Raw genomic sequence first — 144,179 nt, 5'->3', positions numbered from 1 at the left:
ATAATGTGGAAGAATAACACTTCTTTAAACTTTTGTCTAATTCAAGATGTTTTTGTGAGGCAAATCAATTACAAGATAATTAGACAAGAACCTCATCGTATATCTAGACACATAAGTTTTTCTACGGGGAAAAGTATGCATGAATAAAGAGAAAGTAATATGCTAATTCAAATATATGTGTTTCAAGGTAGGACATTGTTATTGCTTAAATTGTTACAAACAAGTATTTTGTTGTGGAAGTCTATAGGAAATACCTTGACTAACTAGATATATTTGAAAGAAAAAAGACAAAAAAAAATCATTCCCTTTCCATTTACTATTGGAGAAATCACAATAAAAACTATTTCCCATGTTACAGAGCTTGCACACACTTTGAACACTTTTAACTTAAGTATATTTGAAGCAATTAAAGCTTTTGATGAAGAGGGCCTATTTCATGCACACTTGGAAAGAATTAGATACAGAAACTTGTTTGCAGAAATTAGAGAACAGATCAGACAATGTCAACATGCATAAAAAAAAAACGATGTCTAATCATAAATGTTGAAGATATCATGGAAGTATCAAGTATGAGTATTTTTTAAGATCAATTTATATGTTGCATAAACGATAGCCATGGAAATCAAAGGGCTAATTATAGATATTGAACAAATCATTCATGAATTAGGAATCAATACTTCTATAGAGAAATTTGTATACTGGATAAATCATACTGATGTGAGTTCATCGTCAAGTGAAAGCAGGACAAAATATACTGAAAATATGAAACTGATTTATAGCAAGCTATCAGATAACATGAAGCACAAAAATCTCGATCAAAGTTTTATTTCTAAAAAAGTGTATGTTGCTGAATCAACCAATTTCAGAAGTCACATGAGAAAAGTGAATATTGATGAAACTATAAACGAAGAAGTTGACAACGTTAAGCTACCTAATTGGATTAGTGCTATTTTTTTTGAAATTAAGAAAAAAATAACACAAATTTCCAATGAATCTATTATTTTTAATGATGGCTCTGTCACATTGTGAAATGCAAAGTATGAAAGTAGCAGTAAGAAAATAAAGATTGATAAGGTAAAGCTCCATAATAATAAAGTTTTATACCAAACATAAATGCAGGTTGATTTGTCTGGAGCTACAGTGACATCGCTGATGGAGCTGCATCAAGTTACCAATAACATGTTTGCAAAGTCTTTTTGTCAACAAGAAGCAGAAAACTTAAACTTAAAAATAAGAATAAAGAACCTAGAATATTTTATAGATATAGGTCCTTTGTTAATGGCTTCATTATAAATATGAACACAAGTTCCCACAATTACTGTTTGCAACACATCGTATAGATTTTCTAAATATATCAGTTTTCTTAATGCAGTGAACAAATATATTATTAGCAATATATGGAAACTATTACAAATCATTGATCATGCATGGAAAGTAGCTTCTGATATAAAGAACTTGGGACAAAGAGCTAAGTCATTTGTCGAGTGAATTAAACGTGTTCTCGAAGGAGATAGGTATTTTGTGAACAGTGACTTATTTTCTTTCAGATAGAGACTTGATTTACCTTCTGATGTAGAGAAAAGAGAGAAGGAACTACCAAATGCTAATTGAATGAAACAACTCAATGTTGCATCGTCTCAAAGAATCAGAAGAATGGAAAACATTATTTATGAATATCAAAACATAGAGAATCAAAGGGCAAATGTATATGTTAAATCTCTAGAGATTGTAAAGAATCCTAATGGCCCACATATTACATGTGACATTGGTTTAATTTCAATAAAAAGCGTTAATAGCTGAATTGGATAAACTAAAACAATCGAAGGCATTAGATTTTAAGGATATAGAGATTATGGGAATTTTGAGGTCTAAAATGGGCCTCCTAAGAAAAATGTATGACCAAAATAAACTTTATAAGAACCAATAGGATTCAAGATGACGATGTCAACCATGGGGTATGATTCACCATTTTTCGAGTGAAGAACTAAAAAGATTAAAAAATAATAAAATAATAAAACTACTTTTTCAACTCGTATTTTCAACTTATCTCCCTAAGTTTTTACTCAAATTTCGAGTGGGACTACTCATTGGATGCAAAATTTAATTCCTCATCCAAGGAGTACCCATGATGAATACTTTCAATGGACCCTGCTACACGAAAAATGAGAAATACATGAAAAATGTGATTTTGAATACTTTCAATGGACCCTGCTACACGAAAAATGAGAAATACACGAAAAATGTGATTGCAATCACATCTTTCATGTATTTCTCATTTTTTGTGTATCAGGGTCCATCGAAAGTATGAAACATGAGTACTCCTTGAATGAGGAATCAAATTCTACATCCAACGAGTGTTTCCCTCAAAATTGGAGAAAACCCATAGGGAGATAACTTGAAAATACGAGTTGAAAAAATAGTTTTTTCTTTTTCCCTCTAAAATTCGATGATGTAATCTAATCTTTGTTTATTATTTCCACTATTATTTTATAATTTCCTTAGGAGGGCCATTTTAGACCTCAAAACACCGCTAATGTGATTTTAATACACATGAAGGCATATAATTGCTAATTGGATTTGTTAATGTTAATGAACAAAACTATGGTTTGGATGTGGAATTGCGAAATTGAGAAAGATATATTTAGTCAAAGTGTTAAATTGAAAATTACAATTTCTCCTATGAAACATTGCATATAAACTATGTTAAAGAAATTGATTCAAGAAACCAACAAATCTGAAAATAGTTAACAATTAGGCAATAAGGACATATGCTTTTACATAGTGTAAGTTCTCCTAAATCTTGGAATGCTTGTTTTTCTATTTACTAGTGATCAAATGTACAGATTTTTGTATATGTTATTATGAATTGAGTCAATCTTTGGATGTAGCTTTTCGATTTTCATTGCAAATGGTTTTTTCATATAACCGTTTATGCGATTTTATAAGGGTTTTGATAAAATCTTTACAAATCGAATGTTATTTTTTGTATGCAAAATTACCGAGGTAGTTTACATCTGCACATGGTTTTCCTCCTCCATTTTTTTTCCATATCTCTGTTTCAGAGTCACAATATCATTTATTATATGTATTTAATTAATTGTAGACCAATCGTTGCTATTTTTCCAAAATGCAAGAGCACAAAGTTAAAGAGACAAAAGAACTAGAATGACAACCGTGAATATGCTAATGAATTACGATATCTTAAAAAGTGTTTCTATAGATAGAATAGCTAATATGAGTAGCCATATAGTGTTATTATTATTCAAATTTTATACCTAATTATTTTTTTGGTAGGTAAGCACCCACAGGGGATTTGAACCAGTGACCTATCACAAGGAGTGCCTTAACAGTGCACCCATTCACCGTCAATCCAAAGCTCTGTGGGTAATTTTATACCTAATTATTAAAAATTCATTACTTTGTGAAAATTTTGACATTGTTTATTAGTTTTCTTAACAATTCAAACATAATTGTTCTTTTGTTGATAGAAATGAAAATGACTATTTAGTAACTTATTTTTTATTGTCGGAAATTTGTTTCGCCTTTGTAATTACAATTTAAACCTAAATGCAGTTGTTGCTATACAAACTATCATAATTACAATTTGAACTTGACTACAGTTTTACCTACACGAATGGCATATTTTAGTTTGTTATAATACCAACAAAAAAAGACCATTTCTTTTACTTTGAATGTTGTCATCTAGCTTTGACCAATCTTTGCAATTTGTTCTATTCTCTTGTTTGTGGAGTATGGAAAATGAAAAATAATATTTTTTTTTTCAAAAATAACAAGAATTGATATCTAATGTATGAAATCACTCCATATTTCGCATAATTAAATATTTTCTTCCAACTCCCCCCTTCCCCCTCGCGCGGTTTCGCCTTCATTTTTGCAAAGAAATTGCAACCACTTTAATTATGTCATAATTGAATAGATCATATATGAAATGACATTTAACTACTATCTTTGTTAATGATATAAAATTACATTTCTTTACTATCGATTTTAATGATATTCATTAAGAGTGATCATCATCAATCTTGCACTTTTTCTAGTACATATGGTACATGCATTTGATACGTTTTAGAAATCCATATCAGGATAATTCGGGACATTCACTCTATAAAATTGTTTTTATATTTTCCAATTCTAGATTATATAATTTCACATTTGACGATAGTACTCATATTATTCAATATTAAAGGAATTGAGTTCATCAGATAAATAATGTCAAAAAAGATATTTTGTAATATCGATAGATATAACCTTATCAATATCTTGTCAACAAGCTGCGATAATGTCATTGCGTGTGGATTTACTGAATGGATATTAATGGTAGTACTTGCTTTCAATTAATTTTGAATGCTAGGTGTGAATACCAAGTTCTTTCATCGGGAACAAAGATAGTGCTTTCAATAATTTATACATTATTTGCTATTGTTATGATGGTTACGAGATACAATATGTCATAAACACGAATATTAATTTGGCTAAAACCCATTACAATACGCAACACTAAAATACACAAATATTAATTTGGCTAAAACCCGCTACAATGCGCAACACTAAAATTAATAAATGAGATTTGAAATTGTATATGGTTTGGATCAACTCTACCAAATAATGATGGATAATGCAAATAACCAAATATAATAAAACCTAAAACAAGTAAGAATTATACGCTTCAAATTTTTTATAGTCTCTTGTATTGTATGGAAGGAACGAAAGAGAGAAAAAGCAAAGAAAAAATAATTAAATATAAATATGTTTTTACAATTAAAAAAATTACTTTAAAAAATAATTTAGAAATATAAAGAGTACAATCTTTTCCATAGTTTTAAATTAACCATCCTTTGAAGTGTGAAATGGAGCATCATAATAGAACATGATAGATATAGATATATTGTATAAAATAAAAATTACATGTTTTTAATACTTTGTTTTAGATTTGGTATAAAAAAATATAATTTTTTAAAATAAATAAATAAATAAAATCTTCAAAACACTATTTTAATTCTCTATTAATCCATCGTTTATATGTTAAAACACTTACCGTTACAAAAACGTAAATATTTTGGATGTTATCTTTTAGTATTTATATATACAAAATATTTTGTCAAGATGTTCTATTTTTTTGTAAATATTGGAAAAAATGGATCTTTTCAATATTATATAAAAAATTGAACATATTTTTATGTAAGTTTGTCTTAAAAGTTAATATATATATATATATATATATAGGGTTATTAATTATTACTATTATTAAAAGAGTGATTTGGTAAATTTTGTAATTTTAAGAATAGATATATGCAACATCTTTTTTAAGTTTTGTATAACCTGGGATGATAATAATGATAGTATTCACGTTGTTGCTATAAATGTAGTAAATAATATTATCATGAAGATTTATTTATGATATTATATATTATTGATATTAATAGTTATGTTTGTTAATGTAATTTTTTTTTAAATAATTTATAATTAATGTTTAAATTATTTTAAAGTGAAAAAAATTAATTTATGATATTTTTTAAGTTTATTTTGGTATTATTGAAGAATTATGTAATTTAGTGATTGGATTTTTTTACAGTTAATTATATTATGTCAAGATTTCTAGAAATTCCCCCCTTAACGATAAATGGAGTTGGATAGATCAAAATCATTACACAGTGTGTCACCAGAAATATCCACCACAAAACTTATGTAATTATTAAATAAAATAACAATTCACTAAAAAATGTCCCTTACCAATAAAAAGGTTATTAGCTCTAAAATTTTATGTCATACCTAAATTGTTTTCTAAAGAGTGGTTTCCTTCAAAAACCTTCATCATGTTTTAAAATTTTTTTGAAACATATGAGGCTCTCATTTATCACTATTTTGACATCTAAAAGTATTATGAAATGCAAAAATTAATGGTTTGGATCTATCCTAGGAGGTCTAACATTGAATATATATTAAAGTGCCTCCAGGGGCTCTACAACCCAGTGTGGATGTGATGTCCCCAAAAAACTGTAAATATTTTATTTTACCGTAGTAAAAAAAAAAATTGGATATTATGGTTATTGTTTGAATTAAGTATTTAAATTTGATAATTATAAAGAAAACTATTTTGGAGTGTTAACAAATCTTGTAACTTTTCATATCAAGAAAGTTAGGATAGGCAGTTGCCTAACCCTAACTACCTCCCTGATTATGAATTCTCCAAGGAAAGGACTCAAGAGGGTAGACAGGAAACCTAAGAGTAAAGGAGGAGAAAGGGAGAGAATCCGTGCTAAGAGGTCAGACGGGAAAAGAGGCTAAGTCTGGTGGTGACTAGATAGATGAGGCACTATATGTGAAGCCTTGCAAGAAGAAAGTGGTCTTGTGAGCAATCTCGGGGGGAGACTTGGACCTGGCAGCAAGTCTCAAGGTTGGGAGGAATGAAATCTGTAAACTACAAAGGCTAAGTCTGGTGGTGACTAGATACCTGAGACACTGTATGTGAAGCCTTGCAAGAATACTGTGGTCTTGTGAGCAAGCTCGGGGGGAGACTTGGACCTGATGGCAAGTCTCATGGTTGGGAGGAATGAAATCTGTAAATTACAGAGGTGACTTCAACAGTTGATTTTTCCTTTGTTACTTTTTTCAGGTAAGTAAAACAACTTAGAGAAACTTTATTCAAAAAAATGAGTTGGTAGAGTAAAATGTTCAATTCTGGAAAATGTTGTTAATGATACTTGGAATTCAAATATTGTACAGCAATATCTTGAAAGTAGGAGAGAAAATATTTTAGTAAACTATCGAATGAGAAATTCCTAGTTAACATATAGATTTAAGAACGCAAATACAGACTTAGAAACATATCTCGAAAGAAAAGAATAAACTGAACAAGAACCAGTAATACCAAAAAGGAACTAAGTTTAATTTTGTCACAAGAAAGAAGTACGTATTATTTCCTTGCCAAAGCTAAAATTATATAATAAATATAGATGAAAACTCGGGTCATGGCCTGTTCTATTGTTATCCTTGAAGTCAAACTAAAACATTTTATATTACTGGCAAAGAAATTCGAAAATATATGGTAGTGTTGGACTATAAAACATCAAAGAAATTCAAGAAGCAACTATAATATAGAGACTGCCAACAATAACCCGGGAAACCAAAACTGGATCCTTAGGACCCGATACGCCCATGGACTAGGGCAAGAATCCAAGTACTAAGCCCACATTTCCGCAAATGACAAGCATATATATATATATATATATATATATATATATATATATATATATATATATATATATATATATATATATATATATATATATATATATATATCTATATATATATATATATAGATGTATATATATATATATATATATATATATATATATATATATATATATATATATATATATTATATATATGTATATGTATATATATATATGTATATATATATATATATGTATATATAGATATATATATATATATATATATATATATATATATATATATATAGAGAGAGAGAGAGAGAGAGAGAGAGAGAGAGAGAGAGGATTGTAATTAACAAACCCAGACATACATTATAGAGAAAACTAGAGAATAACATGACCTAGAAACTGGATGAGGCACCAATAGTCCATATATGTAAAAACAGAGTCTGATTCAATGCATAAAATGATAAAAAAGGTTAATAGCACACATAATACTCTGGTAACTAGAGAGATGCTGGAGCTTGAGGGTTATTGAATAAAGCATTATATTAACCAATTACTAAACTAATAATCTGATAGAAATATACAACATATAGGTCCAACCATGAGAAAATCATAGAATGCATACATTATAAATGGGATGAAGCTCCAAATAAAATAGTACAATCTAGAGCGTTGAATAGGATGTGAGACCTTCTAGTCTAAACCTAAGGGTTGCTGGATAAACCTAGAATCCGTATCAGCCACCTGAATGATGGATATAGACATTTTCCTTAACCAAAAGTTATATATAATTTAAATACAACTGCAACAGCGAGTTTTCAAGGGCAAAGACATTTCGTCCAGATAAAAACATAAACACAAATACATCCTGTGTATCAATAAATATCATAGCTAAAACACTAAATCTTCTGAGAGATTCATCTAAGGACAACCTGTCCCTCTACTCGGTCATTAGAAGACCGCAACCAAACTACAAACATACGCATAAACCCTTGGAAGACTAGAGAAAACCCATAGAAGACTTGAGCATGAAGATATCAAAAAAACCGGTGGAAACCACTTCGGGGATTCCTTGGGGTGTCGAGACCTAACTAGAAGAACCTTCATTTCAATTATAGAGAACCGTCAAAAGATATTTATAAACTGTAATCATGGAAAACTCAAGGAAAATGCTAGTTTGCTTAAGGGATTACCTGATAAGGGCCGTGCATGAGTAGTGGAACCACTTGTTTCAGGAGCCTTTACGGATTCCATACCATTCTCATCACTGCACAAACCACCCAAGAACGAAACCATGGTATCATAGCCCAAAATCCAAAGAGCCGAGAATTGAAACAATGAATGAAAAAAAGGCCTCCGAATTTCCCAAAAGAAGTTATCAAAAGACCCATCGTCCATTGGATTAGCACTGTGGTTTGTACATTGTTGATGCAGGGATGAGAATGAGGCAGGAGGGACTACTGGAGGGTAGCCAGCGAGGGAGTCGAGGCCTGCTCCCGCCACAACTTGGAGGCAGAGAAGTGACATTAATAACACCATACATTGTGTATAATGAACTATGTACAATGTTAATCAAAAGTACCAGATGTACAATGTTAATCAAAAGTACCAGATTTAATTGCAAACATATTGAAATATATGTAAAATAGTATAGTGTATTAATTTCGAGTTTATAATTATATACGCAGGCTTAATATGATTAATGGGTGAGTGCAATGGTAGTTGTTATATAGAACTATGGTAGAATGTTGAATTTTTTTATTATTATGAATTACATGGAGATGTGACAAGTGGTATCAAAACCAAGGTTACGAAACTGAGGCCTTTGGAAAAACTAATGTCTGATAGTGTTGTGAATACTCAGCAAAAGAAGCAGGAGTGGCTAACATGAGAAGGATAGATAACGCACCCCACAGGAACATGACGGGCTTAGGACCTACAAATTTTCCTGAAACCAATCCTGAGGTATGGGTACAATTGGTAGAAGAATCCCATGGTACCAATCCTACAATATTGGAGATTGTGCAAGTATTAAAGAGCGAGATGGCCCGATTGCGGGCTGACAATGAAAGGTTAACGCTGGAACAAGAGACGATTATGAAAAGTCTATCAGGTAAGCAAAATCAACGTCAGTTGATTCCCAGCCCAGAACACAAGCACATGTCAGGAGAGAAAGAATATCAGACATAGTATGTGGAAACAAAAGGAGGGGAAGAAAATCAAGAGGAAAAGTCACTTAATGCCTCAGAGCATAAAACACAAAAGAGGCAGAGGACAGAACTGCAAGGTGAATTCCGGAAAATCAAACTGCCACTCTTTGATGGTGAACAAGAAGAGGCAGCTGAAGCCTGGCTTATTAAAATGAATAAATACTTTTAGTTGTATGAATATGATCATAATTTAAAAGCTCTCTTGGCCATTTTCCATCTGCAAGGAAAAGCCACCCTATGGTGGGAAGAGGTAAAGACCATATGAGGGGTGAATGAATAGAACATAACATGGGAAAAGTTTCAAAGATATTTTAAAGAAAGGTATTTAACTGAATGGTTCTACGACGAAAAAGCAAAAGAGTTTCATGACCTACGACTTGGACAACTAACAATGGATGAGTTCATTACCAAATTTACCTCCTTACTTCGGTATGTTCCTTACATACGAGAAGAGAAGGCAAAAGTGCAGCGATTTATTAATAGTTTACCATTGTTCATGAAAGAGTGTATTGAGTTCGACAATCCAAAAACAATGGATGAGGTCATACGAAAGGTTAGGATATCTTATCAACAAAGTAAATAGAAAGGAGAAGTGATGGGAAAGAAATGGATTGACAAGAAAGGCAATAAGTTTTATGTTGGAAACAAAGGGAACAAGGGAAACATCAATAAAGGACCTCCCAGAGGACAGATAAACATAAATATGCATAGAAATCAGTCCAAATTTAGACTTCCCAATAAACCCAAATCCAGTGAGCAATCAGGAAGAACTGAAGTTGAAGCAACAACAAGACCCTCAGTACAATGTTGGGGATGTGGAGGGCCACATTACATTAAGAATTATCCCAACTACAAGGGTGTTGAACATATTTCCCATATTTAGGAGGCATCCATAATAGGAGAAGTAGCTAGGAGTATTTCGAAAATCAATGCCACCCTTGAAGATCATCAGGCAGATTACCAGCCAACTATGGTGGAATTCCAAGGTAAAATCCTTGATCACACTATATCTATTTTAATTGACCCAGGAGCTACATTAAGTTATGTTAGTCCTAAAATAGTTTACCAATGTAATTTACAAGTTGTCAAGTTCAAAAATCCCTGGTTAGTACAGCTAGAAATAAGGGAAAAGAGTCGTGTGTTGGCCAAAGTCAACAATTGTCCATTAGAAATAGTAGGTCAGCCTTAGGTGGCAGATCTAAACATATTACCCCTAGGGTCATATGATGTTCTAATAGGCATGGGCTGGCTAGAAAAGCACGGGTCCCTTATAAATTGTAAAACAAAAGCTATTTGGTACATAAATGAGAAGGGAAACAAATAGGTGATTCAAGGCATTTTGAGACCACTAAAATTACGACCAATAACTGCCTCTCAACTAGAAAAGTGCATCAGAAAAGGATGCCAGATTTACGCAATTCAGGTGGCTTATGCCAACTCAAAAGACAAGTTTGTTTCCTTGCAGAGTATCCATGTGATACATAATTTTCCAAGTGTATTTCCTGAAGAAATTCCAGGGCTACCTCCAAAAAGAGACATAGACTTCACCATTGAATTGGTACTAGGAGTAGCCCCGGTGTCCCGAGCTCCTTATCATATGAGTATACCAGAGCTGACAGAATTAAAAATGCAGTTACAGGAGCTATTGGATAAAAATTATATCCGCCCAAGTATATTGCCTTGGGGAGCCCCCGTACTGTTTCTCAAAAAGAAGGATGGGACCCTACATATTTGTATGGATTATCGTCAGCTAAATAAGCTGATCATTAAGAACAAGTACCCTTTACCTCACATAGACGAACTATTTGATCAAGTTAAGGGTGTGATGGTAGTTTCAAAGATTGGTCTACGGTCGGAATACCATCAAATCAGAATCAAGGAGGAGGACATCGCTAAAACAACCTTTAGGACCCACTATGGACATTACGAGTTCATGGTGTTATCCTTCGGGATGACCAATACCCCCATAACCTTTATGTGTCTAATGAACAATATATTTCATCAGTATTTAGATAATTTTTTATTAATTTTTATTGATGATATACTGATTTATTCCTGAAGTATAGTAGGACATAAAGAGAATCTTAGGATAGTGTTGCAGACTCTTAGGGAACATCAATTGTATGCAAAGTTTAGCAAGCATGATTTCCTTAAAGAGAAGATTCAGTATTTAGGCCACATCATTACCAAAGATGGAATTGATGTGGACTGAGAAAAGATAAATACCATAATGGAATGGCCAGTACCAAAGGACATGGCGGATATAAGATCTTTTATGGGACTGACAAGGTATTACAGACCATTTGTTGAGGGATTCTCCAAAGTGGCCTATCCCATTACCTCCCTATAGAAGAAAGGAAAAACCTTTAAGTGGACAGTCAAATGCCAACAGAGCTTTGAACGACTCAAACATTTACTTACCACTGCACCAATCTTAAACATAGTAGATCCAAATAAGGGGTAGGTGGTGTTTAATGCAAGAAGGAAGAGTAATTGTCTATGAATCTAGAAAGCTGAAGGAGCGCGAGCATAAATACTTAACCTATGACCTAGAATTAGCAGTCGTTATTCATGCACCGAAAATGTGGCGGCACTATTTGATGGGCAATAAATTCCTTTTAATGACTAACCATCACAACTTGACTAATTATTTTAAATAGCCCACTTTGAATGCCAAGCAAGCCAGGTGGGTAGAATTTTTAAGTGGATTTGTTTTTGAAATCAAACACTTGAAAAGAAAGGAGAACTGAATCACAAATGCCTTAAGTCGAAAGGTACATTGTCTTTATGAAATTTCGTAGAGTGAGATGTGGACCACCTTCAATGAGCTAATTAAAGAAGCAGCTGAATGGGATCTAGAATACCAGTTTTTAGGACAGCAAGCTCAAATTGCAAATAACCATGAACATCAACTAGGATACGAAATAAATCCTACAGGTATGTTGATTTATGAGAAAATATTGTATGTGCCTAACCAAAACATCATTAAGGATTTGATTTTGAATGAATATTTTCCCTATGTAGGACACCCAGGATACCAAAACTTAATTACTGCACTCTGAAAAGAGTACTACTAGTCGGGTATGAAAAGGAATGTAGTAGAATATTTGACTCGCTGCCTGGAATGTCAGCAAGTAAAAACAGAACACCAACATCCTACTGGATTACTGCATCCATTACCAATCCCGGAATGGAAATGGGAAACCATCTCTCTCGACTTCATCATGGAACCACCCAGATCAAAAAAGAAAAATGACTTAATAATGGTGGTAGTGGACAAATTAAGCAAATCATCTCATTTCATACTAGTAAAATCCACTTACAAGGCAGTCCAAATTGCCAACACATTTATGTAGAATATTTTCAGATTACATGGACTACTAAAAAGTATAATTTTTTATCGTGATGTAAAGTTTACATCGGCCTTCTGGAAAGCTCTGTTTGAAGGGTTAGGTACGCAGTTAAATCTTAGTACCGCTTATCACCCTCAGAAGGATAGACAATCAAAGTGGGTGAATCAGGTGGTGGAAGACATGCTCTGAACTTATGTGATGCAACAACCCTCCAAATGGGAAGATTACTTACATCTGGTTGAATTTCCTTACAACAACGGCTACCATACCTCCTTACAAATGATCCCATTTGAAGTTTTGTATGGATGTAAATGCCGCACACCTTCCAGTTGGGGAGGACCCAAGGATAAGTTGATGTTGGGACCCGAAATGTTAAGGGAAATGGAAGAAATGGTTAAGAAGGTTCGTTCCAATTTAAGGGCACCTCAAGATCGACAAAAGATCTTCGACGATCAAAAAAGTAATTTCAGAGAATTCCAACTAGGGGATCATGTATATGTAAGGGTACATGCCAAAAAAGTACTTTAAAATGGAGTGGGTGTGCTAAGTTAGCACCCAATTTTGTGTCCCATTTCAAATTTTGCCACGAGTCCGGCTAGTGGCATACCAGCTCGCCTTGCCCAGCCACATTTGAGTACACAATGTTTTCCATGTATCCGAATTAAAAAGATATGTTTATGATCCTAAACATATAATTAGTTGGCAAGATATACAGGTAAAATTATTTTCTCTAAGCAAGTCAAATAAGGCATTAATGGTAGTAAAAACTAATTAAAATTTTCTGCTTTTGTAGGTCGAGCCGGAAGGAGAATTCTTGGTCAAACATCTGGTTATACTCGATCAGAGAGAAGTAATGCTACAGAAACGATTTATCACCCAGGTTAAAGTGCAATGACAACACTTTGGACCAGATGAGCCCACCTGGGAGGATGAGCAACTCATGAAGGAAGCTTTTCTAGGACTGTTTACGATAGAAAAACATCGAGACGATTTTTGATTTCAGGGGGGGAAGATGTGATGTCCCTAGAAAACTGTAAATATTTTATTTTACCACAGTAAAAACAAAACTAGATATTATGGTTATTGTTTGAATTAATTATTTAAATTTGATAATTATAAAGAAAACTATTTTGGAGTGTTAACAAATCTTGTAACTTTTCATATCAAGAAAGTTAGGATAGGAAATTGCCTAACCCTAACTACCTCCCAAGTTACGAATACTCCAAGGAAAGGACTCAAGAGGGTAGACAGGAAACCTAAGAGGAAAGGAGGACAAAGGGAGAGAATCTGTGTTGAGAGGTTAGACAGGAAAAGAGGCTAAGTCTGGTTGTGACCAGATAGTTGAGACACTGTATGTGAAGCCTTGCAAGAAGACAGTGGTCTTGTGAGCAAGTTCGGGGAGGGGGGGGGACTTGGACCTGATGACAAGTGTCATGGTTGGGAGGATTGAAATCTATAAATTACAGAGGTGACTTCAACAATTGATTTTTCCTTTGTTACTATTTTCAAGTAAGTAAAACAACTTAGAGAAACTTTATTCAAAAAAATGAGTTGGTAAAGTAAAATGTTCAGTTCTGGAAAATGTTCTTAATGATACTTGGAATTTAAATATTGTGCAGTAATATCCTGAAAGTAGGAGAGTAAATATTTCACTAAACTATCAAAGGAGAAATTCCTAGTTAAGATATAGATTTAAGAACGTAAGTACACACTCAGAAACATGTCTCGAAAGAAAAGAATACACTGAGAAAGAACCAATAATACCAAAAAGGAACTAAGTTTAATTTGTCACAAGAAAGAAGTACGTATTATTTCCTTGCCAGAGCTAAAATCATATAATAAATATAGACGAAAACTCAGGTTAAGGCCTGTTTTATTGTTATCCTTGAAATCAAAGTAAAACATTTTATATTACTGGCAAAGAAACCCAAAATATATGGTAGTGCTTGATTGTAAAATATCAAAGAAATTCAAGAAGAAACAATAATATAGAGAGTTCTAACAATAACCAGGGAAACCAAAACGAGACCCTTAGGACCCGATACGCCCATGGACCAGGGCAAGAATCCAAGTCCTAAGCCCACATTTCCGTAAATGGAAAGCATATATATATATATATATATATATATATATATATCTATATATATATATATATATATATATATATATATATATATATATATATATATATATATATATATATATATATATATATATATATATATGTTAACAGAGAAATAGCGGGTTGTAATAAACAAACCCATACATACATTATAGACAAAACTAGAAAATAACATAACCCAGAAATGGAATGAGGCACCAATAGTCCATATATGTAAAAACAGAGTCTGATTCATTGCATAGAATGATAAAAAAGGCTAACAACACGCATCATACTCTGGTAACTAGAGAGATGTTGGATCTTGAGGGTTATCGAATAAAGCATTATATTAACAAATTACTAAACTGATAATCTGATAGAAATATACAAAAAATCAGTCCAGCCATGAGAAACTCATAGAATGCATACATTATAAATGGGATGAAGCTCCAAAGCAAATAGTACAATCTAGAGAGATGTCGAATAGGATTCGGGACCTTCTAGTGTAACCCTAAGGGTTGCTAGATAAACCCAAAATCTGTATCAGCCACCTGAACGATGGATATAGGCATTTTCCTTAACCAAAAGTTATATATAATTTAAAGAAAACCACAGCAATGAGTTTTCAACGGCAAAGCCCTTTCATCCAGATAAAAACATAAACACAAATACATCCTGTGTATCAACAAATATCATAGTTGAAACTCTAAATCTTCTGTGAGATTCCTCTAAGGACAACCTGTCTCTCTACCCGGTCATTAGCAGACTGTGACCAAAATACAAACATACTCGTAAACCCTTGGAAGACTTGAGCATAAAGATATCAGAAAAACTAGCAGAAACCACTTTGAGGATTCCTTGGGACGTCGAGACCTCACCAGAAGAACCTGCATTTCAATTACAGAGAACCATCAGAAGATATCTATAAGCTGTAATCATGGAAAAATCAAGGAAAATGCTAATTTTCTTAAGGGATTACCTGATAAGGGTCATGCATTTGTTGTGGAACCACCTATTTTAGGAGCCTTTACGAATGCCATACCATTCTCATCATTGCACAAACCACCCAGGAATGAAACCCTAGTATCATAGCCCAAAATCCAGAGAGTCGAGAACTGAAACAATGAATGGAAAACAAGACCTTCAAATTTCCCAAAAGAAGTTATGAGAAGACCCATCGTCCATTGGATTAGCATCGTGGTTTGTACATCATCGATGCATCGAGGAGAACGAGGCAGGAGGCACAACTAGAGGGTAGCCGGCGAGAGAGTCGAGGCCTACTTCGGCCACAACTCAGAGGCAGAGAAGTGGCATTAATAACACCGTACATTGCGTATAATGACTATGTACAATGCTAGTCAAAAGTACCAGATTTGATTGTAAACATATTGAAATATATGTAAAATAATATTGTGTATTAATTTCGAGTTTATAATTGTATACCGTAGGCTTAATATGATTAATGGGTAAGTGCAATGGTAGTTGTTATATAGAACTATGGTAAAATGTTGATGTTTTTTATTATTATGAATTACATGGAGATGTGACAATAGATCTCACGTAAACATGTAATGTTTAACATTTAACATTTTTAGTCTAATATCGGCCTATTTAATAATCAGTGTATGTATTATTATGTATAAATACAATATAAATTTAAAATATAAGGGGGTTTACAAACACTCAACAAAAAAGAGGTATGGTAAATAAATAAAAATATAAATGAACCAGAGGTATGGTAAATAAATAAAACCTCTTTTTATACTTACTCGAGAGGTATGATAAATAAATATAACTTGTTTTTATATTTACTCCATAAACCTCTTTATTTTTAAATAAAAGTCAAAAAATATGTTTTATTTGGGTGAACCCTGTGGGCCGAATATTATGGGACAAATTATTATTAATACCAAGAGGTTTTATTTAGGTGAAGCCAATGGGTCAAATACTATGGAACAAATTATTATTAATACAATGGGCTAAATACCATGAGCCAAATATCATATTTATAAAAGAGTGACAAATAAATAAATATAAAAGAGGTATGGTAAATAAATAAAACCTCTTTTTATATTTACTCCATAAACCTTTTTATATTTACTACACTCAAAAAAAGATTTTATTTAAATAAAAGTTATGGGTCAAATTATTATTAATACCATGCAAAAAAATATTATTAACCTTATTATTAAGCCTGTTATTATGATTATTAGTTAAGATCTACGGTAATGCAATCCAATAATCCTTCCTTTCCCATCCCTTTTCAAGATGGCTCCTCGGTATTTATATGCGTACTAATTAAGATGTACGGTATTGCCATCCAATAATCCTACGGGTCCCATCGCTTTTCGAGGTGGTTCTGTTCAAATATCTCTGTATTTATACGCGTACTAGTCAAGATGTACGGTAATGCAATCCAATTATCCTACGGGTCCATCGCTTTTCGAGGTGGGTTTGTTCAAATATCTCTGTATTTATACGCGTACTAGTTAAAATGTAGGGTAATGCAATCCAATAATCCTGCGGGTCCCATCGCTTTTCGAAGTGTTTCCTTTTTTTTTTTTTTTTTTTTTTTTTTTTTTTTTTTTTTCAAAAGGTGGAAAAACCTATCAAACTCAGTTTGTCAAACCAACATTGAGGACAGCCATCTCTGGCTGCTATCCGCGAATGTCAGTTGACACATCACTGTTATCAAGGAAAACCACGCCACCTGAAATAACCCGCTGGTGGTCCGTAAGGGAGCAGACTTTCACTCCTGCCAGATGCCTCTGGGTCTTGGGCCGTTAACCTGTTTCCTTACGTCCGAGGAAGACGAGCTCTTAGCCAAGCAGAAGCAGTTTTAGGGCATATTCCAGGCCCATTCGAAGTGTTTCCTATAGCAGTAATCTAAATTATTATAAACAAATATTTTAAAAACTAAATATTTTTATTTGTCCACCATATTTTATATTTTTCATTTTGAAAAACATAAAGTGTGAGTTGGTTTTCTGTCGAACAATTATAAATAAATATTTAATATATCAAAGAAAAAACAATAAGATATAAAAAAATTAAAACCTGAGTCAATATAATAGAAAGTTTGAATGTTAAGTTATTACATCGGAAAATGTGTAATTTTATAAATTTAGAATCTTAAAAAATAAAAATATTATAGGAAAGGTAATCCATTTTAATTTAAAAAGTTATAAGTTTTTTTTTGTTTTGACTAGTGTAAAGAAGAAAATTATTATTATTGAAATAAGAATAAATTGCTATTAGCCTCAAAGTAAAGCATGGTCCTGAAATTCCTAATATATAAATTGGTAAATTTTGTGATACAAAGATGGCTTATAAATGGAAAAAAATGTCCCCAATAAATCCACGTCAGTGAATTTCAAAATATTTGTTATAATACCAACTCTTATACATTTTTAAGTCATAAAGTTATATTTGCTCTTGAATTCTTATCTTAAAACTTTTAAAAATATGTGTTAGAATACCAACCTTTATACGCTTTTAAGTCATAAAGTAATAGTCACTCTTTCCATTCTTATCTTAAAACCTTTAACTAAGATAACGAAATTTTAAAGGAAATGCACTAATTTCTTACCTTTAATATCATATATATAAGTTATAGTCATTTAGTTTATGGTATATTAATCATCATTTTCATCTTCATTAAGATAATGGACGATGTTTGAAAAATTGCCTCCTTAAGATATTAAAAGGCCTTAGTTGCTTATGGAGTCAAATAAAATGCTTCTTTCTTCAATAATGTTGTTAGAGGCACTATTATTCTCCCATAATTCTTAGCAAACTTGTGATAATACCTCAGATAGAGAGGTCGAATTCCTATTTGGTCCTATCTTAGAGACATTATCTCTTATCCCTTAAGCTCATCCTCCCATCATATGTGGAACTCAAACTCATAATCGTAAATCCTAAATTATCACACTCATCCTATAAATTTACTTCCTCCTTTAAAGTTTGGGTTGGCTTTTGGAGATTTCTAGTGCCCTCATGCTACTTCTTTGAACCTAAAGGAGTCATCATATTCATGCATTAGGGTTGATGTTGAGGTGTGCTTTGTGACAAGGAAGGAAAATTCAACTTTATGATACATCTACAAAGTCAACTTCTATTTATGGTTGTAAACTCTCTCCTATATTTGTTAATACAAAAAGCATATTTTTTTCTTATATTTGTTGTGTTATGTTTGCACTCATGTATTTTAATGGCATGTTGATTCATTGAATAAATATTTTAGATTATGCTACGTGGATTTTGTGGACCCTTTGCTTATTTTAGTCCTTTGTGAAAGTTCTAATTATAGCACTTGAAGCTAAAATTGGAGCTTACAAGTGAGGAGGAAAGGAAGGATGGCTACAGTTTCATGGTAGGCTTCTTTGCCATACTCTAATTTCCCTAAGGAAAACTTCATGTTTTTTGTTTTCTGTTGTTCTAGATCATGCCACTAGATCTAGGGAATTCATCTTTGTCTGCAAGTATGAAAATTCCGCATAAAAAAATGGTGACCAATCCGGGGATTAATTCTTCCCTTAGTCGTTTCCTTGACCTTAGCATCTCTTTCACCTCTCAAAGCAACCTTAATTGACTCACTCAGATATTGACTAACCTTAGGAAAACACCTCTTTGATATTGGTTTCACCTTTTGTGTCGTATTTTTTCCGAAACTACCCTAACGCATCCCCTTGTTCTATGAGAGAGTGCTTTAGTGCACCTGTCCCTTCTATGTGCTTATTTCAGAGAGCATTGTTGTCAGCTCTGCACCTACACGGATATTTTAGTATGCAAAAATTTGCATTCCTTTGCCTTTCTCTTTGATCTGCTTTGGTCAGCAAGTTTTCCTTGTGTCTCCGAGTTTGCCTCTGTCTCTAAAAATTAAATACAACACTTGATTTTGTGTGAAATTGAGTGGATTTTCCTTTAGTCATTACTAAAATATTTCCTTCAATTTCTTAACAATTTTTGAATGTTTTTGCTTTCATTTTTGCAAAAAAAAAAAAAATATGCCTTCAATCGCCGCAGGGTGGGTAGGGTTGAATTATGTATGAGTGTTAATCACCTCCAAGTGTCATCACCTTTTTAATAATATTTTGTTTTGTTCTTTCTTTCCTTTTGTCAATTCAGGTTTATATGAATAGATTGATTATTGAATTTGAAAAGTAACTTTTCCATTACAGTTAAAGTGTGTGTGGTTTCTTTTCATCAGTGATCAAGTTGCATTCATATGTTTCTTTGCATTTGAAATATTAAAAGAAAAGAAAAAAAATTGCATTGCATATAGGTCTTTGATTTTGATTGGAATAATGAAGTTGAGGAGATCGATTGTTGCATAAATTTTTTGTTGCATTGTTGATTGATTTCTTCTTCCCCTACTTAGTTAGGTCTTTCATTGTTAAAAGGAAAATGAAAAGAGTTATTTTTATCATATTAGTTGCATCATAGGTTTGTTCAGGTAACATCGAGTTTGAAGCCTTGAAATCGAAACATAGTTCAACATAAACTCTAAAATTTATTCAATCAATCTAAGGATCATTTGAAACTTAATTCCACACATCTAGATATCTAGGCTAGAAACGTGTTCTGATATGTAGAAGCCATCATTTTTTTCAGCATTACATTCTGGGGGTGATATCTCGTTCCATTTACGTACGTGTATAGGACTGTTCTGCCACATACCTTCAGGTGTATCGGATGGTGCTCCATGCATGATAAGTATATTAGAATGCTCTCATCGAACAATTACACATTAGACAACACTACTACGGACTGTGCTTCCACATACCTATGGGTGTATTTTGGAAGTCCCCACTAGGTTTTTATCCTGCCATAGGTAACTGATTCGGCTCCCTTATACATTGTGATACACCAAACACAACATTCAGGGAGATTTCCTGCCCATACTTAAATCCTTGGTTTTCCAAGATGGTATATTGTAGTTCACAGTTTCTTGGTAAACCCTTTTTCCTAGTTAGCCCTTGTTTTGTTTTTTTTTTGTCTTTAATTTCTAAAATCAATTAATTGAACGTGAAATACCATCCTCACCATGCAAAAACTCCTTAATATATTTTAGGTTGTGACTAATGGCAACAGTTATGGATTCACCAATCAAGGAACCCCCCATGATGGGAATCCTAGTACTTTTCCTTCTTTTGGTAATATTGGTGCTCCTAATATGGCAATGTTGTCTCTTCCCAGGTTTACCATTGATTTACCTGTTTGGTTGTTTTCAACCTTCTTAGCTCCAAATGTCTTGATTTCTCTTAAAATAGGTTCTCTGCATGGAAAACCGAGTCCTCCATTTGAATAACATCAACCTCAAGTTGATCCTCACATTGATCCTCTACCCTCTTCTCTTATTTGTTATTGTTCCTCTTCTTCCTCTTCGTCTGGTGAAAGCCTCAAAGTTGGTAACCAGGTGGATAAGAAGAAGAAGAAAAATAAACAAAGGGGAAACCAGGCATCTATTGCTACTAATATAACTGATGTCGAGAACCTCCCCAACAAAGCCCATAAAGTGAAATTCCCTTGCAAGTTTTGTAAGGGTAACCACCTTCTAAGAGACTGCTTTGGTATTCCACAAGTATTAGAAGTGTGGTCCACAAGCCCTTGTCATCACCCCTTGTTATTTTCCTCTGAAGATCATGTTGATGATAAACCATCAAATTATGATAGTAAGGTTCATGGGAAGAAGGGGAAAGTATAGTTTCCCTATAAGTTATGTGAAAGGAATCATCCTATTCACCTTTTTCATAATATGGATGAAGCCTCAAAAGTGTTGGAAAACCTTATAGCTTCTCAGCCTCATCTTACGGCTAGCTATTGAAATATTTTCCCAATCCTCCACTAGTCTATGAAGTGATTGATCAAAATATGAATCCAATCAATCCCACTCTCTAAACGTGAATCCCATGAGTCCATTCTTGACCAACCATTGGTGGAGTAAATGGTTAACTCAATTCCACCTTATGTTGATCATAATTTTCCTATATAGAGTGAGTCTCATACTGCTTAGGTTCTTCTTGTTTCTTCAGGTTCCAATGAACTAGGGGGAATCCTCTTGTTCAAATGGAACAGGGGGACAATCCTCCCGTTCCCATGACATAAGGGGGAAATCCTCTCATTCCCACAACATAGGGGAGATGTAATCCATTCCCATTGCACAAAGGGTCAATTCTCCCGTTCCCACAGCTCTCCCTCCATTTAGTATAGTCACTTCCTTTGATTGGAGTCAACTGGTAGGATATCATCTTCCTCCTTACATGCTCTTCTAGTTCATACTAAAGGATTATAATATGGTTGTACTTGGTACAGTCATAGATGAAGGCGCATCTATTAGTATTATGTCCTCAACTTCTTGAAATATTTCAATTCCCGCAACTTGTCCCTGTTACCCATAATTTGTTGGACTTTAATAAAAGAACTAGTGAACCATTCAGGATCCTTCCTCAGTTGCCTATTACTTTGGGAGGAAATATTTTCTATATCAATGTGATGGTAGTCCAAGGTCATTTTGATTCTAATTTATTCCTTGGGCATGACTATGTTTATGATATGGGAGCTCTTGTCTCTTCACTCTTTCATGTGATATGTTTCCCGCATGAAGGAAGAATTATGACCATTGACCAACTTTCGTTCGTTGGTCCTAATTTGACTCCCAATTAACCATATTACTTAAATTGTCCTTATATGCAAGTGGTATCTCCCCTGCCACAGGTTATTTATATGGCAACCTGTTCCATCCTCACATCAATTGATAATCTAGTAGGTGATGTATTGCATCATGTACTAGGATCACTCACTCCTGATATTTCCCTTGGGTCCTTTGATATGTATCCCTTCTAGAGCATTTTTCTCCAATCCGATGAGATATTCTTGGAAGCCATGGTTTCTAGGGAGTCATGATTAATATAACCAGAGGTCTCGAAGTATAATACCTTTTCTTGTGTCAAGCTCGTTAAAAAATGAAACAAGTTCCAATGAGCATAGTTCCTTTTCTTGTGTCGAGTTCGTTAAAAAATGAAACAGGGTCCCTTGAGAATAGTTATTTTCTTGTGTCAATGTTGTTAAAAAATGAAACAAATTCCCCTTCCAATTTGAAGCTTTGATTAGATCTCATAAATTCCAGTTAAGTCTTTCACTTGATCTCGTAAATGAACCTTCATTCCATTCACCTATTAGTAATCAGTAGTTTACTCAGGTGAATGAAATGATGTTTGGGGGGGCATGTGCCTAGAATTGAGTCATTACACTGAGGGAATGCAAACTTATTTCAAGAATAGTTTTTCTTTATTTCAATCTTGTGTAGAAATGAAACCACTCTCAAGCGTAGCTTTTCTCATGTTTCAAGCTTGTGTAAAAATGAAACCATCTTCAAGTAATCTTAAGCATAGTTTCCACATGTTTAAATATTGTTTACAAATGAAACCATCTTCACACTTTTCCTCTCGTGATTTCCATTTTTTTCAGCCTGTTTTTGCCAGATAAACCTTTGTTTTCTCATTCCATCATCACCATATGCTTGGCCAATTGTCTACTTTCACTTGGTTGTTTTACCCTTTCCTAAGGAACCATTGTGATGAGTGGCCTTATTAGTCAGACTCTATGTGTTTTAAGTAGTTTCAACATGCCAAGAACCACTTGCTACCAGTTATACCACTCATTCCTCCAGGAGGAGTACTCTTTCAACTCTTTTCAGACTCCCTAAACATGAAAAGATTGTCGAGAACTTGCCTATTCAAACTCGTTAAAGTAAATGAGAATATGTCTGCACAATATAAATTTAACCCTTTTCTGTTCTGGGACAAACTATTTATGAAAAATGAATACCTTAGTCAAACATTGCTAAGGGGTTATCCTGAGTATCATTTTATGCCTTTTCATACTCAAGACACAATTTTACGAAAATGTACCTTTAGAGTTTTATTTTTCACCTCTTTTTCAAACTCTCTAAATATGAAAAGGAAGTCGAGTTACACCTTCGATGGGCTCGTAATATCATCAAACAATAATGAACTCGTTGAACATGATGGGACCGAACCACTCCTTCCTAGGGTTTGTTCAAAATACTCAGGGATTCATCCGAAGGATGAACTTGTAGATCAAGCATATGCTATCCTCCTCAAGATTGTTAAAAAATCAAGAGGTACTGACCATAAATGGTTGGGGAAATTGGGAAAACATGATGCTTAACCTATTAATGGCGACGAATCTCTATTGAACATGACACTATTTCACTTCATCTCCATAATTGTCGGGTTGGGAAATATTTTCGCCTCTTTGGTTCGTCACACCATAAAAAAGACTCCATATTCAGTTTTGAGTCAATGATGCCAACACCATAATGTGTGGATGATATGTTCAAAGAGAATTCCTTCAGTTGATATATACTAAGATACTCCTAAGCCTTCATTTCATGTCTTCTCTCCTAAATCAACTCTACATCAACATCATTCTATCTCAAATCTCGATACCTGTTTCATGTCATTGATGTGGGATACATTAAGGCCCTCCTGCGACGGGTCACTTCTTGTTGACATCATCTCATTATCCAGGAATTTGACTTAGAAACTCTCATTGGTACCTTGGAGCTTGCATACATCAATGGAAAGTTTCCTCATTCTTGACGACGACTCTGCATCATTGGACTTCTACCGGAAGATTCTATGTGGTGTTCAAATTCAGCTCATCTATTCACACCACTTAGATTGTACTATTGTACCTTGAGATCTATTAATATTATCATTGGTTTCTCTTGCATCTTCTAATAGATTCCATCATTGGCCAGTAATTAGATGGTGTCTACCATGTTCAATTTTAGCTCATTTATTCACATGGTTAGAGTTGTACATTGAGTGATTGATTGAATGAGATAAAAGACCACGAATCTAGTTCCATCCATCCAGACCATGATTTCAAGATTAATACAAAATCACAAAGTATGATGGCTATGATCATTCAAACAATCATCCAAGAATGGGTCCACACTTTGTCATTAGTGGACGAGACTGTATGATCATTGTTCATGTAATATTGGAGCATGGGTATGCCTCCCTCAACAGTGATATCATGATGATAAAAAATGTATTGTAGCAGATGATGATCAAGACCAGTTGTTCTTGATCCAGACTTGTCACAAGGTAAAACACTTCAGTCCTCAGTCATTGCTTATGACTTTGCGCTTTAGGGGGCAATCTGTTACATGTCATTTTTTCACATCAACACAAAAGGCCTGTAAGATGGATCAATCAATATCCATGAATACTTTGTTACAATCCCTTCAAAAATCCCTAAGAATAATTTCTCCAAAGAGTTTGAGTTTCTGGGATTAATTAATCAAAAACATTGTTTTTAGCCCCAACACTCTTTACACTCTTGGTCACATGTATTCAATGCATGTTGCATGATTTTTCACCTGCACTGATCAGCACATGTTTCTCCCTTCTGCAGGTGCACTAAAACTAGAAATTTGGGAAAAATAAAAAATATCTTTAAAGCTTCTAAGGTGGTTTTAACTATTTACGTCGGATAGAGAGCTTGAATTCCTAACTAATCCTACCTTGGGGATCTTATCTCTTATCCCTTGAGCTCATCCTCCCATCATATGTTGATCTCAAGCCCATAATCGTAAATCCTAAACTACCACACTCATCCAATAAATTTAATGCCCCCCATAAGGTCCGAGTTGGATTTTGGAGATTTCTATCATGCTACTGCTTTGAACCTAAATGAGTCATCCCATTCATGCATTAGGGTTGATGTGGAGGTGTGCTTTCTAAAAGGAAGGACAAATCAACTTGGGGAGACATCTACAAAGTCAACTTATATTTATGGTTGTAAACTCTCTCCTATATTTGCTAATACAAAAAGTATATTGTTTTCCTATCTTCATTTTGTTATGTTTTCACTCATGTATTCCAATGCCATGTTGATTCATTGAATAGAGATTTTAGATTATGCTACGTGGATGTTGTGGACCCTTTGATTTTTTAGTCGTGTGTGAAGGTTCTAATTATAGCACTCAAAGCTAGAATTGGAGCTTACAAGTGAGGAAAGGAAGGCTTCCTACAGATTCGAGTTAGGCTTATTTCCCATACTCTAATTTATCTAAGAAAAAATTCGTGCTTTTTTCATTCTCTTGTTCTAGATTAGGCCACTGGATCTAGAGAATTTACCTTTTTCCACAATCACAAAAATTCCGCATAACAATGATATACATGAGTGATGCACATCTACTATGTTCCTTTTCTGGACTTCGTTAGGCAATACATTGATAATTCCATTTCCCATAATTTTGGAACATTGCATTGTAGCAAATTAAATTTAATCCTTATTAAATCATCAAGATTTCTAGTTAGGCTTGTCTTTCCTATTATACGATTGCTACATCCATTATTTATAAGTTGATTATCACTAAAATTTGCTTGACTAGAATTATTAACAAGGAATAAGGGACCTCTATTATTATGAGCATTGTTATAATAGTTTTCATCACGCCTTGTAATCACATCTTTCTTCTTTTCATGTCCATGTTAACAATGTCATATATTATTATAGTAAAAACACTTTGTCATAACTTTGCCTCAATATATGTGTAGAAATTATGATGTATATTTTCAACCACTCATGAATTTTTAATCAAAATCACAAGACACAAACCTACTCTACTGCTATGCAGAAATCAATTCAAAATCTAGAACAATAATTTTATACATGGAATAAGAAATAACGCACATGCACACAATATTTTTCCTGGGGAAAGAAATCGTCTAAAAACCCCAATGCTTGCTTGCATTAATCTAATGAATAGAGATGTATTACAATTTCTTTTCTAAACTAAGCACAACTTGCAAGTGAATAAACTCTCTTCGGTCATGGAGAAGCTCTGACCCAGGCTTATTCAATTCCTTCCTCTTCTTGAACCCCTATTTCCTTGAGCAAATACTAATAAATTAGGCCCCTATTATTTAGGAATTTCTCCAAAATGGATTGTGCAATTCACAAGGTTGATCATCTGACTGCGTCCAACACTTGTACACTCAAGACTAGCCTACAATTGATGTTACACTACCTTGGAATCTCCACCACAACTGGGGAACTTGAATTGTTTGCATGCACTAGCTATTTTGAATTGATTTATCAGTTAACTAGATGATCACTGAGTTTGAATTAAGTCCCACTGCACAACTAACCTTCCACTAGTTCCTCTAATAGTTAGAACTAGTTGAACTAAAAACAACTTGAGATAACTGACGTTGATTGCTACAAATTAAAAATCACACACGCTTAATTGAAATATAACTCCTCCAACTCAAATTTACTGAGCTAACTAAGTGACAAGAGCCATGTCACCTCAGTTAACTGCATCTAAGTTGACTGCTGATGTGGAAATTCCAATTTTCTCAATTTAATCAAGGAAAAATCAAATTGAGAATTTCTTGTTGCATTTTTCAACACCCCTTCCCAGTAAGAAAGAGATTATCAACCACCCCTATCCTGCACCTATGGAACTAAAACTTACCTCTTGACAAGGCCTTTGTCAAAATTTTAGCATCTTGTTCATCTGTTGGAATGTATTGTAGAAACCTTATCTGCCTCTACACACAATCTCGTAAATGGTGATACTGAATATCTATATGCTTGGAATGATCATGAAATACAGGATTCTCAAAGATCTTGATGCAACTATGATTATCACAGTAGATCACAATTGGATCCATCATCTAACCAAACAGTCCCACAAGTATCTTTCTCATCCATATCACCTCACATGTTGCTTGACTTACAACCATGTACTTTTCTTCTGCTAAGCTGAGTGCCACAAATATTTTATTCTTTTTGTACCAGGAAACATCTGTGGACCAAACATTAAAAATTCCACCTGATGTACTATTTCAGTTTGATGGACTCCCTGCCCAATATTCATCTATGAAGCCACACAAATTCACTCCCTCTGTCCATTTGTACCATATTCCAAACTAGGTAGTGCCTCTGAGGTACCATAAAACATGCTTAGCTACCTTCCAAGATAATTTGGTTGGCCTATCCATAGCTTGGCTTAGCTGGTTGACTGCATAACACATATCTGGTTGTGTGTTCACAAGGTACATCAGTGAACCCAATCGATGCCGATAAATGGTAGCATCCACTTCCTCACCTAAAGTCACATCCTCCTTCCTCTAGTTGGTCGCTAGAGGTGTCTCCATGGGTTTGCAACTATCAATGTAGAATCTTTGAAGTATCTCATTGGAATATTTTCCTTTAGAGACAAACAATTCCCCATGGTCTTACCATACTTCCAAATCAAGGAGGTAGTGCATGAGACCCATGCCATTCATTTCAAATTCTCTTGCAAGGTCCGCCTTGTAAGATATGATCAGTTGCTCATCACTAGTTAAAATAAAATCATCAACATATAATACAATAATAATAAATTTACCTTCTACCAATATATGATAGAGGCTTTCATTTGCTTCACTTCTCGTGAAGCCCAAACTAGTGAGATAGCTATCGTTATTGGTGTACCAAGCATGTGGTTCTTGTTTAAGAATGTACAACACTCGCTTGAGAATGCACACATGAGATTCCTCATCGAATGACTCAAAACCTTCTGGTTTCTTGATGTACACCTCCTCCTAAATAACACCATTGAGAAATTTTTTTTCTACATCCATCTGGTGGATCTTCCACCCCATCTGCACAACTGGAGAAAAATATGATCTAATGGATGAGTACCTTGCTAAGGAGAAAATGCATCCTCATAGTCAATTCCCTCAAATAATTGACCTTGACTGCTACAAATTAGTAATCACACATGCTTAACTAAACTCTAACTCCAACTCAAATTTACTGAGCTAACTGAGTGACAAGAGCCATGTCACCTCAACTAACTCCATTCAAGTTGTATTCTAATGTGGAAATTCGAATTTTCTCAATTTAATAAAGGAAAAATAAAATTGAAAATCTGTTGCTACATTTTTTAGCAATATGAGGACTTTTAACTAGTCTTTATTTTTGTTCGAAAATATCTCTTTGGTTATTGCTTCAATTGATCCTTCCCTTTCCTCTTGTTCTTGATCCTCTTTTTTATCTTTAGATAGAAACTTAAGATCTATTCCTCTTCCCAATAAATTTCTATTCCTCTTCCCAAATAAAAAAATCCTTTCACTTAGTCCTCCCTCCTAAACCTAAAACCGATCCTTCCTCTCCTCCCTTGTCCAAAATAGCCCTCCCTTATATTCAAGGCGTTACTGACCATATTACCAAGATCGTGCGAAAAATAATATTCATATTTCCTTCAAACCCCAAACCACCATAAGACAACACTTTATTTCTTCTAAAGATAAATCTAACCCCTTGATTGGCCCAAGAGTATATGAAATTCCTTGCTCCAGTGGAAAATCTTGCATAGGCCAAATAGATAGATCCTTTAAATCTCACTTTAAAGAGCACATGGATGAAAATATCTCTAACCAACTACCAAAATCAACCATTTTTTAAAACTCTCATAGCACAAAGTGCCTCATTTTCTTTGACCAAGCTAAGATTCTTACATCTGTTCTCTACCACACTTCCTTTCTCACCAAGGTGGCCATCGAAATTGAGAAGAACCCAAATAATTTTAACAAAGAAGACATGTTCAAAGTTATTAAGTCATGACAACCCATTATCCATTATCTCTCTCATAAATCTTCCCCTCCCTCGTCTCCTCATTGACCTTATTTCCTCCACCCCCCATTTCTTTACCGTGTTCCATTCCTTCTTCCTTCCCTCTTTCTATTTTCTTTTGAACTTCAACACTAATGTTTTATTTATTTATTTTAATGATTAGTTATATTTGTTTTTTCTTTGGACCTTCAACCCTAATAATCCATTTATTTTTTTAATTAATATTAATTCCTTTTCTATAATTAAAATAATAATACTAATAACTTTATTATAATAGTATTATATATTTACGACATTATTCATAATATATAATTATGATTATGATTATTACTTTATTATTACAATATGAATAGCAATAATTATGATGATAACAATATTATTATTAATAAAAATAAAAATAATAATTATAGCAATATTATTGTACTCTTTAGATTAGTTTAATTGGTTCTTTTAGATATTTACAATTTTTAATATTATTATTATTAATATCAATAATTTTATTAATAATAAATTAATACTTTTCTTAACAATATTGTTATTATTATTATACGATAACATATTAATAATTTCTTTTTATAAATCAACATCTTTCATTAATTCACAATTAGATTACATCGTTTAAAAATGTTGAAGCCTCACTGTGACCGAATTTGTTGGCTAGAAAATACAATCAGAAAGTCAGAGATAACAACAAAAAAACACTATACATCCACATATTAATGGCCCATATGGCCCAAAATTGTTCTACAACCTGAATATAACCAGTTCTTTTCATCATTTCTGAGCATTGTTAGGATCCAAAGCTATATTGTCATGCTCTCCATGACAGTGGAAAGAATCATGCACATGTGACTCCATATGGGCCATGTTCCCCTAAAAGCTATACATTCTACCCTATAGGCGCTTCTGGCCTCTACAGAGAGACTCCTGGCAGTCCATGCTATGCTACTGGTTGTACTAGATGTCATTGTGAAAACTAATCACCTCATTGTCATCATCATGATGGTGTTGGCCTTGTTGCTCAATTCCTTCTTAGATGAACCGAATTTGTGCTTCCAAGGAGTCGAAGGGTAGTGGTAAATCCACATGCCCAGGGGGATATCCTAACGGTTTTTCTAGTCACAGACATCATCTCATTGGTTAGCTAATGGATGATTTTCGAGGCCTCGCTACCCTCACCCACGTCGCAGGTGGCCCCGACAATGCAACATAAGAACAAAAATCCGAAGACCAACAGAATTCATGACCAAACCACAAGGTTCCCCACTCTAGACCAACCTACTAATAAATAACGAGAGAACCTTGTCGAGTAGGGGAAGGCCAACTAGCCTAACCCAACTTTGCAGTGGTCTAGGGAAAGAAAAATACGTCTTTACTCTAAATATTTGAACGCCATAAAAAATACAAACATAAACTAAACCAGAATGGGAGACTAAGGGTAGCCCACTTTTTTTCTCAGCATAGCTCGCTACAACAAGAAAAAGGTATGGGGACCAACCAAGGGTATATAACAACCAACCAACATTCCAAAGCTCCCATTACTCTTAAAGGGTAAGAATACCATCCCTTGAGCCTATCCAAACTATAATTACTTTATAAACAATTCCCAAAGAGACCTTTGACACACCAACTTTGGGGAAGATCCCCCCACCACCCCAATTCTAATTAAAGAAGAATGGGAAAGACCCCTCACTCACATAGTTGAACAAACAACAAAAGATACAAGACCTTCCACTGTAATTCACCACTTTAAAGAGATATAAATTCCAGGCCCTCCCCATAGGGGCACTAAGTTGAATACTTGACCACCCTAGATACCACTTAACTTCTATAAAACCAACAAACCATTATTTTCTGAATATAGAATGTGAACAAACAAAACTTACCTACCAACACTTATACCTCCTTACTATGCCACCATGCGGAATTCCACACTCCAATTCTTTGCACATATTATTTGCATGGGTTTCACTGGTGCCCACCTCCCTTTATGCATAGGCCCGGAGGGAGCTACACAGAAGTCTTGGGTCCCAAGTGACAAGCTTAGCACCTAAATTTAACCATACACCAACAACATATGCACAAGAATCCACGCACGAGCAACCCCACCTGAAAATAAGCCTGCAGGGTACTCTAGAGCCACCATCTACGATATGCACATAAGTAATTTTTCCGCTAGACCTTACTCTCATCTCAAAAATCCAAAAAACTCTCATATCCATCGTAACCCACAACGATATAATCATTAGAACCTCAATAATGTTTTGGTGTGAGTTCCCAAAACCTGCACACTTACCATGTCTCATCGTTCAACTACCGCATGGGGTTGGAATTAAATCCCCTAGTTGGATCCATTATAACCGTGTCCATCACCCCCAATGGGGGGATAACATATTGTTATTATTATTATTATTATTTAAAAGAATGGGTAAGGGTTTTATAATAATAAAGACTAGGTTATGGGCTAGGACCCTTACAATTTTTTTTCTTCTAATACTTGACAAAAGAAGTTTTCCTTAATCCACAAAGTATGATTTCTAGCTCTATGGCTACATTTCCTTCCTACACTAAATACATTTCTATTGATAATTTGGCAAAAAATATCAATTATTAAAATATATTTGCAAAATAGGATGAATCTTCAGGATTGTATAAAAATCCTATAAAAACAACATATCCAAACATTGGGTCCATCTTTAAGCAATGGCCATGGCCAGAAGTACCAAACCCCCATGAGCAGTGAGTCTTTTTCCTTATCAAAGTGACAGTATATCCGATGACACCCAAGTCAATTTGAATGCCACTAGGCTTGAATTCCTCCAAAGCAGGACCTAAGCACTAAGAGAATTAACCCTCTCATGAAAACCATTCAAAAATTGCTCCAACTTCTACATTGTTGGGATAACTTGGCTTCCAAGAAGAGTTGGAATGATTGTATCTGTCTTTTTACCATATGTTCCAGCTATGGCATTATTTCCAACAACATTTCGACAAAATCCAAAAACCTATCAAGCAACATACTGGCATTGACATTCTCCAAAATTGATAGAGGTTTTGCTATTTCATAAGAGATACACTGCACCCAGCTAGCCAATGCACAAACACGTTTTATTCTTGCACCAGAAGCAACTTGAATAAACAACACATGATAGTTTAGGAAGGATAGTTAGTTATTTAAATAATCAAAGCTGAGATCCTACCATGAGATTGACTGAATCAAAAATTCCAAAGCCTAACCAAGATCGATAGAAAGAGAGAGAATAAATTGTTGATGGGTACAACAAGACGACAAAATTACCTTCATCCCACTACAAATCGAATGACTCTCCATGGTCATGCTGATCCCCAAAAATTCCCACAAAGATGAATTAATACACAAACCACCTTGTAGTAGGGGAAATTATATTGGTGGACCATTTGTGGTTGAAAAATGTAAATCCACCAGACCCGGATGCCCTTTGTTCTTCGCATTCAATCCATAGTCTAGGCTAAGTGGAATGAAAATTGCCTCACACCTATTCAAAATAATTTTCCCATGATGACATGTTTAAATAATGAAAGAAATGCATCTTGGAATTCTATTCATAAGTAAGGGATGGGGGGCAAATTAATAAAATTTGATCCAACTCTACTCCACCTTATCCCAATGTTGGTCCCTTTTCTTCCAAAGCATTAGCCATCCAATTTAAATTCTTATACACATGAAAAACCTCCAATTGCTTTATCTGAGAGGCAATTAGGATAGTCCTTTTGAGAATGGGATGGTGGTATGAAATTGGAACCTTCTTGGTCTTAATTATTTGTTGAATAACAAGCATTGAGTCATGAAAAAACATTAGTTTGAATATTTTCTTTGTAAGAACCATTTCCAAACCCTTCCATAGCAGAAGTTATTCAACTCGATTATTGGTCACGAGACAAAGTCCCCAAGCATATTATGACACAATTTTTCCATTGGGGCTAATCAATTCCCCTCTCACTCTTGCCACCCTCAAATTACCTTTCGAATCCCAATCTAAAAATAAAGAAAACTAGTTTCTTTCTATTCTCCACTGGGTGAAGTTTGACTGGTTTTTCTTGATGCAATATACCTCATTACTAATTGGACAAAGAATATATTTACATGAGTGATTAAATTTATTCCTCACCATTATCCATTCATGCTCCATTTGTTTAAGATCCTCAAACGCTTTATCATTGAATCCCTATGAGGAAATAAATTCAAAGAAAAAATTTGTTGCTTTAAGGGAAACCATATGAGGATTCAGGTATTCATTTCTAAATATGGATTTATTCTTAGAAATCCAAAAAGAACAACAAAGAAAATTGGGAAGGGATTCCCAACATCTTATTGGAAGAGAAGAGGCTTTTCAAGACCATGGATATTTGGATCTCCATAATTCGAACATTTCCACCCATGATCCTATAATAGGGTCAATAGAAGACATAGGGGAAAACACTACTCATAGGATTACAAAGGGAAGGGGAAAACACAAAATAAATGAGGGATGTCTTCTTATGATTTGAAGCATAAGACACATCTTGACAGACCATAAATGTTCCTCTTCTTGAGTTTTTGTCTATAATAATTTTTTGATGAACAAGAGTCTAGTAAAACATATTCATTTTTGGAATACCATCCTTGTTCCATATTTTTTACCACACTCTACATGAAGGAGGGGGGGATGCTTGACCAAATGTGAATATCCCAATATTACTGAATATTTATGATGAGGATTTATATTCCATTTTTGAAGATCCTGCAAAGAAACAAAGACAAGAGCTAGTCCTTTTAAAATCATGATCAAATAATCGCATTAGAGCCCTAGACGGATCAGTAGATTTTCCCTTAGCCAACCTTTCTAGTAACCCTAATAATACCAATGTGTAATATATTTTAATATTTTATGGCAATTATGTTGCATCTAGATAGATAAATCTCTAAGATTCTCACATTGCCTAAGAGGGCCTTTGGAGGAGAATTTGTATTTCCAAATATTGTTGCAGGCACCATTCCCATATCACCAATTGATATGTTCATCAATTGTAGGGGAAACCTCTTTACATAGCAACTAGATTTTGGATCCAGAACCAATCGAATTAGTTGATTCTAGCCTGAGCAAGCACTTTTTGTTGAAATATTTTTGCATGAAATACATTTTCCACCATTCCTTATATTCTAAGATGAACCTCCAAATGATTTTTGCTTCAAAGTCTAGGTTCATGAATAGAGGATTCTTCACAGTCATACCACCATTTTCCTTTGGAAGACGGGCGATGTTCTAGTGAACTAAATGAATTTTTTTCACTGCTTTTTCCTCTCCATAAAAATTTCTGGATTAAGACACTCATTTGATTAATCACATATTTTGGACCCAAAAGACTAGAGAAAAGATACAAGGATAGAGAAGATAAAACATATTTTACCAAAATTACCCAACCAATTGTGGTTAGCCATTTAGCTCCTTGGCCCTCAATTTTCATTTGGAGTTTGTTTATGGTGTCGGTCTAGCTATCCAAGTTAGAGGTTTCTAAAGAGATTGGGATTACAAGATATTTAAAACATTGTCATTCAAAATCCAATGGGAATTCCAAAATCTTGGAAATCTCTTGAAGGTTTGAGATAAGACTATTCCAACCTAATAGTTGACTCTTTTTTTCTTATTTTATTTAGAAGGCCCCTAGAGAGATCCAGATATTGATCCAAGACTTGTTTGAACCTTACTAGAATTAAATTTGGGGCACTCCCCAATTGAAGTGTATCATCTAAAAACTGAGAGTGATTGACTTCTTTCGTGTTCCCTACTATACTCAGGACCAATAATCTTCCTTTAATCTCAGCGAGCTTTAACATTTTATTGAGACTTTCAAAAACTAAAATGTGTAAATGGGAGAGAGGGAATCCTTGCCTCAAAACCCTTGAGGCCAAAAATAAATTACAAGGGAAACAATTAATCAAAGGTGTAATCCATTTATTTCCAATACAAGAATTAATCCATTTAATTAACTCCCAAAAAACCCCCAATTTTTTCGTAACATAAAATAAGAAAGAATGTTGAACTTTATTAAAAGAATTTTCCTTGTCGAATTTAATAACCATACCTCGTTCACCACTTTTCTTAGTGGAGTAGATAGCATTTTGAACTAGAATAACATTGTCCAAAATTTGTCCTTGTTTCATAAAGTGCCCCTAATTTTTTGAGATTATTGTACGTAATATGTTTCTTAATCTATTGGTTATCACTTTAGTTTGGATCTTGTAAAATGAGTTGCATAAAGAGATAGGTCTGAATAGAGAAAAGGAAAAAGGTTTATCCTCTTACCATTTATTCCTCCTTTATCTCCCCCTCTTCTCCTTCTCTTTATTTCCTTAGATCCTAGGGTTTCTTTACCTACATTTGGCTCGTCCTCTTCATTCTCCTCCCATAAAAAGATTTCATAGGGCTTAGTAAATGTTGAATAAATATTTTGAGTTAGGGTTTTGGGATTTCTAGAACTACCTTTTCCTCAATTTTCCCACCTTTTATGTGTATTCCATTGGTTCTTCATATGCTATAACTATTCCATCTCCATTTCGAGACTAAGTAATTTTGTAATCTTTGGAAAAATGCCCATATAAGTCATAATTCTTACATTTAAATGGAAGTTGCACATAATCAAGCGAATGAATGTGGCTCCAATCCCCTTGGGCCAGAATAATCTTAGAGGGTATACCTTTCTCAAGGTATACTTCCATGAAAATTTTGGCACACACAAATTGCTGACCTTTAGGCTCAGCACAATATAGGTACTAGCCGGCACCATTACCTTTACCTTCAAGCACTCGTCACTCCAAGAAGAAAGCAGTAAGTGAGGGAGATTGACCCAAACAAGCACAAAAGTTGGGATTTCCTCATCCAAGTTAAAATCCAAAGACTAGACATTCAAATACATCCCCCTTGTAGCCAAAAAAATATGGCCGATTCCAAAATACTATGTCTTTCTCCTCCTTTTACTCAAAGAGAAAAGCAAAGAAACCATTGTGAACTGCATAAATGCCAAGGTTTCCCTTCATCGTTGACTTCCATGAATTTTCAAACCATTACTCATAAAACTTTGGAAAAAGCCACATACCCATGAATTTTCTAGGCAAGGCCCTACTAGAGAATGTCAGGCTGCCTCTCTGAAAACCTCAAGGGAGCACATGTGATGGGGTATTCTCAAAATTTTTGATTCTTTTGGTCTAGGTTTGTTTTTGAGGGGAACTTTCTTCACCCCACACACCCCCTAGGCCCGATGCCATTGAGTTTCAATGGAAAAGGGACCAAAAATAGCAAGAGGATTAGGGTTTTAGGTCACCACATCTCAGTTGTAGAGCTCCACTATTTTCATGTTTTATTATTATTATTATTATTATTATTATTATTATTATTATTATTATTATTATTATAGTTACATTCTAACATTAACAATGATATCAATAATTATGATGATGATGTTTAATGTCCAATAAGACCAATGAGATCCATCAAAACTTAAAACAAAAGAGATTAATTGATACATTTTAATATTTTATTTCTATGATCAGATAAAAAAGAAAGAAATGTTCCTAGATCACTATAGTTTTCCTAACTAAACAAGTCAAGAACGTTGGTAGTGTGGCAATTTTTTTGTAAATGAGAATAGATGTGGGTAAAAGTTGGAGAATCTAAGAGAAATTTATTTCTATCTTAAATCCTCTTAGTATTTCATATTTGATTAATTCTTTCTTCCCAAGGTGTTTTTGGAATGGACCAATTCCCAGTCTCACTTTGAAGCTCATGTCAATTATTTCTTATCTTTGTAATGTTCATTTTCTTCTTAGCACTGGTCAGGACAGAGAGATGATTCTGGCTATTGGGAGTGGAGTCATTCACCTCCTTATAATACCTTAGATTCCTTTTCCCTTCTAGATCCTTATCATCCCACGGTTTGTCCTTAAATATGGAAGTAATATATTTTTATATTATATTTATTTGCCAAGATGATCTCCTCCTTAAATCCCTAATAATTAATAAGAATATTAATGTAGCAAACCCCAATGCTTCATCTGACGGGATGGTTACTAATAATCCAAATCCTCTTATACTGTTAGAAAAATGGGATTAATTAATTTCTTTCTCTTATGTTCATTTTCCTTATCAATTCTCCTTCTAAGGGTTTGGGTTACTCAATCAAGGTTACCAACCATCTTCCAGGGTATCCTAACCTTTCCATATATGTATATGTATATGTATATGTATATGTATATGTATATGTATATGTATATGTATGTGTATGTGTATATGTATATGTATGTATATGTATGTATATATATATATATATATATATATATATATATATATATGTATATATATGTATATATATGTATATATATATATGTATATATATATATATATGTATATATATATATATATGTATATATATATATATGTATATATATATATATATGTATATATATATATATATGTATATATATATATATATATATATATATATATGTATATATATACATATATATATATATATAGATATAGATATAGATAGATATATATATATATATATATATATATATATATATATATATATATATCTATATATATATAGATATATATATATATATAATAGGCTAGAGTATTATCTGCCACACACCCACATCTGAGAGGTCCCACCATCTACCTTGCCCTGACGATCCACCAGCAATGCCTAACTAAATCTGTAAATCATGAATAGATTGAGGAGATCGATGGTTTGTGTGGGTGGTACCCCTCCCCATTGATGTCACAAGGGGGGTCCACGGAGATCCTGACCATCGATCTCAACAATTAGATTGATTACATGCGTGCGGGGTACCCTCTTGCTGATGTCACACGGTAGGGGTCACACATGCCTTAAATTATTTAAACGGTAGATATCCAACATTGACTGTTTCGATAGTCCCCACTCGAAATTACATTGACTCAAGCCCATTTATTACTATGTTAACTAACCTCGTAATCGAAAATAGACATCACTTCATGCTCTAAATCATGTGATTGTGCCTAGACAACATGCCTGATGATTAACAAGGAATGGGGTGGTTAAAAATTATTTTTCCAACCCGCCCATCACCCAATCTACAACTAAGATCGATTATGACACCCCTCTGTCGCATATTTTAAAACCACCACAAGGGGTGGTGCAAAGCAGTATATGGTTTTACCACAACTGCTAGCAATATTGATGACCTATGCTTATAACATGGTGGGGCATGTCCCTCCAGCCTCTTCCCCAGTGTCATCTTGCCACATCATCCCACGCTTCTCATCTTGGTGCTCTCCTCCATTATTCTCCTATACACCCTCAAGGTGGGACCCTTAGGATATGTCAACCTAGGTCATGTGCCCTGATGATTCTATTTGGTTAATCCTCAATAAACCTCTAGGAAGGGACCTCTAGGACATTTCATCTCGGTCCCTTCCATCTCAATGCTTCCAAGCAACTTCCCCTTCAAACTTATGGGATAATTACTGATAGGATGAGTTGTAAGGTGGGATTTAATCCAACCAATGAGTTTGCAACCATAATCACATGGAGGCCACCATGTCCATCTCCACATCATCTCGCCCCTCTACAGCAAGCTCCCCCTTTTAACTTATTGGGTTATGGCGTCAGGGATGAGTTTTCATATGGGCTCCAATCCAACCAATGGAAACACTCCTCACCTTCGATTTGTGAGCGCACCTAACCAGATGCCCAGTCATCCCCAATATTCCTTTTCATTGCTAAAAGTTTTTCCAAGAGGTGGCCTTTGGGCCATGTCGCCCCTCTATCTGCCCAATTGCAACAAGGAAAATCAGGGCATCCAATCCAGAGCTCCGCTGTGACGGTTTCATCAGATTGATTGGATAAGGTTTCTTCTGCCAAGGCTATAAGGCTAAGCCCAAATCCTGAGATCACAACAACGCTGCACACTACAAGAATTCACCATGGTCAAATTTGGGAGGTCTTACTAAAGCATAATAGTCATTCTCTATCTTAAACCTAGTGGTTTTCATCAGGGTCTCCTCCCTTTCTGTTCCCAACACCATTCACTAGCTGCTTCGTCCATGGATAGGCTCCAATGGCTCTATAAACATTTATATTTGTGTCGTTGTTCAGTTATGGGCCCGAAGGATTACTGAATCACTCACTGGGGCTATCCCTCCTAAGATTATGACAGATCTACTCTTCTCAAGTCCATGGGATTCATGGGATGCAGAAAGAGCCACATGAAGATTGACATTCCTCTAAGGGATGGGGAATCCTTTTGAGGCTTTGAATACATGAATGATCATTATGGGAAAGATCATAATAATCAAGTTCTCAACTCTCAATCATTCCTCATTTAGGGATAGGGAATTCCAGACATGCTTGCACAAGTGACCTTTTAGCCGCCCCCTGCTAAGAACTTGCAGTGAAATCTTGAAGGGCCTCCATCTCTCCTGCCACATGCTAGGGAGCACCATGTGGTTCGCAACAACCTTACAAGAAATACTACTAGCTTCTAACCTAAGGAGGTTTAACAAATATGTAATTAGAGAAAATTTGCATTTGTAGAAGATGTAGGGATTTATCATTCAAGTCAATCCATCTCATGAGCCTTAACTCTACTCAAGAGTGTACATAGATACCTTAGGCCAAATCCTGCTCTACACGTAGATGCAGGCCCAATACTAGGGCACTTATCAAAATATGCTAAATAAGCCTCTCATGTAAAATCATAATTTATTAAGATAAGAAGGAAAGATATACTCAACATTATCCCAATGCTTGATAATAACAACAAGGGCTTGTAACCAACTCCTTTATCATGTTATACACAGACCTTGTCAAAGGAGATGATCTTCGATGTAATCATTACACTGTAATAAAAGAAGTTCTAATGTTAATTATAACTACAATAAGATCGACATTCTTGCATGGTGTTCCAGTTCCCTTAAACATTGCACAATATATTATTCATTCATGTGAATAATAATAACACAATCCATGTTCATTACATTTGTATCCACCATTTCAATCCAAAAATGCAAACACATGCTCATTAGCACTACAAATACATAAGAACACTTCTCTTGGAATTTTTTGGGCAGTTGAGTCTAGGACTATGACTCTCCATCTAACCATAGACAGCTACATCCAAAACTTACTTGCAACTGTCACCATTTATAATTCCCCAATAGTTGGCTCTCTTGTATGTCAGTAGTCATATTTAATGACTACGACCTTGGAGAATATACATTCATTAAGCCATTTTGTATGAAATAGTGTGACTTTTTATCCTTCTTCCTACTATCATTGAGTTGATCCTTTTTAGCATCCATCAAGGCTTGATCCACTACTTTATTAGTTAGCTCTTCATATCCATTTACTACAAAATCTCAAAAATATTGAGATCATAATAATGTTCTCATTTTCGCTTCCTAAAAATTGTGATTCTTCTTATAAAAATGGTGATAAATGACTACATTTTAGCTTTACAAAATATTAATTTTTTATATAACCTTTTACCAATCAAATATTTTCACAACATTTAAAGAGAGTAAAACTGGTAAAAACACCATTTTTTCCATAATTTATGAGAAAAAATATATGAAAAGCATTTTTTAAAAATTATTTTTCCGTTCTAAAAAAATAAATCAAGTAATAAATATATTCTTTTAATAAACTAGTAATACACATCAAAAAAATTAATTTAAATCTTTGAAAGTGTAGGCTTTTGAAACTATTGATAAATTTAGTAGCTTGAAAAGTTTGGAAAAAGAAATAAATATTTGTAAAATCTCTAAATATTTACCAATATTTAGTATTAACTTCAAAACATATTTAACCTTTGACCCTTTGGGTGTGAAAATGTTGGCAGCAAAAGTGGAGAAACATTTGGTCCAAATCTTCGAAAGAGTAGGCTTTCTATATTATTGGTAAGTTAGTACATTGAAAAAAATAAAAATCAATTAAATATTTGTAAAATCTCTAGATATTTACCATTAACTTCAAAATATATTTAATATGTGATTGTCTAGGTTGAAAAAACTGGCAACACAAGTGGAAAAACATTTCATCTATACATTTTCTCTTTGGGTCCCTTCATCAAATGGATACTCTCAATAAATTCATAAGGTTTAGATTGCTTGAATGGAATAGCTTCTCAATTAATATTGACAACGAATCTTCATATAGTGGTGGGTTTACAAATCCTTGATCCACATCCTTGTCATAATCATCTAAAACATCCTCTCACTTTGATATCAGATTCATTAATAAGGGTGAAAGGTATTTTCATTTAAAACTAAACAAAAACATAAATAGACACACACAGATTCATGTTACACATTGAGCTACAACTCTCAAACATTGATGTTTCAATTTCTATAAGAAAGAGATTTATATAGGCATAAGTTGTTTTAGAAGAAAACTTCAAGAAAAATCTAAGCTTGTTAATAATAAACACTCTATCTAATCTCAGCTCTTCCAAAACATACCATATTAGCATATTCTATATCTAATTGAGACTCTAATCTAAAAGTAGAAAAACTAAAAGTCTTTTTAAAATTCTGTAAAATATTGTGGGAGTAGTAATATACTACTACTCACAATATTCAATGTGTTCCATATGTTATCTAATCCCATAATTGTGGCCAATTTCACTTTTATGGATAATGAAGATTTATTCCAAAATTAAAACAAGGTTTATGTTTTATGTCATCATCAAATCCATTGCATTCAAATATACCTAAAATTATATTGATTCAATCCAAACATCTAATAAAAATCAATAGTGAACTTTATTAGTCCCTACCTTGTCAGGGACTATAACATTTGCCTCACAGTTAAATTGCATTGATCGTCCATTATTTTCCTTTTTTTTTGTAATTTGAGACAAAGTTTCAGGAAAATGTGGATTTTTTCTATTTTGCATGAATTCAAAAACAATTTTGTAATTTCCAGGAAATATTATATCTAATTTATGATTGGCCTAACACCTTCTGATGGGACATAATTACCTTGGTGGAGTAAGTTTTGTTTTTGGTATTTGTCAATACTTGACATTTGATTTAAAAATAAACAAAAAGTAATTTTCTAAGTGGCCATTTGGTCAGTAAGTGCTTTGACATTAACATTGACACTAACACTAGTATGGTAGTGCTCTTCCCTATTATTACGGAGGTAAATCCTCTCTGCGGACAGAGACGATCCCTGCTAGCCCACAGCGGGTCTAGTAACAATCAAACAATGCTACCACGCAGGTTCCTAGTTGCAATTAAAAGAGAGGTAAAGAAGACCTACTTGAGTTCCAACACTTATGTTTGATAAAGAAGCCTTGTCCTCGCTCCTTCGCCTTGGCTGGTCACAATCCTTCACGATCCTGGTGAATGGATACCTGCACACATGAAGAGAGATCCAAATACAAGCGTGAAATCTAATAAAAGCAACCATACATCAGTCAGAAAGGATGTAATTCACATTGACCATCATGAGACAAATGAGAATGGAACCATAATAGTAGTCATCTATTATTAATGATAAATACAGAGAAGAGTACAACCAAGTGTTCTGACGTCGAAACCTTCTCAGGAGGGTTCAGTCAGCAAGTCCTTCAAGCATTCACCTTTGGAGATGGGATTCTCAAGACAAACTCTCTCTCACACAAGTCACACTATGCAATCTTCCTTAAGCTTTACAACAATCCACACTTGTCACACCATCTACCTATCAAAATGCACACTAGCAGCAGTTCAAGCTCTATAAACTCCACACAATCCAAACTAGCTGCTCATGGCAAAGGTAGAGGTTTAAATAAGAAGAGGAGCCTCCATAGAGGGTAAGAGGATGAGCTCAACTCCAAGGAAGAAGGGGCAAATGACGAACAAACATGCCATAGAAGGGAGGGCGATACTCACAAGGCCAACAACCAGGTCTGGAGGCATCTGGAAGGTTGGTTGTTAGAACAAATTCGCCCAAACAGGATCAGCGCGGGTACATAACTGGACTGTCGCGCTGACGTCGCAAGACTATAACAGAGAAGTCTGTGTCAGCGCAGCTTAGTACGAGCAGAGTGTGCGCTATTCATGAAATTCGACCAGCGTGGGAATCCCGTGTGCTTCCGCGCTGGCAGCGCATCAAATACACTATAAGCCGCCGGTCAGCGCGGTTATTTTAATAACAGTCGCGCTGGTAAAACAAACTTTGGCAAAGTGGGTCATTTGGCCAATTCAGAGGGCATGGGCTTGATTATTTGGAAACCCAGACACAGCAGAGAGACTGACAGGGAGACAGTGACAAATTACTGCGTAATAGATTGCCCCCTAAAGCGTGAGACCCGAGAGAGTGGGAGGGGTGAAATGCTTTACGAAACTTGCTGAACTGGAACACCACCAGGAAGGTCCGAATATCTCTGATAATCAAGTACATGCAGTCTAGGCATGGGTGCAGCCATCCAAAAGACATGCGAAGAAGGTCTGTGGTATGGATGCAGCCACCCAGCTAAGAAGACCGTGATGATAATAAGGTATGGTCGCAGCCATCCATGAAGACTCAGGTATGGGCGCAGCCATCCATCAATGAGTCATGTAATGATCATCCACAAAATCGCAACCTGGATCATAACAGACAGGGATCCAGGGTCTTCCGCTCCATCTCGACTCGAACAAAGTACAAGCTCAAGCATGTGAATACATGAGCTGAAGTCGAACATGCATGAACATCGTCTGATTACCAGTCAATGATGAAAATTGTTAACAGACGCGAGAGGTACCACCAATAATGACAATGGCCCTCAAGGTACTATAGGTACAATCCGCGGCGTGTGAATCAATGAGCTAGTGTCGAACACCCACGGAATCATTCGATCGGAGGCTAATGATGTAAACCTCACGTCGAACACGAAGAACCTGCCATTGAGGCATGCAGGCTCCAAGGCACCTGAAGGGAGTCTCTAAGTCGCCTTCCCGGATAATGAGCTGAAGTCGACGGGAAGTGACCTTGATCGAAGGTGGGCCATAATGTTTCCCACATCATCGACACGAGACAGAGGTAAAATAGTTTGTGTGAGATATAAGCGAAGGTTGTACAAGTGCAGAGGTCAACTTCTCTTGAACATATCGGCGGCACGACAGTGGATTTGGCAGTATTTGACATCAAATGGGCAAAGGTCATGGTGACAAGGCAATGAGCAGATGAGAGGTCAAAATAGGGTAACCCAAACCCACGGAGGCTAATGTGAAATGAGATGAGATGTCCCCACCCAGACACGAATGCAGACGAGTGCCATGTTCAAGATCGACATACTGCCGACACGACAAATATTACAGTTCCATTTTCCCCACCATTTCTGGCAGGTACCCCGATTATTTTTGGATGGAAAGCTTGACGGGGATAGCATATGCTTGGAGAGCATCATTTCGACAATGTCCGATGTCATTAAGTTTTAACGAGTCTGACAAAGGAAGAACTCGGCTTCTTTTCATGTTTAGAGAGTTTGAAAAGACAGCGGAAAAGGAAACTCCAAGGGGGTCCTTTTTCGTAGAGTTGTGTCTCTCGAGCCCAAAAAAGTATAAAACAATACTCAAAAGAACCGCCCGACCATTACGATCGAGGAGTACTTTTCGTAAATAGTGACTTCGACCCGAAAAAGTAGAAAAGCGGTCGGAAGTACGTCGTTTTCGAGCCAGTAACGAGTGCGAAACGACAAACACCCGGCAATCTTTTTAAGTTACACGGTCGAAAAAAGAGCGTTAAAAGTGACCACCTCCCATTCCTTTTAACGAGCTGGAAGGAAGCTCGGCTATCTTTTCTTGATTTATGTCATAAAAGAGCTTAAAGACGACCTTTTTGGGAACAAGTGTACCTGAAATTGTCATGACCACACCAGTTACCCAGACCTGCACAGGAAAACATACCCGCATAAATCCGTTCGATATGTATAAAAACATGATAAAACATGCATAACAGCATACTAAGCGATATTAGAGCTAAATCTATGGCAAAAAATGCGACAAAACCCACATCGATAAGAAATTATGGCTAATTAGAGATTTTTACCATAAATAGGGGGGTAAAAGTCATTTTTTTACCATTGTTACCATTTTGAGTTGTGAAGAACGTGGAGGAGCTGCAAAGTTGGTGGAGCGATTTCCAGCCCGTGCGGACACCATTCACCCGACAACTTCTTCCAGGTAGGTTCTCCATCCCCTGCGTTTCATTTTAAGTCTTTCTGCTTGCAATTCCACGGTGGAATTTGTCTTTTTGGGAAAATACTTTGAGCGTTGGCGCGCTCTCGGTCAGCGCGGGTTCCGGGCACGGGTCCGCGCTGATCGAATTATATTAACACGTACCACCTTTTGGGTCAGCGCGAAAAACTCATGTTCTTCCGCGCTGACCCAGCGAAAAAACAACGGGACGCCATTATCAGCGCGACTGTTTTAAAAACAGTCGCGCTGGCGCAACGAAATTTTGTTTTTTATAAAATGAACGTACAAAACTCAATGATTATGGTCCTAATGCTTTTTCATGGTCTTGCAGGGCAAAATGGCTTTTGTATGGCAGGAGAGGGCCCATGATGACGAAGATATAGCTGCGTATGAGGTCGCCGAATGCCGAAATGCAATGCGGGCATGCGGATTCCTAAAGTTCTTCCTGACTCCGCGCCTGAGGGCGCAACCTGACCTTCTAGAGCTCTTAATAAGAGCTTGGAACCTAGTGGATGGGAAATTCACCATCCGAGGCCGAGATATTGAGTTTGATTCCTCGGACATCTACTTCTTGACTGGATTATCGCGCCGAGGTCAGATGCCCATTCTGGAGGGGCAACGGCCCAGTGGTGAGAGTCTTGACCAGCTTATGGGCAGAGTGTGTCCACAAGCTGTCAAGACGCAGAGCGGGAAAGTTGGTATTCCGACGGTGCGCGACATGCCTCTTCACACCATACTCTTCCTAGTGACGCGGGCAGCGGGGTCTTTGGCCAACCATGAGGCATCAAAGACTCAGTTACTACTTGCTCTTGAGTGCCTACAACCCACTATCTTCAACTGGGTAGCAGCTGTGACCAACAGCATGAAGAGGCAACTAAACAAATGCCGACGTGGAGAGTCGAAGCAGTTCGCTTATGGGTCGCTCTTAGTGCCGCTCATGCTGGAGTGGGTGCCGGCCTTACAGCTGCAGACCATGGCGGTGGACCCACCCAGGGGTCCTCGGGAGACGAGGGCCTCTCGATGGGCCCGGGTCATGCCACGTGGAGGTGGTGGCCGCCCAGTTGCTTGGGGCTTATACTTTCGAGAGTCGCTGGATCGATAGGCCATTCTTATAGAGGACTGGCCATATGCCGGTATGGACTTCCGCGGCGATCCCGACATGCCACTACCCGCAGGAGAGCATTGGGATGATGGAGGTATGACACTTGATCTCTTTTTAAATTTTTTTGATGTTTTTGGTTTTTTTATGTACACGTCTTGATAAATGTCTTTGTGTGCAGATGTGGCACCTGTGAGACCCATTGGTCTAGCCCCAGAGGCTCAGAGAGAGGGGCAACCAGCTGGAGCCCTGGCCCTCGTTCCTCCTGGAGTTGACACGACAGAGACGATTGTTCGCAACCTTGAGGGGTTGCTGGAGGGGGTGCCGGATTACCAGGGGGTCGAGGAGGTCCCCATAGTTCATCAGATCCACACAGTGGGGGTGGAACCCAGGATGCACCGCCTGCTGAGGCGGGTGGCACGGGCGTGCATGTGCTATAGAGAGCATAACCCAGCCCAGTAGTCTCCTAGGATTTGTTTCCATTGTTATATTTTGAGAGACACTCATCTCAGATGTACTGAGAACTTACGGCTTTATGCTCGGACATGTACATTCTATTTTTGAGCGCCTAGTGCGCCACACGATATATATATATTTATATACCATTTTTGATGGATCTTTTACATGTGATGATGTTTTATATGTTATGCGAAATGTCTAATACAAATGTAATCTTATGTATCAGTTGCACAACACATGACCCATGTATTTTAATTTTTTAAATGCAAGCTTAAAAGCACACATAGCACGCATGCAAACTATGCTTGGAAAATTTATTTACATATGCCTATGGTCTCATTATGCTTTCTATGTTTTCTTGTATAATGTTTATCTGTTTCGTGATTGCCTATCTAACACATGGTTTGCCAATGCATCAGTTAACGTGTTTAATCGTCTCGGAATATGTTGATATGTGATATAATCAAAATTTCTTTCTAACAATCTTACACATAGATACAACCTTAGGATACGTTGGTCTCTGACGGAATAACGTCCGTTGAGCTGGTGGACAACAAGCTGGGAGTCCAGGTTCACCACCAATGTACGAATGCCGAGATCAATTGCCTCAGCTAATAGTTCAATCACGGCACTGTACTCGGCCACATTGTTAGTGGTACGTCCCAGGCACACACCTTGGAGATCTAACAACTCTCCGTGAGGATCATAGATCGCCCACGCCGCAGACGACAAATTGCAAGTGCTGCGGGAAGCACCATCAGCGAAACCAACATAAGGTGCACTAGGCATCTACACAAGAAGCAGAAAACACAATGAGAGGCAAGCACGCCTTCACACCAAAGCAAAACAAAATCACACATGCATCACACACCTATTCAAACACACGTATGTACAAACTAGGTGTATGAGATCATGCATAATATTTTTTCAGGTAAAGCCCATTGCGGGGCTTGTCAAGAGGGTTTCCTTCATAGTCGATCAGCTCATATGCCCCTTTCTGTAAAACTCTTTTCACAATGTAGGGACCTAGCCACATGGATTCGAGTTTTCCTGCCCCCAGCTTATCCTTAGCTTGATCATAGAGCAGTACTAGATCTCCCTCAACAAAGGAACGAGGTTGAATATTATGGTCAAAGTGAGCCTTGACTCTCTTCTTCTGCGCTTCGATAGCCAGAGAAGCTAAACGACGGGTCTCGTCTAACCGTTCTAGATAAAGAAGCCGTTCCTCCACTAGAGTGGTGTTGGGAAGTAACTCGACAGCTAACTTCAATGAAGGAATCTCACACTCGACAGGAAGGGTGGCCTCCAGTCCATAAACCAACTGAAAAGGAGTAAAACCAGTGGCGTCCTTCACGAAGGTCCAGTAAGCCCATAAGGCAGGGAATAACATTAAGTGCCAATTAGACTTGTGTGTGTTGACGGTACGTTGAAGCATCGTGATCAAAACCTTGTTCACGGCTTCCACTTGACCGTTGGATTGGGGATAGTACGGTGTCGAGCTATCCTGACACAAGCCTAGCTGGGTTGTCAATTCCGTCATCATATGATTACGAAAATGTTTTCCGTGATCAGTGACGATGGCTTGAGGGACCCCGAACCTAGTAATGACATGATTGACTAAAAACTGCGCCGTTGTGTGACCGTCTTCCGTCAGTGCAGGCATCGCTTCGGCCCATTTAGTGAAATAATCCACGGCAACGATGATGAACCCATGCCCCCCGGCCGAGCGAGGGTTACATGACGTATAATCGATGCCCCATTTGGCAAATGGACCTACGGTAACAGCAGGGTGCAGTGGTGCAGGGGGAGCACGCATCTTCCGGTGGTAGACCTGGCACTCATGGCATGCGCGAACGGTAAGGATACAATCTTTAAATATGGAGGGCCAGAAATAACCAGCACGAAGGATCTTCTGAGCAGTAGCATACCCAGACATATGACCGCCACAAGCACCAGAGTGGCAATCATTCAACACTCGCTCAGCTTCCTCTAAAGTCAAGCATCGGCGGAGGACAGAGTCGGCGCTGAGGCGGTATAGGGTATCGCCAACGAAGCGATAGGGTTGGGATTGGTGACGAATCCTTCGTCGAGCGTCTTTCGACACGTTGGGACGAAAGGAAGACGTCTGCAAATACATGATGATGTCCCCATACCAAGGGTCGAGGGTACTGATCAAAAACAATGTTTCGTCTGGAATATGCTCTTCAGGAACAGGGGGTGCAGCAGAGGATGGCAGAGAACACAGCAATTCAGCAAAGACCAAAGACTTCTTTGACTTGGCAGCAGTAAATTCCAAGTCGAACTCTTGGAGGATGACAATCCACTTCGAGTACTTGCCCCCCAGCAGCTGACACGACAAAATGTACGTCATAGGGTTGCAGTTGGAAATCACGGTCGTAGTGCGCAACAGGATATAGTGACGGAATCGCTGGACGGCGCACACGGTAGCCAATGCCAACTTTTCAACATAGGCATAACGAGTCTCTGTATCCAATAGGTTGCGACTAAGGTAATAAATGACGTGTTCGGTGCCATCATCATCATCCTGCACTAGAACCATGCCGATGGTGGTATCGGCGGCGGCCAGATAGAGAGTATGGTCACGATGGTAGTTCGGAGGTCTTATCAACGGAGCAGAGACAAGAAGATGCTTGAGTTGCTCGAAAGACTCCTGAGCGATGGCATCCCAATGGAAGGGTGTGTCTCGCTTCAACAACCGTGTGAAACCCTTGGCCACCTCGGCATAATTCGGGATGAACCGTCTAAGAAAATTGGCTTTTCCCTGCAAACTCTGCAATTGCTGCAAAGAAGCAGGGGGAGGAAGGTTCAAAATGGCCTCGACTTTGAGAGGATCCAAACGGATACCTTCTCGGGAGACGATGAACCCGAGAAGTCGGCCAGAATCTACACAGAAGACACACTTATGAGGATTGAGCCTGATACGATAGTGTCTACAGCGGAGAAAAATTGCGCGAAGATGTGATGGGTCGTCCTGACGCTTTGCTGAATGAGCCGGTAGGTCATCCAGGTAAGGCTGTACGATGTTTCGAATGTCATGAAAGGCGTATGACATCGCACACTGGAAGGTAGCGCCGGCATTTTTAAGACCGAAAGGTAGCTTCTTGTAGGCAAAAGTGCCCCAAGGACAGATAAAAGCCGTTTTGTGTTGATCAGTGGATACAATGTTGATTTGGTTGTACCCAGAGAAACCATCCATGAACGAATAAATCTCGCTTCCCGCACAGTCATCAATAAGCTGATCAATGAAGGGCGTAGGGAAGTTATCTTTAGGACAAGCTCTATTGATATCACGATAATCGACACAAACACGGATAGTACCCTGTTTTTTGTTCACAGGGACTATATTAGAGACCCAATCCGTCAGTGGAATGGGGTAGATAAAACCGGCCTTGAGAAGCTTTTCAACTTCTGCTTTGATAGCGGCGGCCTTTCGGGGGTGCACAGGGCGTAGGCGCTGACGAACAGGCTTGGCCCCAGGATACGTAGGTATCTCATGCACGACGATGCTGGGATCGATGCCGGGCATCTCTTCGTAGGACCATGCAAAAACGTCACAAAATTCACGAAATAAGTCAGTGTAAAGCTGAACTTCCTCAGGAGTACAAGTGACTCCGATATGGATATGCTCGATGATCCCTGGTTTGACAGAGATGTCGATAGGTTGGGTTTGCGTAATATTTCCCATGTTGCCCTCAAAAGATACTTGATAGATCTGGATAGGTGTCTGCAGGGGCGTAGATGGGAGACATGGAGAAAACCGCTCGAGACACGCGATCATGCCTTGGTGAGGAGGGAGAGATGAAGAGCGATGGTGGTAATCTGACCAAGGAGGCTCTTCAAGAGACATGGTCTCTATGATAGCTTTATTAGAGGGAAAAACTTCCTTCAACGGGTCCGAAGTATCATCTTCTCTGAGCCAAGGAACATGACCATATGAATCGAGGACACTGCTCGGAAGAGCAGGTTCAGGGGGTGGAGCCGATGCAGCGACAATCTCGATGTAGTTGAGCTCGACAGGACTCAACGGCATCATATCGCCCCAAGAGTCTTCCTGATTTGGGGGAGGAAGGACCCATGGATCTGAACGTACAAAGATCATATTGATGGAGGAGAGATTGGGAGGTGGGAGGGGAAAAACTCCCATTAAAGCAGGATCTTTGAAAATTCCGGCTCCCACACTCTCTAACGACTTGGAGGTATGCTCCACAAACGGCACATTACCTTCAGAGGAAGAGGCGAAGAAAGAGAGCTGGTCCACCGTGACAATCTTCCCTTGGTGAGGGACACGGATGACACGGAACAAGGAGGAAGCCACGGCCTGCATGGCATATGTCCAGCTGCGGCCGAGGAGGAGGTTGTAAGTAAGATTTGCATCGATGACTTCCACCTCTACTTCTACCGTATTTCCTTCTAAAGAAATGGGCAAACGTTGGAGAATACCATAAGGGCGGGATTCTCTTCCATCGAAGGCTTCTAACGTCGTGGGAGATTGACTCAGAGCAGGGGAACCAATAGCCTTCCAGCAAGCAACAGACATGATGCAGGTTGAGGCACCTTCATCAATAACAGTACGATGAACCGTTTTGCTATTAATGATGACCTGTATAAGGAAGGCTACTTGGTGAGGCAGTCTCTGGGAAAAACCCTGAGATCGAAAGTAATCAAATCTGAATTTGCCGGGTCGATGCCACCAATGGCTGATAGCAGGGACTTCCTCTATGAGGGGCAGCTCTGGAGGACTTCTAACGCGGACATAGCAGACGGAGCCTGAGCTAAGTCCTCAAAAATGCTATAGTGCTGAGCAGCATGAGCATTAGGGTTATTAGATGACTTCCGGAGAACTCCTTTGGGAGGGGGTCGGGGGATCGTCTCAGTGCTAGGTCTTTCGATATGTAGAGGACCAGAACTGGACGGAGGAGCGCTGGAGGGAACCTCCGGCTCTTTCCTGGCATGAGAAGGATAATCTTTCGCTCGAGTGGAAATATGGATGGGGATCATGCCAGCCATAAAGACTTGAGAACCGAACGAGGAAGAGGATTGAGATGGGTCGGCCACCATTTGAGTCTGTTGAGAAGGGAAAGGCTCTTTCAACACAGCAGGAGGTCTAGGAGTGCCTTTCAATAACCGACTAACCTCGGACCGCCTAGGGCAGTCTTTGGTGTAGTGATCCTCATCACAGATGAGACAAGGATACTTAGGTTTTCGCTTAGCTCCATCTTCAGATGAATTTTTAGAAGAGTCCTGCTTGGGTTGTTTATTCTCATTTTTCGCTTTTCCTTTCCCCTTCCCTTTCCCTTTCGAGGATTTGTCTGCCGCGGTGGACTGAATGGCGTTAACCTCTGAGGTACTTCCAGAATTCGATTGGCCCTGAGAAGCATTTTCATTAGAAGCGTTCTGCTTTTGCTTTCCAGGGTTCGTGGAGGATTTCTTCGACGACGAATTCACAGAACCAATGACTCCATCAACAGATGGTTTTGGTGGGTTTTGGTCTGTCCAGGCCTTGGGGCATCTGGCAAAATATCATAAAGAGTACCTGACTGAGATTACACCAAGTCGAGGTACTGAGCTCGCGCAATAGCTTGCTCTTCAGTTACGTAGGCTCCCATAGCGATGTCTCGCGCGATTGCGGGGACAAAGGAAGTCGTAAACCAATCGATGAGAAGTTGATCAGGTATCCAGAACTTGATCAACCGACGACGCCTTCTCCATTCATGGATGTGATCAGAGATATGCGTTGCCGTAGTTTGCTTGAGAGACGTGAGAAGATGAGTCCCAGTCTCGTACCGAATGGGTAACTGGAAATGAGTAAGAAATGCCATAGCCAAGGAATTGAAGTCTTGGAAAGTTCCGCGATTAAGTTCGATATACCATTTAGCGGCTGAACCGGTGAGAGTTCTTTGAAAGAGGCGAAGTCGGATAGAATCATCAAGCCATGAGTTCGATGAGCACCAGAGGTGATAAGTCATTACATGAGCTTGAGGATCTTCCCCTGCCTTACCATCAAACTTTGGACAATCACCAGGTATTTTAGTTGGAACAGGTGGCCAATACGGATTGTGCAAAATCGGATCATTCGTCAGTTTGGACACATCAGGAAGTTCCAACATCGCTAAAAATGGCAACTGCGGGTTGAAGGACATCTGTGGCTGTGGGACAGAAGGAGCACCAGGATTCCACCCAGGCGGTGGTTGCCCCCATGGGCTCTGTCCAGATGGGCCTGGCCCAAAAGGACCAGGTTGATAAGGACTTTTCCCGTAGGGGTTCTGGCCATATGGATTTTGTCCATATGGATTTTGTCCGTATGCGGTCATTTGACCTTGGTTCTGCCCCCCAGCACCCCATTGATTAGCAACTTGTCCGGCAGGTGCGGCATACTGATAATTTTGGTACGGACTGACCTGCGGTTGTTGGTAATTTTGATACGGGGTAAACTGAGTTTGCCCCTGGGATTGTTGGTAGCCATAAGTCTGCTGGGTCCCATATGGAGCCTGATAAAGAGGCTGCGTCTGATACGAAGGCTGAGGTTGTGGCCCAGCTTGCATTTGATAATTCATTTGAGTTTGAGGCCCAGAGAGATGTCCTTGAACGGGTTGGGCTACGATCATCTGGCCGGAAGGTTGACCTGGCTGGATTTGGGACGACCCTGCTTGCCCAGAAGGACGCACTTGCTGGGTGTCGGGTGGTCTTTGCACAACCAAGGGTTGTCCTTGCGGAACAGATGGTCGAGCCAGCTGGACGGCTGGTTGGCCCTGAGACTGGCCAGCTTGTCCAGAAGGAGGATTAGGGCGGACACTGGCTTGGCCTTGCTGTGGAACAGTAGGCTGGCTCGTTTGCCCGGAAGGATGACCACACTGAGCAGTGGGTTGGCCCTGTTGTACGTAGGATTGCCCCCCTTGCCCAGGGGGATGCATAGACTGAGCAGAGGGTTGGCCCTGTTGCATGTAGGGTTGCCCCCCCTGCCCAGAGGGATATCCCTGCTGGAAACCAGGTTGGCCTTGCTGAACATAGGGCTGCCCTGGTTGTCCAGAAGGGTAACCTTGCTGGATACCGGGTTGCCCCGGATAACCAGAAGGTTGACTCTGATAGGAAAAGGATGGACCTCCCATGGCCGAAGGTTGTCCCGGGTAGGGTTGTCCTTGTGGGCCCCCAGATTGTCCTGGGTAAGGCTGGCCATAAAGTGGTTGCCCTTGAGGGGTTTGCACATAAGGTGGCTGGCCTAGATGGGGTGGTCCTTGAGGCTGTCCAGGAATAGCCTGGCCCCCATGAAAAACATGAGTGACGGGATCATAAACAATGTTTAATGGTACCGAGACTTCAACGAAATGTTGAAGAGGCGCAGATTGAACGTGCTCGAGGTACTGACCGTTAGAGTCATAATAAAAGAGTGGACCTTGGTAAGCTGGGTCCACGATGGGTTGCCCTTGGGCATCATAAGGCCCCGCTCCTCGAAACGCACCAGAAGAGGGTGGAGCACTTTGTGCAGGGTAAATGACTCTAGTCGAGAGTTCCGGCTGGCCACTACTCACTTGACCACGAGGAGAGCCAGGATCAGAGTTCGATGATGACGATGTTACGGGACTGACGACCGGAGATGAGTACGCTACACAAACAGTTGGATTTGTGGGAACTGAGGTAACGGGCGTGTTAGGGGGTTGCGACGGAAAAGGTCCCGTGGTGGAAATGAGACTAGGATCCCATATAGTCGTAGAAGGCATTCTGGCAGCTATTCTATCCCTTACTGACGAATACCTTGGAGGGAGTGGAGAAGTAGCTGGGATGGGAGTTTCAACATTTGACACCACAGGCGTCTCGCCTGCACTAGAAAATGTCTCATCCATGGGGGAAGTCAACATTGGCGACGAGACACTTATTAGGGTGGTTGGAAAATCATCCTCGCCGGGCTCCCAGATAGGGTTGCAATCCTCTTCATAATCTTCGTCGCCCGGGGCACGTACGTTGATAGGCTGGATACTCGAGAGAATCGGAAGAGTAACGCTTACAACTGGTACCTCAGGAGGGGAAGAAGATGGAAAACCTTGATCACTTGAAACAGGAGTTGACGGGTCAGCCAGGATGACAAAACCCCAAACAAGACCTAAGGGAAACTAACGATAAAAACCCTACTCAAAACTATCGCACACAAGATCTAATCAGGTAAATGTTATCGTGGCCGAATGAATTTTAAGACGCATAGACACAACTTGACCTTTCCATATTTTAAGAGTCGAGAAAAGGACAAAAGGTGACTCTAGTCTCCTTTGAATATTTAATGAGCACGAAGTGACAAGACGCTCACTGGCACCTTTTCATTTAGGGAGTCCGAAAAGGATCAAAAGTGACTACTCTGGAGATTTCTAGGCAAAAGGTTTACCAAGCAACCCGTAAAACTTCTTATACACCTTGGAAATCATATGAGAACCAAGGACTTTACGTACTGCAGTCAATCTTCCCGAATGCTGTGTTTGGTGCGTTACGGTTCACAAGGCGGCCGACTCGGCTTCCTATGGATCAAGGATAAAAGCCTAGTGGGGTCTCCCCTATATACGCGACGGTATGTGGGAGCACAGTCCGTGTTAGACCACTATCGAGTCACAGAAGGAGGAATCACCCAACCGTAATGTGAAACAATAGTGACTATGTTTAAAGACGTCGGAACACGTCTCTAGCCTAGACCTCTAGATATTTGCGTTATGTTCCAATGCATTTTTATGTTCATTCAGTTCATTTTATAGTTGATCTTGAGTTAAGTTTCGGTTTTAGGCCCTACCGTATGATCTCTCACAATTTCCTAGATGCAAACTACATGCCAAAGGACATCATTTCGTTCGATGAATTCTAACTATGAGAAGGTTAAGAGTTTTCAACCAAACAAAACGAATACAATCAAACAAGCAACCTAATGCAGCTAATGGCAATGAAATAAAACTTTTTCTTTTGAGAACACAATCAATGAAATGCTCTTTTTCCAATTAACTATTTGAACGCAAAAGATACTAGTTTGATTTCTTTTCCAATGGCACTATGCACTCTAAAACAAATTTTGAGATACAAGAACACTGAGCAAACAAAAACAAAATCACTCAATGAAAGTCACAACCAAAAACCAAAAACCCTAGAAAAGTTCTCCAAACCAAGAGGAAAACAAAAACTTGAAAAATCTAGGTGATTGAAGTCTAACAAGGCGGAATAAGAAACAAGCAAAAGGAAAGTTCTTTGCGAAAGTAAAGTCAAGCAACAAAAGAATCTTTGTGAACAAGCAACTAAACGAGGCCAATCCAGTGAAAACAGGATGGTGAAACTAGGTCACGAGACACAAAAACCAAGTCTGCTCAACAAAACTCCCCTAAATAAGTTCTTCAGTATTCAAACAATGAAAAACAAGTGATAGACCAGGTGAAAAGACCAAGGGATAGCCAAACCAACAAGCCCAGGAGGAGAAATTGAACAAATTCAATTTGTCAGGTATCAGCGCGGGTGGCGCTCAGCAACTGTGCGCTGATAGGAAACCACACGTAGCAACTGTGCGCTGTCAGCGCGGAAGGACACGGGATTACCGCGCTGGTTCGATTTCAGAACCGTTGCGACTGTTTAGTGAGAAAGCGCGATGACCGCGAGACTCAAGAAACAGGGAAGCGATGCCAGCGCAACTGTTTTAAATAAAAACGTGCTGAGGCTAAAAAAATACACAGAATCAAACAAACAGCTCCCAAACCAGGGCAGGGGTCTTTTTAACAATTAAAACACTTCCCAGATTAACCCAGAAAGTTTGAAAATCAACAGACTAATCCCCAAACTTCAAAAGAGAGCAATCAAACAAACTCAAAACAAGTGAATGAAGAGGGATAAAGGCTGAACTCCCCAGTGGAGTCGCCAAATTGTTACTGAGGTAAATCCTCTCTGCGGACAGAGACGATCCCTACTAGCCCACAGCGGGTCTAGTAACAATCAAACAATGCTACCACGCAGGTTCCTAATTGCAATTAAAAGAGAGGTAAAGAAGACCTACTTGAGTTCCAACGCTTATGTTTGATAAAGAAGCCTTGTCCTCGCTCCTTCGCCTTGGCTGGTCACAATCCTTCACGATCCTGGTGAATGGATACCTGCACACACGAAGAGAGATCCAAATACAAGCGTGAAATCTAATAAAAGCAACCATACATCAGTCAAAAAGGATGTAATTCACATTGACCATCATGAGACAAATGAGAATGGAACCATAATAGTAGTCATCTATTATTAATGATAAATACAGAGAAGAGTACAACCAAGTGTTCTAACGTCGAAACCTTCTCAGGAGGGTTCAGTCAGCAAGTCCTCCAAGCATTCACCTTCGGAGATGGGATTCTCAAGACAAACTCTCTCTCACACAAGTCACACTATCCAATCTTCCTTAAGCTTTACAACAATCCACACTTGTCACACCATCTACCTATCAAAATGCACACTAGCAGCAGTTCAAGCTCTATAAACTCCACACAATCCAAACTAGCTACTCATGGCAAAGGTAGAGGTTTAAATAAGAAGAGGAGCCTCCATAGAGGGTAAGAGGATGAGCTCAACTCCAAGGAAGAAGGGGCAAATGACGAACAAACATGCCATAGAAGGGAGGGCGATACTCACAAGGCCAACAACCAGGTCTGGAGGCATCTGGAAGGTTGGCTGTTAGAACAAATTCGCCCAAACAGGATCAGCGCGGGTACATAACTGGACTATCGCGCTGACGTCACAAGACTATAACAAAGAAGTCTGTGTCAGCGCGTCTTAGTACGAGCAGAGCGTGCGCTGTTCATGAAATTCGTCCAGCGCGGGAATCCCGTGTGCTTCCGCGCTAGCAGTGCATCAAATACACTATAAACCGCCGGTCAGCGCGGTTATTTTAATAACAGTCGCGCTGGTAAAACAAACTTTGGCAAACCACACAAGTCACACTATGCAATCTTCCTTAAGCTTTACAACAATCCACACTTGTCACACCATCTACCTATCAAAATGCACACTAGCAGCAGTTCAAGCTCTATAAACTCCACACAATCCAAACTAGCTGCTCATGGCAAAGGTAGAGGTTTAAATAAGAAGAGGAGCCTCCATAGAGGGTAAGAGGATGAGCTCAACTCCAAGGAAGAAGGGGCAAATGACAAACAAACATGCCATAGAAGGGAGGGTGATACTCACAAGGCCAACAACCAGGTCTGGAGGCATCTGGAAGGTTGGCTGTTAGAACAAATTCGCCCAAACAGGATCAGTGCGGGTACATAACTGGACTGTCGCGCTGACGTCGCAAGACTATAACAGATAAGTCTGTGTCAGCGCGGCTTAGTACGAGCAGAGCGTGCACTGTTCATGAAATTCGACCAGCGCGGGAATCCCGTGTGCTTCCACGCTGGCAGTGCATCAAATACACTATAAGCTGCCGGTCAGCGCGGTTATTTTAATAACAGTCGCGCTGGTAAAACAAACTTTGGCAAAGTGGGTCATTTGGCCAATTCAGAGGGCATGGGCTTGATTATTTGGAAACCCAGACACAGCAGAGAGACTGACAGGGAGACAGTGACAAATTACTGCGTAACACCTATCATTACAGAGCTAACACAATTGCAAGTCTATTACATAGGCGGGGGCCAAGATACACAAGTCGTTGTGCGGAGATACTTTTACGAATTTCTAGATTATATATCATATGAATGTATATGGAGGATGAGGTATGTGCGCTAGAATGAGGAATATTATCATGTTTCATTGTGTTGAGATTTTACAGTGAGAATTACAAAGTTTGTGTGGGAGAAAAATTGCGTAGATGATTTGATTTTAGAGATATGTACCTTTGCAAAATGATTAATATTGTTAATTTCAATGTTTTGACTTTTCAATACCATGCATCCTTGATCTACATTATTGAATCAACATCAGGCAATGCTTATTGATCTCTTGTAGGTTTTAACCCCATACAAAAATTACCTGCATACGAATTCTAAAACACAGAAAATAAACAATGCGAGAGCATAACACATAAGACACATATACACAGAGATTTCCCTTAGATCCCAAAACTGGGACTACCATCTTGATTTTTCAATATGTTCCTTTCAATGTTATAATACATATTTATACATGCCGAAGCATCCAATACCATGGACCAAAAACCATCGTGTCCAATACTGTGGATCGAAAACCATTGCGTCCAAAAAACATGTGCAAAAATCATGCACAAAACCATAGGTGGGTTTGCCAAACCTAACATAGGGTACAAAACCAAAATTTTCTGGGGTGCTGCCCCGAACCCCATAAAGTGGGGTTACGGGTACACCTAAAACCCCCTGTGACTCCCCCCCACTACACAATCAGTGCAACGAAAGGGGGCTCCGCCCCCCCTCTAACCCCCTGGTTAACTACGTCGGCTAGTTGTGGAAAGAATATAACACAACCCAACATTCTCCCACTTGTTGTTTTCTTTCCACAGGGGCCACAAGAGAGCTTAGTCATTTTTCTAGCCCTGAAATGCCCATTCTCTCTCTACACCAAGAGAACTTCTCAGAGCTCACAGATTTTGTCAATGCATCTGCAGTATTCTTCAAAGTGTCCACCTTTACCAGCAACACCTTTTTGTCTTCTATCATATCCCTCACAAAGTGATACTGAACATCAATGTGCTTTGTCTTGACTGATATGCGAGGTTCTTTGCCAAGAAAATTGCACTTTGGCTGTCAAAGTCTATCCTTATAACTCCTTGTACTAACCCCATACTTGAACACAATCTCTGCAACCAAACTGCTTCCTTGCTTGCATGAGTGGCTTCCATGTATTCCGCCTCTCTAGTTGATAGTGCCACTACAGATTGTTTCTTACTGTTAAACACATACCCACTTATAGATATTCTCTGATCCAGATCTCCAGCCCAGTCTGCATCAATAAAGCCACGAATATCCAACATTCTGTCCAATCCTGATCTCCCTTGGTAGCACAAACCATAATCACTAGTGCCGTGCAAATACCTGAAAACCTGCTTCACTACTGTCCAATGCTCCTTCCCTAGTTTTGACATAACCCTGCTCAATACTCCCACTACATGTGCAATGTCTAGTCTAGTACAAACCATTGCATACATCAGGCTACCGACTACACTTGCATATGGAACACGGGACATGTCCTCTTCCTCTTCTTGTGTCTTGGGACACTGTTTAGCAGATAACCTCACACCTACAGGAATAGGAACCTTCACCGGTTTACTATCCTCCATATTAAACCTCTGCAATATTGTCTCGACATACTTCCTCTAGTTTAACCAGAGCTTCCTCTTTTTCCGATCTCTTTTAATTTCCATGCCCAAAATGTAGTTTGTAGCACATGGTCACCAATTAATTTAAAATACACACAGTGATCTGCTTTGCTTCTGGTGAAGCCAAGTCCTCGTATAAATGTATCAAATTTCCAATACCACATCCTTGATGACTGTTTTAACCCATACAGAGACTTCTTTAACTTACATACAAGTTATTTCTTACACTTCACCGCAAAGCTTTGAGGTTGCTTCATGTATATTTCCTCTTCTAGATCCCCGTGAAGAAATGTTGTCTTCACATCCATCTGTTCTACCTCAAAATCAAAAGTAGCAACAATAGATAAAAGTAATCTAATAGAAGTTACCTTGGCAACAGGAGAAAAATATCACCAAAATCAATTCCCGACACCTGGGAATAACCTTTTGCTACCAACTGAACTTTGTATTTCTCCACCTTTCCCTCTGCATTTGTCTTCTTCTTGAACACCCATTTGTTGCCAATGGGTTTCCTTCTAGCCAGCAACTCCACCAAATCCCAAGCCTCATTTTTGTGCAAAGATGCCATTTCATCAACCATGGCCTCTTTCCAGAGTTTGCCATCCTCTGAATCTACTGCTTCCTTCACAGTTCTGGGATCATCGTCAATAATAGATAAAGCAAATTTGAATAGAAAGCAGATGGACTATACCTTTCTAGCTGCCTTCTTTCTCGAACTGATCTTCTCACACCCGAAGTTTGTGGCTCTTCATCTTCTGATTCCTCCTCTGTTGTAGAGTCTAATTCTTCCTCCTTAAGCTCAAACTCTATCTTCTCATGTTCCTTTGGTTGGACTTCATGTTTAATAACATCTTTTACCTCTCTGAACACCACATCTCGGTTGTACACAACCTTCCATGTGACTGGGTTCCAAAGCTTATAAGCCTTTAAACCATCCTTATACCAAATAAAGATGCACTTTCCAAATTTACTATCCAACTTGGTTCGTTTCTCTTTTGGAACATGTACATATGCATCACATCCAAATACCCTCAGATGTGAAAGAGAGGGTTTCTTACCAGTCCATAGCTCTTGTGGAGTCTTATCCTCCAACGATGATGAAGGTGACCTGTTGACCAAGTAAAATACTGTATCCACCGCCTCTGCCCATAATTCTTGTCCTAACCCGGCACCACTGAGCATGCTTCTTGCCCTTTCCATCAACATCTTATTCATTCTTTCTGCAACTCCATTTTACTGAGGTGTATATGGAGTATTCTTCTGTCGTGCTATACCACACTTCTTACAGAATTCTTCAAATTCCTTGCTGCAAAACTCTCCACCATTATCTGTCCTCAGCACCTTTATCTTCTTCTCTGTATGATTTTCCACGAGAGCCTTAAATTTTTTAAACCTGTCAAAGGCTTAAGATTTCTTCTTAAGGAAATATATCCATGTATTCCTTGAGAAGTCATCTATAAATGGTACATAGTAAATGGACTTACCCAATGATGGAACCTTCACAGGTCCAAACACATCACTGTGCACAAGTTCTAATATCTGTTTCGCCCTCTCACTACCAGAGGGGAAACTCACCAGATTTTGCTTCCCATATACACAATTTTCACAGAAATAAAAATCCAGATAGCTATTACTCATACCTTCTACCATACCTTTACCATGAAGTATTCAAAGGCCCTTCTCTCTAATATGTCCAAGCCTTTGATGCCACAACATGGTCTTCTCTCCATAGACCACTAGATTTTCTGCTCCACTTTCAAGAACCATAGAACTGTTGCACCCATCAATAACAGTGCTACCTTGTAGCTTGTACAGAGTTCCAATTCAAACTCCCCGCATCAATACCAGTGCTCCCCGAACCATTTTGTAGGTATCCTTCTCGAACACTATTTTTACACTTGCATCATCCAGCTTGCTTACAGAAATCAGATTTCTAGCTAATGCAGGAATATGCATAACAACCGGAAATGTTCTAACCCTTACACCTTGCAACTTCAACTTTACTTTTTTGCGACCAATGATTCTAACCTTCCTATCATCCCCTAAGAAGACATCACCACCATCGTATTTCTCATACTAGCAGAACCACTCTCTCTGGGGAGTGAAGTGAAAGGATGCACCTGAGTCAATCAACCATGCCTCATGATCTACATGTGTACTTGAAAAAGACAAGTACACATCCCCACCTTCATCTAAGGTGGTTTTCGCCTCTGCAGAAGGAGCATCATCAGATCTCTTTCCTTTATCAAGAGCTTTAGATTTACAGTCCCTTTTGTAGTGCCCTTCCTTTCCGCATTTCCAGCACACCACCATTATAGGTTTTCCTGGACATTTAGATCTCCCTCTAGATTTAGATCTCCCACTCGATGACTTATTTTTGTTTCTGTTCTGGGACCATCCTCATACAGACAAGGAATCACCATTCTGGCTCTCCATATTTTTCCATCTCATCTCCTCTGTCAGCAAGGATGAGACTATTTCATCAAACTGCAAGGCAGTTGCATTGCTACCTATTGCAATAACTAGACTATCCCACGAATCTGGTAGAGAACACAACAAACTGATGCACTTATCTTCATCTGAAATTTTAATATCAACAGATGCTAACTGACTTACCACAGTATTAAATGCGTTCAGATGCTCTGTCACCGAGTCTCCATCTTTCATCCTCAGGTTATATAGCATTTTCCACAGTAATAGTTTATTCACCAGAGACTTAGATTCGTACAAAGTCCCTAACTTGTCCCACAAAGCCTTCGTCATAGCTTCCCCTGATACATTCAGCAATATTGAATATGAGACACACAATCGTATTGTGCTCTTTGCCTTCTGATCCAACTTCTTCCGTTGTTCATCGGACACTCCCGTTGGTTTAGTACCTGGATCTACCACGATCCACTGATCTTTATCCACCAACAGATCCTCCATCTTGATTTTCCACAACTCAAAACTCTGACCATTAAATTTCTCGAACTCTATCTTTCCACTACTTGCCATCTTTTTTCACCACAGAAATCGATCTCGCAGATCACCCACTGAATAAGGTCTACCACAAGCTCGAGCGAAACCCCTCAGCAACAAAGGCATCCCCTTGAAGCCAAAATTGCTTTGGTACCAAATGTAGGTTTTAACCCCATACAAAAATTACCTACATACGAATTCTAAAACACAGAAAATAAACAATGCGAGAGCATAACACATAAAACACATACACAAAGATTTCCCCTGGATTCCAAAACCGGGACTACCAGCTTGATTTTTCATTATGTTCCTTTCAATGTTATAATACATATTTATACATGCCGAAGCATCCAATACCATGGACCAAAAACCATCATGCCCAATACCATGGATCAAAAACCATCGCGTCCAAAAAACATGTGTAAAAATCACGCACAAAACCATAGGTGGTTCTGCCCAACCTAACATAGGGTACACCTAAGTGGGGTTACGGGTACACCTAAAACCCCCTGTGACCCCCCCCCCCCCCCGCTACACAATCGACGCAACGAAGGGGGGCTCCGTGCCCCCTCTAACCCCTCGGTTAACTACGTGGGCTAGTCGTGGAAAGAATATAACACAACCCAACATCTCTTTCTAGTTTGGTCTAGCTAAAAGTTAATATGTAAAGCTTGTATAGAGGTGTTTGTGCGGAGGAAGCATGTGGTTGTTCGAAGGTGGTTGTGTGAAGGAAGAGTGTATGAAAGAAGAGTGTGTGGAGGAAGCTTTGCGAAGACTGACATTAATCAATTAATTCAATGTTTTTGAGCATCCGTGCTAGAATTGGATCTTTGCAGAGGACAGGGTATGTGTGGGAGATTTTATTGTTAGGAAACCAGCTCACAAAAATATAGAAAAGAGAGATCAAAACCTTAGAATTCAGCCTCTTCGAGGGGTAACCTCCTTTACATTACACAAATGAACAATTCTTTGATGATATAAATGACTAAACCTCCCTTCTATATATAGGTGTCTAAGGGGTCACAATATAATCAAGCTGACCTAACAGTAATAACATAAGGTCACAACAATAACAATAGTGGGTTTATATGGGGCACAATAATAACAATATGGGGAAAAGAGGGGCACAATAATAACAATAAGGGATACAATGACAATAGTAATGGGGGAATCACTAGTATTATAGGGACCTAACATGCCCCTCTCCTTTTGAAAAGCATTGTCCTCAATGCTTGAGTAGTTATGGATGCTTCTGTATAAAATTCTCATCCTCCCATGTGGAATATTTATCAGATAAGTTCTTCCACTTGATGAGATACTCCGAAATTGATCGATTTCGTAGTCGTCGAGTTCTTATTTTTGTGACTGCTTCCGGTTCCAATATGATTTTTCCTTCCTCGTTAAGTTCTGGAAATATTGTTTGAACTGGGAGCTTGGCACCTATAACCTTCCTAAAACATGAAACGTGGAAAACTGGGTGCACTCAGGAAGCTGCAGGAAGCTCCAATTTGTATGTCATAGTACCAATATTTTGCAACACCTTGTACGGACCATTATACTTTGGTGATAATTTATTATCCTTATTAGCTTGCTTGAGGGACATTTGCTTATATAGTTGTAGCCGTAGGAATACCTAGTTACCTACATCAAAACTTATTTCGCTACGATGTTAATCTGCTTGTTGTTTCATTCTATTCTACACCAACATGAGGTTATCCTTTAAGAGTTGGAGAACTTGTTGTTGATGCTCAATGTGATGTTCCACTGCTTGAACCTTAGAATTTTCTCTTAAATATGATGTAATGGATGGTGGATGATATCCATAAAGTGCCATAAATTGGGTCATTTTTGCTGCAGTATGGAAGGAAGTGTTATACCACCATTCAGTCAGAGGAAACCATTTGACCCATTATGTCTATTTATCAGATACAAAGCAACGAAGATATCCTTCCAAGCATTTGTTTACTATCTCAGTTTTCCCATCAGATTGAGGATGATAAGATGAGCTATGAGCTAACTGAGTACCGAGACAAGAAAATAATTATGTCCAAAAATTTCCAGTGAAAATGGGATCTCTATCGCTTACAATAATCTTTGGGTTTCCATGTAGCTTTTGAATTGTTTCCATAAATGTAGTAGAAACTGTACTTGCTCTAAATGGATGTGATAATGCACAAAAGTGTGCATACTTGCTAAATCTGTCAACTACCACCATGATGACACTCTTTCCTTCGGACTTGGGTAAACCTGTGATAAAATCCATTGAAACCTCCTCCCAACGTTGGCTTGGAATGGATAAAGGTTGTAATAGACCTAGGGTCTTAATTGTTTCAACTTTATTTTGTTGGCAAACCAAACATTTCGCCACAAACTTTTGAATATCCGATGTTAGGTCCCTATAATACTAGTGATGCCCCATTACTATTGTAGTTGTATCCCTTATTAATATTGTTGTGCCCCTATTGTCCCCATATTGTTATTACTGTGCCCCATAGAATACCTCTATTGTTATTTTTGTGCCTTTATATTATTACTGTTAGGTCGGCTTGGTTATATTGTGACCCCTTAGACTCCTATATAAAGAAAGGAGATTTTATCATTTGAATCATCCAAGAATTGTTCATTTGTGTAATGTAAAGGAGGTTTCCCCCTCGAAGAGGTTGAATTCTAAAGCGTTCAATTATCTTTTCTATATTTTTGTGAGTTGGTTTCATAACATTTGGTATCAGAGCTTTGAATTCTAGGGTTTCGCTGCTCCAAACAGGTCATCATGGAATTTGCACTATAACTTTTTTTTTGCGACATTTCAGAATTGCTAGAAACAAAACCCATTTGGGAATGAAATCGTTATGAACCTCAGGTCCAAATTTCAGAGCATTTCGCACTATATTTGTAGATATATGATCTAAGAAAGTTGGCCTTTTTGCAAACTTCCGAATTTCATTCCAAACAGGTGACCTGAGGAAAATCGTCATAACTTTTGTTTTGAGCATCAGATTGAAATTTTGTAAGAATTTACAGAAAGAGGACAGACTTTAGTTTCCTGTGTATATTTTTCAGATACTAAGGTCAAAACAGTGGCACGTGGCACTTCATACAAGTTCACTCTTCTCGAAAGGTTCATAATCAGGTCATCTTGGGAGATTGTGCATAACTCTGCCTTGGAGAATCTAAATTTGATCAAATTGGTGGCATTAGAAAGAGGACAAAGAAGGCTACTACAGGTCACAATTTTAGAACTGGATGATCCGAAATTACAGAGATACATTAGATTCATATTGAACTCCTACAAAGTGAAAAAAGGTGTGTAGTTTTTTTTAATTTTGCATAAGCTTGGTTTGAAAAATTAGTTTGAAGGAATTCAAAGGGCATAGTAAAGCATTATTATCGGTAATTAATGCCCCAAGGAAAGAAAATGCAAACACCTAGTAAGAAACCTGAAAGCTCTAGCATGACTCATGAAGAATAGGAAGAAATGCAACATGATATATCAAAATTACGAGACCAAGTGCAACAAATGTCACTCGCATAAAAAGTAACAGAATCTAAGATGGATGGTTTAAAGAAAGATGTATAAGCTAAGATGTATGGTGTGGAAGCTAAGATGGATGGTTTAAATAATGGCATGGAAGCTAAGATGAATGGCATGGACTCTAAGATGGATGGCATGGGTGATAAGATGGAAGAATTGAAGATAAATTTGAATAAGTTGCTACAAGAAATGGTCACTAATGGTGAAAGGGTAGTAAAGGAAACTCATGATGAGAACAAAAGAAATGTTAATCATGATTTCATAAACTCTAATGTTGGATCGAAGACCCACCATGTTCCAAAAATCGATATGAGGAAGTTTGATGGCAAGGATCCCGCAACATGGATACTACAGATGGAGCAATTTTTCAATCTCAATAATGTGAAAAACACACAAAAGGTAAGTATTGCAACTTTATATTTGGAACCAAATCAGCTTGTATGGTATCAATGGCTTTGCTCTTGTAAACAAATTGTCACTTGGGCAATTTTTATGAAAGAAATGACAGCACATTATGAGTATACAAAAAGCAACACCTTTTTTAGCCAATTGATAAGTCTCAAACAAAAGGGTTCAATGATGGAGCACATTGAGGAGTTCCAAAAATTGAACATAAGGGTAAAAAGTATTCCAGAGGAGCATAGGATTGGTGTGTTCATAGGGACTTTAAAGGAGAATATCCAACATGATGTTCGCCTTTGGGAACCTGATTCATTGGAGAAGGCATTCAGGTTAGCAAGAAAAATGGAAAGAAAAATTATGGCAACCAGGAAGCCTACCATTCACAACTATAAAGATGGAAGTGTTGTTGTCCCTAGCCTTCCACAACCTATAAGGTTGACACCACAACAATTGGAAGAAAAAATAGCAAAAGGGCTTTGTTACAGTTGTGATAGCAAATACACTAAAGGTCATAAGTGTGTTGAGAAGAAATTGTTCTACATAGATTGTGAAGAGGAAGAAGAAAAGGAACAAGAAAGGTCAAAAGAAAAGGATATACTCTAGGAAAAAAGCCTAGATAAAGAAGAAATGAAACCAACCCTATCTTGTAATGCATTGGCTGGAATTACCACTCCTCAAACCATCAAGATAGAAGGACATATCAAGAAGAAAAAGGTAATAGTGTTGATTGATTTAGGAAGTACCCACAATTTTATTCATTGTAAGATAACAAAAGAATTGAATTGCTTCCTATATATAGCACCAAAGTGTCAAGTGATGGCTGCAAGTGGAGGAATGATAAATTTCTCTGGAAAGTGCCATAATATCAAGCTATCCATGGGAGAATATGTATTGAATAGCCCAATGCTTTCCATTCCAATGGGAGGTGCTGATGTTGTACTAGGAGTTCAATGGCTACAATCCTTGGGTACAATAGCTTTTAACTTTCAAGAAATTTTCATGAAATTTTTTGTAGAAGGAAAGGAAGTTGAATTAAGGGGTATTGCAGGGAAACCGAGAAAGATAATCAGCTCTAACGATATGACAAATATTCTAAAAAAGGAAAAATGAGGTGTAATTGCACAATTATGTTTGCTAGATGTTTCCACATCGAAATCATCTATTTCTCCATATCTACAAAAAGCCTTGGACAGTCATTCCAAGGTATCCGAGACTCCCAAAGGTGTCCCACCTATTCATGATCATGATCATGCTATTCATTTGATTCGAGGAAGTGTTCCTCCAAACATCAGGCCGTACAGATATCCCTATTCCCAAAAGAGTGAAATTGAATGTATGGTTGCAGAAATTATAGAGGCTAGTATAATTCAACCTAGCCAAAGTTCTTTCTCTGCTCTAGTAGTATTGGTGCACAAGAAGGATGGATCATGGTGCATGTGTCTAGATTATAGGGAGCTTAACAAGCTCACTATTAAAGATAAGTTTCCCATTCCTGTCATTGACGAATTATTGGATGAATTGCCGGATTGATTTACTTCACCAAGTTGGATCCTTGTTCAGGATATCATCAAATCAAAATGAAGACTGAAGACATTCCGAAAACAAAATTTAGAACTCATGAGGGTCACTATGAATTTTTGGTCATGCCTTTGGCCTTACCAATGCACCTTCTACATTTCAACGTTTGATGAATTCCATTTTCAAACCCTTCCTTAGAAAATTTTTGTTAATATTTTTTGATGATATACTAATCTACAACAAGTCCCTGAAGGATCATGTTGAACATGTTGACAGGGTGCTACAACTATTGAAGGAGAAACAATTATATGCAAAAATATCCAAATGTTTCTTTGGAGTACAAGAGGTGGAATATCTGGGTCATATTGTATCTCATGAAGGAGTTAGGGTAGACCCTAGAAAAATTAAAACCATTAAGGAATGGAAAATCCCCACATCCATAAAGCATTTGCAAGGATTTCTCGGGTTGACAGGGTATTATCACAAGTTTGTTAAGAATTATGGGAAAATAGCAGCACCTCTAACAACATTATTGAAGAAAGATGCATTTTCATGGACTCCAGAAGCAACAAAGGCCTTCGAACATCTTAAAGAGGAAATGTTCCAAGCACTGGTCTTAGCTACACCAGACTTCACAAAAACCTTTATTGTGGAATGTGATGCTTCAGGAAATGGAATTGGTGTTGTTTTAATGCAAGATGAAAGACCCATTGCTTTCGAAAGTCGTCGAATCAAGGGAGAGTATTTACACAAAGCTATTTATGAGAAGGAAATGTTGGAAATACTACATGCACTTAAGAAATGGTGACCCTACCTAATGGGAAGAAACTTCAAGGTAAAAATAGATCATGATAGCATTAAATACTTTTTAGAACAAAGATTATCCTTGGAAGAACAACAAAAATGGGTCACAAAGATGTTGGGTTATGACTTTGAAATCATCTACAAGAAAGGGAAGCAAAATGTTGTGGCAGATGCACTCTCAAGAAAGGATGAGGATGTGGAAGCATTGTTGTGCGCCATTTCTATTATCCAACCAGATTGGATAAACGAAGCAAGGGAGGAATGGAAGAATGACGAAGAAGAGTGGACACTTATTCGAAAGTTACAACAAGATTCTAGTACATCTGATACATTTAGCTGGAAAAAATATTCGTTATGGTACAAAGATCGCTTATACATATCTAAGAATTCCCAGCTCAAACAAAAGATTCTTCTAGAATTGCATGCTTCTCCCTTAGGAGGACACTCAGGATTTTTAAAAACTTACCACAGGGTTAAGAAGGAGCTTTTTTGGGATGGCCTTAAATAAGATATCCAAAAGTTTGTGGTAGAATGTTTGGTTTGCCAACAAAATAAAGCTGAAACAATTAAGACACCAGATTTATTACAACCTTTATCCATTCCAAGCCAACATTGGGAGGAGGTTTCAATGGATTTTATCATAGGTTTACGCAAGTCTGAGGGAAAGAGTGTCATCATGGTGGTTGTTGACAGACTTACCAAGTATGCACACTTTTGTGCACTATCACATCCATTTAAAGCAAATATAGTTTCTACTGCATTTATGGAAATAATTCGAAAGCTACATGGAAATCCAAAGATTATTGTAAGTGATGGAGATCCCATTTTTACTGGAAATTTTTAGACATAATTATTTTCTTGTCTTGGTACTCGGTTAGCTCATAGCTCATCTTATCATCCTCAATCTGATGAGCAAACTGAGATAGTAAACAAATGTTTGGAAGGATATCTTCATTGCTTTGTATCTGATAAACAGACACAATGGGTCAAATGGTTGCCTTTGGTTGAATGGTGGTATAACACTTCCTTCCATACTGCAACAAAAATGACCCCATTTATAGCACTTTATGGATAACAACCACCATCCATCACATCATATTTAATAGAAAATTCTAAGGTTCAAGCAGTGGAACATCACATCAAGCATCAATAACGAGCTCTCCAACTCTTAAAGGATAACCTCATGTTGGCGCGGAATAGAATGAAACAACAAGAAGATCAAAATCGCGGCGAAAGAAGTTTTGATGTAGGTGACTGGGTATTCCTACTACTACAACCATATAAACGAATGTCCCTCAAGCAAGCTAATAAGGATAATAAAGTATCACCAAAGTATTATTGTCCGTACAAGGTGTTGCAAAAGATTGGTACTATGGCATACAAATTGGAGCTTCTTGCAGCTTCTCGAGTGCACCCAGTTTTCCATGTTTCATGTTTAAAGAAGGTTATAGGTGACAAGCTCCCAGTTCAAACAATATTTTCAGAACTTGACAAGGAAGGAAAAATTATATTGGAACCGGAAGCAGTCATAGAAACAAGAACTCGACAGTTAAGAAATCGATCCATTTCAGAGTATCTCATCAAGTGGAAGAACTTATCCGCCATAGAAAATTTTAGGGGCGAATGTTCACCCTTTGGCGAAATTAAGGGGTTTTAGATTTTTAGTGGGTGAATATTTTGTATCATAGTACATTTTTACAAATCACCTCAAATATCCCACCTTATTTTAAGGGAGACGGTAAGAAAGGTAAATTTAGCCCTTGAAATTAGGAGTTACAACCTTCTATTCGCCCATTTTCAAGAATAAGTTTTATTTAAGTGAATCAATTCGCCCATTTTCAATAATATGTTTTATTTAAGTGAATCGTATGGGCCAAAGGCCCAAATACCATATTTATAAAAGAGGTATGGTAAATTAATAAAAATATAAATAAATGAGAGGTATGGTAAATAAATAAAACATTTTTTATATTTACTCCATAAGTCACCTTATATACATGCAAGGGTGTAAACAAATAAAAATATAAGTAAAATGGAGGTATGGTAAATAAATAAAATGTCTTTTTATACTTACTCAATTTATAAAAGAGGTATGGTAAATAAATAAAAATATAAATAAATTAGGCACATGGTAAATAAATAAAACCTCTTTTTATATTTAGTCCATAACCCTCATTCTATTTATGAAGGCTCAAGAAAGAGGTTTTATTTAATCCTATGGGCCAAATACCATATTTGTAAAAGAGGTATGGTAAATTAATAAAAATATAAATAAACGAGAGGTATGGTAAACAAATAAAACATTTTTTTATATTTACTCCATAAGTCACCTTATTATTAACCCTAATATTAGTATTAATAAAAATAAAAATGGAACATGGTATTGACCCATGGTATTCACCAAAATGGCACATGGTATTGACCCATGGTATTCACCTGGAATGTAGCCTATTTAAATGGGGTAATTAAACCAGCATAGATCCATCTTTACTTTGGATCTACTAACCCCCGAGAGGTATCAACTATCGTGATATGCAAACTAGCATAGAGTGAAAAAATATTTGATCCGATCAAGAGTAAAAATGGATGTTGTAATTTAATGTATGTTAAACATTTTAGCTTGGTTAAAATAAAAAATAAAATAAAAATCAACTATTAATTTTATTAATTATTGTAAATTACTAATAGTAATTTTTAAGCTCTAGGTTTATGATAACCCATGGTATTGACCCATGGTAATACCATGGTATTCATGTGAGCATAGACTATTTAAAGGGGAAATTCTATCATCTTAGATCCATCTTAATTCTGGGTCTACCAAGTGCTCAAAGGGATAAATAGATTTCATCCCCCTAAGAGTGGTAGATGTGGAGTTAAGATGGATATAGGTTGGTTTTTATGATAATGAAGATATTAAATACACTTAGGAAATTATATTGTAAAAACATCTTAAGGTGAATGGTTAAAGCATAGAAATTGGACAAGTATATTTGTATACTTCTGTTTTAAACATAAACAAATCCAGGGCTAAAAGGAATGGATTGATTGCACTAGTCATCCTTCTATAACTTTCCAACATATGTTGGAGTAAACAGATTGTAATTTGGGTAATTTTTCTAATTACAAACAGGAACATACTTGTGTATTGGCAGGGTGGTTAAGAGGTCCCTAGAAGTGATGAAATTGAATTTTTCTTGGTTTTATATATAGTATTAGGTTTTTTCTCATGCTTTCTGTGAATGGCACGGGTGAATTTTATCCTACACCCACTAGGTTATCAATATGTACTTTCGGTAATTTTGATTTCAAAAGATATTTTAAAGAAATGCAATGATTTCATTTGTGTATTCAATAAACACAAGATTTTATAATTGAGTAAAATATTCGCCAGGCCTGGTGAGAGATTCGCCAAAAATTATATATACATATCATATTATTGATAAAATCACCTTCCATTTTTCCTATATACCATGGAGATTCACCCATTTATTATACATGTAAATTTGGGGGGGTTCTTAAAATTTTCCCTGTTATCCGCTAAAGATTCCACATGGGAGGATGAGAATTTTATATAGAAGCATCCAAAACTACTCAAGCGTTAAGGACAACACTTTTTTGAAGGAGAGGGGCATGTTAGGTCCCCATAATACTAGTGATGCCCCATTACTATTGTAGTCGTATCCCTTATTAATATTGTTGTGCCCCTATTGTCCCCATATTGTTATTACTGTGCCCCATAGAATCCCTCTATTGTTATTTTTGTGCCTTTATATTATTATTGTTAGGTTGGCTTGGTTATATTGTGACCCCTTAGACTCCTATATAGAAAGGAGGTTTTGTCATTTGAATCATCCAAGAATTGTTCATTTGTGTAATGTAAAGGAGGTTGCCCCCTCAAAGAGGCTGAATTCTAAAGTGTTCAACTATCTTTTCTATCTTTTTGTGAGGTGGTTTCATAACATCCGATTTAAGGCCATCCCAAAAGGATTCCTTCTTAACCCTGTGGTAAGTTTTTTAAAATCCTGAGTGCCCTTCTAAGGGAGAACTATGCAATTCGATAAGAATCTTTTGTTTGAGTTGGGAATTCTTGCATAGGTATAAGCAATCTTTGTACCATAACGAATCATTTTTCCAGCTAAATGCATCAGATGTACTGGGATCTTGTTGTATCTTTTGAATAGTGCCCAAACTTCTTCGTCATTCTTCTATTCATCCCTTGCTTAGTTTATCCAATCTTGTTGGATAATAGAAATGGCGCACAACAATGCTTCCATGTCCTCATCCTTTCTTGAGAGTGCATCTGCCACAACATTTTGCTTCCCTTATTTGTAGATGATTTCAAAGTCATAACCCAACATCTTTATGACCCTTTTTTGTTGCTCTTCAGAGGATAATCTTTATTCTAAAAAGTATTTAAGACTATCATGATCTATTTTTACCTTGAAGTGTCTTCCCATTAGGTAAGTTCGCCATTTCTTAAGTGCATGTAGTATTGCCAACATTTCCTTCTCATAAATAGCTTTGTGTAAATACTTTCCTTTGATTGGACAACTTTCGAAAGCAATGGGTCTTTCATCTTGCATTAAAACAACGCCAATTCCATTTCCTGAAGCATCACATTCCACAATAAAGGTTTTTGTGAAGTCTGCCATAGATAAGACCGGTGCTTGGCACATAGCCTCTTTAAGATGTTCAAAGGCCTTTGTTGCTTCTATAGTCCATGAAAATGCATCTTTCTTCAATACTATTGTTAGAGGTGTTGCTATTCTCCCATAATTCTTAACAAACTTGCAATAATACCCTGTCAACCCGAGAAATCCTCACAGATGCTTTATGGATGTGGGAATTTTCCATTCCTTAATGGCTTTAATTTTTCTAAGGTCTACGTTAACACCTTCATGAGATACAATATGACCCAGATATTCCACCTCTTGTACTCCAAAGAAACATTTGGAGCTTTTTGCATATAATTGTTTCTCCTTCAATAGTTTGAGCACCCTGTCAACATGTTCAACATTATCCTTGAATAACTTGCTGTAGATTAGTATATCATCAAAAAATACTAGCACAAATTTTCTAAGGAAGGGTTTGAAAATGGAATTCATCAAACCTTTAAATGTAGAAGGTGCATTGGTAAGGCCAAAAGGCATAACCAAAAATTCATAATGACCCTCATGAGTTCTAAATGTTGTTTTCGGAATGTCTTCCATCTTCATTATGATTTGACGATATCCTGAATGAAGATCTAATTTGGTAAAGTAAATTGATCCATGCAATTCATCCAATAATTAATCAATGAGAGGAATGGGAAATTTATCTTTAATAGTGAGCTTGTTGAGCTCTCTATAATCCAGACACATGCGCAATGATCCATCCTTCTTGTGCACCAGTACTACTGGGGCATAGAAAGAACTTTAACTAGGTTGAATTATACCAGCCTCTAGCATTTCTGCAACCATACGTTCAATTTCACTCTCTTGGGCATAGGGATATATGTACGGCCTAATGTTTGGAGGAACACTTCCTAGAATCAAATGAATAGCATGATCATGATCAAAAATAGGTGGGAGGCCTTTGGGAGTCTCAGATTACTTGGAATGATTTTCCAAGACTTTTTGGAGATCTGGAAAAATAGATGATTTTGATGAGGGAAACTCTAGCGAGCATAATTGTGCAATTACACCTTATTGTTCCTTCTTTAGAAGCTTTATCATATTGTTAGAGTTGATTATCTTTCCCGGTTTCCTTATAGTACTCCTTAATTCAACTTCCTTTCATTCTGCACAAAATTTCATGAAAATTTCTTGAAAATTAAAAGCTATTGTACCCAAGGATTGTAGCCATTAGACTCCTGGTACAACATCAGCACCACCAATTGGAATGGAAAGCATTGGGCTATTCAATACATATTCTCCCATGGATAGCTTGAAATTATGGCACTTTCCAAAGAAATTTATGGTTCCTCCACTTGCAACCATCACTTGACACTCTGGTGCTGGATATATGAACCAATTCGATTCCTTGGATATCTTACAATGAATAAAATTATGGGTACTTCCCGAATCAATCAACACTATTACCTTTTTCTTCTTCATATCTCCTTTTATCTTGATAGTTTGAGGAGTGGTAATTATAGCCAATGCATTACAAGATATGGTCAGATTCATTTCTTCTTTATCTAGGGTTTGTTCCTGTAGTATATCCTCTTCTTTTGACATTTCTTGTTCCTTTTCTTCCTCCTCTTCACAATCTATGTAGAATAATTTCTTCTTAGCACACTTATGACCTTTAGTGCATTTGCTATCACAACTGTAACAAAGCCCTTTTTCTCTTTTTTCTTCCAATTGTTCTGGTGTCAACCTTGTAGGTTGTGGAAGGCTAGGGGCAACAACACTTCCATCTTTATAGTTGTGAGTGGTAGGCTTCCTGGTTGCCATAATTTTTCTTTCCATTTTTCTTACTAACCTGAATGCCTTCTCCAATGAATCAGGTTCCCAAAGGCGAACCTCATGTTGGATATTATCCTTTAAATTCCCTATGAACACATCAATCCTATGCTCCTCTAGAATATCTTTTACCCTTATGTTCAATTTTTGGAAGTCCTCAATGTGCTCCATAATTGAACCCTTTTGTTTGAGATTTATCAATTGGCTAAAAAAGGTGTTGTTTTTTGTATCCTCATAATGTGCTACCATTTCTTCCGTAAAAATTTCCCAAGTGACAATTTTTTTACGAGAGAAAAGCCATCGATACTATACAAATTGATTTGTTTCCAAATATAAAGTTGTAATACATACCTTCTGTGTGTTTTTCACATTATGGAGATCGAAAAATTGCTCCATTTGTAGTATCCATGTTCCGGGATCCTTGCCATCAAACTTCCTCATATTGATTTTTGGAACATGGTGGGTCTTCAATCCAACATTAGAGTCTATGAAATCATGATTAACATTTCTTTTGTTCTCATCATGAGTTTCCTTTACTACCCTTTCACAATTAGTAACCATTTATTGTAGCAACTTATTCAAATTTATCTTCAATTATTCCATATTAGCGTCCATGCCATTCATCTTACCCTCCATGCCATCCATCTTAACTTGCATGCCATTCATATTAGCTTCCACGCCATTCATCTTGACTTCAGTTACCTTTTGTGAGAGTGAAATTTGTTGTACTTGGTCTTGTAATTTTGATATATCATGTTGCATTTCTTCCTCTTCTTCATGAGTCATGCTAGATATTTCAGGTTTCTTACCAGGTGTTTCCATTTTCTTTCTTCAGGGCATCAATTAATGCTAATAATTCTTCACTATTCCCTTTGAATTCCTTCAAACTAATTTTTCAAACCAATCTTATGAAAAGTTTTAAAAAAACTACACACCTTTTTTTCACTTTGTAAGAGCTCGATATTGAATCTATTATATCTTTGTAACTGTGGATTTTGAATATCTGAAATCGCCTCCCGAAGTATCCCTTTGAGTCCTCTTTCTAACCCCACAAGTCTGATCAAGATTGGATTCTCCAAGGAAGAGTTATGCCAAATATCCCACGGTGACCTGATTATATACTATTTCAGTAGAGAAAAATAGTACGAAGTGCCACATGTCACTGTTTCAACCTTAGTACCTAAAACTGATATGTATAAAACTATAGGCCATTCTCTTTCTGAAACTTCTTACGAAATTTCAATCTGATGCTCAAAACAAAATTTAAGACAATTTTCACCAAGTCACTTATTTGGAATGTAATTTGGGAGTCTGAAAAAACCCTAACTTCCTCAGATCATATCTCCGAAAATGTAGTGAGACAAGCTCTAAAATTCAGACCCAAAGTTCAGAACTCTTTTGTCTCAAATGGGTTTTTTTGCTTCTGAAACATCGCAAAAAAAACGTTTTAGTGAAAAGGCCATGATGACCTATTTGGAGCAGTGAAACCATAGAATCCAAAGCTATGATACCAAATGTTAGGAAACCATCTCACAAAATGATAGAAAATATAGATCAATGCCTTAGAATTTTGCCTCTTCGAGGGGGCAACCTCCTTTACATTACAAAAATGAACAATTCTTTGATGATACAAATGACTAAACCTCCCTTCTATATATACAAGTCTAAGGGGTCACAATATAATGAAGCCGACTTAACAGTAATAACATAAGGGCACAACAATAACAATAGTGGGTTTCTATGGGGCACACTAATAACAATATGGGGACAATAGGATTACAATAATAAGAATAAGGGATAAAATGACAATAGTAATGGGGGAATCACTAGTATTATAGGGACCTAACATTCATTGTGCAGAGCTTTACTATGTTGAGCTTGTAGGAAAAAGATGAAATTAAGATGGGGTATTTTTGGGAGAACTATGATTATGTATCGTATGAAGGTATGTGTAGGAGAACAAGAATATTATTATGTTTCACTGTGCGAATATTTTACTATGCAGAGATGGTGTATGTTTCTCGATTTCTCAAAAAATTCTAATACTTCTAGAATTTTTTAGATCATATATCATGTGAATGTTTATGAAAGACAGAGTATGTGTGAGAGAAAAAGGAATATTATTATGTTTCATTATGAGGATATTTTATTGTGTGGAGTATGAAGTATGTGCATGAGAGAAATTACGTAGAGCTTTGATTAGGACGAGGTACAAAATTTGTGTGGGAGATTTCATTGTGCGGAGATTTTATTAGGACGAGGTATTTTCAGGACAACTAGGGGTGCATGTGGAAATTAATGAAGATGGGGTATGTTTGTCGATTTGCTAAATAAATCTAATACTTTTACACATTTTCTGATGGTATATCACATAAATTTTTGTGAAGGACATGGTATGTGAAGGAGAATGGGGAATATTGTTATGTTTCATTGTACGAAGATGTTGTTGTGTGGAGTATGAAGTATGTGGAGGAGATAAATTGCGTAGATCTTTGATTTTAGAACTATGAGAGAGGAATATTATTATATTTTTTTTTGCAGAGATTTTACTCTGCAGAGTATGAAGTATGTGTGGGGGAGAAATTGCGTAGAGATTTTCTTTTAGAACTACAAATCTTTGTATAGGACAGGGTGTTTGCGGGAGAACATAATGATTAAATTTGTTAATTTTCATTGTTCGGTGTTTTTACCGTGGGTTTGTGTAGGAGAACGGGTGGTGCATAACACAATTTTATAATTATACATATTTTCCATATGTAGTAATGCACAATCACTTGCACTATATAAGCTATAATATGAGTTTCATACAAGAAAACACTTGGTATAATAAAACAAGTTTCTATTTTCAGCAAGACTTATTTAAATACTTATTTTCTTATAATAAACAAATGGTATAGGTCTATAAGTAGATTACTTACAAAAAACTGGTTCACACTTGAGCATTGCAATATGAAATATGGAAGTTTATTGTGTGGAGTACGAAGCATGTGCGTGAGCGAAATTTCATAGAGATTTGGTTTTAGAGTAGGTCGGGGTTTATGCGATATATTTCATTATGCAGATCTTTTCTTAGGATGGGGCATTTTTGAGAGAACAAGAGGTGCATGTGGAAATTAATGTTGAACTACTAATGGTAATATGTTATTATTATCATTGTACGAAGCTTTGACAATACAAAATAAGTAGATTTTTTGTTAATTTTCTGAACAAATCTAATACTTTTACAAATTTGTTGATTTTATATAATATGAATGTTTACGGAGGATGGGGTATTTGCAGGAGAGTAGGGAATATTATTATGTTTCATTATACGAAAATTTTATTGTGTAAAGTACGAAGTATGTGTGGGAAGCAATTGCATAGAGATTTGATTTCAGAACTCTGAATCTTTGCAGACGACATGGTATTTACGAGAGAATCTAATGATTAAAATTATTAATTTTCATTATGCGGGGTTTTTACTATGCATTTGTATGAGTGAATCGGTGGTGAAAAATGCAATTTTGTAATTCTACCTCTTTTCAATGCTTTACAAATACTCATTTACAGTTGACTACTATAAATTCTATCACTTACAATATAATATTTAATATTATTTTTGCACAAGGAAAATATTCATATAATAAAACAAGTTTCTACCTTTAGTAGGACTTATTTAAATACTTATTTTCTTTAAGCAAAAAAACTATATATGTCTATAAGCAGATTACTTACGAAAATTAATTTACACTTGATCATTGCAAAACTAAATATGGATTTTTTTCATAGTGTTTTAAATTATGCGAGTGCTTTGAGAATGTTTTATTGCTGTGAACGAGACATTTCATTATGTGAGATTTTATTGTGATGAGATTCATATTGGAAACTTTATTCGATAGGGACAAAATTTTGACATGTTTTTTCAAGGAGGACGAGGGGTGCATATAGAAATTAATGTTAAATTTTTGTTGTTGTTGTTGTTGTTGTTTTTATTATTATTATTTCTATGGTTTTTTGACTCTGTGAAAGATGGGATATGTATGTCGATTTATAGCAATAAAAATAAATGTGATGCATGGAAATTAATTTTTATTTTCAAATTAAGTCAGAATTCAAAAATCTGAAGAAATATTGGCATTTTTCACTATTGGGCTATAAAAGCTATTCTAAACTGATTTTCTTTATTAAAGAGGTAAAAAAAACTAACAGTTGTGTAAATTAGTGCATATTTTTTATATCAGAAGCCACTTCGGCTTCATTAACTTATGGCTCGAGCTGAGAAGGGGGGGAATGTTGGTCAATGGTCATGATATCATCATCTTTGTCATTGACATCCTCTTTAGCATTGATATTATCATCCTGAGCCAAATTATCCAAACTCAATGTTTCGTTTGCCAATTACAATCTCTCCATCTTAAATTTTAGTAATGGAATTTGTAAATTTAGAAGGTTAAAATTGACCATGATTCATATTTAATCATTTCAATATGATTTAAGACTAGATCAATGAGAAATTCCTGAGCATCAACTATTTTAGCTAAAAAAGTAGTGAGCTCTTGCTCTATAGCTCCAGAATTGTGTTCCATAAACTTCAATATATGATACAGTTGCCAACAAAGTTGCTAAATTGCAGTTCTAATTGCTAATTATAAGTTTGCAGATTCGTTCTAGCAATGTAAGTATATCATCGAGGTGATTTGACTATGTAGAAGATGGGATATGTGTGCTAATTTATAACAATATAATTCCTTGTTCTAATGTTCAAATATTCGAAGAAGGATTGGCATGAAGCTATTCTAAACTTGTTTTCTTTATTAACTACCCTAGGGAAAAAAATAAAGAAAACCAAGAGCTATGTAAATTTCTACATATCCTTGATATCAGAACTGATGTGGGCTTCATTAAATTTTGGTTGAATCTGAGAAGGGGGAACATTGGTCATTTTCCAGATTTATGATATTTTTTCTATTTTACTGATGTATTTTTTTTATGTTCAATGGGTTTTTGACCAATTTTTTTATTAAATTATTTGGAAATGTTTAGAAATAAGATATTTCCAACAATATATAACAATAATAATAATGTTGAAAAAGGAACAACTTACAAAAATGGAGACCTTCCATTATCATAACGTAACATTTAATCAATTAGTAGTTATCTATGTGTAAATATGCACATGTGTGGATCTTCAAATTAAATCCACTGTGTGGGGGAAGCTTTGAAGCTTTCATCATCCGATATTTCACTTTAATTTCAAAATGAAACAAAAAACTTCAAGTGTCAGCATGAAAAAAAACAAAAGTATTTTTTTTAAATTTGTGAGTGCAAGTGTGTATGAATTATGTGCAAGGCCTGTTATTGTGTAGATTTAAATCTTGAAATTTTATTCCCTAGAATTGATTTCCTCTTTAGTTTCACATATATGCCTATTTACATAACGATTTCCATAAACAAATCTTTCATTGTGTAGAGAGAGGAACCTTACAACTTTTTATTTCATGAAGCTTACTTGCATTCAATCAATGTGATATATCATTGGCCAAATTTTTCATGTTTTTGGTGGATCATTGAGAAAATTGTTCATTTTGTCAATTGTATTATTATGTGCTGAGAATATGGGCATATGATATGATCATTAATAACAAGTTGATCAAAGTGTTCATTTTGTCATCCAACAAGATTTATAGTTCATTTCTGATGCATCATTTTCCCATATAATCAACACATAATATTATGAGTGGAATCATTAATAAAATTGCACTTCATAAAGCTTACTTGCATTGAATTTGTACAATGGATCATTGATAAAAAGATTCATTTTGTCGATTATAATGTTACGTGCTATGGAGATGGGGATATGATACTACCATTAATGATAGGTGCATCAATTCTAGTTCATTGGTACCACATTATATTTCCATATTCTCAACATAGAGCATTATGATTGAGTAGGAGATCTTGATAATAATAGGGCTTCTATTTGAAGTGTTTTGGTGCATTTGGACCATAACATACCAACAAACAATATAAGCTTTCATTCATTCTAGATATTCCTTTAATTCTTCTATGAATTACTAACATGGAATTATCTATTATTAGTGCGATTGTTGCAGTACTTGGTCCTTTTATTGGATTCGCTCTTTTTTTTGTAGTTGTATAGCTATAGTAGATTCACAAGAATTGCCATTTTTGGTAGTTGATTATTTCACTCAGGTTATTATTAGTTCTTGTAGATAAAGATCGATACACTTATGTGTGAAAAGTACGTAAAATATTTTTAGTTCAATTCGAAAAGGATAACTTACGCTTGACATTTCTCAAATTTATAGAAAACCATTCAGGAATAATGCCAGTTATTTTATTTATATTTAATTGTGGTTATTATAGAAATTATGGTAATTTCTTTTTATTCCATGACATTGCTTACTGTATGTTTCGCTGACTATATGGCATCAATTTTGCATTGAAGGCATTGCAATGGTTAAAAATTTAGACTAGATAACAATGTATCTAGATAACGATGAGGATGATTAAATTGTGATTATGAAACAATGTTGGCGGTTTTATTTCAATTCAATTTTAATTATTATTACTATAGAAATTATGGTAATTTATTTGTATTCAGATACAAATTGCGTTAAATTTCTTACTTTCAGTTCTCCTAGTTGTACATTGTCAATGTTGCATTGATAACAGTGTATCTAGATAATGATGAGGAAGATTAAGCTATGATTAGGAAATAACGTTAACTTATTTATTTCAATTCAATTGTCATCTCTCTACGAGGAGAATCAAGACAAGTTTCTCTTTCCAAGGAGCAAAAGCTGTGGTCGACTGAACTTTGGTTGTTTTCCATATTAATGTTATAAGCAAATGCATGTGGGCACAAGTTTCTCTTTACAAGGAACAAAATTAATTGTGGTTAACTGAACATTGGTTGTTTTATAAAATAACGATATATTGCAAAATACATTTTCAATTTTCAATTGAGCCATATTGGCATATCCAATCTATTTTTGTGTTTTATACGATATATAGAGATGTCATTAAGACGCAGTTGAAAGCTAGAGGTATGTTCATCTATGCTTTTTCGTCCTACGCAAATCCTCTCTTTTACATAGATCTAGAGCTCTATTCAATTGATTTTCGAAGTATGTATTGTAATGTTGTTGTGTTGGTAGTGGCATCCGTTTTCAATGTTTTTCACCTCTATATTTATTGCTTCCACGTATAATGACCACATTTAACTATTTTGTGTGCGAAGAAGAAACAAATGATGTTAAATAAATATGAAATGATGTGATACATTATACTAAATGAGTGATGTTATGTGGGTTTTTTTGTTTAAAAATTAGTATTCTATGGAAGGAAAGTGTGTGGGAGAACTTTGCGAAGGGGAAAATGAATGCAGAAGTACAAAACTTCATCATATAAAAATTATGTCTATTATTTTGCATATTGGTTCTTTGGTGTAAATCATAAGTCAAAGGGTCTAAGTTTTATATAACTTTTGTTACATTATAATAATAATAATAATAATAATAACAAGTAGCATGCCAATGTGTTTTTCTTATTAACTTAAGAATCATAAATCAAATATTCTATGTTTTATAAAGCTCATGTGGTGTAATTTTAACATGTAACGCATCGATAGTTCCATTGGCTAGTTGTTGATCATATTTTTCTCTCTTTTCTTTTTTTTGGGGGGGAAGGGATGCATGTTGTCAATGCGTATTTCTATATTGCATAGTTCTTTATGAGGGAAGGCTCGTTACGAATGGTTTTATTCTAGTTGTCAAAATCGAAACTTTGTTATGAGAATTATGAGTTTTTATTGTTAGCATAAGAATTGTACACAATATTTGTTTCTAGACATAGATAAAGATTTTACGATATTTGAATTAGGTACGTTGTGGGTCATTTATTTTATGACTCTATATCTCATCCATAGACTAGAGTTTTACATGAAATCGGTTGTATCTGTATCATTTTACTTGTTTTTTCTTGTAAATTGTTTGTTGTACTTGTCGTTGAGCAATAATTTGTAGTGAAATTATTTTTATTTTTATTATTATTTCTTTTTATTTTACTATTATTATTATTTCTTTTTGTTTTGGAGACGTAATTTCTAAAGCATCAATGAACAAGTATATTTCAAACTTGATTGCTCAATCATCAATGGAGAAGCATTTATTTACTATACAAATCAATGGTACGAATGTAATACTAAGGCATTATAATTTATTTTGTTTGAACAATTTTACATATACTATGAGAGATCACGCATTCGATATATGTGAACTCTATTTCTTAGTAAAATATTATAAATAAAATGTTTTAATGCCAATATATTTATCGATTAATCATATGAATGATAAGTGCGTAAACAAATAAATATTAGAAAAATGATTTACAATTAAAATATCATCAATAATATAATCATAAACAATATTATTATCTGCATAATCAAAACTTGAAAACTCCTTTCGCACAATGAACATCCTCCACACTTCTGCATGCCCTATAAACAAAGCTTTTGCTCATTGTAATTTTTGTTTATTTACAAATGTTATATGTAACATATTTCACACTTGCAATAGTCAGACCTGATTTTGCGTTTGCAAATGTAAGGTCTAGTGAATATATACAAAATCATAAAAAGAAATTTGTGCAATTCAACTATGTTTAGAACATTGTTGATTTAGAAAGTGTTTTCAGCTACGAAACAAATACGGTTAGCAGAAAATGCGAAGAATCTATTTGCATTGATACCTTTAATTTACTTAATGCTGTCAATGAGAACCTCCAGTGGTCGATTGCATATGAGTGTCATGCTAATATGCCAACGGAAGAGAAAAATGGTAACAAGATTTAGACTACTAGATTAGCGAATGCTGCATGTGTGCCAACATTTTTTTATTTCAGGGAAATTGTTCATTTGTGCATGAAATTTTTTGAATAAAATACAAGAACAATCATGCTACGAATGAAGAGAATACCTTCAACTGAAAATACATTTAGACAAATATTCACGTTACCGGAGGCTAATATTCACTTATGATTGTCTGAAGAAAATAATTTCATGATCTCATAAGCAGGTGAATATAATGCTATAACAATTTTTTTTTACCGAGTCACCAAGTTTCTCGTAATCTCTCTGTTCTAGAAATATATATTTTTAAACAAGAATTTAGAGAATTTTGTTGGATTTTTGCACGTGTCGTGGGCCAAGAAACTATAACAAGAGTTCCAAACTGCATTGTCTATAATCTTTATCATACGTACAAAAATGATTGTGTATTTGACTGGGTTGATATCATTTCTAATAAATTATCTTTTTAGCTAACCAATTTATCCAAGACCAAAAGGTTCTTCATGACGGCCCATCTCATAATAGCTTTGATTGCAAGTGATAGATTTAGTGGTTTTCCATGTAATCTTAAATTCAAAGTGAATCAAGAACCAATGAAATTTTGGTATCCTATAATGTGGAAGAATAAAACTTCTTTAAACTTTTGTCTAATTCAAGATTTTTTTGTGAGGCAAATCAATTACAAGATAATTGGACAAGAACCTCATCGTATATCTAGACACACAAGTTTTCCTATGGGGAAAAGTATGCATGAAGAAAGAGAAAGTAATATGTTAATTAAAATATATGGGTTTCAAGGTAGGACATTGTTATTGCTTAAATTGTTACAAATAAGTATTTTTTTTGTTGAAGTCTATAGGAAATACCTTGACTAACTAGATATATTTGAAAGAAAAAAGATAAAAAAAATTCATTCCTTTTCCGTTTGCTGTTGGAGAAATCACAATAGAAATTATTTCCCATGTTACAGAGCTTGCACACACTTTGAACGCTTTTAACTTGTGTAAATTTGAAGCAATAAAAGATTTTGATGAAGATGACGTATTTCATGCACACTTGGAAAGAATTAGATACAGAAACTTATTTGCATAAATTAGAGAACAAGGTGGACAATGTTAACCTGCATCGAAAAAAAACAATGGCTAATCATAAATGTTGAAGATATCATGGAAGTATCAAGTATCAGTATTTTTGAAGATCAATTTATAAGTTGCATAAATGATAGCCATGGAAATCAAAGCGCTAATGATAGATGTTGAACAAATAATTCATAAATTAGGAATCAATACTTCTGTAGAGAAATTTGTATACTGGATAAATGATACTGATGTGAGTTCATCATCAAGTGAAAGTAGGACAAAATATATTGAAAATATGAAATTGATTTATGGCAAGCTATCAAATAACACGAAGCACAAAAATCCTGATCAAATTTTTATTTCAAAAAAAGTGTATGTTGCTGAATCAACCAATTTCAGAAGTCACACGAGAAAAGTGAATGTTGATGAAACTATAAATGAAGAAGTTGACAACGTTAAGCTACCTGATTGGATTAGTGTTAGTTTTTTTTAAATTAAGAAAAAATAACACAAATTTCCAATGAATCTATTATTTTTTATGATGGCTTTGTCACATTGTGAAATGCAAAGTATGAAAGTAGTAGTAAGAAAGTAAAGATTAATAAGGTAAAGCTCCACAACAATAAAGTTTTATACCAAACATAAATGCAGGTTGATTTTTCTAGAGCTACAATGACATCGCTCATGGAGCTGCATCAAGTTACCAATAACATGTTTGCAAAGTCTTTTTGTCAACAAGAAGCAGAAAACTTAAACTTAAAAATAAGAATAAAGAACCTAGAATATGTTATAGATATAGGTCCTTTTTTAATGGCTTCATTAGAAATATGAACACAAGTTCCCACAGTTACTGTTTGCAACACATCGTAAAGATTTTCTAAATATATCAATTTCCTTAATGCAGTGAACAAATATATTATTAGCAATATATGGAAACTATTACAAATCATTGACCATACACGGAAAGTAGCTTCTGATATAAAGAACTTGGGACAAAGAGCTAAGTCATTTGTTGAGTGCATTAAACGTGTCCTCGAAGGAGATAGGTATTTTGTGAACAATGAATTATTTTCTTTCAGATAGAGACTTGATTTACCTTATGATGTAGAGAAAAGAGAGAACAAACTGCCAAATGCTAATTGAATGAAACAACTCAAAGTTGCATCGTCTTAGAGAATTAGAAGAATGGGAAACATTATTTATGAGTATCAAAACATAGAGAATCAAAGGGCAGATGTATATGTTAAATCTCTAGAGATTGTAAAGAATATGAATGGCCCACATATTACATGTGACACTAGTTTAATTTCAAGAAAAAATGTTAACAGTTGAATTGGATAAACTAAAACAGTCGAAGGCATTAGACTTTGATGATATAGAGATTATGGGAATTTTGAGGTCTAAAATTCGCCTCCTAAGAAAAATGTACAACCAAAATAAGCTTTATAAGAAACAATAGGATTCAAGATGATGATGTCAACCATGGGGTATGATTCACCATTTTTTAAGAAAAGAAGTAAAAAGATTAAAAAATAATAAAATAATAAAACTACTTTTTCAACTCATATTTTCAACTTATTTCCCTAGGTTTTTACTCATATTTCAAGTGGGACAACTCACTGGATGCAAAATTTAATTCCTCATCGAAGGAGTACCCACGTTGAATACTTTCAATGGACCTTGCTCCATGAAAAATGTGATTGCAATCACATTTTTCATGTATTTCTCATTTTTTGTGTAGCAGGGTCCATCGAAAGTATGAAACATGGGTACTCCTTGAATGAGGAATCAAATTCTACATCCAACGAGTGTTTCCCTCAAAATTGGAGTAAACCCATAGGGAGATAACTTGAAAATACGAGTTGAAAAAATAGCTTTTCCTTTTTCTCTCTAAAATTCGATGATGTAATCTAATCTTTGTTTATTGTTTCCACTATTATTTTATAATTTCCTTAGGAGGCCCATTTTAGACCTCAAAACGCCCCTACTGTGATTTTAATACACATGAAGGCATATAATGGATGATTGGATTTGTTAATGTTAATGAACAAAACTATTTTTTGGAGTGGAATTGCAAAATTGACAAAGATATATTTAGTCAAAGTGTTAAATTGAAAATTACAATTGCTCCTACGAAACATTGCATACAAACTATGTTAAAGAAATTAATTCAAGAAACCAACAAATCTGACTATAGTTAACAATTAGGCAATAAGGACATATGCTTTTACATAGTGTAAGTTCTCCTAAATCTTGGAATGTTTGTTTTCCTATTTACTAGTTACCAAATGTACATATTTTTGTATATGTTATTATGAATTGAGTCAATCTTTGGATGTAGTTTTTCGATTTTCATTACAAATGGTTTTTCATAGAACTATTTATGTGATTTTATAAAGGTTTTGATAAACTCTTTACAAATCGAATGTTATTTTTTGTATGCAAAATTACCAAGGTAGTTTACATTTGCACATGGTTTTCCTCCTCGTCCATTTTTTTTTCCATATCTCTGTTTCAGAGTCACAATATCATTTATTATATGTATTTAATTAATTACAGACCAATTGTTGCTATTTTTCCAAAATGCAAGAGCACAAAGTTAAAGAGTCAAAAGAACCAGAATGACAACCGTGAATATGCTAATGAATTACGATATCTTAAAAAGTGTTTCTATCAATAGAATAGCTAATATGAGTAGCCATATAGTATTATTATTATTCAAATTTTATACCTAATTATTAAAAAGTCATTGCTTTGTGAAAAAATTGACATTGTTTATTAGTTTTGTGAACAATTCAAACATAATCGTTCTTTTGTTGATAGAAATGAAAATGAATATTTAGTAACTGTTTTTTATTGTCGGAAATTTGTTTCACCTTTGTAATGACAATTTAAACCTAAATGCAGTTGTTGCTATACGAACTATCATAATTATAATTTGAACTTGACTACAATTTTTGCTACACGAATGGCATTTTTTAGTTTGTTATAATACCAATAAAAAAGACCATTTCTTTTACTTTGAATATTGTCATCTAGCTTTGACCAATCTTTGCAATTTGTTCTATTCTCTTATCTGTGGAGCATGGGAAATGAAAAATAATAATTTTTTTCAAAAATAACAAGAATTGATATCTAATGTATGAAATCACTTCATATTTTGCATAATTAAATATTTGCTTCCATCTCCCCCCCTTCTCCCTCGCACGGTTTCGCCTTTGTTTTTGTAAAGAACTTGTAACCACTTTAATTATGTCATAATTGAATAGATCATATATGAAATGACATTTAACTACTATCTTTGTTAATGATGTAAAATTACATTTTTTTACTATCAATTTTAATGATATTCATTAAGTAGTGATCATCATCAATCTTGCAATTTTTCAAGTACATATGGTAGATACATTTGATACGTTTTAGAAATCGATATCAGGATAATTTAGGACATTCACTCTGTAAAATTGTTTTTCTATTTTCCAATTCTAGATTATATAATTTCACATTTAACAATAGTACTCACATTATTCAATATTAAAGGAACTGAGTTCATCAGATAAATAATGTTGAAAATGGTATTTTGTAATATCGATAAATATAACCTTATCAATATCTTTTCAACTAGCTGTGATAATGTCATTGTCTGTGGATTTACTATATGGATATTAATAGTTGTACTTGCTTTTAATTAATTTTTTAATGCTAGGTGTGAATACCAAGTTCCTTCATCGGGAACATAGAGAATTCTTTCAATAATTTGTACGTTATTTTCTATTATTATGATGGTTACAAGATACAATATGTCATAAACACGAGTATTAATTTGGCTAGAACCCACTACAATTTGCAACACTAAAATACACAAATATTAATTTGGCTAAAACCCGCTACAATGCGCAACACTAAAATTAATAAATGAGATTTGAAATTGTATATGGTTTGGATGAACTCTACCAAATAATGATGGATAATGCAATGAACCAAATATGGATAAACCTAAAACAAGAATTACACACTTCAAAGTTTTTATAGTCTCTTGTATTGTATTGAACGAATAAAAGAGAGAAAAAGCAAAGAAAGAATAATTACATATAAATATGTTTTTACAATTACAATTGGAGAAAGAGGTCAATGGTTGCCTCCCTTTCCTAGATATTCTTATTTCTAAGAATAAGGATGACTATCTCTCCCTCTCTGTGTTCTGGAAGAAAACGCATACTGAGTAGTATCTTCATGCCGATTCCCATCATTTCCCTGCTCAGAAGATGGGTGTCCTTAACACCCTCGCTACTCGTGCCCTCGGGATTTCTGATAATGAGAGCTTTGATAAGGAGAGATCCTATCTCCTTGATGTCTTTATGGAAAATAGATATAGTAGGCGCCTAGGTCAGAAGGCTTTCCTTAAAGCATCTAGAAATGCAGTTATTAGGAAAGAACCTAAGGAGCATCGACTAGGTGTCCACCTTCCATATGTCCAAGGAACCACGGACAAGATTGCTCGGATCCTTAAGAGCTATGATATTCCCTCTTCATTTAGACCCTTCAAAACTATTCGTAATTCCCTCCGATCGGTTAAAGATCCCATTAACCCCAAGGACATGAAGGGTGTCTACTTGATCCCTTGTTCTTGTGGGACCCCCTACATCGGGGAAACAGGGCGCTCCATCCATTAGAGGATTAGCGAACATGCAGATGACCTAAGACATGGGAGAACCAAGTCTTAAGCACTAGCAGAGCATGTGGATAAGACCAAGCATCACGTTTGTATTGAGGAGGCTAAGGTTGTTGCCAAAATTGCCCAGTTCCATCATCGTAAACTCAGGGAAGCTATTGAGATCGAAAGAAGGCCTAACAATCTCAATAGAGATGACGGCTGGAAGATCAGTAAATGTTAGATCCCTTCCCTTTCATCTTAGTATCCCCCCTCTTTCAACTTTTTCGCTTTCGTCGTTCCCCTGGAGCCTTCCTATCTCCTAGGGTTTATCCTTCTTGTTCTGGACTCTTTCCTGTCCTTCTCCTGTTTATTTTGTGTCCCTCCTTTTTCTTTGATTGATATTGGTATTTATTATCATAACTAATATTTATTTACTTATTTTTATTATTATTATTTATTTATTAATTAATTTAGTTATTTATTTATCTATTAACGAATATATATTATTATTATTATTATTATTTATTTATTTTCTTATTTTATTGTTGAGTCGCTCCCTTTTCCCGGATTGATATTGGTATTTATAGTCATAACAAATATTTATTTACTTATTTTTATTATTATTATTATTATTATTTATTTATTTTATTAGTTTTCCATAACTAATTTATATTTATTATTATTATTTTTATATATTTTTTTATTATATATTTTAATTAATCTATTTATTTATCTATTAATGAACATATATTATTATTATTATTATCTATTTTATTATTCTTTCGTAACTAATTTTTATATATTGTTATTATTTATAATTTATTTATTTATTAACGGATATATATTAGTATTATTATCATTTTTATTTTCTTATTATTATTTATTTTATTATTTCTTTCGTAACTAATTTATATATATTATTATTATTATTATTATTATTATTTTATCTATTTATTTATTTATCTATTAAGGAATATATATTCTTATTATCTATTTATTTGCTGATTTTTATTATTTAACTATCATCTTACATTTACCTTATTTATAAAAAAGTTAGGTCTTTAATTTAACTAATTCTCATTTAATAAAAAATTTTAATTATTAGATTATACATTTTTAACTAATTATTAATGTAAACCCTTTCTAAAATTATTTCATTTATATAATTATATATTTATATATAGGTATGGTCATTAAATATCTTCCTTTAAATAATCAATTTGACTTTTTCACTGTCCCTAAGTCAATGCTAGCCGTTGATCTAGATCGCTGTTGGAGGCCCGGCTCAGACTATTTAAAAAATAATTTAGAAATATAAAGAGTACAATCCTTTCCAATAGTTTTAAATTAACCATCCTTTGGAGTGTGAAATGGAGCATCATAATAGAACATGATAGATATAGATATAGATATATTGTATAGAAAAAAATACATGGTTTTAATACTTTCTTTTAGATTTGGTATAAAAAAATATATTTTTTTAAAATAAATAAAATCTTTAAAACACTATTTTAATTATCTATTAATCCATCGTTTATATTTTAAAACATTTACCGTTACAAAAACGTAAATATTTTGGATGTTATCTTTTAGTATTTATATATACAAAATAATTTGTTATGATGTTCTATGTTTTTTTTTTGTAAATATTGGAAAAAATGGATCTTTTCAGTGCTATATAAAAAGATTGAACATATTTTCATATAAGTTCGTCTTAAAAGTTAAAAAATATATATATGGTTGTCAATTATTACCATTATTAAATGAGTGATTTGGTAAATTTTTTATTTTTAAGAATAGATAAATGTAATATTTTTTTTAAGTTTTGTATAACCTGGGATGATAATAATGATAGTAAATAATATTATTCATGAATATTTATTTATGATATTATATATTTTTAATATTAATAGTTAAATGTGTTAATGTAATTTTTTGAAAATAATTTATAATTAATGTTTAAATTATTTGAAAAGGGAAAAAAATTTAATTTATGATATTTTTTAAGTTTATTTTGGTATTATTGAAGACTTATTTAATTAAGTGATTGGATTTTTTTATAGTTAATTATATTATGTCGAGATTTCTAGAAATTTCCCTCTTTATAATAAATGGAGTAACCATCACATTGGATAGATCAAAATCATTACACAGTTTGTTTCCAGAAATATTCACCACAAAACTTTTGTAATTATTAAATAAAATAACAATTCACTAAAAAAATGTCCCCTACAAAAAAAAGGTTATTAGCTCTAAACTATTTTATGTCATATCTAAATTGTTTTCTAAAGAGTGGTTTCCTTTAAAAACCTTCATCATGTTTTAAAAATTTATTAAAACATATGAGGCTCTCATTTATCACTATTTTGACATGTAAAAGTATTATGAAATGTAAAAATTAATGGTTTGGATCTATCCTAGGAGGTCTAACATTGAATATATATTAAAGTGTCTCTAGGGGCTCTACAACCCAGTGTGGATATGATGTCCCCAAAAAACTGTAAATATTTTATTTTACCGCAGTAAAAACAAAACTGGAAATTATAGTTATTGTTTGAATTAAGTATTTATATTTGATAATTATTAAAAAAAACTAGTTTGGAGTGTTAACGAATCTTGTAACTTTTCATATCAAGAAATTTATGATAGGCAGTTGCCTAACCCTAACTACCTCCCTGATTATGAATTCTCCAAGGAAAGGACTCAAGAGGGTAGACAGGAAGCCTAAGAGTAAAGGAGGAGAAAGGGAGAGAATCCGTGCTGAGAGGTCACACGGGAAAAGAGGCTAAGTTTGGTGGTGACTAGATAGATGAGGCATTGCATGTGAAGCCTTGCAAGAAGACAATGGTCTTGTGAGCAAGCTGAGGGGGAGACTTGGACCTGGCGGCAAGTCTCACGGTTGGGAGGAATAAAATCTGTAAATTACAGAGGCTAAGTCTGGTGGTGACTAGATAGCTGAGACACTGTATGTGAAGCCTTGCAAGAAGACAGTGGGCTTGTGAGAAAACTCGAGGGGAGACTTGGACCTGATGGTAAGTCTCATGATTGGGAGGAATGAAATCTGTAAATTACATAGGTGACTTCAACAATTGATTTTTCCTTTGTTATTGTTTTCAGGTAATTAAAACAACTTAGAGAAACTTTATTCAAAAAATGAGTTGTTAGAGTAAAATGTTCAATTTTTGGAAAATGTTGTTAACGATACTTGGAATTTAAATAATGTATAGTAATATCTTGAAAGTAGGAGAGAAAATATTTCAGTAAACTATTGAAGGAGAAATTCCTAGTTAAGATATAGATTTAAGCACGCAAGTATAGACTCAGAAACATATCTCGAAAGAAAAGAATAAACTAAGCAAGAACCAATAATACCAAAAAGGAACTAAGTTTAATTTTGTCACAATAAATAAGTACATATTATTCCTTTCGAGAGCTAAAATTATATAATAAATATAGATGAAAACTCGAGCCGAGGCCTGTTTTATTGTTATCCTTGGAGTCAAAGTAAAACATTTTATATTACTGGTAAAGAAACTCGAAAATATATGGCAGTGTTGGACTGTAAAACATCAAAGAAATTCAAGAAGCAACGATAATATAGAGAGTGCCGACAATAACCCAGGAAACAAAAACCAGACCCTTAGGACCTGATGTGCCCATGGACTAGGGCAAGAATCCAAGTCCTAAGCCCACATTTCCACAAATGACAAGCACACGCACACACACACACATATATATCTGTGTGTGTGTGTGGCATTAATAGAGAAATAGCGGGTTGTAGTAAACAAACCCAAACATACATTATAGAGAAAACTAGAGAATAACATAACCCATAAATGGGATGAGGCACCAATAGTCCATATATGTAAAAACAGAGTCTAATTCATTGCATAGAATGATAAAAAAGGCTAAAAGCACGCATCGTACTTAGGTAATTAGAGAGATGTTGGAGCTTGAGGGTTATCTAATAAATCATTATATTAAAAAATTATTAAACTAATAATCTGATAGCAATATACAACAAATAGGTCTAGCCATGAGAAAATCATAGAATGCATATATTATAAATGGGATGATGCTCCAAAGAAAATAGTACAATCTAGAGCGTTGTCAAATAGGATGCGAGACCTCCAGTCTAACCCTAAGGGTTGATGGATAAACCCAAAATCCATATCAGCCACCTAAACGATGGATATAGACATTTTCCTTAACCAAAAGTTATATATAATTTAAATACAACCACAACAACGAGTTTTCAAGGGCAAAGACCTTTCGTCCAGATAAACACATAAACACAAATACATCTTGTGTATCAATAAATATCATAGTTGAAACTCTAAATATTCCGAGAGATTCATCTAAGGACAACCTGTCTCTCTACCCAGTCTCTAGAAGTCCGCAACCAAACTACAAACGCACCCGTAAACCTTTGGAAGACTTGAGCAAACCCATTGAAGACTTGAGCATGAAGATATCAAAAAAACCAGTGGAAACCACTTTGGGGATTCCTTGGGATGCCGAGACCCCACTAGAAGAACCTTCATTTCAATTATAAAGAACCGTCAGAAGATATCTATAAACTGTAATCATGGAAAACTCAAGGAAAATGCTAGTTCGCTTATGGGATTACCTGATAATGGTCGCGCATGAGTAGTGGAACCACTTGTTTCAGGAGCCTTTACGAATTCCATACCATTCTCATCACTGCACAAACCACCCAAGAACGAAACCCCGGTCTCATAGCCCAAAACCCAAAGAGTCGAGAACTGAAAAAATGAATGAAAAAAAAGACCTCCGAATTTCCCAAAAGAAGTTATCAGAAGACCCATTGTCCATTGGATTAGCGATGTGGTTTGTACACCGTTGATGTAGTGAGGAGAACGAGGCAGGAGGGACAACTGGAGGGCAGCTGACGAGGGAGTCGAGGCCTGCTCCCGCCACAACTTGGAGGTAGAGCAGTGACATTAATAACACCATACATTGCGTATAATGAACTATGTACAATGTTAATCAAAAGTACCATATTTGATTGTAAACATATTGAAATATATGTAAAATAGTACAATGTATTAATTTCGAGTTTATAATTGTATACGGCAGGCTTAATATGATTAATGGTTGAGTGCAATGGTAGTTGTTATATAGAACTATGGTAGAATGTTGAATTTTTTAATTATTATGAATTACATGGAGATGTGACAAGTGGTATTAGAGCCAATGTTACCAAATTGAGACCTCTGGAAAACTAATGTCTGATAGTGTTGTGGATACTTAGAAAAAGAATCGGGAGTGGCTAACATGATAAGGATAGATAACGTACCCCACATAAACATGACAGGCTTAGGCCCTGCAACTTTTCCTGAAACCAACCCTGAGGTATGGGTACAATTGGGAGAAGAATCTTGTGGCACCAATCCTACAATATTGGAGACTGTGTAAGAATTAAAGAGCGTGATGGCCCGATTGCAGGCTGACAATGAAATGTTAACATTGGAACAAGAGACGATTATGAAAAGTCTATCAGGTAAGAAAAATCAACATCAGTTGATTCCCAGACCAGAACATGGGCACATGTCGGGAGAGAAAGAATATCAGACATAGTATGTGGAAACAGAAGGAGGGGAAGAAAATCAAGAGGAAAATTCAGATAATGCCTCAGAGTATAAAACACAAAAGAGGTAGAGGACGAAACTGCAAGGTGAATTTCGGAAAATCAGACCACCCCTCTTTGATGGTGAACAAGAAGAGGCAACTGAAGCCTAGCTTATTAATATGAATAAATACTTTCAACTGTATGAATATGATCATAATTTAAAGGCTCACTTGACCATTTTCCATCTGCAAGGAAAAGCCACCCTATGGTGGGAAGAGGTAAACACTGTGCGAGGGGTGAATGAACAGAACGTAACATGGGAAAAGTTTCAAAGATATTTTAAAGAAAGGTATTTAATTGAATGGTTCTATAATGAAAAAGCTAAAGAGTTTCATGACCTATGACTTGGACAACTAACAAAGGATGAATTTATTACCAAATTTACCTCCTTACTTCGGTATGTTCCTTACATACGAGAAGAGAAGGCAAAAGTGCAATGATTTATTAGTAGTTTACCATTGTTCATGAAAGAGCATATTGAGTTTGGAAATCCAAAAACAATGGATGAGGTCATACAAAAGGCTAGGATATGTTATCAACAAAGTAAACAAAAAGGAGAAGTGATGGGAAGGAAATGGATTGACAAGAAGGGCAATAAGTTTTATGTTGGCAACAAAGGGAACAAGGAAAACATCAATAAATGACCTCCCAAAGGATAGATAAACATAAATCTGAATAGAAAACAATCCATATTTAGACTTCCCAATGAATCCAAATCCAGTGAGCAATCAGGAAGAACTGAAGTTGAAGCAACAACAAGACCCTCCGTACAATGTTGGGGATGTGGAGGGCCACATTACATTAAGAATTATCCCAACTACAAGGGCATTGAATAGATTTCACATATTCAGGAGGCATCCACAGTAGGAGAACTAGCCAGGAGTATTCTAAAAATCAATGCCGCCCTTGAAGATCATCAGGCAGATTACCAGCCAACTATGGTGGAATTCGAAGGTAAAATCCTTAATCACACTATATCTATTTTAATTGACTCAAGAGCTACATTAAGTTATGTTAATCCTAAAATAGTTGACCAATGTAATTTAAAAGTTGTTTAGTTCAAAAATCCCTAGTTAGTATAGCTAGAAACAGGGGAAAAGAGACGTGTGTTGGCCAAAGTCAACCATTGTCCATTAGAAATAGCAAGTCAGCCTTAGGTGGCATATCTAAACATATTACCCCTAGGGTCATATGATGTTCTAATAGGCATGGACTGGCTAGAAAAGCACTGGTCCCTTATAAACTGTAAAACAAAAGCTATTTGCTACATGGATGAGCAGGGAAACAAACAGGAGATTCAAGGCATTTTGAGACCACTAAAATTATGACCAATAACCGCCTCTCAACTAGAAAAGTGCATCAGAAAAGGATGCCAGATTTGCTCGATTTATGTGGGTTATGCCAACTCAAAAGACAAGTTCGTTTCCTTGGAGAGTATCCCTATGATACATAATTTTGCAGATGTATTTCCTGAAGAAATTCCAGGGCTACCTCCAAAAGGAGACATAGACTTCACCATTGAATTGGTACCAGGAGCAGCCCCAATGTCCCGAGCTCCTTATCATATGAGTATACCAGAGCTGACAAAATTAAAAATGTAGTTACAGGAGCTGTCAGATAAAAATTATATTCGCCCATGCATATCGCCTTAGGGAGCCCCCGTACTGTTTGTCAAAAATAAGGATGGGACCCTGCATATGTGTATGGATTATCGTAAGCTAAATAAGTTAACCATTAAGAAGAAGTACCTTTTACCTCGCATAGACGAATTATTTGATCAAGTGAAGGGTGTGACGATGTTTTCAAAGATTGATCTGCGGCCGAGATACCATCAGATCAGAATCAAGGAGGAGGACATAGCTAAAACAACCTTTAAGACCCACTATGGACATTACGAGTTCATGGTGTTATCCTTCGGGATGACCAATACCCCCGCAACCTTTATGTGTCTAATGAACAATATATTTCATCAGTATTTAGATAATTTTTTATTAATTTTTATTGATGATATACTGATTTATTCCCGAAGTATAGAAGAACATAAAGAGCATCTTAGGATAGTGTTGCAGACTCTTAGGGAACATCAATTGTATGCAAAATTTAGCAAGTGTGATTTCTTTAAAGAGAAGATTTAGTATTTAGGCCACATCATTACCAAAGATGGAATCGATGTGGACCGAGAAAAGATAAATACCATAATGGAATGGCCAGTACCAAAGGACGTGGTGGATATAAGATCTTCTATGGGACTGACAGCGTATTACAAACCATTTGTTGAGGGATTCTTCAGAGTGGCCTATTCCATTACCTCCCTATAGAAGAAAGGAAAAACCTTTAAGTGGACAGTCGAATGCCAACAGATCTTTGAACAACTCAAGAATTTACTTACCACTGCATCAATATTAAGCATAGTAGATCCAAATAAGGACTATGTGGTGTGTACAGATTCTAGCAAGGAAGGGGTAGGTGGCGTTTTAATGCAAGAAGGAAGAGTAATTGTTTATGAATCTAGAAAGCTGAAGGAGCACGAGCATAAATACTTAGCCTATGACCTAGAATCAACAGTCATTATTCATGCACTGAAAATGTGGCGGCACTATTTGATGGGTAAGAAATTCCTTTTAATGACTAACCATCAAATCTTGACTAATTATTTTAAACAACCCACTTTGAATGCTAGACAAGCTAGGTGGGTAGACCTTTTAAGTGGATTTGATTTTGAAATCAAACACTTGAAAGGAAAGGAGAACCGAGTCACAGATGCCTTAAGTCGAAAGGTACATTGTCTTTATGAAATTTCTTACAGTGAGGTGCGGACCACCTTCAATGAGCTAATTAAAGAAGCAGCTGAGCGGGATCCAGAATACCAGTTTTTAGGACAGCAAACTCAAACTGCAAACAACCATGAACATCAACTAGGATACGAAATAAATCCTGCAAGTATGCTGATTTATAAGAAAAGAATGTATGTGCCTAACCAAAACATCATTAAGGATTTGATTTTGAATGAATATTATAAGAGTCCCTATGCAGGACACCCAGGATACCAAAAATTAATTACTGCACTCCGAAAAGAGTACTACTAGCCGGGTATGAAAAGGAATGTAGCAAAATATTTGACTTGCTGCCTGGAATGTCAACAAGTAAAAAAAGAACACCAACATGCTAATGGATTACTGCATCCATTACCAATCCCGGAATGGAAATGGGAAACCATCTCCCTCGACTTCATGATAGGACTACCCAGATCAAAAAGCAAAATGACTCAATAATGGTGGTAGTGGACAAATTAAGCAAATCGGCTCATTTCATACCAATACAATCCACCTACAAGGCAATGCAAATTGTCAACATATTTATGTAGAATACTTTTAGATTACATGGACTACCAAAAACTATAATTTTTTATCGTGATGTAAATTTTACATTGGCCTTCTAGAAAGCTCTATTTGAAGGGTTAGGTATGCAGTTAAATTTTAGTACTGCTTATCACCCTCAGACGGACGGACAGTCGGAGTGGGTGAATCAGGTGGTGGAAGACATGCTCCAAACTTATGTGATTCAGCAACCCTCCAAATTGGAAGATTACTTACCTCTGGTCGAATTTCCTTACAACAATGGCTATCATACATCCTTAAAAATGAGCCCATTTGAAGTTTTGTATGGATGTAAATGCCGCACACCTTCCAATTGGGGCAAACCCAAGGATAAGTTGATGTTGGGACCCGAAATGTTAAAGGAAATGAAAGAATTGGTTAAGAAGGTTCATTCCAATTTAAGGGCCGCTGAAGATCGACAAAAGAACTTCATCGATCAAAAAAGGAATTTCAGAGAATTCCGACTAGGGGATCATGTGTATGTAAGGGTATGTGCCAAAAAGAGTACTTTACAATGGAGTGGGTGTGCTAAGTTAGCAGCCCGATTTTGTGGCTGTTATAGACATTTTTGTGCCTTACAGCATGAAGCATGAAATGTCCATAATCTAAGGGATCCAAAGTCCCTAAACATGTTGTTCCTACCCCTAGAGGAACAAGGCCAAGAAACCACAACAATTCAGACAAGTTCTCCACTGAAATTACTCAAAAAACAAGCCAATTCTGGATCATGTCAACTGCTCCACTGAGCATCTGCGCTGAATGTCAACTGCTCCACTGTCCACCTGCGTTGAATGTCAACTCCAACAAAGGCTACCTGCGCTGAGCGAGTTTGGACAAGTGGAAGGCGCATTCCTCAATGTGTCAATGCCCAGGAAGCTTCCAAAATGACACTTGGATCAAGGAATTCGACTGGTGATGAGTAAGAGGTTCCAAATCTCCAAGTGGAAGCAAGAACCTCCAAGTGGAATCAAGAACTGAAAGTGGGAGAGGACACTAGTCACATCTCAGGCTGACTCATCCTCTCTCCAAACATCTATATATGGATCTCTCTCCCATGAGATCTGGAGGCTGGAATTTTGTGAATGCAAAGAATTGTTGTTGGTTTGAGTTTAGAACTATTGGGTGATTTGCTTTGAAGGAGGTGAAGAGGAGATTTCTTTCTACTGGGAAGGTGATGCTGGATTGGGCCTCTTATGGTTGTATCACTTCCTGAACTTTACTTCTTCCATTAATAAAGCCATTTGAGTTTCTTCTATATGCATGTATCTCAATGATGTCTTGTTATACTTGTGTATTTAGTTTATTCTAATCCTTAAACTAGTTATGAATGTATGCTTCTTGTAGTTTCCCTCTCTTGTCATTTTGCAGGATCTTGGTGTAGCTGGGCCATCGAAAGAGCAAGGAGCTGGGAGCAAGCAGCAAGGAGAGAGATTGGATCAACCATTAGCGGAAGACATCGGTTAGTGAATCTCTTTCTCTTCCCTTTACATTTCATGAAGAAGAAATCTTAGATAGCTTTGCTTTGCTTGTTGCTGAGGTACTATCACCCTTAGAGTGGGATAGGGTCATTCCGTATTGGATACTTTTCCCAACAACAAATTGGCGACTCCACTGGGGATCGTATCTTGTTGGTTTGTTTGTGTTTTTGCTATTCATTTCATAAACTCAGGGAGTACCGAATCGAACTGCATTTGGATCTTTCAAATGCAAAGTAGAGGGCAGCTACTCTAGCTCAGTTTTTGGGCCTGTTTATGATCTGAAGAGCTGATCCACAAGTACTCTAAACAGCTCTTAGTGATAGCTTTTCATCCTCCTTTGAATCATCCCTTAGTGTGTACTTGATTGATAGCTTTGATTTGGCCAAAAACTGTGATTTTAACTGCAAACCGTAGCTCAAAACCCCAGAACATTCTCGTTCTGGTTTCAGCGCAGACCCAGTGAAGAGGTTCTGCATTTCAACGCAGGTCCCGTGAAGGCTACCTGTGCTGAATGTCAAAACCTCTGTGTTACACCTACGCTGAAACAGTCTTTGCCTTGTGCAACTGTGGTTCCCTGTGTCTTTTGCTCAGTTTTCATCCCTGTTTTTTGCAGCCTGTTATCAGTCAATGTACCTATCTGAAACCACCTTTCTTTGCCTCTATTCTGCCTCAGTTGTATAAAGAAACTGTATTTGTTCTTTGTGTATTTCTTACATCATTTGCAGTTTCCCATTACGAAAGTAAACTAGTCTTGCTATGGCCTCTTAGATCTAGACCTGTCATAAGTGTCGTTTTGATCTTAGGAGTTAGTTTGTTCGCTATTCACAGCTGATTGAGCTTTTGCTTTCGTCATATGGTTTGAATTTATGTATTTATAGTGTTGAAACAAGTAAATCATAAGGTGTCTTTTGATTTTGGACAAAAAGCTTGTTTGTTTTCACTTGAAATCGAATTCAAAGTTATACAACAGCTTTCTTTTTATAAACATCAATATTAAGAAAGAGAAAAGAAATACCTGCATTGTGCATGTGCATTTTGACAGCTTGCATGTTGATTTAAGAAAAAGTGCATTAGTGTGTGCTCTATGATCTGTGTGAAAAGATGATGTCTTTCTTTTCCCTCAGTAGTTAAGATTTTCATATGTTGAAAAGATTGAAAAAGCTTGCTTATCATCTTTAGACTGCATTTAGGAGTTGTACCATACATCTCGTGGTGATCCATAAAGGCAAACTGCTAAACAAGATCAACCTAAAATAAATTGAATGAACATAACAACGCTTTGAAACATAACGCAAACACATAGAGGTCTAAGCTAGAGACGTGTTCCGGCATCGTTAAACGTGATATCTTACCGTTGAGTGGTTGGGTGATTCCTCCACGGTGAAGCGATAAGTATCAATACGGACTTGTGCTCCCACGTACCGTCGCGTATATATTGGGAGACCCCTATAGGAATAAAGCCTTTATCCATAGGAAGCCGTGTCAGCCGCCCTACTGATCGCAATGCAGTGAACACAGCATTCACGAAGATCGACCACCCGTACCGTAAAAATTATTCTGTGGTTTTGCGAAAAGTTTGGCACACCCTCTGCCTAGAACTCCAGAGTAGTTTCTTTTGGCCTTTTTCAGACTCTATAACAGAAAAAGTCCATCCGAGCATTTGTCACTTCGGGCTCGTTAAAACATCGAAGGAGACTAGAGTCATCTTTAGCTTTTTCTCGACTCTTAAAAAGTGAAAAAGCAAGTTGTGTCTAAAGCGTCATTATAAAATTTATTTTAAACGGAACATAATCACCTCCTATTCCTGCGTTGATCTTTAGGTTGAGAACATGGAACACACCAACCAAGGAATTCCCCATGATGGAAATCCTAGTCCTTTCTCCTCTTGGGGAAATGTTGGTTCGCCCCACATGGCCACATTTCCGCTTCCAGGAATGACAATTGGCTTGCCAGTCTAGCTATTCTCAACCAGTGTAGTTCGAAACACCACGGTTCCTGAACAGTCGAGTCAACAGTTAGATCAGTCTAGAGCTGCCCACCAGCCTTCTACTTCCTATAACTCTTCCTCCAATCCTTCCTCTTCGCAAGGTAGAGCCGGCAAAAGCCAAGCTCCCACAGAAAAGAAGGAGAAGAAGAAGAGAGAGAAGAAGAAGAAGGAGCCAAAGGCGACTGGGGGCAAGCAAAAGACATCTGACAAAAATCCACACACAGCACTGACCGGGCCTAAATCGCCATGTGTCATATGTAGAGGAGACCACTTCCATAGAGATTGTCCCTGTATTCCCCAGATACTAAGGGACTGGTCCCCTCGTTTGCACAGTTCGGGAGCATCAACCTCTGATAGCCATGTTGAATGCTTACCGTCAACCAGCGAAAGTGAAGGTTCAAGACAAAGAGGGGGAGCAAGATTCCCCTGCAGACTGTGTGAAGGTGATCACGCCATCCACCGTTGTCCCTTCTTAGACGAAGCGAAGAGAGTTTTGGAAGATCGTCCGGTTTCACCGTTACGACTTCCTCCTAGATATAATAAACTCGTGCCAAGTCCTTCGTTGGTTGAGAATACAGCTGGCCCGCTCAAGTGGTCAGCTGAAGCGTCAGTCATTGAAAATGAACCCACTGAATCCAGACCGGACGAAAGTCCAAAGGTCGAAACGGCAGTTGACCCGGTTCTGCCTTCAGAGGTTTCATCTTCAAATGACACCGTCACTGAGGATTCGTCTTCAAATGACACCATCACTGAAGAGAATAAGGATGACACCATCCAGATTCTTTTCATCAACATAGACTCTGACGAACATCAGGGCAATGCGCCCATTCCTTTATCGCAGGAAGGAACTTCGTCAGGGTCATATCCGGCAGTGTATTCGGTCCCACCACCAAGCAACCTGGTTGTGTCCTTTGATTGGAACCAACTGGGCAGACCCCGATTGCCAGCCAGTATACCATTCAGAATTATAGTCCAAATATACAGAATGGTAATGGCTGGCACTATCATTGATGAAGGGGCATCTGTGAGTATCCTTTCCTCTGTTGCTTGGAAAGCACTGGGTTCCCTAGCGCTTCTGCATGAGATAAGAAATCTCTCGGGTTTTGATAAAGGAACCAGTCGACCATTAGGGATCCTCCCCAATGTGCCCATTACATTGAAAGGGAAGACCGTTCAAATGAACGTGGTGGTCGTCCAAGGACCCTTGGATTATAACCTACTCCTTGGATGAGACTATATATATTGCATGGGAGCAATAGTCTCCTCACTCTTTAGAGTAATGTGTTTTCCACACAAAGGAAGAATGGTCAAGCTCGTAGACCAACTTTCATTTCCGGGATCACGCATCGCAAATAGTCACATACCAACCCTGAATGGTCTATTCAATCAAGAAATGTCTCCACCCCCAGTCCTTCTTCCCGATGAGTGCGAGTGATTCGGAAAATAGGACTGGAACCCAGGGGGCATGCATCCTGGCCTGCTTCGAGCAGAGAAAACCTTGGGTATAAGGTAGGTTTCCGTGGGAGAATATGACTAGTCCGTACCCCGTCCGAAAGAAGGAAGAGGGGTTGTTCTAGAACAAGATTATTTTGTCAAAGTTATGTGTTTGAGGCAACGCCTCACTCACCTTTGTCTATTTCGATAGACACCGCCGAGGAATTTTTTGCCTAATCGGCTAATGAAACAATCTTTGGATAACCTGAAAGAGGTATGCCTTTCCTGGTAGAACAAATGTTTTACTTGCAAATTGAGGGGTAACCTTGAAATCATACTTTATACCTGGGGGCATGCAAACCTTTTGGAGTGCAAGCAAGGAGCGGTTATTTATATGCTTTTTGGATTAGTCGTAACCAAACTTGCATAAAGAAAGGATATGGAGCAAAGCTTGGCGAGATGAAGCTCCATAAAAAATAGAATCTCGAGGAAACATTCTTATCTTATGACTAGTATAAACGAGCAGTTTTAGCAAAGTTCATGCTCGTTAAAAAATAAACGCAAAAATCGAGCAGTTTTAGCACAAGTTCATGCTCGTTAAAAAATAAATGCACCTGTGAGCAAGCTTCCCCCTAGAGTTCAAGCTCATCCAGAAAAAATGAACCGGCAAATAACCATTTGAGATCGTAAATTCATCAGCCATAAAAGCCTTGGTCGTGTTTGCACCGTCACCTCCACTTTTCATTTGGTCGATCATTCACCTCCACTTGATTGTTTACCTATTTTGAGGAACAGCTGCGAAGAGTGATCTCACCTAGCCCTCCTTGTGACACTGCCGTGATTCGAAAATTCCAACCTGTACCTGGAATCTGCTGCTATCCCTGTTTATCACTCGTTCCTCAAAATATGAGTCTTCTTTGAGCTCTTTTCATCTGACTCATAAAATATGAAAAGTTTTCCGAGTTTTGGCCTTCCAGCTCGTTAAAGCAACCGGAAGAGCTATCCCTCCTCTAGATTTTAATCTTTTTGGACCTGAGGGATTATTGCACAAAAAGATAAAGCGCTTGTCTAGTTCGGCTCGATAAAACTATCGAACATTCATCCCTTCTGTATTGTTTTATACTTTTTCGGACTTAAGGGATTAGATGATGAAAAAGGACCTTTGGATTTAACTTTACGTACCTTTTCAGACTCTCTAAAAATGAAAAGGACCGAGTTGTCTTTGTCGCTAGACTCGTTAAATGCATTAAATAGCGACAAACTTGTCTTTAGACGAGAACGAGTTTCCCTATTGCTAGGCTCGTTAAAACATAGCGATGGGCTTGCCCGAAGGGCAGGTTATAGAACAAGCATATGTTATCCTCCTCAAGCTTGACAAAAATAAAGAGGTACTAGTCAGAAATGACTGGGGAAAAATTGGGAGAAACTCAAAGCTTTGATGGTAGCAAGTCGCTCTTGAACATGACACTTTTCCTCCGTACCACATCGGGTTGGGTTGTTTCATTCACCGGTCACATCACCATGGTCTCGCCATACCATCCATATTTGGGGTAATGCTACCGATCCATCGCATCAGTGTCATTATATGTTCAAGAGATGTTGTTCAGAAAGAGTCAACCGTGTCCCATCCACTGCCATACATCATCTTTCATCCTATCATGACTGCCACCCTGAATCATATGTCACAGATCGTTTTCACCTTCATCACAATCATTAGCTCCGTTCCGTGTCACTGATGTGGGATTCATTAAGGCCCTCCTGTGACGGATCGCTTCTTGTCGACATCAGCTCATTATCCAAGAACTTGATCTAGGAACACCCCCTTCAGTACTTTGAAGCTTGCATGCCTCAATGGCAAGTTTCTCACTTCCGGCGACAGGTATACATCAATGACCTTCGACCGAAAGATTTTGCGTGGTGTTCGACGCCAAGTCCTCTATTCACACCACGTGAATTGTACTGCAGTACCCTGAGGGTCATCATCATTATCGATGATTCCTCTTGCGCTTGTTAACAGTTTACATCATTGACTGGTAATCAAGCGATGTCTTTCCATGTTCGACTCCAAGAAATTCTCACATGGATCGACTTGTACTTAGAGTGAAGATCCGACGAGTTTGAAGACCCCGGATCTAGTTTCATCCATCCGGGCTGCGATATATATTCGGGAAATAAAGACATTGACATGTGCAGCAGATGATCATCCTACTCAAAAGATGATAATTTCATCAGAAAATTATCAGTCTACCATCAGACGATTTTCTGTTCTATGTACAGAAAAATGTATTTATAAAGCTGAGCATGGGAATGCCCGCCTCAGCTAGATCATGAAAGCAGTATGAAAAATAATGTATTGTATTGTATCTTATTACAGGTCACCTCCCAGCAATTGGATGAACTTCGAATCCTCCTAATAAAGCATTTCACCCGATAAACGGCCTCATACTTTATGGGGCAACTGTTATAGACATTTTTGTGCCTTACAGCATGAAGCATGAAATCTCCATAATCTAAGGGATCCAAAGTCCCTAAACATGTTGTTCCTACCCCTAGAGGAACAAGGCCAAGAAACCACAGCAATTCAGACAAGTTCTCCACTGAAATTACTCAAAAAACAAGCCAATTCTAGATCATGTCAACTGCTCCACTCAGCATTTGCGTTGAATGTCAACTTCTCCACTGTCCACCTGCGTTGAATGTCAACTCCAACAAAGGCTACCTGCGCTGAGCGAGTTTGGACAAGTGTAAGGCTCATTCCTCAATGTGTCAATGCCCAGGAAGCTTCCAAAATGACACTTGGATCAAGGAATTCGACTGGTGATGAGTAAGAGGTTCCAAATCTCCAAGTGGAAGCAAGAACCTCCAAGTGGAATCAAGAACTGAAAGTGGGAGAGGACACTAGTCACATCTCAGGCTGACTCATCCTCTCTCCAAACATCTATATATGGATCTCTCTCCCATGAGATCTGGAGGCTGGAATTTTGTGAATGCAAAGAATTGCTGTTGGTTTGAGTTTAGAACTATTGGGTTATTTGATTTGAAGGAGGTGAAGAGGAGATTTCTTTCTGCTGGGAAGGTGATGCTGGATTGGGCCTCTTATGGTTGTATCACTTCCTGAACTTTACTCCTTCCATTAATAAAGCCATTTGAGTTTCTTCTATATGCATGTATCTCAATGATGTCTTCTTATACTTGTGTATTTAGTTTATTCTAATCCTTAAACTAGTTATGAATGTATGCTTCTTGTAGTTTCCCTCTCTTGTCATTTTGCAGGATCTTGGTGTAGCTGGGCCAGCGAAAGAGCAAGGAGCTGGGAGCAAGCAGCAAGGAGAGAGATTGGATCAACCATTAGCGGAAGACATCGGTTAGTGAATCTCTTTCTCTTCCCTTTACATTTCATGAAGAGGAAATCTTAGATAGCTTTGCTTTGCTTGTTGTTGAGGTACTATCACCCTTAGAGTGGGATAGGGTCATTCCGTATTGGATACTTTTCCCAACAACAGTGGCCCATTTCAAATTTTGGCACGGGTTGGGCCAGTGGCATACCAGCTCGCCTTTCCCAGCCACATTTGAGTATACAATGTTTTCCATGTATTCGTATTAAAAAGATATGTTTATGATCCTAAACATATAATCATTTGGCAAGATATACAAGTAAAAGGATCTTCTATAAGCAAGTAAATAAGGCATTAATGGTAGTAAAAACTAATTAAAATTTTTTGCTTTTGTAGGTCGAGCCAGAAAGAGAATTGTTGGTCGAACCTCTGGTTATACTCAACCGGAGAGAAGTAACGCTGCAGAAATGAGTTATCACCCAGGTTAAAGTGAAATGACAACACTTTGGACTAGATGAGGCCACCTAGGAGGATGAGCAAATCATGAAGGAAGCTTTTCCGTGACTGTTTACAATAGAAAAACATCGAGACGATGTTTGATTTCAGGGGAGGAAGATGTGATGTCCCTAGAAAACTATAAATATTTTATTTTACCGCAGTAAAAACAAAACTAGATATTATGGTTATTGTTTGAATTAATTATTTAACTTTCATAATTATAAAGAAAACTATTTTGGAGTGTTAACAGATCTTGTAACTTTTCATATCAAGATAGTTAGGATAGGTAGTTTCCTAACCCTAACTACCTCCCTGGTTATGAATTCTCCAACGAAAGGACTCGAGAGGGTAGACAGGAAACCTAAGAGTAAAGTAGGATGAATGGAGAGAATCTATGCTGAGAGGTCATACGGGAAAAGAGGCTAAGTCTGGTTGTGACCAGATAGTGAGACATTGTATGTGAAGCCCTGCAAGAAAATAGTGGTCTTCTGAGCAAGCTCGGGGGAGGGGGGGAGGGAGGGGGGGACTTGGACCTGGTGACAAGTGTCATGGTTGGGAGGATTGAAATCTATAAATTACAAAGGTGACTTCAAAAATTGATTTTTCCTTTGTTATTATTTTCAGGTAAGTAAAACAACTTAGAGAAACTTTATTCAAAGAAATGAGTTGGTAGAGTAAAATTTTTAGTTTTGGAAAATGTTGTTAATGATACCTGGGATTTAAATACTGTGCAGTAATATCTTGAAAGTAGGAGAGTCAATATTTCACTAAACTATCGAAGGAGAAATTCCTAGTTAAGATATAGATTTAAGAATGTAAGTACAGACTCAAAAACATGTCTCGAAAGAAAAGAATACACTGAGCAAGAACCAGTAATACCAAAAAGGAACTAAGTTTAATTTTGTCACAAGAAAGAAGTACGTATTATTTCCTTGCCAGAGCTAAAATCATATAATAAATATAGATGAAAACTTGCGCCGAGGCCTATTCTATTGTTATCCTTGAAATCAAAGTAAAACATTTTATATTACTGGCAAAGAAACCCAAAATATATAGTAGTGCTTGAATATAAAATATCAAAGAAATGCAAAAAGCAATGATAATATAGAGAGTGCCAACAATAACCAAGGAAACCAAAACGAGACCCTTAGGACCCGATACACCCATGTACCCGGGCAAGAATCCAAGTCCTAAGCCCACATTTCCACAAATGACAAGCATATATATATGTATAACATTAACAGAGAAATAGAAGGTTGTAATCAACAAACCTAGATATACATTATAGAGAAAACCGGAAAATAACATAACCTAGAAACGGGATGATGCACCAATAGTCCATATATGTCAAAACAGAGAGATGCTGGAACTTGAGGGTTATCATACTCCGATAACTAGGGAAATGATGGAGCTTGAGGATTATCGAATAAAGCATTATATTAACAAATTACTGAACTAATAATCTGATAGAAACATACAACAAATCAGTCCAACCATGAGAAAATCATAGAATGCATACATTATAAATGGGATGAAGCTCCAAAGCAAATAGTACAATCTAGAGAGATGTCAAATAGGATTCGGGACCTTCTAGTGTAACCATAAGGGTTACTGGATAAACCCAAAATCCATATCAGCCACCTGAACGATGGATATAGGCATTTTCCTTAACCAAAAGTTATATATAATTTAAATACAACCGCAGCAACGAGTTTTCAGCAACCAAGCCCTTTCGTCCAGATAAAAACATAAACACAAATACATCCTGTGTATCAATAAATATCATAGCTGAAACTCTAAATGTTCTGTAAGATTCATCTATGGACAACCTGTCTCTCTACCCGGTCATTAGCAGACCATGACCAAACTACAAACATAGCCATTGTTATCACTTAAGAAACAATTTCCAAATTGTTCACATCAGTTTGATTGTAAAGCTTTGTTTGAAGGTTCTTATGTGTTACAAAACTGTTTAGGAGTTTTCGTAGCGCATAAACTCTGTTTAGGTGTTTTCGTAGCGCAAAACCCAGATTTTGCACTGGCTGCGCTACGAAATTAAGATTCGTGCAGATTCGTACTAAACCTTTCTCAGTTGTCATATCTATCAAAATCCGTTATGTTTACATCATCGTTTTTCAGCTTATACACTTTTCCTATCATGTCCAACCGCTTATCCTCATCATTAGAGTCATTAGGTACCTTGGTACGCTCAGATTTCAAGTTTCAAGAAGAGCCAAGTATTCACAATCATGATTTGTGTTTGGGTTCGTGCATGAGAAATAAATTGTTAAGCCCTCAATTTGAATTCCCTGAAGATCAAGTGAGGTTGTTTTCAAGCGAGGCAGCTTTCAAGAGAGGCAGTGATCGAAGATTAAGGCAAGTGCCAGTATTTCAAATTTCTATTCTATTGGAATCCCATGGAGAGGGCTATAGAAAGAAAGGAGCACAACTCAGGTAGGTGATTGAGGAGCGAACCTGAAGGTTTAGACCTTATCTTAAAGAACAGAGAAGTTGAACGTGCATTCAAGCAGGTTGGCTGTTGGAATTTCTGCGAAAAGCTTCAAGGAGGCCATATGCAAGTCACCAAGGAATTTGCCTTGAATTTCACAGGATTGAATTCGAAAGTTGGGGTGCTTGAATTACCCATCTCTCCAGAGGTCATATCTGCAGTTACTGAAATCCCAAGGGGAGAGGAAAGATGGTTTAAAAATTTCAAATTTGATATGACCCCTGCAAAGAATTTCTAAAGCCGGAGTTCATTGATTCAGATTTAAATAAATCTGTGCCCAGGAATTTTGTCAAGGACTCATATGCCAATTTACTTACCTGCATACAGAGGTACTTTACCTGCGAGGGGAGGTATCATAAGGTGTATTCATATCACTTCAAGCTTCTGCTGCATTTCACAGGAAAGATATCTCTTGATTTACCTTTCTACTTGTTTCGTAGCCTAGGAAAAATGTGTGACAAGGTTCAGCTAAAGAAGGAAGCCTGTGAGACCTCATTGTTTCACCACGGCTTAGTCAAGTTGATCGTTTTGCATGAGCTCCAGAGAGTAGACAGGGACTAGTCCACGTTCATGTTTATGTCTGGCTTCAAGAACGAGACTGGTCTCAGTCCTCAAGCTGCAAAATATTCTCCAACAGCAACTGGCCATCGTGCAGAAACAAGATCCAGGAGATTTGTAAAATTGAAGGCTAGGAAACAGGTAAAGGAACCCACCAAACCATTGATAATCCAAGACACACCCCAACAGTCCCAGAAAGAGAAAACTCAGATCAGAGAGGGTGTACATGAATCATCTACAAGTGAAGTAGTCCAGAGAAGAATGACAAGGAGCCAGTTAGCTAAGGAAAAATGCAAGACAGTGGTTACTGAGGAAAGCCCGGTTTCAAAGGGAAGTCTTAATGACTTACTACAGGCTATTGATATTGAAGAATCTCCCTTGGTCCAAGCAGATTTGATAGAATCAGGAAAGGACAAGACCAAAAAGATCAAAGCCTCAAAAAAGCTCAAGTTTGATGATCCGGTTGCTAAATTTGTCTTTAAGCCAAGAAGACCTGTGACGAGGCATTCAAGACAGGTACAAGAGACACTACTAGAAGCAAGTGAAATAGAGGAGATAGCACAGTCTCATGAAGGACTCGTGACTTCATCAAAAATATCATCTCAGTTGCATAAAAAAGATAAAGGTAAGGCAGTTATCCCTCAAGAGGAATATAGTGTTGAAGAGTTAAAAAAGAAGTTGAAATTAGCAAACCTGGAAATTGCTAAACTGAAGAAAGCCTCAAGGAAACATGCAATCAAGGAAGCTCATTTTAACAAAATGGAGGCTCTGTGGGAAGACAAAACAATTCAAATACCCGAGGTGGTCGACTGTCATGCTCAATACTACACCTGGTCAGTTCCCGCAATAAAGGAAGCAAAATTCATCAGAAGAGTTAATACGAGACTGAGAGTTGGGATCAGAGTTATGAAAAGGAAAATTGAGGATTTAAAGATACAGCTAACCCAGCGGGAAAGATCTCCTTAAGGAATTCACACAACAAGTAAGGTTATATCCCAAATTTTGATGATTTACCTTGTTGCAGTTTTTCTTGAAGAATGATGCATCTCCATTCAGCTCTGAATAGCTTCAGGGCAGTTTAAAAGGTTATTTCAATATAAAGAGGCTCAAGACAGTCAAATTTTGGTATTAAAACTATGTTTTGTGATAACACAGCAGTTTTGTAGCGTGTTACAAAACTGCTATAGGTGATGCATAATGCACAGTAGTTTCGTAGCGCGCTACGAAATTGTTGTAGCTACATAATTAAACTCAGTCGACCAATTTTGAGTAATCAAGGGGAAACTTTTTGAAAGAGAATTTCAGAAAAGGATCATTTACATTGGGCAAGCAACCAGCAAAGGTAAAACAAGCGGAGGAAAAGATATACGAACTCTAAGCTTTTTGTTATACAAATGATCACCGCTAGTATTGTCCATGACGTTTCAAATAGCTGCCAAGAGGTTTTGTCTTCACACACGTATATGGGAGAGGTCTACAGCACATGAAGAACGTGGCACTCCAATAAATTTTTGTGTAATCAAAGAAGAACAACATGGTTAATTGGTTTTGAATATCCTTGAGGAAACCAAAAGCAGCAAAACAGGGGCAGTTTCCTACTTTCCAGCAGCAGTAAAAAGATGAGACAGTAAGGGCCATCAAGGAGTTTTAAACATCCACCAAATCTAAACTGAAGAATACCACTTGTCAGAGAACAATATTTGATTGTAATAAATGCTATTACCAGCATGATGTGGAGTTAGACTCCTAATTGTCTTAGGTCTCTAAAACTTCTAGTTAGCAGTTTGTTGCATTTAATAGTTAGTTAAAGTTTGAGTAGGTGTCATAGCAAGTAGAATTCGAGTTCCCCTCATGCTGGAGGAGGAATCTCAGCTATGTAAAGAATTCTATATATAGGAGAAAGATCAATGTAACCAGGGTTGGAAAATTATTGAGAAAAGCTCTCATATTGTGCTTTGTGTAAAGACTCTATCTTCTAGTAATACAATATTGGCCTTGCTTCTCAGGAATCAAAAGGAATTCGATGTTATGAATGTCTTGTGTTCTCTTTTTCCTATTATCTACAGCGTTAAGAATGTCTGATGACTTAGAAATCACTAACAGTGCTCCAACTTCCTTCATACATTTGTAAACTGTGTTGGTCCTCTATGTGTTTGGAGTGTTTACATATGTTGGATTCTGAATGCCCTGACTTCTATGCAAAGCTAGCCTTATTGTTAATACTGAAGCATATCTGACTCCATAACCCCAATGGATACTTTTTAATTGTGTTTCAACCTCTTATACTTGTTCATTTTGTTTTATAGAGTTAACCATCTTATTCATTATCCAAATATTTAATCTTGTGAGAGAGCCCTCTCAGGTTAGGGAGGCTAAGCCTCAGCCTAAAGTAGGTTTGAAATAGTTACTTAAAGTCTACCTGATCACAGCAGCCTATCAGGGTCTGATTTTGAGATAACACCTGTAAACCTTTGGAAGACTCGAGCAAACCCATTAAATACTTGAGCATAAAGATATCATAAAAACCGGTGGAAACCACTTCGAGGATTCCTTGGAACGCCGAGACCTCACCAAAACAACTTGCATTTCAATTATAGAGAACTGTTAGAAGATATCTATAAGCTGTAATCATGGAAAAATCAAGGAAAATGCTAGTTTGCTTAAGGGATTACCTGATAAGGGTCGTGCATGGGTAGTGGAACCACTCGTTTCAGGAGCCTTTATGGATGCCATACCATTCTCATCACTGCACAGTCCACCCAGGAACAAAATCTTGGTATCGTAGCCCAAAAGCCAAAGAGTCGAGAACTAAAACAATGAATGAAAAACAAGACCTTCGAATTTCCCAAAAGAAGTTATGAGAAGACCCATCGTCCATTGGATTAGCATCGTGGTTTGTACATCGTCGATGCAACGAGGAGAATGAGGAAGGAGGCACAACTGGAGGGCACCCGATGAGGGAGTCAAGGCTTGCTCTGGCCACAACTCGGAGGCAAAGCAGTGACATTAATAACATTGTACATTGTGTATAGTGAATGTACAATGCTAATCAAAAGAACCAAAATCGATTGTAAACATATTGAAATATATGTAAAATAATATTGTGTATTAATTTCGAGTTTATAATTGTATATGGTAGGCTTAATATGATTAATGGGTAAGTGCAATGGTAGTTGTTATATAGAACTATGGTAGAACATTGAATTTTTTTTATTATGAATCACATGGAGATGTGACAATAGATCTCATGTAAACATGTAATGTTTAACATTTAACATTTCTAGTCTAATATCGGCCCTATTTAATAATGAGTGTATTTATTATTATGTATAAACACAATATAAATTTAAAATATAAGGAGGTTTACAAACACTCGACAAAAAAGAGGTGTGGTAAATAAATAAAAACATAAATGAACTAGAGGTATAGTAAATAAATAAAACCTTATGGGACAAATTATTATTAATATCGAGAGGTTTTATTTAGGTGAAGTCCATGGGCCAAATACTATGGAACAAATTATTATTAATACCAAGGGCTAAATACCATGGGCCAAATATCATATTTATAAAAGAGGTATGAAAAATAATTAAATATAAAAGAGGTATGGTGAATAAATAAAAATATATCAAATAGGATTAGAAATCAACATCTAATTATATACCAAGCCTATGAGCCAAATACCGTGGTAAATAAAAGAGGTATGGTAAATAATCAAACCCCTTTTTATATTTACTCCATAAACCTCTTTATATTTACTAACACTCAAAGAAAGGTTTTATTTAGGTGAAGGGTATGGGGATAAATTATTATTAATACGATGCAAAAAAAAATTATTAACCCTAATATTAATGTTAAAATATTATTATTATTATTATTATTATTAAATATAATATTCATATTAATATATTATAATATTAATATTATTAAATTTAATAACTTTGGATTAATACAATATTAAATTTGTTATATTATAATATATATTAATATATCATGATATATATTAGCTCTCTTATTTTATATGTGTGTGTGTGTGTGTGTGTGCGTGTGTGTGTGAGGCAAGAACAAATACATAGAGTGATAGATATGGAGAGATATAGAGAGTGCCAAGGGAGAGATGAAGATAAATTGAAGGATAGGAGAGAGGAGGAATGAAGAGAGAGAAAGAGAGAGGGAGGGAGATAGTGAGAGGATTGGAGGGAAGCAAGAGATAGGGGAAGAGAGAGGGAGTTAGGAGAGCAAGAGAGAGAGAGAGGGGACTTAAGAGAGAGGAGGAGAGAGGGAAGAATAGAGAGATAGAGTTGGATGTGGAGAGAGGGAGTGAGAAGAAAGACATAGAGAGTGAGAAGTGGAGAGAGAGAAGTAGTGAGAAGGGAGAGATGGTGAGAGAGTGTCTATGTTTAGGGGTGAAATAAAGAGACAAAGAAGGATAGATGGAGCAATATAGTAACATATAGAGAGAGTGAGAGAGAGGGGGAGAGAGAGAGAGATGGGGAAAGAGAGCGGATTGGAGGGAAAAGAGAGGGAGAGAGAGTGTGTGATGGAGGAAGAGAGAGGGAGGTAGGAGAGAATGGGAGAGAGATGAAAGATGAGAGGGAGGAGTTGAGTGATGGGGGAAGGGAGAGGATTCAAGGGCAAAGAGAGAGAGAGAGAGGGGGGGGGGGGGAGAGAGAGAGAGACAGAGATGGGGGAAGATAGAGGGAGGTAGGAGAGAAAGGGAGAGAGAGGAAGGACGAGAGAGAGGAGGAGAGATGAAGTGATAGAGAGATGGAGTTGGAGGGAGGGAGAGGGAGGGAAGAAGAAAGAAAAACAAAGAGTGAGAAGTGGAGAGGGAGAGAGAATGACATTGAGAAAGAGATGGAGAGAGAGTGTGTATGTTTAGGGGTGAGTTAAAGAGAAAAAGAAGGAGAGATGGAGAGAAGGGGGGAGAGAAGGAGAGAGAGATGCATATAGCAATTGAGTTGGAGGGTGAAGGGAGAGCGAGAGAGAGAGGTAGGTGGGAGAAAAACGGAGAGAGAGGAAGGTGGGAGAAAAAGGGAGAGATAGGAAGGAACAAAGAGAGGACTTGAGAGAGTAGAGAGAGGGAGGGAAAGAGAGATGGAGTTGGATGGGGGGAGAGAGGGAGGTAAAGAGATATGGAGTTGGAGGGGGGAGAGAGGGAGGTAAGAAGAAATACATAGAGAGAGAAACGTGGAGAGAGAGAGATAGGGGGGTGATAAGGAAGGTGGAGAGAGAGGGAGAGAGGGCAATAGGAGGGAAGAGAGATAGAAGTGGGGGAGAGGGAGAGAAGAGAGAGAGAGAGAGAGGGAGAGATGGATAAATAGATAGGTTGGAGAAATAAGGTGTATGTTTTGGGGGTGATATATATATATATATATATATATATATATATAGAGAGAGAGAGAGAGAGAGAGAGAGATTTATTTTTCCGAATAGTTGATAAAGTTTAATAATTTTAGTTTTTTAGTTTAATATTCAAAATTATGCTATTACTTAAATGTAATGATTCTATTTATAAACATGGTTTGAGATCACAATGAATACTATTTGTAATTGACTACATTCTTATTATTCACATTTTATATCATTCAAAACTATTACATTGTAACTTTGCATTCAAAAATTTTATTTCGTCATTTTTCCTCATTAAAGTTATTAATAATATTTATCATTTCAACAAAATGAATTAACTAAACAAATTTAAAATTAAAATTACCAAATTAATCTCAGATTTATTTAGCATATTTAAAATGATTATATTAATATTAGATGTATTTACATATTATTGATTTTCCTTGGCCACACTAGATCCATCCTTTGGATCTATCAAGGGCTGAGAGGGATCAAATCTCTAGAGGTGCAAATCTTTTCTCAAATTTTGCACTCAAAAAAGGTTTGCACCTCAAGATATTTGATCCCTCTAGGCGCGTGATAGATCCAGAGTTAAGATGGATCTAGGCTGGTTTAATAAAAAAAAATCATATGGACCTTTGCAATTATATAAATCGTTTACCTAATTGAAAGCGTAGCATGTGACCAGGGTACCACATTTATGTGTTTTGCACTCATATAAATAAAGTTGTCTTTAGTGCGAGTTTTTGGACTTTTCAGTGCTAGAATCCTCCAGAGTTAAGATGGATCTACGCTGGTTTAATAAATAAAAAAATCATATGGACCTTTGCAATTATATAAACTATTTACCTAATTGAAAGCATAGCATGTGACCAGGGTACCAAGTTTATGTGTTTTGCACTCACATAAACAGAGTTGTCCTTAGTGTGACATTTTGGACTTTTTCCAGAATATGACGGAAAAATTTGAGGTGAAATCTTTATTTGTGTTATTTACACTTGAATGTGCATATAGATTCAGCGCCTTAAAAATCCCCTACGACATTTTTATTGTGCACGGGTTACCCTTCAAGCTTGTGGTTTTAATAAATTCTTGCAAGATTTCAGAAAAATTAGATAAAAAAACCCAACAGAAAACTTCCAAAAAGTTTTCCAACTCACATATAAACCATTTACATAATTAAAAACTTAGCATATGACCAGGTTGCCATGTTTACGTGCTTTGCACTTATATAAATTGTTTACATAATTGAAAGCATAGCTTGTGGCCAGGGTGCACGTTTACGTGCTGAAAGCATAGTCACGGCTTGGCCACGAATGACAAACAGACTTCACAAATTCCGACATCTTCTCCTAGTTAACCATCACCAAGAGGGGGTACCACTGGCTGTAGCCAGTCACTGGATATGCCACCAATACCGCCGACCAAAGTCTCCATCGCCATCAGAATGTTCCAATAATCCTACAGGTCCCATCGCTTTTCGAGGTAGTTATGTTCAAATATCTTTGTATTCATATGCGTACTAGTTAAGATGTACGGTAATGCAATCCAATAATCCTACGGGTCCCATCGCTTTTCGTGGTGGTTTTCTTCAAATATATTTGCAGTTGTCTATAACGCGACTTTTTGAAAGCCTTTCCGGCGGGTTTTTCCCGTCGAAATCCGGCAGGAATTTATTGGAATCGCATGTTTGATAGCTAGTTTCTGCACAATGAAAGCGTCCCAGGGGCTTTTGAGGGTGCTGAATCCAAATATGCAGTTAAAAAACCATTTTAACTGCAACAAATCAATATTTAACCTCAATTTCTTTCGCCGGATTCCGTCACCGGAATCTCCAAAAAGTCGCATTATAGACAACTCCAATATATTTGTATTTATACGTGTACTAGTTAAGATGTACGGTAATGCAATCCAATAATCCTGCAGTTCCCTTCGCTTTTCGAGATGGTTCTGTTCAAATATCTCGGTATTTAGACGTGTACTAGTTAAGATGTATGGTATTTCCATCCAATAATCCTCCGGGTGCCATCGCTTTTCGAGGTGGTTCTGTTCAAATATCTTTGTATTTATACGCGTACTAGTCAAGATGTATGGTAATGCAATCCAATTATCCTACGGGTCCATCGCTTTTCGAGGTGGGTTTGTTCAAATATCTTTGTATTTATAAGCATACAAATTAAAATGTAGGGTAATGCAATCCAATAATCCTGCAGGTCCCATCGCTTTCCAAAGTGTTTCCTATAGCAGTAATCTAACGACACTGTTTTTTGGTGGAATGTTTTGAAAGTTATGGAAGTTTATGTAAATGTGTTAGAAAACCTGCACAGATGAATCTAGCTAGTAAAGGTTGAACACATAGCTTTGTAGAGCAAAAACACTAAAAGAAAATCGAAAGAACAAAAGAATGATTCATTAGAAAATAGGTTACAATGCTCATGATATAGCATTACTGGGTGAAGATCCCAAGGTAATGCACCATAGTGGTGATCAATGAGAGGACTCAACACCTACAACAAGTTCTAGAGAGAACTAGCCAGTTGTGGAGCAAATCAGGGAGTAAATCATGCAGAAGAACTAGCCAGTTGCAGAGTTAAAGAAGGAGCAAATCAGGGAGTAAATCATGCAGAAGAACTAGCCAGTTGCGGAGTTAAAGAAGGAGCAAATCAGGGAGTAAATCATGCAGAAGGAATCTTGCATGTAGTCCCATGCTCTAACTAAGTGTCCGCATGTAGGTGTGTAGTACCTCCAACACCCCCTCTGAACATCACTATGGGGAAAAAATAGAAAATGGGCCCTGGCAACTAAGGCCAAAGGTCACCCAAAATACAGTGCAACTTGTACTAAAATTGAGGAAAGAGGGAAAACCTCGTGGGAAAAACCCCCCCTCAAAATACAATGTAATCAAAAGAAAAGAGGAAGAAAAGACAGTTGCTAAGCAACTGTGTCCTTCACTCCAAGACGATCGCGTAGAGAGAAAAACTTCTGCTCAGTGAATGTCTTGGTGAAGATGTCTATAGTCTATTCTGCTAAAGGACAGAACTGCAAATCAATGACCCAATCATGTACTAAGTCTTTGATGTAGTGCATATGGATCTCTATGTGCTTCGTCCGCTGCCACTATACTGGATCCCTGCAAAATTTGAGAGTGCTCTGGTTGTCACACCAGATGATAATGGGTTGATGGAACTGGACGCCCAACTCAGTGAGGAAGTGATGTAGCCACAAAGCCTAAATGGTGATGTTGGCTACTCCTCTATACTTGGCCTCAGCTGAAGAGAGAGCAATAGCAACCTGCTTCTTGCTTGACCAATAGATAGGGCCAAACCCTAGACTGAGTGAATATCTGGAGGTGGACTTGCAATCAATGTTGTCGCCCACCCAATCAGAATCAGTGAAGCCAAGGAGATTCAATGTAGTGACTGCTGCATAGTGAATCCCGAAGGTGATGGTTCCCTACACATATCAGAGGATGCGCTTGGCAGCATTCCAGTGTAGCTCATGCGGCTCTTGCATGTATCTGGAAACTGCCCCTATTGCATATGACAGATCTAGTCTCGAGTGGGTGAGGTACAATAAGCTTCCTACCAGCTATCAGTAGAGAGTATTGTCAACTAATGAAGTGTCACCTCCATCCTCAAGGCGGACCCCAAACAGAAAAGGAGTCGGTGCTGGCTTGCAGTCAGTCATGTGAAATCTCTTGAGGAGATCCCGTGCATACTTATCCTGAGAGAGTTTGATGCCTGTGGCATCCTGTCTAATCTCGAGACCAAGAAAGAAGTGTAATGGACCCATGTCTATCATTAAGAACCTATCATGCAAGGCCCTCTTGACTGCAGCAATGGCTGAAACCGAGCTTCCGGTGATCAGGAAATCATCCACATACAAAACTAAGATAAGAAGAGAATCATGTATCCTGAGCATGTAAACATTTGGATCAGACTTACATCTTTCAAAGTTTTGTGATAAGAGAAAATAATCCATCTTCCCATACCAAGCTCTCGGGGCCTACTTAAGGCCATAGAGAGATTTCTTCAATCTACAGACCAAAGATGAATCTTGAATGAAGCCATGTGCCTGCTCCATGTAGATCTCCTCAGATAGGTCTCCGTGAAGAAAGGCATTCTTCACATCCATCTGATGTACTTCCCACCCCTAGGCAACCGCAATGGCAAGTGCAAGGCGTATGGAATCCATCTTTGCTACTGGAGCAAAGGTCTCATCATAATCAATGCCATGCACTTGCTGGAAGCCTTTGGCTACTAGCCGAGCTTTCTGTCTGGTGATTTTCCCATCGGCAGCACTCTTGGTCCTGTAGACCCATTTGCATCGGACAAGTTTCCTTCCTGAAGGAAGGGGGGCTAGATCCCAGGTCTGGTTCTCAAGGAGGGAGTTATACTCCTCCTCCATGGCGGACTCCCAAGATGGATGCCCAGTCGCCTCAGCGTAAGACTGCAGATCAGAAGACTGAACCAAATGACAATGCTAGGATGGCGTTGGTTCAATGGCAGTGAGGGCAAGAGGATGCTCAATAAACTCTGAGCTAGTCCTTCACGGATCAGAATTATCCCCCACAAGACCATTTCTAGCAGCTGGAAGGTATTGTGCATATATCTCACATAAGCTCCTTGTTCTCTGAATTATGACAGGGGAAGTTGATTCACTGCTGGAAGCCCGATTTGGGCTGGAATGTGGATCATCATATGCATGCACTGGATTTGTATCTGAAGACTCTATCTCTACATCTGCATGCTCTACCACGGCATCTGCATGCCCTGTATCTACATCTGAGTGTACTGAGTCATCATCTCAAACATAAGGTAGATAAAAGGTGTCTGCATGTGGCAATTGAGGTGCATGCCAGAGACTTTCCTCAAATTTGACACTTCGCTCAATGATGAGCTTGTCCATAAAGGAAATCAGAAGTCGGTATCCCTTCACACCATTAGGGTATCCAACAAAGATGCACTCAATGCTCTGTGGATCAAGAGCTCTCCTCTTTTCAGAGGGGATCCTAGCCCATGCTTAGGAGCCGAAAGCACGGAAGTGGGTGACCTCTGGTTTAGTGCCGCTCCAAGCCTCAAAGGGGGTCTGATCCTTGACATACCTATGAGGGGATCCATTCTGGATGTAGTTAGCAAAATTAAGTGCTTCAACCCATAGCTTATGAGGCAGTGACTTAGCATGTAACATGCAGGAAGCCATCTCTTTGAGAGATCGGTTCTTTCTCTCAGCAACTCCGTTCTAATTCGGAGTGTATGGAACTGTGTAATACAACTGTATGTCGGACTCAAGGCAAAGGTTCTGAAGTGCTGTGTTAACATATTCCCCCCCATTGTCTGTATGGAGGGTTTTGATCTTTCTCTCTGACTGTGTCTCAACTAGTGCTTTGAAATCTTCAAAGTGCACAAAAACTCCAGGTTTGTCCCTAAGAAGATACACCCAAGTATACCATGAGAAATCATCAATAAATGTAAGCACATACCTTGTTTTGTTGATGGAAGGATGAGGAAAAGGCCCGATGAGATCACTATGGATCAGATCTAGAGGAGAGGATGCTATGTGAGTCTTGCTGGTGTCAAACTTTTCTCTAGGATGTTTGCCAAGGACACCCCCTTCACAAACTCCTTTGCAGAAACTGATATTTGGCAAGCCTTCCACCATCTCATGCTTGCTTAGCTGCTGCATATACCTATAACTTAAGTGACCAAACCTCTCGTGCCAAAGCCTACTACTATCACCAGCATGTGTAAGCAATAACGAGGATTTAGATTCAATAAATCCAGAAAATGTATATAGTCTGGCTCCATTGTTTTCCTCACCGGTTGCAAATTTGGAGCTGCTATGTAGGTCATATATGTTCACTGCATCTGGAGTGAATTCCACTCTCTTTCTGGTGCCGGAATGAGTGATCTGATAAACTGAAAGCAGGTTTACCGAAAGTTTTGGAACATGAAGTGCATCTTCAAAGCTTCCGTGTAAAAGTTCCACTCTACCTTTTCCGGTGACCTCAATAGGTGAGTCATCTCCCATGAGGATGGGAGGTCCCTTGCATGCATCCAAAGAGGAATAGACTTACTTTGCAGTAGCCATATGATGTGATGCACCAGAATCTATAATCCATGCATCAGGGGAAGAATTAATTGCAACTAAAGCATGAAAATTGTTACCTTTCCCGTGTGGCGGATCCTCAGTTTTCTTCCTGGTGCCCTAAGGGATGTGGTCCCCAAGGTTGTGCTTCTAAAGGATTTCAGCCATTTGGTCAATTTGTTTCTTCATGCAAGAGGATTCTGGATGGAATCCTCTTTGACAGTAGGTGCATTTGTTTCCTTTCTTCCCTTTCTCATTTCTCAAGCCGGAGGAGTCATTGAAGGGCTTGGCGTACCCTTCCTTCTTTGGATGGGAATGCGCTTTTCCTTTGTCTTTTTGCTACTGATTTTTTTGATTTGAATTAGATCTGTGACTTTTATTGTGGCTGCCATCATGCACAGCAAGTGCATGCGCTTTTGGAGGTTTGATTTTCCCCATGCCAATTAGTTTATCTTGCTCAAAAGTAAGGGACTCCATGAACTCTTTGAGAGAAGGCATAGTGTAGGATTTACCAGTTGCGAGCCTTACTAAATGAAATGTAGACACAAAGATGGAGTATTCCGGTCCGAGCTTTGACATAATAGAGAGAACTTGGCGACTCTCCTCCTTGGATTTGTCAATTCCACAACCCTTGATTTGCAACAATAGATCATTATATTTAGTGAAGAAGTCTTGAATTCTGTCATAGTTTCATGGATCCAATAACAGCAGCTCCACTTCGAGCAGATGCCCTTTCATCTCATCCTGTTTCCCGTAGAGTTTTTCAACCTTTTTCCAAATCTCATTGGGAGTATTGCAGGCAGATAGATGAAACTGCAACTCTGGGGAGATGCTCATGCATATGGATCCGTGGGCCTCATCCATGCAGTTGAGATACTTGGAATTCTCTATGGCTGAAGTGGGTTCGACTTCTGCAGCCATGGTAATCTTGTACAACCCTTTTTGACGAAGTTATCGAGCCATTTGGTCCTTCCATTCGTGATTGTTGTACGGTGTTAGGATCGATGCTTTGGGAAACTCCATTTTTCTGTCGATCTTCGATCTCCAAGCTGTAATACCTGGAAAATAAAGTACTGGTGTGCCTTTTATCTAGCAACATGTGGGTTATGATACCATGTAAATGTGTTAGAAAACCTTCACAGATGAATCTAGCTAGTAAAGGTTGAACACACAGCTTTGCAGAGCAAAAGCACTAAAAGAAAATCGAAAGAACAAAAGAATGATTCATTAGAAAATAGGTTACAATGCTCATGATATAGCATTACTGGGTGAAGATCCCAAAGTAATGCACCATAGTGGTGATCAATGAGAGGACTCAACACCTACAACAAGTTCCGGAGAGAGCTAGCCAGTTGCAGATCAAATCAGGGAATAAATCATGCAGAAGAACTAGCCACTTGCGGAGTTAAAGAATGAGCAAATCAGGGAGTAAATCATGCAGAATAACTAACCAATTGCGAAGTTAAAGAAGGAGCAAATCAGGGAGTAAATCATGCAGAAGAACTAGCCAGTTGCCGAGTTAAAGAAGGAGCAAATCAGGGAGTAAATCATGCAGAAGGAATCTTGCATGTAGTCCCATGCTCTAACTAAGTGTCTGCGTGTAGGTGTGTAGTACTTCCAACAATTTTGGTTATATTTTAAGAAAATTTGGAAGAGAATTTTGTAAATATCAATGATAGTTTTTAAATTTTTAAATTTTAAGTATTTTAGACATTTTTGATGGTGCTGAATTTATTTAAACTATCAAAAATATGATTCAAACACGGTTTCTATAAAAAGAAAATTGAAATTATTTTTTCTAAATTCCAACCACTTTTCACGAAAAATTCCTCCCCATAAACGACTCAGTTGCTATATAATTCTTTCATTTGGGGTTCGAGGTGGTTGCCATGTAAATCAGATAACGTGTAAAGCCAGCATGGAGAAACTTGGACTTGGGGTTTTCGAGTGCATCTTGGTAGCTTCGATTAGAGCTTCGGATCTACGCTTTCGGTTCAGATTGGTGTAAGTTCTGCTAGTTTCGGGGCAATTTGAGTATAATATTGAATTTGGCTGGGTGAATATCTGTTTTTTCTTTTCTTTTAAAATGTTTTGCCAAAAGAACATGGCGGAATTCGTGAAATCTTTCGGTTTAAGAAAGATAAGGTTTTTGGTTGTAAAGAAGCATGGATTAGTATATTAAATTGTGTAATGATTTTGATCCGTTTCAAATGATTAATGGTGGATTTTTGAAATAGGCTGAGAATTGAAATATGTGCCTTACCACACTGAAAAACTTTATGAGAATATGTGTAAATATGATTTATTTTGGTTGCTCATTTGGTATTTATGGTGATTTTTTCTTTGTGGTGCAGGGAGGAAACTTTTGTAGAGATCTGAAGAGAATTATGTTGCAGCTCTGAGGATTGTTTCTGGTGAGAATTTTTCTTATGTCTGCTGCTAAAATAATTAGTTTGAAAAACGTTTACAAGGTTCCGATTTTGTTTCTTTTGGCTAAATTTTGCCATTTATTTTTATTAATTATCCAGAGAACAGTTTACATAGCAAATTTTCCCAAGGTTAGTGAGATTTCCAAGGTTTTGCTCCAAATAGAATTTGAAAAAAATACCATTCTCTTATTAAAAATTTCATGTTACAGAAAAGCCAGAAAATCAGTATCGGGTTCCTGTTACACTAGCCACGTGGCTAGGAGCCATCATCATCATTCAGCAACAGATCTTTTCTACGCGATCGGATACTGCCATTTCCCATTCAAATGAAATTCACTTTGTCTGTCATCTTCTTTGTGACAACGACATTGTTGATTAACGCCACGGGCAGGCAAATGCATGGGATTGCAGATAAAGGAATTCATGCAGTTAAATCTGCCGTTAAACCGGCGGCAGCGGTGGAAGGTTTAGCCCCGGGCAGGCAAATGCAGGGGATTACTGCTAAAGGAATTATGTACTTAATTCTTCCGTTAAACCGGCGGCAACGGCGGAAGTTTTAGCCCCCAAGGCAATCGCTTCCCGATAGTCTACCAACGGTCATGTTTCAAAATAGCTGCCACCTCCAATTAAAAGCAGTAATGATCATTCTTCTTCCAAGGTGGAGCTAGCACAATATTCTTGCGGCTCTCATTATAACAAAAGTGTTCCATGTACACCCACTTGACAAACAAAGAGGTAACCAATATTTACGGTGTTATTGATCTATTAATGGATGGGTGATAGCTACATAATCATATCTAGCTAATATCTATTGTCATTATATCAACACATACTAATAACAAAACAGACTTGGAGTACACAACACCCAATTGTTTCTACTCCAAATCGTGTCAGCGAATTTTGCAAGAGAATTTTAGAAAACAATCAATGTATTAAAAGACAATAATTCAAAACAATGTGGACCATATATTTGAAAGCATTAGAATAATACTAAATGTTTGAACAATTTCTTAAGAAAGATTATGTCCATGTTATTTATAGAAACAAAGAACAATGAAAAAGTATAGAAAATATCAAGTAAATCTTCAATAACCTTGAGCTTAGCCACAACATTGAAATATTGAGAAATATTATATGATTGGTTATCTTGTTTCCAATTGCTAAAAACATTCTTTTTAGCCCCAATGCTCCCTGCACTCTTGGTCACCTATGTTTAGTGCACATTGAATGCTTGTTCACTTGTGCTCATCAACACATTTTGATCCCTTCTACAGGTGTGCTGATTTTAGAAATTTGGGAAAAATAAAAAATATATCTGAAGCTTCATCTTCTAGAAGCTTCCAAGGTGTTTTTAAGTATTTACCTTAGATAGCGAGGTCGAATTCCTATCTAGTCCTATCTTGGAGACATTATCTCTTATCCCTTGAGCTCATCCTCCCATCATATGTGGAACTCAAGCTCATAATGGTAAATCCTAAATTACCACACTCAGCCTATAAATTTACTGACTCCTTTAAGGTCTCGATTGGATCTTGGAGATTATTGGTCCCCTCACGCTACTTCTTTGAACCTAAATGGGTCATCACATTCATGTATTAGGGTTGATGTTGAGGTGTGCTTTGTGACAAGGAAGGAAATTTCAACTTGGAGATACATCTACAAAGCCAACTTCTATTTATGGTTGTAAACTCTCTCCTATATTTGTTAACACAAAAAGTATCTTGTTTTCCTATATTTGTTGTGTTATGTTTGCATTCATGTATTTCAATGACATGTTGATTGATTGAATAGATATTTTAGATTATGTTGCGTGGATGTTGTGGACCCTTTTCTTGTTTTAGTCCTGTTTGTAGGTTCTAATTATATCACTTGAAGCTAGAATTGGAGCTTACAAGTGAGGAGGAAAGGAAGGATTTCTATAGATTCATGGTAGGCTTCTTTCCCATACTCTAATTTCTCTAAGGAAAACTTCATGTTTTTTGTTTTTTGTTATTCTAGGTCATGCCACTAGATCTACGGAATTCATCTTTGTCTGCTATTGTGAAAATTCCGCATAAAAAATTGGTGACCATACTGGGGATTGATTCTTCCCTTAGTTGTTTCCTTGACCTTAGCATCTTTTTCACCTCTCAAAGTGACCTTAATTGACTCACTCAGATATTGAATAACATTAAGAAAACACCCCTTTGATATTGGTTTGACCTTTTGTGTCGTATTTTGTTTGAAACTACCCCAACACATCCCCTTGTTCCAAGAGAGAGTGCTTTAGTGCACCTATCCCTTCTCTGTGCCTACGTTGGAGAGAATTGTTTTCAGTTCTACACCTACATTGATATTGTAAGATGCAAAAATTTGCATTCCTTTGCCTTTATCTTTGATCTGCTTCTATCCAGCAAGTTTTCCTTGTGTCTTCGATTTTTTCTCTGTCTCTGAAAATTAAATACAACACTTGGTTTTGTGTTAAATTGAGTGGATTTTCATTGGGTCATTACTCCAAGGTTTCCTTCAATTGCTTAACAATTTTTTAATGTTTTTTCTTTCATTTTTGCAAAAACAAATCGCCCTCAGTCGCCACAAGGGGGGAAGGGTTGAATTATGTATGAGTGTTAATCACCTCTGAGTGTCATCACCTTTTTGATAATATTTTTTTTTGTTCTTTCTTTCCTTCTGTCAATTCAGGTTTATATGCATAGATTGATTATTTAGTTTGAAAAGTAACTTTTACATTACAGTTAAAGTGTGTGTGGTTTCTTTTCATCAGTGATCAAGTTCCATTCATATGTTTCTTTGCATTTGAAATATTAAAAGAAAAGAAAAGAAAAAAATATCATTGCATATAAGGCTTTGATTTTGATTGGAATAATGAAGTTGAGGAGATTGATTGTTGCATAACTTGTTTGTTGCATTGTTGATTGATTTATTCTTCCCCTACTTAGTTAGGCCTTTCATTGTTAAAAGGAAAATGAAAAGAGTTATTTTTATCATATTAGTTGCATCATAGGTTTGTTTAGGTGACATCAAGTTTGAAGCCTTAAAATCGAAACATAATACAAGATAAACTCTAAAATTTATTGAATCAATCTAAGGAGCATTTGAAACTTAACGACACACATCTAGAGGTCTAGGCTAGAGACATGTTCTGATATGTAGGAGTTGTCATTTTTTGTTAGCATTACATTTTGGGGGTGATATCTCATTCCACGTACGTAAGTGTATACGAATGTTCTCCACATAGCTTCAGGTATATCGGATGGCGCTCCATGCATGATAAGTATATCAGAACGCTCTCATCAAATGATTACACATTAGACAAAACTACTACGGAGTGTGCTTCCACGTACCTACAGGTATATTTTGGAAGCCCCCACTAGGTTTTGATCCACCCATAGGTAACTGAGTCGGATGCCTTATACATTGTGATACACCGAACACAACATTCAGGGATATTTTCCGCCCATACGTAAATCCTTAGTTTTCCAAGGTGGTATATTGTAGTTCACAGTTTCTTGGTAAACCATTTTTCCTAATTATCCCTTGTTTTTTTTATTTGTGTCTTTAATTTATAAAATCAATTAATTGACCACGAAATAACATTCTCACTGTGGAACAAATCCTTAGTATATTTTAGGTTGAGACTAATGACAACGATTCTAGAGTCTACCAATCAAGGAACCCCCCATGATGGGAATCCTAGTCATTTTCCTTCTTTTGGAAATATTTTTGCTCCTTATATGGCAATGTTGTCTCTTCCTAAATTTACCATTGGTTTACCTATTTGGTTGTTTTCAACCTTCTTGGCTCCTAATGTCTCAATTTCTTTTCAACCAGGTTCTCTTCCTAGACAACCGAGTCCTCCATCTAAACAACATCAACCTCAACTTGATCCTCACATTGACCCTTTTCCTTCTTCTCTTGTTTGGTCTTCTTCCCCTTCTTCCCCTTATCTAGTGAAAATCGCAAAGTTGGTAACTAGGTGGATAAGAAGAAGAAGAAAAGGAAGATTAAGAAGAAGAAAAATAAGCAAATGGGAAACCAAGCATCCATTGCTACTAATGCAACTAATGTTGAGAACCTCTCCAACAAAGACCCTAAAGTGAAATTCCCTTGCAATATTTGTAATGGTAACCACCTTCTAAGATACTTCTCTAGTATTCCACAAGTATTAGAAGTGTGATCCACAAGCCCTTGTCATCACCCCTTGTTATCTACCTCTAAAGATCACGTTGATGATAAACCATCAACTTGTGATAGTAAGGTCCATGGGAAGAAGGGGAAAGTCTATTTTCCCTATAAGTTATGTGAAAGAAATCATCATATTCACCTTTTTACTTATATGGATGAAGCCTCAAAAGTGTTGGAAAACCTCACAACTTCTTAGCCTTGTCTTCCAGCTGGTTATTGAAATATTTCTCCCAAACCTCCACTAGCTGATGAAGTGATTGATCAGAATATGAATCTAATCAATCCCACTCTCTCTGAATGTGAATCCCATGAGTTCATTCCTAGACAACCATTGGTTGAGAAAATGGTTAACTTTATTCCGCCTTATTTTAATCGTACGTTTCCCGTAGAGAGTGAGTCTCATACCACTCAGGTTCTTCTCATTTATTCATGTTCCAATCAACTAGGAGGGGATCCTCTCGTTCCAATGGCACAAGGGGAAAATCCTCCTGTTCCCACGACATAAGAGGGAAATCCTCTCATCCCCACACACAAGGGATAAATTCTCCCATTCCCATTGCATAAGGGGGAAATTCTCCCATTCCTACAATTCCCCCTCCATTTAGTATGGTCACTTCCTTTGATTGGAGTCAACTGACAGGATATCATCTTCCTTCTTACATGCTCTTCTAGTTCATACTAAAGGATTATAATATGGTTGTACTTGGAAGAGTCAAATATGGAGGCACATCTATTAGTATTATGTCCTCAGTTGCTTGAAAATCTTTGAGTTCTCTGCAACTTGTGCCTGTTACCTAGAATTTGTTGGCCTTTAATAAAGGAACCAGTGAACCATTAGGGATCCTTCCTCATTTTCCTATTACTTTGGGAGGAAAGATTTTCTATATCAATGTGATGGTAGTCCAAGGCCAATTGAATTTTAATTTACTCCTTGGGCGTGACTATGTTTACGATATGGGAGCTCTTGTCTCATCACTCTTTCATGTGACATGTTTCCCACATGAAGGAAGAATTGTGACCATTGACTAGCTTTTTTTTTTGGTCCTAATTTGACTCCCAATCATCCATATTCTTTAAATGGTCCTTATATTCAATTGGTATCTCCCCTACCATAGGTTAATTATGTGGCAACCTATTCCATCCTCACATCAACTGATAATCTAGTAGGTGATGTAGTGTATCATGTACTGGGAGCACTGGCGCTTGATATTTTCGTTGGGTCCTTTGATATGTATCCCTTCCAGAGCTTTGTTCTCCAATTTGATGAGATATTCTTGGAAGCCATGATTAATATAACCAAAGGTCTCAGAGAAGAGTTCCTTTTCTTGTGTCAAGCTCATTAAAAACTGAATCAAGTTCCAATAAGAATAATTCCTTTTCTTATGTCGAGTTCGTTAAAAAATGAAACAAGGTCCCTTTATCATAGTTCTTTTCCAGTGTCAATATTGTTAGAAAATGAAACAAATTCCCCTTCCAATTTTAAGCTTTGATTAGATCTCATAAATTTCCAATCGATTCTTTCACTCAATCTCGTAAATGAACCTTCATTCCATCCACTTGTTAGCAACTAGTAGTCTACTTAGGTGAATGAAATGAATTTTGGGGGGCATGTGCTTAGAATTGAGCCATTACACTGAGGGCAAAACATATTTCAAGCATAGTTTTCCTTTGTTTCAAGCTTGTGTATAAATGAAACCACTCTCAAGCATAGCTTTTCTCATGTTTCAAGCTTGTGTAAAAATGAAACCACTCTCAAGCATAGCTTTTCTCATGTTTCAAGCTTGTGTAAAAATGAAACCATCTTCAAGTAATCTTAAGCATAGTTTCCACATGTTTAAATCTTGTGTATAAATGAAACCATATTCATACTTTTCCTCTCATTATTTCCATTTTTGTCAGCTTGCTTTTGCCAGATGATCCTTTGTTTTCTCATTCCATCGTCACCATATGCTTAGCTGATTGTATGCTTTCACTTTCTTATTTTACCTTTTCTCGAAGAACCATTGTGATGAGTGGCCTTATTAGCCAGCCTCTTGGCCTTTATGTGTTTTAAGTAGTTTCACCTTGTCCAAGACTAGTTTCTACCCTTTATACCACTAATTCCTCCAGGAGGAGTCCTCTTTCAACTCTTTTCAGACTCCTAAATGTGAAAAGATTATCGAGAACTTGTCTTTTCGAACTCGTTAAAGTAAATGAGAATATGTCTACACAATATAAATTTAACCCTTTTCTGTTCTAGGATAGACTGTTTATGAAATAGGAATACCTTAGTCAAACATGGCTAATGGGTTCTCCCGTGTATCATTTTCTGCCTTTTCATACTCAAGAGACAATTTTACGAAAATAAACCTTTAGAGTTTTATTTTTCGCCTCTTTTTCAAACTTTTTAAATATGAATAGAAGTTAAGTTACACCTTTGATGGACTTGTAAACTCATCAAACAACAATGAACTTGTTGAACATGACGGGACCAAACCACTCCTTAGGGTTTGTTAAAAATACTCAGAGGGATTCATCCGAAGGATGAACTTATAGATCAAGTATATGTTATCCTCCTCAAGATTGTTAAAAAATAAAAAGGTACTAACCAAAAATGGTTGGGGAAATTGGGAAAACATGATGCTTAAACTATTAATGGCAGTGAGTCTTTCTTGAACATGACACTCTTTCACTTCATCTCTGTGATTGTCAGGTTGGGAAATATGCTTGCCTCTTTGCTTCGTCACACCTTATAAAAAGACTCCATATTCAGTTTTGAGTCAATGTTTCCAATGCCATAAAGTGTTGTTGATATGTTCAAGATAATTCCTTCAGTTGATATCTACTAAGATACTCCTAAGCCTTCATTTCATGTCTTTCGCTCCTAAATAAACTCTACATCAACATCATTCTATCTCAAATATTGATACCTATTTCATGTCATTGATGAGGGATACATCAAGGCCCTCCTATAATGGGTCACTTCTTGTTGACATCATCTCATTATCCACAAAGTTGACTTAGAAACTCCCCTTGGTACCCTGGAGCTTGCATACATCAATGGAAAGTTTCCTTGCTCTCAGCGATGAGTTTGCATCATTGGCCTTCGATCAGAAGATTTTTTGTGGTGTTTGACTTCAGCACATCTATTCACACCACTTAGATTGTACTATTGTACCTTGAGAGATATTAATATCATCGTTGTTTTCTCTCGCGTCTGCTAACATATTACATCATTGGTGAGTAATCAGATGGTCTCTACCATGTTCAAATTTAGCTCATTTATTTGCATGGTTAGACTTGTACATCGAGCGATCAAGTGAATGAGATAAAAAGAACTTGGATCTAGTTCTATCCATCCAAACCACTATTTTAGGAATAATACAAAATTACAAAGTATGATGGCTATGATAATTCAAACAATCATCCAAGCATGGGTCCACACTTCTTCATCGATGGACGAGACTGTATGATCATTGTACATGCAATATTGGAGCATGGGCATGCCTCCCTCAATATTGATATCATGATGATAAAAAATGTATTGTAGCAGATGATGATCTCGACTAGTTGTTCTTGATCTAGACTTGTCACAAGATAAAATACATCAGTCCTTAGTCACTGCTTATGACTTTGCGCTTCAGGGGGAAATATATTACAAGCCATTTTTTCACATCAACCCAAAAGGCATGTAAGCTGGATCAATCAATATCCATGAACACTTTTTCATAATCCCTTCACAAATACCTAAGAATAATTTCTCCTAAAAGTCTGAGTTTCTGGGATTAATTACTCAAAAACATTTTTTTTAGCCCCAACACTCTTTGCACTCTTCGTCACATATGTTCAATGCATGTTGAATTATTTTTCACCTGCATTGATCATCACATGATTCTCCTTTCTGTAGGTGTGCTAATTCTAGAAATCCGGGAAAAATAAAAAATATATTTGAAGCTTCCTCTTCTAGAAGCTTCCGAGGTGGTTTTAACTATTTACGTTGGATAGATACCTTGAATTCTAAAAAGTCCTAGCTTGGGGACCTGATCTCTTATCCCTTGAGCTCATCCTCCCGTCATATGTGGATCTCAAGCCCATAATGGTAAATCCTAAACTACCACACTCATCTTATAAATGTAATGCCTCCAATAAGGCCTGGGTTGGCTTTTGGAGATTGCTAGTGCCCACATGATGCTGATTTGAACCTAAATGAGCCATCACATTCATGAATTAGGGTTGATGTTGAGGTGTTCTTTCTGACAAGGAAGGACAAATCAACTTGGGGAGACATCTACAAAATCAACTTCTATTTATGGTTGTAAACTCTCTCCTATATTTGTTAATACAAAAAGTATACTATTTCCCTATATTTTTTGTGTTATGTTTGCACTCATGTATTTCAATTCCATCCTGATTCATTGAATAGAGATTTTAGATTATGCCACGTGGATGTTGTGGACCCTTTGCTTGTTTTAGTCATGTGTACAGGTTCTAATTATAACACTCAAAGCTAGAAATGGAGTTTACAAGTGAGGAAAGGAAGGCTTGCTACAGATTCGAGGTAGGCTTATTTCCTATACTCTAATTTATCTAAGAATAAATTCATGCTTTTTATTTCTGTTGTTTTAGATTGGGCCACTAGATCTAGAGAATTTACCTTTGTCCACAATCACAAAAGTTCCACATAAAAATGATATACATGAGTGATTCACATCTACTATGTTCCTTTTCTTGACTCTTTTAGGCAATAGATTGACCATTCCATTTCCCATAATTTTGGAACATTGCATTATAGCAACTTAAATTTAATCCTTATTAAATTGTCTAGATTTCTAGCTAGGCTTGTCGTTCCTATTATATGATTGCTACATCCACTATTTATAAGTTTATTATCACTAAAACTTTCTTGACTAGAATTATAAATAAGGAATAAGGGACCTCCATTGTTCTGAGCATTGTTATAATAGTTTTCATCGCGCCTTGTAATCACATCCTTGTTCTTTGCATGTCCATGCTAATAATGGCATAGCTTATTATAGTGAAAATGCTTTATCATACCTTTGCCTCAATATATGTGTGGAAATTATTATGTAGATTTTCAACCACTCATGAAGTTTTAATCAAAATCATAAGACACAAACCTACTCTACTACTATGCAGAAATCAATTCACAATATAGAACAATAATTTTAGACATGCAATAAGAAATAACACACAAGCACACAATATTTTTCTCGGGGAAAGAAATTTGCTAAAAACCCTCATGCCTTGTTATGAAACCAGCTCACAAAAAAATAGAAAATATAGTTGAACACCTTAGAAATAAGCCTCTTTGAGGGGGCAACCTCCTTTACACTACACAAATGAACAATTCTTTGATGATACAAATGACAAGACCTCCTTCCTATATATAGGAGTCTAAGGGGTCATAATATAATCAAAGCCGACCTAACAATAATAATGTAAGGGCACAATAATAACAATAGTGGGCTTCTATGGGGCATAATAATAACAATATGGGGAAAACATGAGCACAACAATATAATAAGGGGGTTGTACTAATAACAATAAGGGTTTACACTAGTAGTATAGGGACCTAACATGCCCCTCTCCTTCAAAAAGTGTTGTCCTCAATGCTTGAGTAGTTCTTGATGCTTATGTATAAAATTATCATCCTTCCATGTGGAATCTTCAGTGGGTAAGTTCTTCCACTTGATGAGATGCTCTGAAATTGATCGATTTCGTAGCTATCGACTTCTCGGTTCTGTGAATGCTTCAGGTTCCAATATGATTTTTCCTTCCTTGTCAAGTTATGGCAATATTGTTGGAACTGGGATCTTCGAGAATTTTTGAATGAGTTCCCACCCTGCTTCGCCATTCTTCCATTCATCCCTTGCTTTTTTTATCAGATTTGGTTGGATAATTATACCAAACTCTACCATTTCTGCAACCATATGTTCAATTTCACTCCTTTGGGCATATGGATATCTATAAGGCCTGATGTTTGAAGGAACACTTCCTGGAATAAAATGAATAGCATGATCATGATCACGAATACGTGGGAGACCTTTGGGAGTCTCAAATACCTTGGAATGATCGTCCAAGGTTTTTTGGAGATCTGGAGAAATACATGATTTCTATGTGGGAACCATTAGCGAACATAATTGTGTAATTACACCTCGTTGTTCTTTCTTTAGAAGCTTTGTCATTCTATCAGAGCTGAATATCTTTCATGGTTTCCCTGTGATAACCCTTAATTCAACTTCCTTTCCTTCCGAAGAAAATTTCATGAAAAGTTCTTGAAAATTAAAAGCTATTGTACCCAAGGATTGTAGCCATTAGACTCCTAGTACAACATCAGTACCACCCATTGGGCTATTCAATACATATTCTACCATGGATAGCTTGATATTATGGCACTTTCGAGAGAAATTTATGGTTCCTCCACTTACAACTGTCACTTGACACTCTGGTGCTAGATATAGGAAGCAATTCAATTCCTTGGCTATCTTACAATTAATAAAATTATGGGTACTACCTTAATCAATCAACACTATTACCTTTTTCTTCTTGATATGTCCTTCTGTCTTTATAGTTTGAGGAGTGGTAATTCCAACCAATGCATTACAAGATATGGTCGGATTCATTTCTTCTTTCTCCGGGATTGGCTCCTAGTGAGTATCCTTTTCTTTTTATGTTTCTTGATACTTTTCTTCCTGATATTTCATGGCTGTAACCTTCTTCTTCTTGATATGTCGTTTTATCTTGAGAGTTTGAGGAGTAGTAATTCTTGCCATTGCAATATAATATATGGTTGGATTCATTTATTCTTTCTGTGGGGTTGGTTCCTGGTGTATATCCTCTTCTTTTGACATTTCTTGATCCTTTTCGTCTTTAGGAGGCCTTTCTTATAGCATCTTTGTCCCACCTTCGTTCAAACCTTCCATGTATTTCTTCAAATCTTCCATGCCTTTCTTCCAATATGATTTCATACCATTGATATCAGCGTTCATGGCATAGAAAGAACTATTTATCTTTTGCTTCTCTAGAATATCATTTACCCTTATATTCAACTTTTGAAAGTCCTCAATGTGTTCAACCATTGAACCTTTTTTTTTGACATTTATCTATTGGCTAAAGAAGGAATTTCTCTTTGTATCCTCATAATGTGCTATCATTTCCTCTGTGAAAATTGACCACGTAACAAGTGGTTTACGAGAAAAAAGCCCTTTATACCATAAAAATTGATCTAGTTCTAAATATGAAGATGCAATAAATACCTTTTGTAACAGTGGTTCACCATGTAGATCAAAATATTTCTCCATCTATAGTATCCAATTTACCAAATCCTTGCCATCAAACTTCCTCATATCACCTTTTCTTGATTTTAGGAGCTCGATCTTGAAACAACTATAACTCTGTAATTTCAGATCTTCCAGTTTTGAAATTGTGACTTGCAATATCCCTCTGCATCCTCTTTCCAATGCCACCAGTCTGATCGAAATTGGATTCTCCAAGAAAGAGTTATGCACAATCTCCCAACATGACCTAATTATATACCTTTTTAGAAGAGAAAACTTGTAGGAAGTGCCACGTGTCATTGTTTTGACCTTCGGATCTGAAAAATATACACAGGAAATTAGAGTCCACCCTCTCTCTGTAAATTCTTATGAAATTTCAATCTGATATTCAGAGATAAAGTTATGATGATTTTCCCAAGGTGACCTTTTTAGGGTTTAATTCGGGAGCCTGCAAAAACCCTAAATGTCTCAGATCATATATCCGAAAATATAGTGAGACAAGATCTGAAATTCGGACCCAAGGTTCAGCATGATATCGTCTCAAATGGGTTTTTTTTTTTTGCTTCGGAAATGCCGCAGAAAAAAAGGTTATAGTGAAAATTCCACAATGACCTGTTTGGAGCAGCGAAACCCTAGAATCCAAAGCTCTGATACCAAATGTTATGAAACTAGCTCACAAAAACATAGAAAAGATAGATGAACACCTTAGAAATAAGCCTCTTTGAGGGGGAAACCTCCTTTACACTACAAAAATGAACAATTCTTTGATGATACAAATGACAAGACCTCCTTTCGATATATAGGAGTCTAACGGGTCATAATATAATCAGAGCCGACCTAACAATAATAATGTAAGGGCACAATAATAACAATAGTGCATTTCTATGGGGCACAATAATAACAATATGACTACATGGGCACAACAATATAATAAGGGGGTTGTACTAATAACAATAAGGGGTTACAGTAGTAGTATAGGGACCTAACATGCATGCTTGCATTAATCTAATGAATAGATGTATTACAATTTATTTACTCAACTAAGCACAACCTACAAGCGAATAACCTATCTCTTTTCTCATCGAGAACCTTTGACCCAAGCTTATTCAATTTCTTCCTCTTCTTGAACCCCTATTTCCTTGCACAAATCCTAAGAAATTAGGCACCTATTATTTAGGAATTTCTCCAAAATGGATTACACAATTCCCAAGGTTGATCATCTAACTTCATGCAACACATGTACACTCAAGACTAATCTACAATTGATGTTACACTACCTTGGAATCTCCACCACAACTCAGGAACTTGAATTCTTTGCATTCACTAGCTATTTTTATTTGATTTATCAGTTAAAGGGATGATCACTGAATTTGAATGAAGTCCCACTGCACAACTAACCTTCCACTAGTTCCTCCAACAGTTAGAACTAATTTAACTAAAAACAACTTGATATAACTGATGTTGATTGCTACAAATTAGCAATCACACAACTGAGCTAACTGAGTGACAAGAACCATGTCACCTTAGTTGACTGCGTCTAAGTTGACTACTGCTGTGGAAATTCAAATTTTCTCAATTTAATCAAGGAAAATCAAATTAAGAATTTCTTGCTGCATTTTTCAACACTCCCTCTCAGCAAGAAAGGGATTATCAACCACCCCTATCCTGCACCTGTGGAACTCAAAGTTCCCTCTTGACAAGGCCTTTGACAAAATTTTAGCATATTTTTCATCTGTCAGAATGTATTGTAGAAACCTTATCTGCCTCTGCACACAATCTCGTAAATGGTGATATTGAATATCTGTATCCTTGGATTTGATCGTGAAATAAAAATTCTCAAAGATCTTGATGCAACTCTAATTATCACAATATATCGCAGTTAGATCCATCATCTCACGAAACAGTCCCGCAAGTATATTTCTCATCTAGATCACCTCACATGTTGCTTGACTTGCAACCATGTACTCTGCTTTTGCTGAGCTGAGTGCCACATATATTTTCTTCTTTTTGTACCAGGAAGCATCCATGGACCGAACATTGAAAATTCCACCTGATGTACACTTTCGGTCTAATGGACTTCCTGCCCAATCTTCATCTATGAAACCAGACAACTTCACTCCCTCTGTCCATTTCTACCATAGTCCAAACTAGGTAGTTCCTCTGAGGTATCGTAAAATATTCTTAGCTACCTTCCAAGATAATTTGGTTGGCTTGACCATAGCTTGGCTCAACTGGTTGACTGCATAACACATATTTGGTCGTGTGTTCATAAGGTACATCAGTGAACCCAATATATGCTGATAAATGAGAATCCACTTCCTCACCTGAAGTGGCATCCTCGTTCCTCTAGTTGGTCGCTAGAGGTGTCTCCATGGGTTTGTAACTATCCATGTGGATTATTTGAAGTACATCATTGATATACTTTCCTTTAAAGACAAACAATCCCCCATGGTCTTTCCATACTTCCAAACCGAGGAGGTAGTGCATGCGACCCATGTCATTCATTTCAAATTCTCTTGCAAGGTCCTCCTTGTAAGATATGATCAATTTCTCATCACTAGCTAAAATCAAATCATCAACATATAATACAATAATAAGAAATTTACCTTCTACCAAGATATGATAGAGGTTTTCATCCGATTCACTTTTGGTGAAGCCAAAACTAGTGAGATAACTCTCGATATTGGTGTACCAAGCATGGGGTGCTTGTTTAAGAACGTAAAACACTTGCTTGAGTATGAACACATGAGACTCTTGATTGAATGTCTCAAAACCTTATGGTTGCTCTATGTACACCTCCTCCTAGATAACCCCATTGAGAAATGTTTTTTCTACATCCATCTGGTGGATCTTCCACCCCATATTCACAACCAGATAAAAATTTGATCTAATGGATGAGTACCTTGCTATAGGAGAAAATGTATCCTCATAGTCAATTCCCTCAACTTGAGAGTACCCCTTGGCCACAAATATGGCCTTGTAATTCTCTATTATTCGAACTGTTGCCTTCTTAACCTTGAAGATCCACCTTGAACCCACAACTGATTTATCTGCTAGTCTTAGGGCCACTTCATAAACATTGTTATTTACAATCGATTTTTATTCCTTCACCATTTCATTAACCCATACAAGTTGCTCTATTTCTTCCTTGAAATAGGATGCTTCAATCTCTACAATCTCAGTCATTAGAGAAATGTAGCGAGTGTACCAATCGAGTGACCTTCTCTTCCTGCATTGATTTAAAGGAGCTCCAACATTTTCCCTCACATCTTGCAATCAAATTCCCTTGTCCTTTTCTTTCCTTCTTTGGATGGTTCTACTTCAGTGGCTATGTCCAATCTCTACTCCTCAATTTATGGCTACTCCAGAACTTCCTGAGGTTCCTCCTTTGGAGCTAAAATCTCCTCTTTTGGTGGGATCTGAAGCTCCCTCTCAAGAGAGCACCACATCCCTTTCTCCTCATCAAACTTTATATCCCTTCGCACACCGATTATTATGAGGGATGACAAGTACACATGGTAGTTATGAGGAGTTTTTGTGTAACCCATAAATACACCAAACTCTATTGTCAGCTTGATCTTATTTCTTTATTATTTAGAGACATAGAAGTAAACAGAGGCTCCAAAAATCCTAAAGTGTGACACATCTGACTTTCTCCCAAAGAAATCCTCCTCTGGTGTAATCTTTCCCAGAATCTGACGAGGATTCTAGTTTTGCAAATAGACTATTGTGTTGCATGCCTCTACCCAAAAATGTATTGACATGCCTTGGTCATTCAACATAGCCCTCACATCTCCCACAATGCTACGTTTCTTTCTCTCATCCACCCCATTTTGCGGTGGGTTGTGGGGTGCTATTAGCTCTCGTTGAATTTCTTCTTTCGCATAGAGATTTTTGAATTCATTTGACACATACTCACCTCCATTATTGCTCATGAGAGCCTTCACTTTATTGTCATTTTTTTCTCAACCAGTGCCTTCAATTCTACAAACTTAGAGAATGTCTCATATTTGTTTCGCATGAACAATATCCAACACTTTTGAGAGAAGTCATCAATAAAAATGACAAAATATTTGTGCACGGTAGTGGAGGCTGTCGAGAAAGGTCCACAAACATCAGAGTGGATCCTTTCAAGGACTGCATGTTCTTTGTTTTCCTAATCATGGAATGTGGATTTTCTGTACTTCCCCAAGATCATATTGAGAACCTTCCCAAATTCTTCCAAAAATTCTTGGGACAAAGATTGCCATTAGGAAACAAAATAACATGAGAGAAATGATATCCTACGTGGAAAGATAAGCTTAGTTAGAGAGAAATGCTAAGATGAGTGAACATATAAGAATAAGCTTAGCTCAAGAGAAAGGAATGATTTTCCCTATTTTGAAAAATATCATAGGTGAAGCGAAAGAGTAAGTAGACCTTAGAATCATGACGTTGCTAGGAAAAAATATGTTGGGAAGAAAAACAATATATACCACTAAGTGAAAATCGTTTGGTGACTATTGAAACAAGAAGTATGAGTTGGGGGGAGTTGGGGGGAGTTAGGGGGAGTGAAACTCGTTGCTTGGGAGGAGCATGCCATTTCCCATAGTGTTTCCATGGGAGAAATTGTTGGTCAAATATGTGGTTGATTATGTGTCTGTGTGTGTTTTAGAGAAACAATTATTCTTTGTATTAATAGGAGATGGCTAATTCAAAAATTGATGTACATTTATCTAGCCTATATGTATTTATCAGTAAGGTTTCTCTTGTAAATTCAGGGACACAGGAATGTGAAATTAATGAGAATATTGGTTATGTGAATTAGTATTTTACTTGATGGGGTAGACGGAAGCATGTAGTACAATTCAACAAATGTTGTTTCAGGTGATTCGAGGAAGGGAATATAAGCTATTAGGAAAAAAAAAATCGAATGCATGTAGCATTGTTTGTAAAACTAAACTTGAACTCTAACAACGTGGATATAAATTGTAGAAATTCCTATTACAAAGGCAATAACAATAGGGAAAAAATTACCAATACCCATAAATGGATTAAAGGGAAATTTTCCTTTGTTCGTAATTATGAACAATCAAGAAAAGGTATAGAGTAAATGGTAGAAAATAAGTCTATTAGAAATTGAGGTATCCATTGGGATATTAGTTGGAATTGCTTTAAATTTAAAATGGGATTGAGAGATCCACTGTTATATGCAAGTTGTTATTGTGTAGTGTATTGCTTTCTCAAATGTATATGTGGGATATGGTTATGACAGTAACAATGATCTAATAGTTATTCTTAGTTATAATCATTTGTTTATGTGTTTTGCTTACTTATTACCACTATTAATTCCAAATTACAAGTCTAGTATGCAACACAATCTGGGAAAAGGGGAGCTAGAAGTAGTTTAATTTGGAAACTAAGACAACTCTATATGTAGAAAAATAGAATAGGAATCTTTAACATTAAAGAAATATTGAGTATGACCAATGACAATAGAATAGAGTTGTCATGTCAAGATAAGCTATGAATAAAAAGGACATAGGCACCAAGAATTAGCATAATAAAAATTATAAATTTTATTGGAAATCCAACACATCCTTCATAGTTAAGAAATTCTAAAGAGTGAAAAATGCTAAAATTTTAGTTCCTAGAAACAAAACTAATAGATCAAATATGGGTAGTTGCCTAACCAAGAACTAAGGGCTCCATTTAAATAGTGAACATACCTTTAAAGTTGAGTGTTTAAAAACCTAAGAAAATTATATCTAAGTCGTATTGGCCTAAATAAAATATGATGATTTATAAATTAATAACTCAGTCTAGCTATAGAATATCATAAAGATTATATTTTTCCAATTGGGTGTCCATGATGGTGGACAATGTAAACACGACCATAACAGGGAAATAAAAATAAGAGGAAACTCTCCAATGAGAGAGTGAAAGTTGTAATGGGGATTTGGTACCTAGAACAATATTGGTATAGGATGAATAAGAGAGATAGTACCTGAGTCACTAGGAAATAAGGTTGAAGGTTGAACCTAAGGTGAACAAGAAAAGAAAGCCTCCATTTAGTATGTTATTACCAGGTTTTCATTTAAATGCCAGAGCAAAGAAAATTAAAAGGGTATGTTTATGGAGTCACCTGAAGGAGCCTTTCCCTTAGCTATTTTAATCAAAAACCTATTCATGAAAATGATTACAATTACTAATTTAATGATAATGCGAAAAAGTAAGACAAAAGAAAAACTTAAGAATTTAAGGTTGTTATCTATATCAAAAGGAAATAGGAAATATATCTTAATAAAGAGAAATTTTACCTAAAGGCAAGCGGTGAGATTTCAGACCGTGTTATGGAGGAGTACATTCTAATAGAAACCCTGCTCAGACACCAATTCAAGATATCAATTGCATACATGACAATTTTGGGTCTTTGCAACACCAAAATAATAGAACAAGAGCATGGTGTAAAGGGAAAAAAACCATTTGATAAGACAAACATAGCGAGAAAAGTAAGATACCTATAATAAAGAAATGAATAATGTACCTAGGTAGTAGTTCTACTATTACCTTCAGAGTTGATGGGACCCATTTCTTCTTCTCTTGGAAAAAGTCTTAGTCAATAGACTAGAGGTACTGGTTATAGACCCTTGTAGGTAACCAAAGGAAAAATATGAGTAGATTCTAACTTCAAAAAATATTACCCTAATGTCTAGTAAAAATAAGAGTAAGTTAATGACTGAATTCAACCTGACCATAGGCAATTGAGATAAAATTTGTGAACCTTGAATCGATTAAGGTGCGTGAAGAATACCAGACACGGGAAACTACTAATTCAAAGGAAATATAATTGGATTTTCCATTCTAGTTTAGCATATCTAAGCCAAGGGTTAAGAGGAAAACCCCTTAACCTCAAGTGGGAATTTTTGAAACCCTAGGTAACCTGCAATTATAATGTAGTCTGATTAAATATTTGAAAGAAGTAGATTAATGTGCAAACAAATATCAGTAAGAAATCAAAGAGCATGGAGCTTCCATAATTTACTTGTAGTGAGACCCTTAGACAACCACTCATGTGGTCAGATTGGGAAATATTGAGTCCATAGACTCTTTAGAAGGAAATATGTTGGGGCAAGAGATACCTTGAAATATGGTTGAACTACTCAAGGGACTTCACCTGAAA

This window comes from Pinus tabuliformis, chromosome 3_2, assembly GCF_031772625.1.
Source record: "Pinus tabuliformis cultivar Carrire ecotype Pingquan chromosome 3_2, CPIR1, whole genome shotgun sequence".
Lineage (NCBI taxonomy): Eukaryota > Viridiplantae > Streptophyta > Pinopsida > Pinales > Pinaceae > Pinus > Pinus tabuliformis.
The sequence above is the reverse complement of the archived record's forward strand: the minus strand, read 5'-3'. Positions refer to the sequence as shown.